This window comes from Podarcis vaucheri (genome assembly GCF_965113315.1).
Source record: "Podarcis vaucheri genome assembly, chromosome: 4".
In the NCBI taxonomy this organism is placed as follows: Eukaryota; Metazoa; Chordata; class Lepidosauria; order Squamata; family Lacertidae; genus Podarcis; species Podarcis vaucheri.
The window spans coordinates 78,121,374-78,250,009 of NC_138762.1; the positions used below are offsets into that span (position 1 = coordinate 78,121,374).

The following is a 128,636-nucleotide window of genomic DNA, read 5'->3' on the forward strand; positions in this document are numbered from 1 at the left end:
GCCTTCTGGTTCTGGGTACTTGTCAGAGCTTGTCAGAGCACACACAACCCCGGGGTGCTCCATGTGTATATTTTATTTGCTCTGAGATCAAACATATAGTCCCTCTGGGGCTAGTCCAGAACGTCTTCACTTAAATATGACAGCTGTGAAGTGCTCTGCTTCAAACGCAAACAACTTTCTTAAATGTTAACAAAATGGCATAAGTATGGATGTGGATTTCTTGGTACTTGTCAACATCCGTGACGTCCCAGACACCATCTGATAGGTTACACTTAGAATATACAAACTCGGGAGTTGGAAAACACCTCTTCTCAGCAAACAACAGCAATACAACTCATTTCAGCTTGTTGGACTGGGAAAGTCCAACATCCGCACGCTACAAGAAAATGTGAATCTCCCACAGCAAATGAGTAAACAGCACCATCTTTGTTGTGATTTAAGCTGAAAAGAGCCTTCATGTTAAGTAACACAACCACCTAATGCTCTCATAATCATTGTACCTGCAGATATCTCCTTCTGCCTCTGGCAATGTCAGGGAAGCAACGGAATTTTTCATCAGATCAGCTACTGTGTTGTCCTTTGGAGTCACATAAAAAAAAGGAATTCCAGTGCTATTGTCTGTGGGGCCATCGCTAATAGATAAGCAATTCCCAAACGGTGCTCCCCGGATCTGAAAAATTCCAAGCAAGCTGTGCTTAGAAAGCGTTGCAAATGTCTTCTACAAAGATGCTTGCCAGAAATTAAAAGAACCAATGTAGTATATTCAGTTCTACTTCCCTGACTGCCACTGGTTTGTACTTCATTAAATTAGATTTGTTATTCAGAATTGATAACATACACATACATACAGTATATCTCTCTCACTTGCTCAGGCAGAAATATATTTAAAAACTTGTGCATGCACACGAAAGCTTATACCAAGAACAAACTTAGTTGGTCTCTAAGGTGCTACTGGACAATTTTATTATTTTTTTTTTATATATTTCAACTTCGTCAGACCACACAGCTACCTACCTGAATCTAGAACCTTGCTCAGGTAGATCGTTCACCTACTTACTCACCTTTTCAGGTTAAACCAGACTTAATTAAAAACAACAACAACAGGCACTTTACAGAAATAATTTTAAAAGGTGTAGATATAGGTAGGTAGCCGTGTTGGTCTGCTGTAGTCGAAACAAAATAAAAAAAATCCTTCCAGTAGCACCTTAGAGACCAACTAAGTTTGTTATTGGTATGAGTTTTCGTTTGCATGCATCAGGTATCTGAAGAAGTGTGCATGCACACGAAAGCTCGTACCAATAACAAACTTAGTTGGTCTCTAAGGTGCTACTGGAAGTATTTTTTTTTTGTTTGTTAAAAAGGTGTTTGTACTGCAAATAATAATACACCCTCTTTAATAATAAAAAATGATGTTTCTCCGTGAATCACTAAGGCTTGTGGCGATTTTATAAAACTGAATATATATACTGTAAAGATTCATATTGCTTTGAGGACTGTAATTCTGTGAAGATGGCCTAGAGATTCTAACACAGAATTCTGAGCATTCTCACCTAACTATATTTCACATGATTCACTTGGGAAAGCAATGAATGTCAGTTAAAAAAATTAACAAGAGAAGATTTTTATCCTGCTTTTCCACTGTGCAATGCCTAAAGCAGCTCACAAAACCCCCACAAATTCTTCAAAACAATTTAGTAGAAAATAGAAATTTGCAGCGCAAATACTCCTTTGTGTGTACATCTCATACATAACGTGCTATTTCTTATATATCTAAATGAAATTTGTCTTCCACATAAGCAATGAAGAAGAAACATTTCAAATTAGTAATGCACTGCAATCAATTTTAAAAATCTGACAGTTGCTCAGAGATATATTAATAATCTTACATCGTCAATGCTCATTTTTTAAAAATGCAATTCATAGCAAACGTGTTAACCCATTATTTAGAAATCTGATGGAAAATTATGCTTTTTTGTAACTTACATCTAGGTTCAAAGAACTGCTTTAAGTTCACTCTGAGGCAAGAAAATCTCCAGTTTTAAAGGGCACAAGTCCAAAGTTTTTTCTGTTCTTTTTATTATTATCGTGAGCTATGTATTATAATTGCAGGCAACCGATCATCTAACATCAAGTCTGCACTTCTACTGAAAGACATTGCAAGAAAAGAAATGATAATACCTGAGGCTTTATAGTCCAATAATGTTATCGGAGACCTAAGATGGTATTACAGGCCTCTGCTGCACAGACTTCTATTGTACAATGGGGAATATTTTATTTTATTAATATTTCATTAATGACCTTTTGTTACCAACTAACCCGCTGCATTTCACTGCCACACAGAGAGAAGGTTGCGTTAACAGCGCCTTCTAGAGACCGCAAAGGCTGATGCTTATACACGTTTCCCTTTAAAAAAGAAAACACCAGCACGATGGAGCCAAAGTTAAGCAAATTAAATGCCACTGACATCAATGGGGATATTTAAAGCACACACTAAACCTTTCCACTGCATCCAACATAATGTTTAATTTTATCTGGGAGACTAAAGCTGGGATGTAGGGGGAGAAAAATAAGAAGAGCATATTTTGTTTTTTACATATAAAATCCTTCTCTGCGGCAACACTGAAAATATTCACATTAACTACTTATGTAAACCAATGTATTTCAAAGGCAAGAGCTTATTTTTGGACTACTCTTTTGTGCAAGCATGGTAGATCACAAGAGGTATATGTGCACATGTAAACAAATACCCATGGGTCTCAGGTTTCCTGGCTTGGAGCAACACACAAACTCACACACGAACGACTGCTGTTTTGTGCAAATCTGGGAGATTGAGAAACTTGTATTAAAATAAAGGTGTGTGCTTACAGGTAAACAGATACCAGTGTGCATGCCCATAGTGACCTCAGGTAAGGCCAGCCCACCCATGAATAGCTATCTCAGACAGCGGGTGCCCTCAAGGCAGCACCCTCATGAGCACCTCCCGCCATGCCCTCCTCACCTCTGCCAGAGAAGCGGTGCCAGGATAGGTGCGGATTTCCTGCAAGATCTTGCGAGATCTCATCAAAGTCTTGCGATATGTCAAGGAGAGCAAAGGATCTCATGAGATCTGGGTGAGATCTTGGCAAGCTCTTTCAGGGCATCGGCGCCCATGCCGGCACTGCTGCTCCACAAGCAGTGGTGGTGACGCAGCTGGTGGCACAGCTGCAGTGCCACCGGCAGGTGGCGCAGCGGTGGGCAGTGTCCCATGGGTTGTGGTGGTGTGGCAGAGCAGGGTGGCACTTCCTGTTTTGCCTCAAGTGGCAAAATGGGACGTACCACCCGTGAACTCAGGATTCCAGCACTTACAGCTGTTAGTTCTGAGGAGAGGCAGGCAAGGACCCACAGCCCAGGTGGGGCTGGCTACCTTGGGGAGGAGGTGTGTGATTCCTCAGCTGGAACAGGCATTCAGGAAAGGTGAGGGTCACATGCCACATCAAGCCCGGAAGGTCTAACAGGCCGGCGTCCTAGCCAGGCCGGCAAATAGCTCTCTTGACAGATGACTTGGACAGATGACTTGCACTCAGATAATTGAGTACTTTAAATGTTTTCAGTAATATTTGTGGATCTAGGGGAGAGCAGCTGCCCCCTCCCCCAGCTACGCCCATGCTGGTACAGCAAAAGGCAGTATGCAAGGGAGCATTGCTAGAGCATCAGGGTGATGGACAGAGCCTTCTTATTCTGGCAAGTGACTGAGGTGATCATGAGGCTTTCAAGTTTGTTTGCATGGAGGGTTCAGAGAATGAGGAAAACAATCAAGAAAAGACACACTAGCAGTTTAAATGTTAGCACTTCTTTGTAAGATTGTGCGTGCCTAATTGAAAAATAAAGGATGCATTTAAGATGGCTGGAGATCTTTTGTTAAGGCTCAGGGTGTTTTACAAATTAAACCCATGCAGTAAAACATAGGAACTTACTCCCAGGAAAATATGCATTGGATTGCAGGCATTCTGATAAATTTGGCATTATGCTACGTACGCTCCTGTGTCTGTAATGACAGATCAACTCAGCTATTTGCATTTTCGGACATTCCTTGGGGGTGTGGCTGTGGGGACTGTTGTGATAAGCTCCTGGGCTTCAAAATTTATCACTGCACTAGACTGTAGTGTCACTGTAGTAAACTAATCTTGCACAGTGTACACCTTTTAGTAATTTGGTCCACATTGCAACTACCTTTCACATCGTTCTAAAAATACTCAACTTGCAATACCAGAATTCCTCTGTTGTATATCCTTAGTTAAAATATGCAAACTTCTCCTCTATGTTTACAGTCAGATGATGCCCCTTGCAAATGGCTCCTAAAGATGTAAAACAACAACACCCCCCCACTCTGCAATTTCTCCAGCGAGACAGCAACAATCCATTAAAAGCTGTTCCATTTATATAGCTAGTATCTGAAGGTTTGTCATGGAGCAAGAATAATCGCTTATTGCATTTATAAGATGCTGTTGGGAGTGCACAGAAGCCTGGATTGAAACAGCCCATCCCAAACAGCATTCCTGTGCTATCATCATTATTCCCGTTTAGCAGACCATCCTTCAACAAGAGTTCTTAGGATGGATGGTGGAGGACATTCACAACAAAATACAAAACTGCAGCATCATAAAATGAGGCTATATAATATATATATATATACAGCCTCATTTTTATGATATATATTTTATATATATAGCCTCATTTTATGATGCTGCAGTTTTGTATTTTGTTGTGAATTCGGCATATATGGAGAATATATATATATGTGGTTTCTAGCAGAGGCGTGGTACCTTTTCTTGAGCGGATCTCGTGGCCAGGAATCCCCAGCTGCTGGAATGGATCAGGAACCGGGCCGCCCTGGCCGCTTGCTCGTGGGGCGCGAGGCTCTCCGTGCCCCCTTTGGCGCTCGCTCTCCTGTAGGAAAACATGCGGGAAGGGGACGAGTTCTGCTTCGGCCTCGCCGCCCCCGGCCTGGACCTCATCTCCTCTTCTTCCTCCTCCTCCTCCTCTTTGTACACCGAGGCCGGGTAGCTCTGCTTCCAGATGCCCGTGGTGTCTTCCAGCAGCGCGGGGAGAACCTCCTCGTTGGAGGAGCTGTGCAGCTCTTCCTCCACCTCGTTGGTGACGGACCACGACACCGAGTTCACGATCACGTAGCCGCCGGCCGGGGCCAAGGCCAAGCTGCACCACAGCAGCGCCCAAGAGAGCCAGCCGGGGCACGCGGCGGCCCTGGGCACCGGCGGCGTCCGGCGGCGGCAGCACGCGGGCATTTTGGAGCCAAGCCTCCCCGAGCTGCGTGCGCCCAGCTCCGCAGCCCGGAACGCGCAAAGCCCAGCAGTCTGGAGGGAGCTTTTGGCTGCGAGAGCAGCGGCCCCTTGAGGCGGAGGAGAGCGGCTGGCCTGAGAAAAATGCCTAAGCTGGCAAATCGCCAGCAGCAGGGGACCATCGGAATTCTCTTGTTTGCTTTGACTCGGCATCCCGCCCTTAAGCATCCTTCGCGTTACTCTTTCTTACATTTTTAAGAACCCTTAATCGCAGCTTCAGGGGTTGGAAACCTCAGCTTGGGCAAAAAGATTCCTGCATTGCAAGCGGGTTGGACTAGACGACCCTCGGGATTCCAGACCCTCCAAGTGTCCCTAATTTTCCAGGGACAGCCACAGATTTATAGAAACCGTCCTGGTTTCTGATTTTATCCTGGAATGTACCGCTTTTCCTTAGGACGTCCCTATTTTCATCAGAGAAATGTTGGAGGGTATGCAGTTATGAGATAAGTAACTATACAACCATGAGAAGACATCTGAAGCCAGCCCTGTATAGAGAAGTCTTTTGTAACGTTTAATGATGTTTTTATATATGTTGGGAGCTGCCCAGAATGCCTGGGGCAACCCAGTCAGATGGGTGGGGTATTAACAACAACAAAATATTATTATTATTATTATTATTATTATTATTATTATTATTATTATTATTATTATTATTACATTATTATTATATAATTATTATTATTATTATTATTAACATCCCTATTTTCATTTCTTTGATTCTGATTCTTACATGGAGCACAGGCCAGGATAGGCAGCTCCTTCCCTCCCATTTATTTCCACAACAACCCTATGAGGTAGATCAGGCTGAGACATCGTGACTGGACCAGAGTCTCCCCAGTGCAGGTAGGGCACTCTGCCCACTGCATCGCACACGAGTGTACTTAAACCTATGGGGATAATGGCCTTGACTGCTCTTGTACAGCTGTTGTAAAGATTATTGAGATGGAATCACAGAGTTCGAATGGACCACAAGGATAGTCTTGTCCAATGCCCATTCAATGCAGTAATTATTTGCGCAGCGTGGGACTCGAACCCACAATCATGAGGTTAAGAGATTCACACTCTACTGACCGAGCTATCCTAGTGAAGCCTAATAACTGAGGTCCAGCTCCGAGGGCCTTCTGGTGGTTCCCTCACTGCGAGAGGCCAAGTTACAGGGAACCAGGCAGAGGGCCTTCTCGGTAGTGGCACCCGCCCTGTGGAACGCCCTCCCATCAGATGTCAAAGCGATAAACAACTACCTGACATTCAGAAGACATCTGAAGGCAGCCCTGTTCAGGGAAGTTTTTAATATGTGACGTTTTAGTGTATTTTTCATCTTTGTTGGTAGCCGCCCAGAGTGGCTGGGGAAACCCAGCCAAATGGGCGGGGTACAAATAAATTATTATTATTATTATTATTATTATTATTATTATTATTATTATCTCTCAAAATGCATAATGCATAATGTTGATGTCAAAGTAATTTGATTGATTGATTCAATAGTCTTATACCCTGCCCTTCCTCAGGGCACACTGATGACAATGTGTTCCAAAACTCTGCATGACCCTACACAGCAGTCTCATGTACTGTAGATTTAAAATAGCATGAGGAAGCAAGACCACACACTATGTACTACCTTCTGGTCCAAGTAGGCATGGGACCACTTCAAAGCAGGGCCCCCTACACCAAACTCACACAGTCTCTCCCAGAATGGTACCATGGCCAATAGTATCAAAAGCTGCTGAGATTACCTGACACAGGTAATCATAAAGGGAGACCAAGGCAGCTTCTGTGTCAAGCCAAGCTCTGAATCCTGATTGAAATTGATCCAGAAAACCAGTTTCTTCCAAGAGTGCTGGACCTGGTTGGCAACCACTCACTCAAAGGCCTTGCCCAGGAAGTGGACATTTACTTTAAGTCGAAAATTAAGATCCTCCAGGTCCAGGCTAGGTTTATTCAGAAGTGGTATTACCACCACCTCTTTCAGGTGTCTTGGGGCTAATCCGTGTTAGAAAACACTTATCAAATGGCTACTTCCAGGATGAAAAATTGAGTAACAATTTGGGGCAAGGGTTCCACTGAATATTCCCCCCTTCCCCTGAAAGTTTGAAGATGTTGAGTCAGAAGCACATGGGGTATATTGGACTGAATACATCTGGATATCCCCAGAGAAGTCTGGTTAAGAAACACGTACATCTACACACATACAGCTTTCATAGTAAGATTTTATGTAAACTAGATAACTAAGCAAATCTCCAACCCATTCACTTTGGAATGGCATCACTGATGTCAAAGGAACTACCTTTCTAACCTTACAGCAGGCATAGGCAAACTCGGCCCTCCAGATGTTTTGAGACTACAATTCCCATCATCCCTGACCACTGGTCCTGTTAGCTAGGGATGATGGGAGTTGTAGTCCCAAAAAAACATCTGGAGGGCTGAGTTTGCCTATGCCTGCCCTACAGGTATTGATCTGAGGACTGCAGGCAGCAATTGACATCTAATAATAATAATAATAATACCAGGTCTTGAGTCTGCCTGGAAGCCACACATGCTTTGGTTTTGAGACCCCTGTTTTTTAATCCTTGATGTGTGGCTACTCTGCAGTCAACTCTGCACAGACATCTGTTTTATTATTTCTTTACCTGCTCCAGGACTTTAAAAAGTACCTGGGCTTTCTGGTTCAAATTAAGTCCTGACTGCCATCTTGAGGAAACAGTTCTCTCAGATTAAAATGCTGTCCCTAGACTGCTGGGCTTTGGAACATTCTACATATACAGGATTTGTAGTAGGACTTCTCGAAATTCAGACTCCTGCAGGGACATGAACCACACTTGGTAGCCTTAGGTACAGAAGGCATAATTCTGGGACTATTTGTATTGGCGAAATGCCTTTCCTTGCTATTAAACTTTAGATTGCAAGCTCCATAGAACAGGGTTTCTTGTGGGAGTGGGTGGGAGGAATGGTTTATACTGTAAAATGTCATGTACAGTCATGGTGCTGTATGTATTAACATTATGGGGCTCAACCAATACATACTGTCACTGGTTTGCATCTTTCAGCATTACAATTGCAACTGAAGCGGGAATGTCACCTGAAATTTATTTACTACATTTAACAAAATTGTTAGTGTTACTTCCTACAACAGCTATAGAACGTAAGACACCAAGGCAGCTAAAATACATCAGAAAAAAGACACAATTTTAAAAATGTATGCATGCTCTTCATAAAAACTACTTACTTCAACAGAATATACACCGAGGCAGTGCAAAATCTATGTTCAAATCAACTATGTACAAAACACATTTTTTTTGGCAGATGGTCGTCAAACAGTCTTTCAGATCTGCTTCGTTTCCTCCCAAGCACTGCTGCAGTCTTCTTGCGGGTCAGAGGTATGAATGATAAATTTCTGCCCATCTTTTAGAGTAACAAGTGCTTCCTGTCCAACAGGGAGATTCACTTTCACCGAACATTTAGATGCTTTGTCTTCCAGAACTACCTGGATAAGCTTCACATTAAAAAAGGAAGGAAGGAAGGAAGGAAGGAAGGAAGGAAGGAAGGAAGGAAGGAAGGAAGGAAGGAAGATGGAATATCACTATCATTTCTGTGGGAAGACAGGATTGACTCAGGGCTTACTATCACTTACCTTTCCCCCGTGCTCACAGTAGGCACAGGCCAGTGTTTTAATGCTCTGCGTTCAAGCATGCCTTTTTTCGCTCTGCCACTTTCCCTAGTGGCACTTTCCATTCTTTAATGCTGATTCGGAAAAAAGGCAATTCTGGTTTTCCACAGCTTAGACACTGAGCTTTAAAGCATAGACCTGTGCCTAGAAACGCAGCACAAAATGAAGTCTGGAAGAGGAGCTCATAAACACAATTCTGTTTATTCTCTCTCTTTCTCTGAAAAACTTTGAAATGGAAGTGTCCAGAGCAAAAGCAAGGAAGATAACAGCCAAGAACAGTGGGGCAGTATGTCTTAGTTCTCCTAAAACCACCCTTTTTGCTGCTTATAAAAGCTGGGGAACTTTCAGAGCTTTCACATAGTCAGAAGCCTCCAAAGGACTGTAGCAGACAGAAGGATTTATTGGCCGAAAGTAGTAATCTGAATACTTGAATCCCCGGGGAACCTGTGGCAGATGTTTTTTGGACATCAACTTCCAACATCCCTAGCCAGCATGGCCAATGACCAGGGATGATGGAACACCAGAAGTTCCTCATGGCCTGGTATAAAGCCCACCAGGGTAGCCTACTTCAAAGCTGAAATGAAATTCACCTACTCTTGATCATAGCTGCTGGGAATACCTTTTGATGTTCACAGATATCACAAGCACAGATAGAGCCCTGTGTACATGCCTTAAGCATGCATCCATTTCCAACAATCTGATTTTCCACTTCTCATTCAGAAGCAAATATGAAGAACTGGGTTTTTACCTTGTTGCCTGTGTCAGCATCTACTAGGCAGCTGAGGACCTTCAGAATAAGGCTACTTAAGTTAATGTCGCTTTGACTCTGGGTCAGAATGATTCGAGTTGGTGCTGTCTCCCCGCCATCAGGCTGTTCAGCTGCAAAATCGTCCAGAAGACAGACTGGTTGAAGAGCCAAGGTACCCTGCGTCATCGTCAACGGAGCCCCATCTCCTTCCTCCTCCACATGGGTTTGAAGTATGTGAATAACATATTCAAGCAGAAGCAAATTGAGCAAATGCCAGGAGCCTAGGTTTAAAAAAAAAACAAAAACAGATGGGATAAATTGTGGAGCCATCTATTAGACCTTCCTAGTCAGATGAAAAGGCAAAAGGGGTGCATTGGCTAGCATTGAGATAGGAATGGGGAGATGGCACTCAGCTCTAAAAATCAACCAGTGACCTCACACTCGGAGGATAATTGTGTTGTCCTTTACATACAAAAGTACATGGGCACATTTGCATAGTTGCAGAGGACAGAACTACAGAGCCATTTCTCCCACTGCTTTGAACTTCCGCAAGCAGGTCTTGCAAAGGAAGGAGTTACAACTGCATGGTTTGCACAACAACAGGGCTTTTTTCCCTCTTAGCTGCTCCCTGATGAGGAGCTGTTGGGTGAGTCCCAGAGCTCTGGGTGAAATCAAGATGTAGTTAAGAGAGGAAGTACATCTCAGAAAACCTACCAGTACTTATCAGCACTATTGTAACAGGCGAGGAGTTGCTGACTCTATTTGTATTTCCAGAGGGTAGTAAATGAAGTGGCAACAAACCTCCCCTTGTTTTGCAGGTGACTGTTGTATGGATTCAAAGTGCCCCAACACCCACAAACATCTCTGTCTAGATGCACCAAGACTGACTTTAACTGATTTTAAAGTGGTCATCCTGGAGCAAAGAAACTCCAAATGAAAACTGCACAAGTTTGCACCAGTACAAAGTGGTTGGGTTTTTTCTGTTTTGTTTTGTAATAATATTTTATTCTTTTTCCCATAGAGAAAGTAATTTGTTGCTCAACGATTATATTCCATTTCAACAAAACTAGTGACTTCCTGTTCACCCAACATCAACGTTTATAACTCAAATCACGAACAATTGCATTTTAAGGTTTCCATCTTATCTAATTTCACACTCTCTAACATGTTTCTTAATGTATTCTGCTGTTTTCTTACACTACAAACCCCGCTGTGGTCTTTGCATATGGGAAATAATTTTACATACAGACTAGGAATGGTTTCCAGTCTTCTTTAAAAGATTCTAAATCTGTATCTTTTATCAAGTGCTTTGTTTTGTTTTTGAATCACACTACATGTGTCAATCAGCTTACCAGTGCCAGAACGTGTTACCATCAAAGCTGTTTTGTGGTCACTGTAACACAGCTATCACTGTCTGTACTTCCTGCATTTCATTTCCCTCTTGCCTTACTGTTTACAACAAGAATGTGGAATCTGATGCCCTCCAGATGTACATAAAGGTAAAGGTAAAGGTACCCCTGCCCGAACGGGCCAGTCTTGACAGACTCTGGGGTTTGTGCGCCCATCTCACATCTATTGGCCGGGGGCCAGCGCTGTCCGGGGACACTTCCGGGTCACGTGGCCAGCGTGACAACGCTGCTCTGGCGAGCCAGAGCCGCACACGGAACGCCGTTTACCTTCCCGCTGGTAAGCGGTACCTATTTATCTACTTGCACCCGGGGGTGCTTTCGAACTGCTAGGTGGGCAGGCGCTGGGACCGAGCAGCGGGAGCGCACCCCGCCGCGGGGATTCGAACCGCCGACCTTTCGATCGGCAAGCCCTAGGCGTTGAGGCTTTAGCCCACAGCGCCACCCGCGTCCGCCCCAGATGTACATAGTTGAACATCAACTCCCAGCAGCCCAAATCAGCATGGCTAATAGCCAGGTACGGGGCTTGGAGTCCAACAACACCTGGAAGTTTACAAGAGGCGCGTCTTCAGCCTTCACAGGAAGTTGCATAATGAAGATGCCAGGCACACCTCTGTGGGGAAGAATTTCCACCACTTAGAGGCTGCCACCCCAAGCTTCTGGGGGTAAGGAGCTACCCCCTCTGCTAGTCTTAGCACCCAAAAGGGTCTGTAGGGAAGCAGGTGGTCTTTCAGGCATTTACAGTATGTGCACCATCCGTCATATGCACAGAGCAATGTACAACGCCTGCTGGATTGAATGGCCTGGGTTGCCTGCCTCTCTTTGTTCAGTTACTAGACTTTCCCAACAATGCATCTATTTTACTTTTGGGGAAACGTGGTTAGGCAGGAAGAAGAGTTTGGATTTGATATCCCACTTTATCACTACCCGAAGGAGTCTCAAAGCGCTAACGTTCTCCTTTCCCTTCCTCCCCCACAACAAACACTCTGTGAGGTGAGTGGGGCTGAGAGACTTCAGAAAAGTGTGACTAACCCAAGGTCACCCAGCAGCTGCATGTGGAGGAGCGGAGACGCGAACCTGGTTCCCCAGATTACGAGTCCACTGCTCTTAACCACTACACCACACTGGTTGCCCCGGCCAGCAACAAACAAGTATCACTGCTGCCAACACAATGTCTGAGAAGGATGGGAAGCGCTACTACTGGTAGTAGGGCCAGCATTAAAGGCATAAATTGAGGTTCTAAGTATGGCAGGCTGATTTATGCCATGCCTGACTCTGAGAAATCCATATTGTTCTTAATTGCATGGAATAAAGAGGGGGTATTTGTTGTGGGATCCGTGCTTATGACACATGCAAGCTTTTTTTTGAAGCCTCCACGTGACATAGCTGCCATCCAAATGCCAAACCTCCTCATTTAATCTGGATTTAGACTTTTTGGGGGAAATCCGATTGGCCCCCCCAAAAAAAACACATCAACAATCTGTTTGCAATATCTCCACAGCCCTTTTGCAATATGAAGGCCCCCTCCCCACCTGAAAGCAGACTCCTCTTCCATCGTGGGCCTCAAGCACACAAGTCATAAGCACACACTGAGGCAGGTGGCTCATTAGATGAGAGTCCTGCCCTCATGGTGTAAGGCTCCTTGTTCAAGATCCCAAGTTCTTGATCACCAAATATGTTTTACAGCAGAATACGACCTACAAAAGACCATCGCAGGACATCACTGACCAAAGCTCTCAGTGTGGCAGAGGGTCATTGCCCTGCTGACAGATGTCAAGAGGAAGTTCCACCTCAGCTGGAAATTAGCAGCAAGCTTTCTGAACTCTTCTTGATTCTTGCTTGGCTGCAAAGAGTCACACAAAGACATTTCATTGTAACATGGCCCCAAAGACTGCATAGACAAATGCTTCAAACCTATACCAGCCTCCCTGGGAATATAAATGTAGTACTTTTCTTCCACTATGGATAAATTTCTTCAGACATGGGACAGCTGGCTAGTGGTTTCTGGCATACCACCAGGATGTGCTTATAAAGAAATAGGAGCTGCTTTAGTGAATGAGACTTTGGGAACAGGGTTGAACGTATACCTGCATTTATGTTACAGGTAGGTAGCTGTGTTGGTCTGCTGTAGTTGAAACAAAATTTTAAAATTCCTTCCAGTAGAACCTTAGAGGCCAACTAAGTTTTTTATTGGTGTGAGCTTTCGTGTGCATGCACACTTCTTCAGATACTGCATTTATGTGTTTGAGATCACACTGAAAGGTCCCTCTATTTTAGCATCTATTGATTTAGGATCTATTGATCCTCACCCACACTCCAAGCACACAAATATTTCAGTTCAACTACTTTCAACTAGTGTAGAAACTTTTCATATATATACATATGAGAGAGAGAGAGAGAGAGAGAGAGTGAGTGAAAGTGTATGGGTCATTGTACAAAGTATGCAGTGGGGATGGGTTGACCTTCTCCAGATCAAGGGCTATATTTCTGCTAATCAACTTGCCAGGGACCACATGCCCGCAGTGGGCGGAGCCAAATTGACACTGGGAGGAGGGCAAAGTGGACAAATCCAGAGCTGGTAGTGAGCAGGGTCACCCTATTCTCCCTCCTTCACCTTTCTCTCATATAAATGCACACACACCAGCTTCATTTCAGGAGCATCACCATCTCTCTCGTGAAATAAACACAGTATCTCTAAGACCGCCTAATTTTGTACCTGAATCACGAAAGCCTCAAGGTCCGAGGACAAACAATTTAGCAAAACCCTTATATCTGTTGAAGTGTCCAGTGAAGACATCAGATTATTCAAGCCTATAAAACAAGTGAATATGCACTGGCTCGTGGATGGCTCAAGGCTGTTCCTTAGTTTAAATCTCTTTAAACTTAACAGAGACAAAACATATTAAAAACAACTATATGAAGACAATATGTTTTCTTGTTCGCTTCTAGTTAAATAGGATCTTGTTTTTACAGCCTGTTGATTCCAAACTTCACTGCAGCCTCTACGGAGAGCTAGGGCTTTAGTCAATCAATGTGTGTTTGTTCTTATATGTGAAAAATACTGTGCACAGAGCAGCCGAAATTCAACATTTTTAATGTTCAATTCATTTGAATGAGATTAAGAATCAACTTAGTGTTCCTACTGAATCCAGCTTGGGCTGGACCATGTCAACTGTTGTTTTCACATGAAAATGTAAGGCAGGGAAACCATGAAAGCTTAGTCAATGAAAATGTTATTCTTTGATGCAAAGGACTGCATCATATGATACTTTGATGTGTAGGACTGCATCTCTGTACTAAGGTTACAGTTATTCAAGACACACATGCCTTGTGTCCGTTGATAAAATTATGACTTCCCCATTCACATACAAGCAAGAAGCTTTGCCATGAATATTATCTACTTTGATCAATTAGGCCTTCTGATATTAGTGTACAACAAAGGGTGTTAGTTCAAGTAGCAACATATAATTTCAACAGTGATGTGGCATGAAAGTTTTCCTATTTCGTCAGTTCCTTAGTAACAACGCCAAAGGCAAACACAGTATTAGAGCAAGCTTGTCAGTTTCAAAAAAAATCACTAAATACAGGTAAAATGGACAAGAGCACTTTCTAGGGCATGAGAAAACTTTCCAGAGCAAACTGAAAACTTTCTGATGAAAATTGCCCTAATTTGCACAGGAAGTTCTCCCAAGTGCTAACTTCCTTTCACCACAGCCATGCCCACTGTAATTAATATGAGGAGAAACCTTATTAGTCATATAAAACTTCAACAAGAGGTCCAAACCAAACCAAATGTTAGAAAATAATTTGGAAGAAGGACATCCACATTTGAAACTAAGAGCAAACTGTGAAATAATCCTCATGTGATATCCACATAAGGAAAACATTTTGTATCAAGGAAAGAGGGAGAGGTTCTCTATCAAATTCTAGCAGAAAAAGTGAACAAAGTACTCCATCAAATAGGAAAATAGTAAGAGCCTGTGCTGCTACATTTCAGCTCTGTGCCACTTTCAATTTCATCCACATTTCTAAATGCAATTTGCAGCGAGCTTCCAGGAATGTCCGAAAACCCCTGAGTAATGATTGCGTTCATGTCCGATTTCAAAACATTGACCCTCCTGCTGTTGTTCAAGACTATTCTCATGGTCTGTAAATGAAGAGAGAAAAAGTGCACATCATTTATGTCTTGGGAAAAGCAAAAACAAAACCAATAACTCCACTCACTTTCAAAGGGTTTAATCTTAGTATACAGCTAACACTGGATACAACCCAGGCTTATCAGATTGCTGATGATCCCTCTCACCTCCTCATAACACACAATATCATCACCATTATCATGATCAATTACCATATTTTTCGCCCTATAGGACGCACCGTCCCATAAGGCACACCTAGTTTTTTTGGGGGGAAATAAAGGGGGAAAAATTATTTCCCCCTGAGCTTCCCCCGCCCCCAGAACAGGCAACTCTCTGCAAGCTGTGGGAGCCCGGCGCCGGGCTCCCACGGCTGCGGAGAGCTGCGCGAAGCCTGGGCGCGCTGAGCTCAATGTGCCCAGCCTTCGGCATGCAGGCAACTCTCCGCAAGCTGCGGGAGCCCGACGCGGGCTCCCATGGCTTGCGGAGATCTGCGGAGATCTGCGCGAAGCCTGGAGTGCACACCGACCCCTCTCGCTCTCCAGGCTTCATTTTTGGAGGGGGAAAAGTGCGTCCTATGGGGCGAAAAATACGGTAATAACTGGTAATACAGTCACTATTATTAATAGCACTGAACCAGAATTGGGGCTTGGCGGGGTTCTACGGTGGCAGTGGTGATGATGCTTTGTGTTATGTACTGAGTTGAATAGGATCCAAAATGCAGCAGTCTGATTGGTCCTAGAACAATAGGATTCAGAATGCAGCTGTCTGATTGGTCTGCAGGAGCCGCCCAATCCAACTCCAGGTGGAAGTTAATCCGCAACCTGATTGGCCTACAGGAGAATCCCGGAATTAGCCAATCGCGTGGGGCCAATTGTGTAAATAATGGATATAAAGCAGACATTTCAGGGGAACTTGCATTCCTCACTACTATGAGCTGAATAAAGAGCATGAAATCCACACTCGACTCCAAGTATATTTCACTTTTGTACTCAGCAATGAACACAGGGGAAATGATTTTCGTACTGCTCTGCATTACAGCTTACTTTCCCCACCAACCTGCCCAAGTCCTCCACCGATCCCACATTTTGTCCAGAAGGAGGCAGCATCTCATAACTGCACTATGTCCACCAACACAACACAACTGTAAACATAGGCCTGTGACTGATCCATCCTAACAGAACGTTTTTGTCAGCTAATTCATTGCGAATGACTTCGGCTTTCACCTTTGGGATACATACCTTTGCCATGTTAGCAAGGTAAGTCTTCCTCCGAAGTCTTTTTATAAACAAAGTCACCTCTGAGAGGAAAGGAAGAAACAAATGATCACGATTCACCACCACTTAATTCTAAACGACTTGTGTTACAGTCTGCATTACCAAACAGTTTGAACAGCTTGTATCTATGAATATTGACCCTGCTTTTCAAGTTCACATTTTCCAATATTGACCGTGCTTTTCAAGTTCACAATACTTGAACATACCTTTGATTTTAGAGGCACCCAACAACGGTGGGAGGTCTTCCATAGTTGCGAGCAGCCAGCTTTTAATATTTTTGCTGAATAATCTGACCAGTTTGAGGTACTGTATAGAGACATCTTCCAGAAAATCATGAAGCAGAATCTTCTCCATTTCCTAAAAGTATGGGATAGTTCTTACCCAAAGGCAAATGCAACGAACACAACATGAAAACAGATTATTTCCCAACAGATTGTTCCAAACCACTGAAGTGACTAGGAATTACTTTCCTCTTGAGGATTAAATACAGAGACCCAGTTCAGACAATTACTTAAACCATGGTTTAGATTTACGAGATTAGGAATGACCACAGTGAGCCCCCTCTCCCTTTTAATGTGCAAGAGAAAAATGAAAGCTTCTGCTTTCACTTTAGTAGATTCCGCATTACATTACAAACAGTTCTGCATTACAAACTTGGAGAAGCGTGGTTTCTTGCTGTAACAAGGGTTGGACGAGAATCCATTTTGCATTTAAAGCTGAATCTATCAAATCAGTACCTTCTGACACAATATGCAAACCAACACACATCTTTCCTTATAAATCTGCACTTACCTGAATTTTGCAATGAAGTTCTCCAACCACACAATGTTCACCAAAAATATATATGTATGCATTACAAATAAAGATGTTAGTGAAAATAACCTACAAAACACATATTGTTCAATAACATACAAAAATATGTGTGTTAGTCATTAGGAGAAATTCTCACTAAAATGCTGATGAATTTTCATGAGGATATAGAAGGCAACAAGCAGCTGAATAAAGTTTGCACTTACAAATTTGTATGTACAGATGCAAAATTAGAAATGATGACTACAATTTAAATAGAAATGCAAGTAACATATCTCACCATGATGGAGAAGACAGTGATTAGGTAACCTGCGTACCTGTATAGTCTGCTGTCTTGGTGCTAACTGATTATGGGCAACGCTGTGGGTTAAACTACAGAGCCTAGGACTTGCCGATCAGGTCAGTGGTTCGAATCCCTGCAACGGGGTGAGCTCCCGTTGCTCGGTCCCTGCTCCTGCCAACCTAGCAGTTTGAAAGCACGTCAAAGTGCAAGTAGTTAAATAGGTACCGCTCTGGCAGGAAGGTAAATGGTGTTTCCATGCGCTGCTCTGGTTCGCTAGAAGCGGCTTAGTCATGCTGGCCACATGACCCGGAAGTTGTACGCCAGCTCCCTTGGCCAATAAAGCAAGATGAGCGCCACAACCCCAAAGTCGGCCATGACTGGACCTAATGGTCAGGGGTCCCTTTACCCTTTACCTTACAGAGCCCATGATGTTAAACCTGAAACTGCCTGCAGGGGCTTTCAAGTAGAGGACTCCTTCAAACTCTCCACTGTAAAGTAGGACACATGGCCTCACTAAGCAGCAAAGGGGCTCATAATAAGGTCTCCTCATAAGATCTCCTCAGAAAATCTCAGTGCCAGTGTGGCTTCGTGGTTAGGGTGCTGGACTAGGTCCTGGGAGGCCAGGATTCAAATTTCCACTCAGCCATGAAACTCACTGGGTGACCTCAGGCCAGCCACTGTCTGTTCTTAGCCTAACCTACCTCACAGGGTTGTTGTGAGGATGAAATCGGGAGGAGAAGCATGTACACCACCTTCTGAAAATCACAAATGAGCACCAATCATTGGAATAACGAGAGCAGCCTTTCTAGGGTTTCTTTCTCCCCAAGTGAGGTTGAGATGATGAAGGACTAGGAATTCAGCCATCCCCACAAATTCTGTATGAACATACAAGGTTTCTCTGTCAACCAGGGGACATTCAAGCCGTACATGTATTAGCTGCAGAAGCAAGGAAATGCCCATCTGGTTGAAGAACTTCGTTTTTATCTGCACACTTCTGCCCCACTTCTTCCAAAGAAGGTCTGACTCAAAGTTTGGGAACCTCTGGTCTAATATATGAAAAGTGGTACCTGGAAGAGCTGCCTGTCGTAGCATTGAAACAGCTGGCAAACATCTGCCTGGGACATGAACATTATTGCGTCAGGCTTCAGAGACTTCCAGAAAGAACTGAAGAGCTCTTCCACCTAAAGGAGCACATACTTAATGAATTTTCACTGCAGCATTGAAGTCATTTATTGTCGGGAAAAGAAGCTCAAGAACATTCGCTCAGCCCAGAACCCACCATGTGCTTCTGCCGCCTTCCCAGATGTTGGGAATCCCCTGGAATGCTTCCTTCCCCTAATGCAACGGCCACACAGCTCCTGAACATGCATCTCCACATAATGGTGGTGGGCTGGGGTGGGTAGAAGAAGACTTGCTCTACTCATGTTTGGCTTAAAAAAAATAAATGTCACAATGCAACTGGCCTAGAAGTCAGAAGTAAAATATCGGTAGTGGTCCCCATTGTTTCCAAAAAGGAGGCAAAATAAAAGTCTTGGGAGTCTAAAGCGTATTATATTAGCAATGAAATCTAGAAAAAAAAAGATGTTACAGGACTGTTCATTTTGCCTGCCTGATAATCAAGAAGATTTGGGATAAAGTAGTTGGAGTAATGAGATTTACAGGAAGGAGGAAATTCCATTGATGGCTACAATCTTATATATATGCACGTTTCCTTGGGAGCAAAGGCATGCCCCCGTTCCGCAAAGCAAATAGCATCTTAAGAACATGAGAGCCCTACTGGATCAGACCAAAGACCCACCTATTCCAGCATTGTGCTCCCACAGTAGCCAGAGTTGCCCAAGCCTCTTTCAGAGGAGGTATTTTCTTCAGGACCACAGCGCAGAAAGAAAGAGTTGAATTCCTCCTCCCTGCCTCCTGCAATCCTAATAATTATCAGCCTCTCTCACCATCTGATATTTGCATTTTAAAAACTAAAACAAACCTATGTGGCAAGGGCAAAGACATATTTAATCTCACATCACCTTTGGCCTAAATACAGCCAGAGAAATTATGTGGAACTTCCTATCAAATAAACATGGAATGGGTTGATCTGAAGGAAGGCTTACGCAGAGACCTAACACAAACATCACACCTACCTGGTCAAGATCCTTGTTTTTTACATTCTGCAACACTTCCTGGCAGTGGGTGCAATACGCATCAGCAAATAAAGAAACCTGGAATATATACAAAACGAGGCAACATGAAAGCACCATGGTCAAGAATTCATAATTGCTCCATTCATTCAGTCTTCAAAGAACCATGCAACAATCTACAACCAAAACAGGCCCAAACAGGCCAACCCTATCATAAAAAAATCTATTCAATAACCAGAAGCGGACTATTGCAACTCAGAGGTTTGGGATAATAAAAACAGAAGATCTTACTTGTCAACCTCAAAGGGACAAGGGTGTAGGTTTCCCTTTGGGATAATTTCCACAATATGGGGGCTACCACCAAGAAGTCACTGCTTCTTACAATCTTGCTGTCCTTGGTGGCAGTAGCCACAGCAGGGTCTCATGACTTGATTTGATCTCAGCTCTGGAAGGGTTGCTATGCTATCAAACATACCATTTTACAGGAATATTTCTTTTCTAGCTCCTGCTCCCATGAAGAAAATCTCCTGAATTCAGGAACTGGATATCCAACTGCTTCTTGGTCCTTCTGCAAAACGACAACAGTTTATTAAGTTTACAACACACACTTACAACTATGTTTATTACTACTGGGTGGCACAACATTGGGAAACAACAGAGTGGGGTCCTTTGGCATTGGTGTGTATTTGCAACAGCCACATCGATCTGGGGCAACCTTGACATGAAGGATTTTTTGGGTGGATTGGACTGTCATTGTGCTTTTACAGAGTGTTTCCAGAGCCACTCCTATCTAGTAATCCAACTCGCATTCCCATTAGCCTGATCAAAGGATTCTCACACTTGGTTTGATACTCTTACACAAAATACATGGGCATCACTGTCAGTTGCGAAGTGCACACCCATGTATGGCTAGCTCCTGCTTGTTCCTTTGCTAAACTGCTCCAGGGCTTGAACAGAAAGCTTTCTTGGGAACATGATGTGGGGCAGTCAATCAGCACTGCACATAGCCAGCTTCTGTTTCAAACTTGCAAATCTATCCCCCCATCCCACTCCGAATTCTATCATGGAGTAGAAAAGAGACCACTGGACTGAACACAGAAGAGGCAGTTTCAGAGTGAATCTACGGCTCTAAAATTGTTATGCCTGACTTCACCTTTAAAAAGGTATGAGCAGCAAGTCACACTCTTGTATTTGGTTCTATGAGTCTATGTTTCACAAGCGATGCAGCTGTGTACTTAAAGGTAGCAGCAGAATCTCCCCTGAGATCGACTAACACAGCAGATACAGATAGGTAGCCGTGTTGGTCTGCCATAGTCAAAATAAAAAAAATCCTTCCAGTAGCACCTTAAAGACCAACTAAGTTAGTTCTTGGTATGAGCTTTCGTGTGCATGCACACTTCTTTATTTTAACACAGCAGAGTACATGGACTGAGGTGCAATAATGATCCTTCCAGGAAGCAAGCAAAGAAATGGGTCACCACACTTAAAGTCTCTCGCATACAGGATTTAATTATGTGCTTACTGATTCAGTGCCATGGCCCCTGCCAACTTCCTACAGCAGAATCATAGCCAGGAAGAAAAATGCTTTTTAAAAAAGCGTTCTCGGCAGGTTGCATTTCACTGATCCATCACAGACGGATGTTTTAACAGTCCTTGGCTCATAGCCACCTCGTATTAAATCTGCTTTGAACAAATACTCACTGTCTCTTTTCTGCAGCCACTGCTCTGATAACTTGCCGCATTCTCAAAACTGCAAACCTCCCCGCTGTGGTAGGACAGACAACAACAAAACCTACTTTGAAATAGCTCTCTTTGGTTAACTATTTCTCTACAATGTTTGAATCAGGAGAGGCTGCGAGTGTATGAACCAATGCCTGGGTGTTGTGATGGGCTAACAATCTCTCTGAATCCTTGGCAGCAAGTGGTTCCTGGGTTCAGGAATTAGTTTGTTTGCCTGTTTGGGGCAGGGTTGCATTCCTTATGAAGGAACAGGTACATAATTTGGAGGGTGCTCTTGGAATCATCTTTGCCACTAGAGGCCAAGGAGATCTCAGTGGCAAGGAGTGCCTATTACCATCTTAAGCTGGTATGACAGCTATGTTCTTTCCTTAACATGGGTAGCTTGGCCATTGGCAACCTCACAATTAGATGGCTGGCATGTACTGTCTGTAGGACAGGTTTTCAAGACTGGGACTTTGCTTTCTTTCTTTTTAATAAGGCCTTGGAGCAGCTCGACTTGAATTCTAGGATAAACTGCCGGGAGTGTAGTAATACGTTTCCTGAGAATTCCCAGCCCCTGCTTCTCTGGGAAGAGAACTCCGCCCAATCGACTGTTGCTACTATAGCAACACGCATGGATGGTGCTCTCTCTCAATAGGCTGGCTGGCACAGCTGTCAGCTCTCGGGCCGCCATCCTGTTCCTCCTCAAGACCCAATTAAGCTGTATGCATGGTCTCGTGGCTGCAGCTGCTGCCTAGAAACAGGGAAGCAGGAGAGCTCATCCCTCTGTTCGGTGATGTCAGCCCCCTAAACATGAGCACCTGCTTGAAGCTTGCCATATGTAGCCACAGAACACTAGCAAACATCCATCCCGACGGTGCTCAGAATATCCTAGAGAACTGAACAAAACAAACCATTTTATTTTATTTTTTGCCTCAGAGTGCTTACAGTCTGAGTCGAATGAGAGAACTAAAGAGATGGAAAAAGGATCACAAGCAGGGATGAGGCAGCAGGGCTGACAGAGCGCATGCCCTCTGAGCCCAGTGATCACCCTGCAATGGCCTCTCCCTGCTGCCTTGTGTGAGGAAATTTGTGTGATGTGTTTTGTTTGTTTCCTCCTGAGTCTGAGGAGAAACACCACGCTTCATCTCCGAAGTCACTGTGAGGGCATGTGTCGGTAGTGCCAGTAGTGGACTCCGTGATTCCTTCTGTCACCCACATTCCCTCACATGCATCCCTAAGACCCATTGGCTGCTTCTTCCCTGTCAGCACACACACACAACCTTCCGCCATACCACACGGGGGGCTTTTGGAAACAGGCAAGGCCCACCCTATCATAGGCAAAGTAAGGCAATCGCCTCAGGTGGCAGATGCTGGCAGGTGGCAACAGCCCTCTTGCTGTTCCTCTCTGTTGGACAGAGCTGTTTACGTTACACGGCATGCCTTGCTCCGCTTATTATGTTGTCAAGAACAGCTTGCAGAATACAGCCACAATAAATCACCAGCCTGGAGGGACCCTTTGTTAGTTGCCCTGTGATGCTTCCCAATGCATATTTGTGCCTTCCCATATAAATCCTTTCCAGATTTCTTTCTCCAAACCAGGGATGTGGCCTGTGGTGAGACAGGAATGGCTTCGGCCTGTGACTGCGCTGTGATCACTGCCACATGGAAAGTGACTCTTGCACTATAGCACAACAAGAGTGGGACAAGAAATAAACTGAGACATTTGTGGCATTAAAAGATTCAGGATTTCACTAGCAAGTATGGATGTGCATTGGACTGGAGACAAAGCAGTCTGTCAACTGAACCCCGAGATGTTTGCAGGCACAAACACTTCTGAAACCATGAGCATGAATAATCATGAATTCACAATAAAAATGACATATGGAGGGGCCCTAAATTGAGTGGGTGTTATATAGCAATGCCTACCCCAACAAGGAAAATGGACAGAACCAGTAACTAGCTGTGAGTCATGTCAGGTTACACTGCACATCCCCATCATGGTTAAAGTTATTTTTCCACAGGCTACCCAAGACGATATGCTCATTTTTCCCAGCTCATTTTTTATTTTGGTACATTTTAATGGCATTATTTCATTGTGATGGATGTTGTCTGTTTTTGTGGCTGCCCTGGGCTCCTTTAGGAGGAAGGGTGAGATAGAAATTTAATTAATGAATAAATGAAATGAAATTCTTAAGACTGGTATTTTAATACGCTTGCTGACTTTCATAAAACACCTTGCAGGTGCCTGGTTACATACTTAAAACCGCATAGGGCCACAGGAACAAATCTGCCTATGCTAATTTATATGTAGAAACATCACAGTAGGCAAGACAACTAATTTCCCACCCTAATCAGCCCAGGTAATTTTTTCCAATGAATTTGCACTCCACTGCAGTTCACACCAAACTAATTTCTCTTCAATTCGTTTATCCCCCATTAATTTCTCAGTACATTATCCTCCAAAGCAATTCAACTCCCCTTAAATTATCCCCCATTCATTACCTCCAAATCATCTGGACAAAGTCATCTTAAATTAGTTTATTTCCCCAATTTAAAACCATACCCAGTATGTCCCAGGTTCAATTTTCCCCAAATTCATTGCTCACACTCCAGAATTGGGGTCACCTTTTTCATCTATCACTAATTCAAACACAATCATTCCAAGAGCAGAAATTGCTTTTTGCTAGTGGAAACACACATTTGGATTCAACCCGACGAATTTTCACAAGTAACTTGTTTCCTCCCCCCCCCCCACTTGTGTAATATGAATGTAGAATATATGATTTAGTCTCCAGGCAGGATCTCCATGCTGCACAACTCAGTTAAGTGGATCATTTTGAAGCAATTTTTTAAACACTCACTTCATCCATATATACTATTGTAGGCATCTGCATCCTTCTACTGTGGTGTGTAGCTCATTGCAGATGATGTGTGTGTGTGTGTGTGTGTGTGTGTGTGTGTGTGATCAATGTGTGACAAATCTGGTTTTAAGTTTAATCAGAACTTGGCAGCAGTAGTTTTGACATTTAAGAGTAAAATCTGCCGAACCGAATCTTGCTCAAACAGGTTATAACTGACGACTAGAGCTTGCAAATATATTCTGTTTGCTCAACAATGGGCATCCAAAATTTGAGTTAATTAGCAAAGAGGGTCCCACTCTGATCCCTCAGCTGTTCAAATAGCTGAATCAGTAACTGGAAAGCTATCTGAAGTCCTCTTGCCTGGGACTTCATTAAACGGTCTCAGTTAAACCAGCTGACCTTTGCAAACTTGGTTCTTCTTATTTGTTGACCGTAAAGCTAAATGTCACCCATTAGACCTGGGATTGGACCAAGACATTTTGTGAATAACAAGATCACACTGGGATAGCTCAGTTGGTACAGTATGAGACTCTTAATCCCATACTGTTTTACAGCTTCTGTTGCAACTACAAAGCAAACTGGGACCCCCAATCCTCAAAGTGCCAGGGTTATCATTATCCAACCAAATGGCATAAATTCACTGGAGATACAATTTCAGTTATCCGTACCCACATTTTGTCATGAAACATATTTAAGAACCAAACCTGTTCTCCCTTTTCTCAGCCAAAAGATAGCAATAGTAGGCATAGAAGGGTGAGCTCTTCTTTATCTGTATTCCATCATAATGATACCTGAAGAATAACAGACAAATTTAAGAGATTAATGAAGAGGCCAGTTGCGTGGCGATCTTTCAGCCGTGATCTGTAAATATCTGTCAGAGATTCAAAATATATAAATAAATGGGATACTTCCTGCGACACCTTTAACCACCTAATATGCTATGTACAACCTTGTTGATAATCAACTAAGCCAGTGCAACCAAAACTGTGGGTCCTGATGTGGTTCTGTTGGGGTTGCACCAGGCATAGGCAAACTCTGGCCCTCCAGATGTTTGGGACTACAATTCCCATCATCCCTGACCACTGGTCCTGTTAGCTAGGGGTGATGGGAATTTTAGTCCCAAACATCTGGAGGGCCGGAGTTTGCTTATGCCTGGGTTGCACAATGAATGACATGCTCCCTTGCCCCATTTCCACAGGTCTTAGGTTCTTCCTTCCTTCCTTCATCAGGCAGACAGCACACCCTTCCTACTGGGCGACCCCATTAATAAATAAGCTCCTTCCATTCATGACAAGAGTGGGGAACCTGTGGCATTTCAGATGTTATTGGACTACAGCTGTGAACCTCCCTGGCTGCTGGCCAAGGCTGGTTGGGGTTGATGAAGGATGAATTCCAACAACATCTGGAGGGCACAGTTTCCCCATTATTGCTCTATGTCACAGCTTAAATTCTATTCCAATACATACTGCCTAGAATATGGGTGGCCAAGGTATGTACTCTGATGTTTTAAAATACAACTCCCATCAGTTGTAGAGCAGCCCCTGATGTTGACCCAGAAGCTGCAGCTTTGAAAAGCAGGGATGTGGCTGCTCACTGTGGCAAACGATCATCATTGTGTTACATTGCTGCTGAAAGATTTACACTGGGTGCCAATTGCCTACTGGGCTAAGTTCAAAGTGCTGGTACTGGTGCACAATTCCCTATGCAGTTTGGGATCAGGAAACCTAAAAAACCCTATCACTCCTTATGTAACCCAACTGGTCACTGTGCTCTGCAAGAGAACACCAACTGCAGATACCATCTCACCAGGAGGGCTTGTTCTGCAGGACAAAGGAACTGGGCTTCTAGAGTGGTGTAACCTATTCTTTGGTTTTGTATCAGACAGCCACCCTCCCACCTACTGTATTGTCATTTTGATGCCTTCCTCTTTCAACAAGCCTTTTAAGGGAAACTTTTGTCCCCATCTGTCTCGGATTTGAAATTGTTTTTATATACAGAACTGTGTCAAGTGTTTTGTATATGTTTTCACTGTTGATGTTTCCGGTGTTAAATGACTTTGCGATGTCTCATAGGAAGCAATTAACAAGTGGAAATAAATAAACAAAACAGCCCCAGGAAGCATGTCCATTGGTCAGTGATAATGGGAGTTGTAACCAACAGCATCTGGAAGACACTACATAGGCTATATACCTATGTCGTCATTAAAAATTGATATAAAATATAAACATGTGCAGTGTTGACTACTGATGATATATTCTTCAATGTGTTTTGAAGAGGGAGGAAAAATAAAATTAAAGGTGGGTCCCACTTCAAAATGTTTGAGAAGCACTAAACTACAGGCCAGATTTTTATATGCTGCAATTTGACTTAAAACAAATAGTTTCTCTCCAATAAACATACGAAAACTGCTCTAAAGATCACCATGTTTTCCAATGTGAAGCTCTGCCCCACTATTTCAAGATTTGCCAGATTAGTGATAAATTTAATTCTGTCTATAGATTAATGCCACATGAGGCGTGGGTGGGTTAAAAACCACAAGCATTGACTGATCCTTCTGTTCCATCTTAGAATATTTATGAACATTAGCACCATTCAGCAGTCAACTGCCACCGGCAGAATATTAACAAACTGCAGCTACTATAAGGAAAGTAAAAAATTGAATTTAGTGTGAATGCACACACACACTGCCTGAAGGGGAAGAGAACAGGTGTGCTGTTTTCAGAAAGGAAAAGATGCCAGGAGGTCAAGGACTGTGAGAACAGCTGGGGAAGCGAGGAACAGAGACAGGGATCTTAGATGCGAAGAAATTGAAGAAAAGAGTACAATAAACTGGGCAGAGAGAGACTCGGGAATTGACGGGGGAAATGATTTAACACCCACAGAACATTCAAGGGAAAGAGATACAGAAGAGGGAGGGAGTTGAAGATTTCTCTGTGAATATATTTCACTGTTTACAGATGTTGCTACCATGGTTTTGCATGAATGTTCACCTTCCTTATTACAGTACCCATGAACTCTTAAATGCACAAATAAGCAGCTGACTATAGACTTTTCTAATAGCCTCTAAATCTTCAATTAATACAAATTAAATGACAATGTACCTTGCACTTCCCCTTGTGCCCAGTCTTCTGGTTCCTAAGTCTGGGAACACTAACCGAACAAGCTTCAAAGAAATGCACAGAAAAAGAACAGTTTTTTGGGGGTTAATCACACTGGTAAAATATTTGTGTGCTTCCTGTATCATCTCAGAACATTTTCAACCCATTTTCTAATTATCACCAGGTGATGTACTCACCTGGTATTTACTGATCTGAACAGCTAGTAATTTCCCCACATTCTGTCAATCTATCTGGAATATTTTACATGTTTTACAGTGCATTCCTCAGTACACATCATCTACTCAGAAGTAAGCCACATTAAATCCTCCCAGGAATGTGTGTTTAGGACAGCAGCCTCATGCCATTTTTCACTCGACAGTTTATATCCAGAAATACGAAATGTTTACTCAAGTATACATTGTGCATGTCTCACAGCAATTGTGAGTGGAACACATATTAAAACCACCATACTGAATCTCCCACTGAGTCTAATTTGAACCTAAGGCTGCCATTGTATGCAGATTTAATAGGGAGTTAATTCCCATTGAAATGAGCCGTACTGAGCAATTATGAATGGGAGTGTCCTGCACATGTCTCAACACAATATACAGTACCAAGTGATTACTGAACAGAAGGGAAGATTTGTTTGATAAGTATGTACAAATATAACATCACTGATTTTCTATAATAAATGAATAGTAAAGGTAAAGGGACCCCTGGCCATTAGGTCCAGTCATGACTGACTCTGGGGTTGCGGCGCTCATCTCGCTTTATTGGCCGAGGGAGCCGGCATACAGCTTCCGGGTCATGTGGCCAGCATGACTAAGCCACTTCTGGCGAACCAGAGCAGCGCACGGAAACGCCGTTTATCTTCCTGCTGGAGCGGTACCTGTTTATCTACTTGCACTTTGACATGCTTTCAAACAGCTAGGTTGGCAGGAGCAGGGACTGAGCAATGGGAGCTCACCCCGTCACGGGGATTCGAACCGCTGACCTTCTGATCGGCAAGTCCTAGGCTCTGCCTAGCACCACCCGCATCCCTTAAATGTATAGTAGTTCTACTAAAATCAGCTCCCAGAGGAGAAGAAACTGATACAGTTCCATCCAAAACCAATAACATTTTATGGTAGCAGCAGCACACTGTGTATATACCTTTCCAAATGTAGCTGGATTTACTTGAGTCTGGGCCTCCTGTCTGCAGTTCTCCACATACATTTCGTACAGCAGACAACGTGGCACACTGCATCCTTCACATACAAAGAAATTGTCTGCTATCCTTGGAGGGGGGGAAAGAACCAAGAGGAAACAAATGTTATGCCTATTTATGTTCAGAAGATGCGGGTTGCCATGTTTACTTTGAAGGACAGAAGGTTTGCAGTAGGTAAAATAAAATTATAACTTGGAATTCCTGGGTTTACAAAGCGTTTTGTGAAACAAAATTGAATTCCATAAAATTGTTAATTGTTTGAATACAGTGTCTCCATATCTCAAGGTTGTTGGTTTCACTTTGGTTGCATTCTATTTTAATGCTTTTATATTTTATTATTTCGTTTTATTTCAATCTGTTTTAATCATTTAACCTTCATTTTGCCTACAGAACTTCAGTTGTTACATGGCATTAAAATGTAGTAAATACATATATTTATGCATACTAGATCGTCTGGTCAGCTATTGGGGGGAACAAAATGCTAGATTCGGGGCTAATCCAGAATGGCTCTCTCTTCTTATGCTTCTTACTCACTAATCTGCACACAATTCAGACTAACCATACCTGATACCAAAAACAGAAAAACCCTATTTAATAAATAAACAATTATATATATATAGCCCACCTTTTCCCCATCATGGAACTTGTGGCATCTCCCATTCAGACACTGACCAGACCAAAACCTACTTTGGTTTAACAAGCTGGTTTCCTCAGACATCATACTTTTGCTCTCAGCTTATGCCCAATTCAAAGGTATTACACAATGCTATGCATGGGTGTCATTAAAAGCAGGTTGGAAAGATGCCACTTGAAGGCTATCTTCAAATGTATCATAGGAGCCTGCACAACACAAAACACTGTTGCTGTAGGTAGGTTTTATTTTATTTATCTTATATTTTGGAAATGTACATCCAGTTGATGCTTTTCTTTAAATTTTTTTGGAGCCCCCCAAAAAGTGAGTCCCTAAGCTGTAGCTTGTTTAGCTTATACGTAAATCAGACACTGGATGAGGAACAAACTTCTTCCCCAGTTTCCTCCTCCTGACACGTCATTTATCAGGTCGCTCGCTTTCTGCCCGCCCACCCCAGAGCCAAGCAGCGCGGCTTGCCCTTCAGCTGCTGCTACTCGTTGCCCTCGCAGCTCGCGGGGCTAAAACTGCTTATAAAGAGACACCTCCACCTCCAGGAAATGAGGTCGTGGTGGTGCTGAGGACACCTACCACTGAGTAATGGGCTGGTATATGTTACTACAGCCGCTGGGGAAATGCTCGGCCATCCCGCTGCGCGCAGGCGTCCCGAGCCGCCCTCCGCGCGCGCCGCTGGTTCCTCTGCTGTTTATTTTAGAAGCCGGGCTCTAAGACGTCGCGCTCGTTCGCGCCCGCCTTTGGAAAGCCGCGCCGCTCGCTGATTGGACGGCAGCAGCGCTTTGCAACCTTCCATCGATCGCTGCGCCGGCTGATTGGGCCGCTCGAGCAAACCGCACTGGTGGTGGGGGGGCGGGGGGGGGCGGCTGCCGCTTCTCACGCCTGTTGCCGCAGCATTCACACGAAGCAGCAGCTGCGTTCGCTCCTACCCGCTGTGTGGCTCATAAATAAAGCAGCCGCCGTTTCGGGGCGGCGGTAGTAAATTCCACTGAGCTCAATGGGACTGATTTCTGAATGGGCTTGTATAAGGTTGGGCTGTGGGCCCTGTCCCTGGAGAAAATATTATTGAGAGTTGGACGAGGTTATTCTATAATGATGCCTGAGTACCTTCTTATCCCCGGAATTGTAGAGCCAACAAGACTGAAAATCTAATGGAGGCAGGAGTGCCAACTTGAATAAACTTGTTGGTTGATCATAGTTACTCAGAACTAAATCCCACTGGGTATAAATATCAGCCTGATCCCATGGTATACTCAGTGCTTTTTTCTAAAAAAAATGTTTAGGGGTACTCTCATTTTGACTCAAGAAAACCACCATTTTATAGTTCAAATCGGGAAAAATAAATACAGTAAATGGACAAAAGTACAAAGATTCACAAAATGTTTAGGGGTATGTGTACCCCCAGAAAAAAGCACTGGGTATACTAATGCATCTAGCCTGCAATCCAATATTAGCAATTACCTGGGAGTGAGCTGGGTTGAATTCCTTTCGGGCTTACTTCTAAACGTATATGTATAGGATTGGGTGGTTATGTGCATAGGGCCAGGTCGCATCTCTCCTCAGCACACTTAACTTGAGAGGAAGGTGCATTTTGTTACTTCAGTTATGGAAATACACTATGGGAATTAAGGAATCATACTAGGGACGCGGGTGGCGCTGTGGGTTAAACCACAGAGCCTAGGGCTTGCCGATCAGAAGGTCAGCAGTTCGAATCCCCGCGACGGGGTGAGCTCCCTTGCTTGGTCCCTGCTCCTGCCAACCTAGCAGTTCGAAAGCACGTCAAAGTGCAAGTAGATAAATAGGTACCGCTCCGGCGGGAAGATAAACGGCATTTCCGTGCGCTGCTCTGGTTCGCCAGAAGCAGCTTAGTCATGCTGGCCACATGACCCGGAAGCTGTCTGCAGACAAACGGCGGCTCCCTCGGCTTATAGAGCGAGACGAGCGCCGCAACCCCAGAGTCGTCCGCAACTGGACCTAACGGTCAGGGGTACCTTTACCTTTACTACGCTCTGCAGGGGGCTGGGCTACTGCTTTCAGGCAGGATCACCAATTGCCATTGTAATTTGCTTTCCACCTGGGGAGGCGTACAGTTCAATTGCGTTCCGAGTATATATGTTGGCGTTTTGGAGGAGAATTTTCTGAGCAGGGATTGAAGAATACAACATATGGCTATGTGCTGATTGCTGAAGTGCCATGGCAACCCACTGCTGTGCCATACATACATACCTAATAAAAGATAAAATAAAAGTTCTGGATTTTCTCTTACTTTTGTATAAATGCAATCTATAATTACAATGTCTACATGGTCATAGCCAAGGGGGGGCAGCTCCCCCCAGTCAAGTAAAACAATAGAAATACTTAACTAAGTGACCGCTCACGTTGGTTCTGCCCCCCCAAAAAAAGTCCTACCCCACCAACAAAAATCCTGGCTATGCCCATGAATGTCTAGCTAACAGGACAGGTTTCTTTCCTCTTCCAACTGTATCACTAATGGCAATCCACTTTCCATATTAAGACTAGCTCACATAGGATTTTTTCACCTGGGGGTGTTTCTGAAGTCTCCATGGGAAGGATAATGTGCAGGACCAGACAAAACATTTCAATGCCTGAAGCAGCAAATGGTGTGTCTCCTTTCACCCCGGTTAAGGTGCATGCTACCCAAATTATTTTGTCATCAGAAGCCGAAGACTCCCTCTCCTTAGCAGTTAAAACCACTATGAATAATAATTAAATTTGCTAACTGCTTCTCCTTTCAATATTGTCAAAATGGGCTTGCAAATGGTAGGGCCAGCTCCCGCAATGGAGTACTGTACACACACACACACAGCCATCATAATGAGAGGGTCTTTTGCTTATTGCAAAACAATGGATTGCTTGGGGGGTGGAGGGGGTTTAGGAGCAAGCAATAAATAAGCTTGTAAAAAGGATTTCAAACAAAGGAAAATCCCTTGCTGTCAAATTATCAAAAGGAAAGCAGAAAGGAAGGCCACTTTATCTCACGTGAAGATGAAGAGTTTAGATATTTAATTGAACTTTGCTCTGTGTAGAGGCTATAAGCCCTGCTCTCCGTGATGTATGTAGGCTTTGCCACTTCTTCCTTGGAGCCCCAACACAGGTAAAATGGGATAGTGATAGCAAAGTAGCAAAATGGTAGTAGGAATAATAATAATAATAATAATAATAATAATAATAATAATAATAATAATAATAATAATTTATTATTTATACCCCGCCCATCTGGCTGGGCTTCCCCGGCCACTCTGGGCGGCTTCCAAAAGAATATTAAAATACTATAATACATCAAACATTAAAAGCTTCCCGAAACAGGGCTGCCTTCAGATGTCTTCTAAAAGCCTGGTAGTTGTTGTTCTCTTTGACATCTGGTGGGAGGGTGTTCCACAGGGAAGGCGCCACTACCAAGAAGGCCCTCTGCCTGGTTCCCTGTAACTTGGCTTCTCGCAGTGAGGGAACCGCCAGAAGGCCCTCGGTGCTGGACCTCAGTGTCCGGGTAGAACAATGAGGGTGGAGACGCTCCTTCTGGTATACTGGACCAAGGCCGTAGGAAAAGTGCAGTGGGAAGATATTAAAGGGCACAGAGGAAAAGTAATCCCTTGCTAGCATATTGCATGCAATTGACAGGAAGCCTTTGCTAACTTATTGTACTCCAGGTATTTTGGACTGTAACTCCCATCAGCCCCAGTCATTGCAGCAATGGTGACTGGAGCTAATGGGAGTTGTAGTCTCTAAGTAGGTGAAGGCTGACTTACCTGTTGCAGACCAAAGTTTATGGGAGGTTATTAGTTGAGCTGTTTCATTTAGCTTGCATATGTTACAGTATGGATGCACCAAAATATACAGTGGTACCTCGGGTTAAGTACTTAATTTGTTCCAGAGGTCTGTTCTTAACCTGAAACTCTTCTTAACCTGAAGCACCACTTTAGCTAATGGGGCCTCCTGCTGCCGCTGCACCACCGCCACGCAATTTCTGTTCTCATCCTGAAGCAAAGTTCTTAACCTGAGGTACTATTTCTGGGTTAGGGGGGGTCTGTAACCTGAAGCGTATGTAACCTGAAGCGTATGTAACACGAGGTACCACTGTACTACTTCTTAAATATATTAGTTTTGATACTGTTAAAAGTGGTGATTTTTAATGTGTTCCCCCTTCTCCCTGCCCCTGGAAATCATTCATGTACTTATAAATGTTTGCTGCTCTGTGGAAGTGTTATGTATCTAACAACAACAACAGGATTTTTTTTTTTTATCATGCCAATATCTTAAGCTTCACAGAGGCATCGCTCTGTGGGAAGCATAATGTTTTTATACTACCTGGAGGCTGGTGCAAGCATATATTTCAGCGAGGGAATATGTTGTCAATATCTGGGTGTAGCAAAATGTACTGTTTGTGTTTTACATTTCTGTTGTGCTATTCTTTTTTTGTAAACCACCCTGGGATCATGAATCAAGGATGGTATAAAAATACCTAAATAAAGAAACAAGTTCAGTTCCACAGAAAATAACGTTTGGTATTTATGATCCAGTTGTTGCAATTAATTCATCCAAGGAAACTTATCAAGTATCCACAGAGTCTGTTTTGATTCCAGCTAAGGCTCTCTTGATATGTTCAGTGAATACAGCACAGCAATATTGCAAGCATTGGTGTGGCACTGAGACAAGAGTGGTCTAAACAGCAGAGGAAGACTTCCGTGTGTCTGACAAGAGTACTGAAGACCGATGGACTCTACAGAAGATATTGAATCTATTAAGCCCCTGCTTCAATACAAGTACGGGTGCCTAGTCTCAAAGGTATGATTTGTGGGTAATGTCTATGAATAATGAAACTCTCAAGGGTTTTCTACATATGAATGGTGGTGCAATTAAAAATTCCTGTCTTTTCTGAACATATTTGCTTCCCCTTTTGGAACTTGGCGTAGTTTTGATGTTTCTTTTTGTGGTAACATAAAGTGAAGGCACTTCCAGACTCTTACTAATTTGGAGTGGGATTCACGTAAAATACCAGCAAATGCAGGTTACACAATTACAGCTGATTCATTGGGAAGTTTTGCACAACAATCCTGCTCCCCCCAAAAGATGGATTTGTTGCAATAAGTAAAGTCATAGGAAAATGTGATAGGAAAGGGTGAGATAACATTTTCTTTGACATAGTGCTATCTAATCTCTCTGAAAACAATAGGAATGAATGTTCAATGAACATGTCATCTGGAAGCACCCTGAGAAAACGTTAATGTGGGTACAACACGTTCATTATAGCAAAATTTAATACATTTTTAAAAATGTTTCATTAAATGTGCATTCCAACTAGGTCATACTAACTGAGGGCATGTTTGAAAAGACTGTTTTTCCATGGGCATAGTTATGTTGGGGGGGCAGGCTTTATGTTAGTGGGGGGCAGAACCTCAGTTAGATAATTTTATTTTACTGGATTTAGGGAAGGGGCAACTGCCTGGTCAACTCCATTCCACATTTCACTACAGTGGTGCCCCGCAAGACGAATGCCTCGCAAGACGGAAAACCCACTAGACGAAAGGGTTTTCCGTTTTGGAGGTGCTTCGCAAAATGAATTTCCTATGGGCTTGCTTTGCAAGACGAAAATGTCTTGCAAGTTCCTGCGGTTTTTTTCCCTTCCCCCTCCTTTTTCCCAAGCCTCTAAGCCGCTTATCAGCTGATCCACTAAGCCGCTAAACCGCTTATCAGCTGATCCGCTAAGCCCGCTAAGCCTCTAATGGGCTTGCTTCGCAAGACGAAAAAACCGCAAGACGAAGAGACTCGCGGAACGGATTCTTTTCGTCTTGCAGGCACCACTGTATTTTAATTTCTGCAATGCCATTTAATCACAGTTTAAAGGACACAATGCTAACAATCTGCTTCCAATATATGAAGCACTGAAGCTTCTGTTTTCCTGCTCTTATTGCATGATTTGTACACGGGAAATAGAAATAGGGAAGAAATACCAGATTCTCCATTTATTCTGTTGGAACGCGTGAGACTTGGATAGGCTAGACAAAACACATTGCAGCCGATGACTGTCACAAATGCCTAGCTTCACCCAAACATCTTGCGCCACTCTGAATAAAAAATACAAGGAACTCGTCTGTTTTCTCATTACTTTTGCCCTAGAGAACTTCGTACAGAATGGCTTTACGTTTTCAGTGTCAAAACTAGGCCAGATTCCAAAATGGGAAGCAAACATGTTCAGAACAGACAGGTACATTTTAATTGCACAATGTCAATAGTCAGGTCTCAGGCTTTTGTGTTCAGGCATAAACTAACACGGCAATCCCCTATTGCCAGAGGTTCCCAAACTGTGATCTGCAGACCACAAGCAGCCTGTGAGCTTCAGTCAGGTGATCTGCAATTACTACATTCATTTTTTAAAAGTTCTTTGGTTCCACTTTTCCTTGTACATTCAAGGTAACTAACAACAGATGTAATACAATGCAGTAGAAACCAGTAAGCTCTATATTTTGACTCTGAGTGCTCCAAATGAGGTTGCCCAACTGTGCATGTGCAGTGCAGACTGAAACGTACACACCGCCGCTTAACTGTGTATTTCGGTTTTAAACCGGACGCAAGCTGGTTTGAAAGGAAATGCATCAAACAACAGTGTTTCTCAAAAAGCTACAAGATACAGATGGATTGTGGTTCATGTCATGTGTACTTGACTTTAAACACCAGAGGTGGAAGCGTGCTGGAGCCAGCGTAAATAGTAATGCGTACACAGCCTTTGTGTCTCAGAAACATCTTCTCTCAACATCCTTTCTTCCTTCATAATTGTGTATCAGGGATGGGGAGCCCATGATCCTCTAGATATTGGACTACACACAGACTGTGGCTGATGGGGAACACAACAGCTTCCAGAGGTCCATGGGTTAACCACCACTATGTAGATGGCCACAGGTTCTCTATCCTTGCTGTGGATGACCTGGATTCACTTTTGTAATCCCCACCCCCATTTATTTCCAGATTATGTTTACTGCTGCTGAGTTGGGAGTATTTGACCTGCTTTTGGAATCAGGCAAACTCCTGCCTTCAACAACTATTGCTGAACGTCTGGGCACCAGCTTCACTGGGATGGAGAGGCTGTTGGATACCTGTGTGGCCTTAAAGCTCCTGCGAGTGGAGAGGACGGGCAGCCAAGGTAACCACATTGGAAGGAAGAAGCAACTCAAGTTGTTTCGAAATTCTGACTCACTTGTAGCTGAAGATGACTGTTTTCAGCCATCTTATCTGCTAAAGTGTACAATGGTGCCATCAGGACGCAACTTCAGGACAGATGCCCAAATGGAGCAGGTCTACCATAACTGGAAGCAGATGAAGTCATGAACATTGCCATCTAAATAAGGGAGACACCTAAGAACCTAGAGGTGCAGGAAGCGAACATTGGTCTATCTAGCTCAGTATTGTCTCCACTCTGACTGGGAGTAGCTCTTCAGGGTTTCAGATGGTGTCTTTCCCAGGAGGGCTCGTGAAAGGGGTGCACATGTCAGCAGGGGCCCCCAGACTTTTTAAAAAAGGAAAACCGGACGTTTCTGAAGAAAGTTAGAGCACAAAATGCAGAGGTAGCGCTAATGCTTCAGCACTTGGCAGGCAGCACCATTGCTGAGGATGCTTGATTACTTAATCACTGTTATGATCAGAGGCAGGAATGTTGAGCACCCCCACCTGGGACTCTCCTAGAGTAGCAGTAGCAGAAGCCAGAGGAGGATGTAGGAACAGGAGGATGTTTGCTAAAGCTCTGCCTGGAAGCACCTTGAAACACAAAGCACTCTCTAGCTAAAATCTAAGTTGAATTGTCTTAAATAATAAGCTTTTGAGCTCACCCATTAGGAAATGAAATGGAAAGGAATGTCATCACAATTATAGCTAATGAACTTGATGCTTTGCTCATTTCTGAAGAATTACTAGTTTGTGTAGGAAAGGGATGTTCACTTGGCTTCATCTTACTACTTTCTAGGGATTTAGATAATTTATTTGTGAGTTGTTGCTTCAGACATTTTGTTCACACAGTTGCAGTTAGGGAGAAAAACTTGCCGTCTACAAAGGTGTGAAAACATTGATTTCTTTTTCCCCGTCTATCAGCTCTTTATGGAAGCACAGATTTTTCCAATCTCTACCTTGCTGAATCGAGCCCAAAGTCTCAGTATCATCATATGATGTTCTTCTCTGAAATCACATTTCCAAATTTGAACTACTTGACAGATGCAGTGAGGTAAGAGGATGGGTGTGGGTGTCTAGCTCTGTGTGCTCATGTAGAAAATGGCTCTGTGCAATGAAATGCTGAACTGCCTTTGGAAGATGATTGCCATGAGGGAAGTCAAGATGCCAACTGTTGAAAGTGATAAAGCTAAGACTGTGTAGACATTTTTAGCTTAGAATGCATCTAAGTTGTTCTTTTTCTCAATTCAGATAAAAGGTGGTTTGGGAAAGAACCCTGTGATTTTTACAGCTACAGTTTAAAAGTGTTACTCAGACTCTGGTCTCTGGCTGTTTCTGGACTCCAACTCCCATCTTTCCTTGCTAGCAAGACCAGTGGTCCAGGATGATGGGAACTATAGTCCCAAAACAACTGGCAACCCAAGTCTGGGAAACACTGGTTTAAAACAATACATGTAATGTATTCTGTTTTCAGGTGGTGGTGGGGGGAACATCTGGTATTTTCTTTGGTCATCATGCTACCTAATTTTCACTCAATTACAACAAATGTTCTGTTTCAGGCAAGGAAAAAGCCCACTTGGGAAAATACATGGCGATTCATCTAGCAATTTATTTGATGTCCTTTTTAGGTAAAAGCAGGTTGTTGTTTTTAGAGGCAGGAGTTCTTACCTTTGAGGGAATGGGTGTTTGTGTGGACAGGTGGAGTCCCCCCAACCCAGGCAACCCCCGAGTGGAATAATGACTCAAGACAACGTGCTATGGGATTAAAACTGGCCACAACTTTATTAAGTTTCAGAGGTAGGGAGACCTTGGCTCAGGCATTGGGCGTTTATCCTTCCCCGTCCCCAGCCAAGGATCTGGGAGACATCAGAGTTATCCAGAGTGTGTGGGGATTGGGCTGGCTCTGGAGAACATATGTTCAAGCAGAGAGCCCGCCCCCCATTTCGCTGCCGTTGGAGGGGAGAACAATGACAACCTCTCGGCGTATGGCCAATGCCTTCCCTCAATACCTCTTTAACGGGGAACCCTGGGATCACCGCCGCAAGGGGGGGGGGGTCACCGGTTCATGTTCCCCCCATTTAGGAAGATAGACTAAAGGATTCCGCCCAAGGCCTGAAACCACCAAAGTTGTGACGTTTTGCTACAGAAAAGGCAAAACCTGCCGATGCAGGAAAATTCCTTTCTGGCCCTGACGTAGCAGCGCCTGCGTACCTGTGGAGAAGAGGTTAACCTGCAAAAGAAGACTTGACTGAGGGAGGGGAGGGTGGGAGAAGCTCTGGAGCCAACTGACACTTCGCAGGTAAGATTCACCTTCTGTTGTGTGGGCAGGACAGTCCCTCCCCTTACCTGGCCGATCCCCTGGCAATGCCTCCCCAGGCGGGATTGGACGATTGGCTGAGGTAGGCGGAGACCTCCAGGTATCCAGCCTGGGGAGGATGAAGCCAGCCTGAACTACTAGGAGTCGCACTGGGATCTGGGGGGCTGCCCATGACCACGCAAAAGGTGGCCATTTGATGTGGGGAATGGTCATTCTTGTCAGACTGAACAATTGTGCAGTTGTAGGAAACATCTCTGGGAATGTGCATACAATACAGACATTTGAAAGGGTACCGGACGTTCCCCATTGCCCCCCTTTCTAGCATTTCTAGTATTTGTCCAACAATGCTGGGAACAATGTTTTCAGTGGCTTTTGCCTGGGATTTGCACATCCTGGGCCAATTCTGGCTGGATTTCAATCACAACTGGTTAGAGCACTTCAGTCACCCAGACACCATGGGACCAGATGCCATGGGGCTCTTTCCTATTTATTTGACCTATTTATTGAGCACTTCGGTTGTTAGGAGCATTCCTGTTTGTCTGGTTGTGGGGAGATTACCGTATTTTTTGCTCTATAAGACTCACTTTTTCCCTCCTAAAAAGTAAGGAGAAATGTGTGTGCGTCTTATGGAGCGAATGCAGGCTGCGCAGCTATAACAGAAGCCAGAACAGCAAGAGGGATCACTGCTTTTGCTGTGCAGCGATCCCTCTTGCTGTTCTGGCTTCTGAGATTCAGAATGTTTTTTTTTCTTGTTTTCCTCCTCCAAAAACTAGGTGCGTCTTATAGAGCAAAAAACACAGTATTTGACAATGAACATTCTTCCTGCATCCTTCCTGATTTTCTTGCAGGCTGTTCATACATCCTTCCAGATAATCAGGTTATTCCTTCCACACATTTCAGTTTATTTCCCCATCATTTTCCAAACTGCAGCAAAAAATCAGTTTCTTTTTTAAAGTGGGTCTGTTGCACTGGAGCATTTTATTTTGTTTTAATTCCTTAAAACTGAATTTCCCAGTATGCTCTTCAGTCCCTCCTGTAAAACAATGACATTCTAGAGGTGGCAATAAGTCATATATAGCTTCAGGCCAAGAATTTCCTGAAATCATTCCTTCCAGCACAGCAGTTGACAGAGCAACTGGGGCTTCATGGTGTTTGCCCAGAGCGTGATTGTGTGATTGAGAGTCAAGCCCTAAATTACAAATCAGGCTGCATGTGGGTATTGTTTCCACTTACCTGCCAAAGTAATTTTGAATCTACAGGTCAGAGGGCGAGATGAAAAGGTTCTCTCACAGCATGAATTCCAATTGGCATCTGTGGGGCAGAGATGTGATGGCTGCCTTCGATCTTTCTCACTTCCCACTCATTTGCGATTTGGGAGGTGAGTTCCAGAGAGGAGCAAGCTGAAAAGGCCTCAGCTGTCTTTCTTTTTCTGCCTGTCAACATCATGTGGGTGTCTTGTGTGTGCCCTATTCTGGTACAGTTTAGTAATTAACAGCAAAAAGATTCAAAACAAGACCACAAAAATTCCAAAGATGGGTGATAACAAGAAGGAACATATTGTTTCTGCTCTCCTCTTGAAAACATCCTTCAGTACTATTACTCTATTTGCCTCCCAGCTGTTTTCCTCTATTAGTTTTCATATGTCAAGACATGTTGAGTAATTTTTTTGGTCAAGTTCATCCTCTTGTCCTGCAGCGTTCTTCTCCTTGACCTGTCTCTATCTGTTTTGAATCTGTTCATTCTAACCTAGTATTTCACAAACTTGGGTCCCCAGCTGTTTTTGGACTACAACTCCCATCATTTCTAGCTAGCAAGACCAGTGGTCAGGGATTATGAGAATTGTAGTCCAAAAACAGCTGGAGACCAAAGTTTGGGAAACACTGGCTCTGTCTCCTCCCCAAACTTGGCATCAAGGGTTATCCTTGCTAATCATTTCTGCCTATCCTTATTCTACCTGCAGTCTTTCCCCCCGCCCTCCTTGTACGCAATGAATTGTGGTTGCTTTCCAATGCAATATCCTAATCTTGTAGTTTAATTTTGAAATGTTCTATTCTATGCTACTCCAAGATATTGTGTTACGGTGGGGAGGTGGGGAGAATATGGATGCCATAAATAAATAATAAAGTATTCCTCCAATGTATTGTGTTCACATATTTCGATCTGCTTATATCCTGAATAATCTGTGGCACAAGTTCAATCCTGTCAAATCCCTGAAGCTACTCAGGTGGTGACATGTGTCCCTGCCCATGAAACGGTTGGAGAGGCACTTACCTGAGGTGGTGTCCTGATATTTTGCACAGGAGTGTTTGAAAGAAGCTTTGAGAAGTTTTCATTTTTGTTTTTCCTTGTTCTCCCTTGAAGGAAGTGGTTGCGGCTTGGCTAAAGAATGCATTGCATTGTATCCAAACTCTACGGTGACCATTTTCGACTTACCCAATGTAGTGGAAATGGCAAAGAAGCATTTCGTATCCCCAGAAGAACACCGGATTACTTTCCATGAGGGTAACTGTGGTTGGTTCTGATGTGTCATTACCAGGGATACCATGTCCTAGGGGCTGAGTCCTCCCCCCCCATATTTTTGGGGAGGAGGGTGGGATTCTCCCATGCTCAAAGGAGGAGGGGGGAAGGAAAGAAGAAGAAGAGTTTGGATTTGATATCCCGCTTTATCACTACCCGAAAGAGTCTCAAAGCGGCTAACATTCTCCTTTCCCTTCCTCCCCCACAACAAACACTCTGTGGGGTGTGTGGGGCTGAGAGACTTCAAAGAAGTGTGACTAGCCCAAGGTCACCCAGCAGCTGCATGTGGAGGAGCGGAGAAGCGAACCTGGTTCACCAGATTACAACTCTACCACTCTTAACCACTACACTACACTGGCTAAGGTAGAGGAGGAGGTGGAGACGGAGGAGGCTAAGCACGGCACAGCTTCAGTGTCTAATTCCTTCTCCTCCTCTACCTGTTGCAGAGAAGAAGGAGCAGCGAACCAGTCGTGGTGATAGGAAGAGGGGGAGGACCCCCCCCCCCAGACATTGAAGCTGCACTGCCACCATGTTTGGCACTTCCCCAGCTCCTCCCAATTTCTTGACATCACACGTGCGACATTGGGGCATTGCCCCCTCCATTCTTGCTCACATAGGTACCAACGCCCTGAGACTTTGGGTGCGCAAGCACCCACAAAATTACCCATGAAGGGGCTGGGCACCCACAAATTTCAGTGCCAGGGCCAAGCTGGTACTCCTGTTCCCTCAAAAGTTGGCTCCTCAGATCATTAGATCATCTTGGAAAGGAAAGGAGGTATGGTTAGACATAAAACATCCATAAAATGGATTCAGAACAAAATCCAAGTGTGGTTGTGCTTTGAGCGGTGAATTCTGCTTCATAATTCTGCTTATTCCTTTGTGTTAGATAATAGTCATATCCATGCCTTACATTTAAATCTCTCTTTACCACTCTAACAGTCAAAGAGTCCTGGGAGCTTAGTTTGTTCAGGCTGCTGACCTTACATAACTACAGTTCCCAGCACCCTTAGCAAACTGTGGCGTCCAGAACTCTTTGAGGGGAAGAATGTCCTTTGAACGTGCCTTGAAGTTATGGTGTGTAAAAAGCCTTAGAAATCAAGAACGACATATTCTGCTGGCGCCAGCTTTATAATCAGGGTATTTTTGAAGGGTAGAGCTCAACTATTTAATTGAACCCCTTGCTTTAATTTACCATCTACCCATTTTATTACAGGGGATTTTTTTAAAGACCCAATTCCGGAAGCTGACCTCTATATTTTGGCTAGGATCCTGCACGACTGGGACGATGAGAAGTGTGTGCAGCTGCTAACCAGACTCCACAAGGCCTGCAAGCCTGGTACGTGTGGTTATAAGGCAGAACTGGCCAAAACTGGAGCTGTGGTGGGCAATAAGTGCATACCCTCCAACATTTCTCTGATGAAAATTGGGACGTCCCATTCCATAACGATAATTTTACTATTTATACCCCACACATCTTACTGGGTTGCCCAAGCCACTCTGAGCAGCTTTGAATATATATAATAACATAATAAAACATTAAACATAAACCCCCTTCTCTATACAGGATTGCCTTCCGATGGCTATGGGGTTGGATAACTCCATACCCGCCAACATTTCTCCAATGAAAATAGGGACATCCTAAGGAAAAGTGGGACATTCTGGGATCAAATCAGAAACCAGGACAGCTTCTCTAAATCAGGGGCGTCCCTGGAAAATAGGGACACTTGGAGGGTCTGTAAGTGAGCCAGAGCTCACTGTATCCATTGCCTACAGAGAGGTTTTAAAACAAGTCTTGAAATGGGTCAAGATTGAGGTTTCATTTGTAGGTGCTTTGAGTGTCCTGGATGAACAGAAAAAGTGGGACTGAAATGTTTTCAAAAATATATAGAGTTTGGCCCAAAGTTGGGAAACATGTATGTGCACAGTCATGGCTTGGGCCTTGGAACAGATAGCCCTGTTTAAGTCCTAGTTATTCTGAGCAGTCCAGAGACCAGAGGCCTCAATCATTAACTCATCTGTTGACACATTGGCACCTACAGTGAGATCTCAATGCTTCTGATTATTTTCTGGTGCTTGACGCTCTATCCCGCTACCAGTCTGCCACTATAGTCCATTGGCTCCTCCTGCCCAGGATAAGAAAATACCAGTAAGATCTGGGACTTGTAGTTGCTGTTGATGATGATTTTATTATTTATACCCCGCCCATCTGGCTAGGTTTCCCCAGCCACTCTGGAGAGAGTGTATATACGATAGGGAGGCATCATGTCTCCCTCTGTAGCTCATACTACAAATCTTAGCATTTGCTGCATAAGTGCATTCTTTCTCTTATAAAAGAGCACCTCCACCAAGATCTGACTAGAATGTCACTTCTGTATCAGGGAATTAAGTTTTTGCTGTTAAGGTTCTGTTGTTGTCGGTTTTTCTCACGGTAACAAGGTTCCTGTTTCATTTGTGCCACCCCTGCCCATGTGTGTTCCTAAGCTAGGAACTCAAGGTGAATAGTTGTAGCAACTTGCATTATCAAAATTCAGTGACTATAGAAAATGCTGCACCTATGCTGAGCACATTTCAGGCAGGCTACTGGAGTGAAAAAGGTGGGGAAAAGAACATTCTATGAATTATAATTCACAGCCTGCTTTGGTTGCCACATAGATCTTCCATTTTTATACAGTAGGGCCACTCAGGTTAAACTGCTTTTCGTTTGACTTGAGCTTCTGATCCCAGGATGCTTGGAAAGATGAAGCCGAGCTCTTTGAACATGCTGTCTCAAAAGAAGTAATGGTCTATCTTTCGTTTCCCTAACTTAATGAAATATACTTTGAAACAGGTGGTGGAGTATTAGTGGTGGAAATAGTTCTCAACGAGGACAGAAGTGGACCATTGGAAGCACACCTCCAATCCATGATTATGTTGCTACATACCGAAGGAAAAGAGCGAACCCCTTCAGAGTACAATGCGCTCTTCAGTGCTGCTGGCTTCAAGGAGTTTCAGCTAAAGAAATGCCAACTCTATGATGCCATTTTAGGAAGAAAATAATGTTTCCCCTGCATCATTCTTGTGTGTTCTCCAGAGAATGCTAGAACAATAAAACTTGTTGTTATATCATCTATTTATCTTTCGGCTGTAGACACCCGTTTATTCCAAAACACCAAAACATGACACTTTTTATTTCATAAACTCCAAGGTCCCTTGCAGTAGAGTTTGAATATCAAGATACTCTTTTGAAGTGTGGTTGAAGTGCTTGATTCCAGAATGTTTGCAAATCTTTCCATTTGGTCTGTTCAGGGACAAAAATATTTGCAGTAGTAGCCATCCTAAATGACAGGTAACACCATTTAGACGGCGGCTTGGGGGAAAATATGGAATAAAGATCTAAAGTTCACTGCTTGTTATACATTAAAGGAAAACTTCATGAAGATGTTTTATAGATGGTACATGACCCCCAGCAAATTCGCAAAAATGTACAACACAAATTCAAATATATGCTGGAGGTGCAAACAAGCTGAGGGAACAATGTGCCACATGTGGTGGGGCTGTAAAAAAATTAAAAACTTTTTAGATACCATCTATGAGGAGCTTTAAAAAATGTTCAAACAAACATTTGCAAAAAAAAACCCAGATAGCTTTCCTCCTAGGCATTTTGTCAACAGACATCCCAAGTGATAAGAAGAGGGCATTTTTACAATAGCTGTGAGAATGTTGATTGCCAAAAATTGGAAGGGAAAGAAAATTCCAACGAAGGAGGAATGGCAGATGAAACTATTTGAGTACTTGGAACTTGCAAAGATTATTATTATTATTTTACCAACCACCAAAACACAAACAGTGAAACCCTCCAGATAGCTGGAGGGTATTGGGTATACATATTCAATAATATACATATTCAATAATATTCAATAATAACATATTCAAATCAACCATATGTACACTTCTATATACCTTAACACGCCTCCTAACAAAAGGTTTATTTAACTTTTAACATTTTAATTGCCCCAAATTGTTCAAACCTATCCAAATAATTCAATATCATCTCAAACAAATCCTTCTCTTTCTTTTTTTAAAAAGATTTTTATTGATACAACAAGAAAAAAGAAAAAAGAAAACAAGTACCAAATTACACACAAGAATTTGCTAATTTTCTTAGCAAACAATAAAACATATATTGGTCTTAAGACTAAAGACCCGACCTCCCGTCTATTCCATATTTCAATTTCATATTACTTATTGCCAATACACACTTTTATCATAATTAAACTTATTAATAAATCTAATTTCTTATATCTACCAATCCTCCTCTTTCTCACTGACCTTAAGCCCTTTCATTCTATGTGTCTTCACAGTTAACAGTATCCTAAAATTATAATATTATTCAGTTTTTTCCTCCATTGGTTCACCCCTAGCTCTTCTGCATTTTTCCAATTACTCGCTATAACCTGTCTGGCTGCAACTACCATCAATTTTACCCATTTACATTCCTCTTTTGTTTTTAATTCGGTACTACTCAGGGTAATAAGAACCACTAATTTAGACATTTCCACATTCCTTCCCACAATTACCGATATTTCTATACCAATCTGTTTCCAAAATTCATTAACTAACAGACAATCCCACCACATATGACTGTACGTTCCCATCACTCCACATTTCCTCCAGCAATTCTTACTTCCAGATTTTGTAATATGATATAACCTTACTGGTGTATAATACCATTTTTGTACCAGCTTCAACCCCTGTTCCTGGATTATCCCAGAGGTTGCAACAAAGCGTGGTTGCCAAAAGATTCTTTCCCAATCTTCATATAAAATCTGTTCCTGAATATCTAACTTCCAATATTCTTTCAAACTTTCCTTTGGTGATTTCCCTTTGTTTAATAACACCTTATACAATTTTGAGACTATTTTGGCCCCCTCTGTCCTATATCCTTTCACTAATTCTTCGAAGGGTGTAATAATTCTTTTACTACATTTTTTAACTTCTTCTTCTTTTAGCAGAGAGGAAATTTGTCTTTTCTGTAACCAATTAATTGTATTCCAAATAACACTTTCCTGTTCCAATGTACCTTCTGTTATATTCTCCATCTCCTCAATTGAGATCTCCTTTAATTTATCCCCTACCTCCTTTGGGATGAGCTCCCTTAATGGGGCCATTTTACCATAATACCACATTTTGGTGAGGGGAGAGAGGTCAGGAAAAAGCTCTACTTCTCCCATACCCAGATGGACCCCATAAATGTTGATATTTTATCTACTTCCCTTTTCCTTTTCCTCCTATCAAATAATCTTATTTTCCCTCCTACTGCTTCCAAATTCTTCTGCTCAATACACCCCAAATCTTCCCCCTGTTCTCCCTCCAACCAAATCATAAGATGTTTCAGTTGGTAAGCTTCGTAATATAAGACCAAACTGGGAATCCCCATCCTTCATCTTGGATCCTATGATACCTATATCTACCTGCTGTCCTTGGTTTCTTGGATGCAAAAACAAACCTATTGATTTTCCCTTGCCACCCTTTCAATATCCATTCCGATATGTGCCAGGGTAATACATTAAAAAGATACGTTAATCTGGGTAACGAAAACATTTTAACTAATGCAATTCTTGTACTAATTGATTCCTTCCTTTCCCCCCATATTTTCAACTTTGACTGAATACCGCTCCAAGTTTTTTTATAATTATATTCAAATATTTTCTTCACATTTTTAGTTATCCTTGGAACATGCAAGTACTTGGAACTTGCAAAGATGGCAGAAGTAATCAGGAATCAAACAAACCAAAAGTTTAAAAAAGAGTGGGAGTGTTACAGAGTGTATTTAGAAAAACATTGTTCCCAAGTAAAATCCTTAATGTGCTTCTATTAATTTTCGCAGATTATACGACAGACAGATAGTGTATTTCCTACAATACTGGTGAATTACAAGGTAAAAAAGGAAGCAGTTAAAAAAGGAAGAAAGAACCCACAGTGAGGTACTTGGAAGTCACATTTAAAGAGTAGGTTATTTATTGGTAATTTAATGTATAGGTGACATACAGTGTTGAATCTTTTTATTATGTATTGGTGTTTCTCATTTTTTCTCCCTCCCCTTTTTTGTATTTTAGTTTATTTTGAATAACAAATGGAATAGCTGTAATACTTAATAAAATCAATAAAGAGCATGGCAAGGGGGAGGGTTGCACCAAGAGAAAAGAATGATTCCCTATGAACTCCCATCAGACCATCTAAAGAAAAGTGTGTTAGTTGAAGAAGAAGAGTTTGGATTTGGTATCCCGCTTTATCACTACCCGAAGGAGTCTCAAAGTGGCTAACATTCTCCTTTCCCTTCCTCCCCCACAACAAACACTCTGTGAGGTGAGTGAGGCTGAGAGACTTCAAAGAAGTATGACTAGCTCAAGGTCACCCAGCAGCTGCATGTGGAGGAGCGGAGACACGAACCCGGTTTCCCAGATTACGAGTCTACCACTCTTAACCACTACACCACACTGGCTTTCATAATAGTGTTCTACTTGGAGTGAAGATGGCGAGGAACCTGTGGTCCTCCAACTGTAGTTAGACTACAGTTCCTTTCATCCCACCAATGACCATTCTGCCTGGAGATGATGAGAGTTGGATTTCAGTACAGTGGTACCTCGGGTTAAGTACTTAATTCATTCCGGAGGTCTGTTCTTAACCTGAAACTGTTCTTAACCTGAAGCACCACTTTAGCTAATGGGGCCTCCCGCTGCTGTCGTGCCGCCAGAGCACAATTTCTGTTCTTATCCTGAAGCAAAGTTCTTAACCTGAAGCACTATTTCTGGGTTAGCAGAGTCTGTAACCTGAAGCGTATGTAGCCTGAAGCGTATGTAACCCAAGGTACCACTGTACCTAGAAATACTCAATCTGAGGTCCATTTTATACCCCCAAATCCACATTCCTGATGTCGCTCATAGATAAAGATTTTGCAAACTAAGGAGAACTTCCAAGAACTGAAAAACTGCACGTCTTAACAAGATAATGGGAGCAGTAAGGTTATACACTCAGATACACCTTGAAGTATTTATTACCTGTAGATTGGGACTGATAATATAAACTAAAGAACAGAGATAGCAGAGATTGCCATCGTTGCACAATTATTCTACGCTGACCAAAGGTTCTTTCAGATGTATGGCCTTTAACACCAAGAAAATAGAAGAGACAGCACAGCTAACAGAGGGCTTAAGGAATTAGGGAGGGCTAACATTCCTTTGCCCACATAGAATGAGGCTATAAAAATAGGGTTGAAATTGTGCAGAACCATCCAACTATCCTGCTTTGTTTTCGCTTCTTCCACTTTTGCAGGTGAGCAGCCACATGCCCTTCACCCCTTCCTCACCCCCCCCCCCACATTTTTTACACTTCTAGGAGACTTCGGGATTTTCTTTTTCTTTTTTTTACCTCCTCTAGGAAACTTCCAATTGTTCATTTCCCTCCCACTTCAGCCTCTTTCTTTCCTTCCCTATCTTCCCATGTCCTCCTTTACCTATCCTGGCTTAGCATCACTTTTGCTCTGGCAGCAGAAGGCAAGGAGTGGGGAGGTGTGGGGAATGGCTCCCCAGGCCCCCTACCCTCTTACAAAAGCAGCTGCCTGCCAAGAGGTGGCAGTTCCTGTGAGACACTGTATACAGTGGTACCTCAGGTTAAGTACTTAATTCGTTCCGGAGGTCTGTATTTAACCTGAAACTATACTTAACCTGAAGCACCACTTTAGCTAATGGGGCCTCCTGCTGCTGCTGCCGCTGCTGCCGCCAGAGCACGATTTCTGTTCTCATCCTGAAGCAAAGTTCTTAACCTGAGGTAATATTTCTGGGTTAGTGGAGTCTGTAACCTGAAGCATATGTAACCCGAGGTACCACTGTATAGCAGGATTTGGCCTGGCTGAGGCTGTGTTCCATCTGCTTGATAAGCTACAGCTGCCCAGGACATACCCAGGCCAGCAAACAGGAGAGGATATAAACCAAACAATTTAGGACCTCAGAGGCAGCAGAAGGAGGTGAGTGGGAGGCAGGTGAGCTCGGAGGAGCAGGGAGAGGTAGAGAATTTAAAACCTAGTCCTGTGTCCTATTCCAAGAAGCTTCTGGTTCTGTGAGTTATTGGATATCACAATGAATTTGTTTTATTGTGTGTGGCAGTGTTATGTAGAAACTGAGATATGAAAGCTAGGAGCTAAATGGCACCTTAAACCTTGGTTATGGGCGCCGCAACGGAATATCTAGGCACACTTTTTTAATAACAAAAATGCAAAGCTGAAAATGAATGAACTGCAGCTAAAATCTTATGTTCATTTTTCATGTGGTCTAGTCCTCATCTGAAGATTGCAAAAAAACAAAACAAAGTCATACTTCCTCTAATATTCTTAAGAGGATCCCTTAGAGGGTGGCTGGAAGTGGGGAGGCAGAAAAAGGTCCTCCTTTCAGTGGCAGTTTTAATCTGAAATCTTAGGCGCAGTACTAAGATAGAGGAGGGAGAAAGGTTGTTTTCTGCTGCTCCAGAGAAGCGGACACGGAGCAATGGATCCAAACTACAAGAAAGAAGATTCCACCTAAACATTAGGAAGAACTTCCTGACAGTAAGAGCTGTTCGACAGTGGAATTTGCTGCCAAGGAGTGTGGTGGAGTCTCCTTCTTTGGAGGTCTTTAAGCAGAGGCTTGACAACCATATGTCAGGAGTGCTCTGATGGTGTTTCCTGCTTGGCAGGGGGTTGGACTTGATGGCCCTTGTGGTCTCTTCCAACTCTATGATTCTATGGTTCTATGATTCTACTGCTCCCAGAGCTCAGAAACTGCTCACATCAATGAAATTCCCTGTTGCAAAATGCACCTAGAGCAATGGGAATTTCGAACGCTGGTGGGTGGGCTTTTTTTTGTTCTCTGCACCACTTCTAGGGTGACAGACTGCCTGACGTATTGTGTGTGAGACGTTCCTCACTCATGGAATGACAGTCCTTTTAGCATTGAACTGGGTGCTTCCTGAGTAGGAGATGTGGGGAGTGAGTTTTGGTCCCAGAAGCTGGGGGTGGGTTCCGCTTGATATTGTTGTGCAATGGGTGCCTCCCAGTTTGATGTCTCTCCTCATCATTTGCTAGAAGAAGACCTATTGGTATTGAAGATTGGGCTGCGTGAGAGTACCTTTGTGTCTTCAATATGTCTCTAGGAAGTGAAGAGTTGAGTAGGGATAGTGGATAGTAACTTAGTAGTGGATGAGGGACCTGATCTGGCCTTTATCATGGAGACCAGGGTGGGCAAGCTGGGAGGAGTGGACCTTACCTAGCTTTGGTTGCCTGGATTCTCAGTGCAGCATCAGCAGAGTCCTGAAGGTTGAGGTGGGGGTCATGGACTGAGCCAGGATTTATGTTAGGGGGGCAAGCTTCGTGTTAGGGGGAGCAGAACCTAAGTTAAGTATTTTTATTGATTTACTTAATTTAGGGGGAGCAGCTGCTTCCCTGCCTCCCTTTGGCTATGCCCATGGGTGGGGTTTTCACTATGGTCTATAAACCTTTGAACTTACTCACCAGGAAACCTCTTCACTGGGGGTTTGAGAGCCTGCACCTCATGTCAAAGCAAGGAGAGAGACTGGGGGTGCTGCTGGTCTCTTGGGCACCCTGTTGCCCAGCAGCTTTCTTGACCATCATGCTGGGAAACCCCAGGATTAGTGTCCCTGCTGTGGCTGCTCTCGTTGTTTTGCCTTGGAACTTCATGGTCTACATGACAACCATGGGACTGCCTCAAGTGGTCACTGGCCCAGTCCATGGTGTGGGACAGACCCTCAACTTGGTTTTTGCCCCTTTTGATTAAGTTGATGGTTTGGAAAGAGGGAAGGTTTCGTAATCCCGTTATCATGATCAGACCACATCCTGAGAAGTAGGAGTTAACAGTATCAGCTTCCCCCTGTAAGAGTTGGGACTCCATTAGGGTAGCCTAATCCTGGAAACTTAGGTAGTCCAATGGATCCCTGAATGCCCTCAGGGATTTTCCACTAGTTTAACCTGCTGAGGCCCTCATCTCACCATGAATCAACAATATGTGGAGGCCATAGATATTATTATTCCTGAGTGCCGTGTCTCTCACACGTTTGGCTCCCTGGTATGCTGAAGAGCTATATATGATGAAACAGGAAAGATAATAGTTAGAGTACAGGAGGTGTGGCAATGACCAAACACCTGTTAGATCACATAATCATGCCTACTGTGTGGTGGCAAAATCAGCAAAGAAGGCCTACTTCATTGGTTCCACTGCGTCCTTGAGAAATCGGCCAGAGGAGCTCTTCAGGGTGGTCTGTGGTCTGCTGACATACGCATCTCTCCATGGAGCCCATGACACCTCAGTGAGTTGCTTGCTAGGACATTTGAGGACAATACTGTATGTTTCCATAGTGAGCTAGATGCCATAATTGATGCGGTCCCTGGTGAGGTTTCCACCACTCCATAAAGCCATGTTTTGTGGGCTCCATTTCAGTTTTTGCAGCCTGATGGTGCGGACAGGGCACTTTTGAGTATGTGCTCAACAATATGCCCTTGGGACACTTGCCTTTCATGGCCAATGAAAGGTAGCTTGTGGGGGGCATGGCTGGGTCAGCGTGGTGAATACAGCTCTACAGCCTTGAAGGAGGCGATAGCATGCCTGCTCCTGGGCAGAGGGGGTGGGGAAGCACTCCAGACCTGCTGGTATTTAACAACTGCCCCCCAGTCGCAAATACTCCCTTTTTTTAGCAAGTTACTTGGCAGGATCATGGCAATGTAAAGGTAAGGTAAAGGTACCCCTGCCCTTACAGGCCAGTTGTGTCCGACTCTGGGGTTGCGTGCTCATCTCGCTTAAGAGGCCGGGAGCCAGCGCTGTCCGAAGACACTTCCGGGTCACGTGGCCAGCGTGACGAAGCTGCTCTGGCGCTGCTCAGCACCAGCGCAGTGCACGGAAACGCCGTTTACCTTCCCACTATAAAGCGGTACCTATTTATCTACTTGCACTTAGGGGTGCTTTCGAACTGCTAGGCGGGCAGGAGCTGGGACCAAATGACGGGAGCTCACCCCACCACGGGGATTCGAACCGCCAACCATGCGATCGGCAAGTCCTAGGCACTGAGGTTTTACCCACAGCGCCACCTGCGTCCCCATGGCAATGTAGCTGCAGGCATTTCTGGAGGAAGTTGGTTATCATTTCAATTAGATCCCTTCTGTATTTATGCGAAGCAATTAATTTTCCACCTCTGCCTGCCCTTTTATCAGATTGGGACTTTTCCATAAACCGCTCTGACCTTAGTCATTTTACAAAGGCTCTTGAGTTTACTTTGATTTTACCTGAATATTTATGGTCACTTTCAGCTAACACTGGATAGCAACATCACAAGCAGAGAGGTCTTGTTGCTGTCAAAAGCAACTTTTTCTTCGGACGAAGGCTGTCGGGTATTGGGCAGCGCAGGGAAGAACAATGAGTACTCCAGAACACGCTGACGCTGTGGAAATCTTGTTTCAGCACCAGTACGCATTTATGATCCCAAAGGTAAGATCTGTGATGGGTATAGTCTGCAAAGTTTAAAATTTGCAGGGACTTTCAAACCTTCAGCTTGTTAATGGATGGTGGGCTTAGCCAGGATTTATGTTGGGGGGGCGGCGGCGGCTGCAGGACACATTCCTGTCATCGTCCTCTGCTTGGCTCTGTCTAGTAGATTCGGAATGAAATGTCTCGACTGTTATGTATTCAGTGGTCTCTGTTTGCCTGAACTTGAGTCTGGACGAAGGATTCTGAGCCGCTGCATTCCGATTCGATATATGATATCCAGTCACAGAACATTTCAGGATTTGGGCCACTGCCATGAGTTACAATTTGCAGCTTGGGAGTTTAGACAGCCAGTCACGTTGAGAGTGGGAGTGGCCCCCAGGCCTTCGGAAGCAGTTGCTTTGCCCCTGTTGTCCAGTTCTGTTAGTTCAATAAAGGTAAAAAATCTGTCAAAATTTTCAGTCATTTGAAAACTAGGAAGCTAAATAAATAAAAAATAACATCAGGCAGTAGCTTTCATGTGGTAAATGAGTATATTTTGCAAAATTACAAAAACCCCAGCTTTTTAAATCTTAAGCTTTAAAAAAAACTAAAACACGTTTTCTTGGATTTGCTGAAAACCTTTTCAGCACTTCTAGCTCAAATTCCCATAGCTGTCAAGTGTCCCTTATTTGAAGGGACAGTCCCTTATTCCAGCGCCATGTCCCGCTGCTGTCCCTTATTGATGGATGTCCCTTAAATGTCCCTTAAATTTCAAAGGAAGCAGCTCTTCTCCCTCCCTCCCTGCCGGCCGGCCAGGGAGGAGGGAGGCTCCAACTGTGTTGCTTGGCTGTGATGCTCACCCAATAAGAAGTCTAAGAACGACTGGGGGGTGGAACTTGCATGCCTTGTGTGTGGCTAGTTAATGCAAGATGTGGGGGGTTTTGAATGCTGGACGCCATTTTGTTGCACGTGCTGCTGCAAACTTTGCAGTGCAAAGCCAGGCCAGGGAGCCATCTTAAGTTGAGGCTGCATAGGCCTTGTGGTGCATGTGATTCAGATTCTATTCAGTTGAACCTCTGGTTACAAAGTTGGTTGGACAGTGTTCTCAGAGCTACCAGCATGAGTTTGACCAGACTGCAGGAGGACAGGAAGACCGGAGTGCCTGGAACAGGTGAGGCTGCAGGTCCCTTATTTTGGCTGCTGGTCCCTTATTTTCAAATCTGTAAGTTGACAGCTATGCAAATTCCTCCTTTTTCTAATCCAGTTTTTCTGTGCTCACTCAGTAAGCATAGCCTGTGGAGATGCTCCCCTGTTAGAGGAAGTCTCAACCTCTGCCCAAACCTGTTGTACCACTCTGAAACAAAAAATGGAAGAATTCTGTTCCCCCCAGTGCTTTTTGCCAGCATTTTCTACAGCAGATGAAGAACCAGTGGCCCTTCCGATGTTGTTCAATTCCAGTTCCCTTCAGCTCTGGTCAGCATGGCCAATGATCAGGGACAATGGGAGTCACAACCCACACCATCTGAAGGGCCACAATAATTTATGGTGACATTTTTGTTTGTTTGTTTCAAAAGCATCCTTCTAGAACTTCCTAACTATAGACCATTTTTAACTCTTTCCTTTTGTACTCCCTCACCCCTTTTTGCATCCAGATTATGTTTACTGCTTCTGATCTTGGTGTATTTGATCTGCTGATGGAGTCCAAGGAACCGTTGACTTCAGTGACTATTGCCGAACGTCTGGGTACCAGTCCCTTTGGGATGGAGAGGCTGCTGGAGGCCTGTGTGAGCTTAAAGTACCTGCAAGCAGAGAGGAAGGACAACCAAAGTATTTATTACTAACATCTTAGCATCTCTGGGGGAGATCCCTAAGCAGATAACCAAATTATCAAACCAAACCAAATTGTATTAACCAAAATCCAATGAATACAATCCAAGAAAGAGATCAGGAATACAGTAAATAAATTTATACCAGCAAACCAGAAACTGAACAGAGTAGCATTCAAATAAGCCTGTCGAAACATCTGAGTTTTTAGGACATATTTGAAGCACACAGCAGACAAAACTTCCCAAATCACTTTGGAGAGTATTCAAGAGGAAAAACTTGTTTCTTTAAAGCATTGTTACCCTACTCTTCAGCAATAATAAAAAAAGCTTTCCCACTGAGCTGTAGTTATTTCCCCTTTTTTTGCAGCTGCAGTGTTGTATAAACTTTAAACAGGTTACAGGTGGGGTTTTTTTTGGGGGGGGGGTGTTTCATGCCACCATGCCTGTCATTTCATGCATTTTGTTCCTGCATAATTGGGAAGGGCTTTGGACTGTGGAGGTCATTGCAAAAAACAACAACACATTAATCTTTTGTCCCTTTTCTTTTTAAGCTCTTTATGGAAACACCGACCTTGCCAATCTCTACCTTGCCAAATCAAGCTTGAAGTCTCAGTATCATTCCTTGAAGTTCACTTCTGAATTTATCTATATGGGTATGCAGTACTTGGCTGATTCTGTGAGGTGAGGAGAAGGATATCGCTAAAGTAGGAAACTGCCACCTAAAGCTGTGTCACAGTGCCAAGGCTGGTTAGCTCCATTGCCCAGATGCAACTACAGTGGTACCTCGGGTTACATACGCTTCAGGTTACATACACTTCAGGTTACAGACTCTGCTAACCCAGAAATAGTACCTCAGGTTAAGAACTTTGCTTCAGGATGAGAACAGAAGTCGAGCTCCGGTGGTGCGGCAGCAGTGGGAGCCCCTATTAGCTAAAGTGGTGCTTCAGGTTAAGAACAGCTTCAGGTTAAGAACGGACCTCCGGAATGAATTAAGTGGAGTTCACGGTCTCCCTTGTGGAGAGTGCCTTTTCATGACCCCCGTTGATTGGCTTAAAATTAATCTCTTAATATCTGCTAAACCACTTACCAGAGATTTTAAGTGAATGAGGAATATCGTGCCCTGTCGCGAAAAATACTACGATTTTACTTTAAACGACGATTGGAAAGAGCAACACTGCAATTAGGTATATTGCTAAAATGGAAGCGAAAGGGGTTTTCTTTTGTAGTGTAGCATTCTTCTTTTTATATATTTTTGTAGTATAAGTTATTTTATTTTGTTTATATTCAAACTGTTAGTTTTAATTGTATGTTGATAAATTTAGGTCACTGTTTAATGTTTGGTTTTCTGTTACTTTTAATTAATTATATTGTTTTATGTTACCTGCTTAGAAGTCTAAGAATATATACGTACATCCAGGTGAAATTGGTTCAATTCTTCTCTGGTGACTAATTTGAGATTTAAAAATAGATTTGGAATCACTGAGATATGTAAGCTACTCAGAGAACTCTGGTTATACGGTGGTATATACATGTCACGAACAAACCAACCTGTGATTGTTAGTCCACCTTGACAACACATAATTTTTTTAATGTACTTTATTAGGCAATATTTATATATTACTTAATAAAAAAACAACCTCTAAACTGTTTATACAATAGTATAAATCTTTCATTAAAAAGACATATAACATGATAATGGTATGAGTGTGTGTGCGTCACTCAATTTTCATTTAATTAAAACAAATATTCTTTTTCAGAGAAGGAAAGAGTCAGACTGAGAGAATATATGGCATTTCAGGAAAAGATTGCTTTGATGCTCTTAACAGGTAAAAAAATAAAATAAAAGGATTCCTAGATCTTGATTTTGGAAGAATGGAGGAAACCTGGGATGCTTCTTGTCAAAGTGACCATTGCCGTTGCAATTTGTGTGAAACATATTGCTTGCTTGTATTCACAGTTCCAGTGTTTTCTCTATTCATTGTTGCATTTCCCTTCTCCAAATGTTATCAGATTATTGGGAAATTTCTTACCACATGCCAAACTTGTTTTATGCATGTGTGAGGGTGACGTCTGCAACCAGGGCTTACCGTATTTTTCGCCTCCAAAAATGAAGGGGAAATGTGGGTGCGTCCTATGGGGCGAATGCAGGCTTTCACTGAAGCCTGGAGAGTGAGAGGGGTTGGTGCGCACCGACCCCTCTCGCTCTCCAGGCTTCAGGAGAGCCCCAGAGCCAGCCCCACAAGGTCGGGGGACAGAGGGAGACGGAACGCTGCCATCCCGCTGTCTCCCGAAGTGGTTTGGAGGCTGACGGCGGGGAGAAGAGCGCTTCTCCCCGCTGCCTGCCTCACCACTCCGGGGACAGCAGGGAGATGCAGCGCGTCTCCCCGCTGTCCCCGGACCTGATCTGAAGGTGGGAGACGGGGAGAAGAGCGCTTCTCCCTGCTGCCTGCCCCACAAGCGCCTGGGGGAAAAATTTTTTCCCCTCTTTATTTCCCCCCCAAAAAACTTGATGCGTCCTATGGGCCGGTGCGTCCTATGGGGCGAAAAATACGGTATATTATGCAGCTTAGTTGTGCAGAATATCCTGGTTTGCCTCCACTATGCTCCAGTATTGAAGCATAATTGCATCTGGTCTTCACAAATGGTTTTTTCAGAGTCTTTTCATGGGTACAAAGCAGTTTGCCATTATCCAGAGATCAGTCTATGCTCAGACCAGATGCATCTGCCCCTCATTTTGGGTATGTGCATCAGGATATTGCATTGGAATTAGATGTTCAAGCTCTCGTTACTGGTGGAGCACAGAGGTCCTGTGCCAATTAACAACTCCTGAAGTTGGAATGTTGTGATAGTTGGGAAAGAGAATCTGAAAGCATGTGTCAGAAAATGTCAAGGGTTGCTGATGAGGAAAATAAAAGACTCCATTTCAGCCCTTCGTTGCGTTCAGGGGTCCTGAATGGACAGTGTTAAGGATTCATTAGAGAGAATATCCCCTCTCTCTCCTCCCTCTTTCTCTGTCTTAAATCCTTAACAGGCAATATCATTTATCGGCATTTGTATACAACTTAACTAAAATATAGATTAAAAATGCACACACAATATTTATTCAGATATGATTAAGGAGCCAAATATTCAAAGATCTTGTGCAGAATGCAACCAGCGATGCAACATGTTTAGGGAAGTAATTCAGACAGATACAGATACGTTCTCAGATTTTAATTTGTTACATTAATGCAAGAGACAAAGCACTTCATTCACTAGCTTCAGTTGTGTCTTCATGATGGGTGAAAGTTTTCATTTCATTGTGCCGTAGCTCAAAGTTCTTGCATTGTAAACCTGCATGTGACACGATGACTGTCTCACTTTGTTTTGTTTTGCTGTGTGTGTTTTTTTTTAAAGTCTGTAAAAAATAAAAGAGGGACGAGATTATTGCAAAGTGTAATAATAAGAATGTTGAAGTTTTGACATGCTCTAAATTGGGAAGTGGGGTTTAACCAAAGAAGCAGTTTATGGAGGTGCAGGGAACAGCTGTGCAAATGCTGAGCAAACAAACCATTCTGAGGTATTGATGAATTATAGGAACCTATGATGCGGGTGGCGTTGTGGGTTAAACCACAGAGCCTAGGACTTGCCAATCAGAAGGTTGGTGGTTCGAATCCCCGCGACAGGGTGTGCTCACATTGCTCGGTCCCTGCTCCTGCCAACCTAGCAGTTCGAAAGCACGTCAAAGTGCAAGTAGATAAATAGGTACTGCTCCGGCGGGAAGGTAAACAGTGTTTCCGTGCGCTGCTCTGGTTTGCCAGAAGCGGCTTATTCATGCTGGCCACATGACCCGGAAGCTGTACGCCGGCTCCCTCGGCCAATAAAGCGAGATGAGCGCCACAACCCCAGAGTCGGTCACGACTGGACCTAATGGTCAGGGGTCCCTTTACCTTTGCCTATAAGAGGTATTAATGAATTATAGGAACATCATTAATTAATTAAATTTGTATGCTGCCCTTCTTCCAAAGATCAGAGTGGTTCACAACATAAAAATACACAATGAGATCACAAAATGCATAATAAAACAAAACCAAAACAAGCCAATCACCCCCTTCCCATAAACACATTTTAAATGCCATGGAATGTTTAATCTGCCTGGTTTGAGAAATGTTTTTGCCCAGTGCCTAAAGCTTTGGTAATGCAGGCAGTGGGTGAGCCTCCCTAGGGAGAGCAGGGAGCCACCACAGAAAAGGCCTGTTCTCATGTTGCTGCCCTCCAGCATCTCATGTGATCAGGTGATGATCACAGGGTCTGGGTTGCGTTGTATGGGGAGAGGCGGTCCTTGAGATATTGCAGTCCTGAGCTGTTAAAATTTTATAGGTAAAATCAGCACTTTAAAATTGGGTCCAGAAACTAATTGGCAGCTAGTGCAGTCAGGCCAGGATCAGTGTGATATGCTCACAATCTGCCCCTTGGTATAAGTGGGGAATAACAGGATCGGACCAAAGAAAATAAAATCTACCAACAGGAGTGAACATGTTTCGAGTTGCTAAACGTCTACATGCAGCTAACAATGGGAAAGCAAGAGCATTTTGTGGACTATCGCTCTAGTCTGGAAGCAATTTCTGTATGAAACGTTCGTGTCTTTTATATGCCAATGCAATTTTGAATTACTAGATCCAAGAGTGGGCTGCAAAAAATCTTCATGGGTGCTATGCATGAAAAGTGGAATTTGTTTGGCCGAGAAATTATGACTGCATTTGATCTTTCGCATTTCCCACTTGTTTGTGATGTGGGAGGTAAGTGCTGTAAATTCCACAATATCGTCCTTTACTACTAGCTCAAAATCATAAAGCAGGAAGAATAGAAATGAGAAAGTGCTACAGGTGTGTTTCTGATTTGTGAAGGGAAGGCAAAAATGGGTGGAGTGGATAACACTCAAAGTGAAAGGATCCATGACTGTGAGTGATGGAGAAAGCCAAGCAGGAAGAATGTTGCAAAATAAGAGAATGAATTAGACAAATAGAAACTCATTAACATCTTTCAAACTACAGTACTTTGATGCTACTTGTGTTTAGTCTTGCAGTATCGAGAGCAATGGGAGAAACAGGGTTTGTCCACACTGGAGATTACTGTGCATTTGCAGCTGTTTGCATCCTCATTTAATTTGTGTAGCCCACATGATGAAATGGTCTAACAACAGATGAAATGCTCTAACAGCTGGAATCTACATGCTTTTCTCCTGGAAATTTGGTACTTAATTGGCATAAAAGAACTGACAAATTAGAAAGTGGGAGAAGCACACAAGCAAATGCGTTCTCCATGGGTCCTTCCTTATTTCAGACATCATGATATATCATGATATATATTGTGATGTTTAGCTGGTGATAATCATGTTGTTGAAAACCAGACATCATTCAACCCTAAGTTGCCAGTCACCTATCTGATGTGCTACTCTTAAATTTTTGCACAGGGGTGTTTGGATAAAGCTTTGAGGTGCACAACATTTTCATTTTTTCTTTGTTCTCCCTTCAAGGATGTACTGGGGCATGTGCCAAGGAATATATTTCATTATATCCAAATTCTACAGTGACAATTTTAGACCTACCTGAAATAGTGGAACAAGCAAAAAACCATTATGTGTCCTCGCAAGATCACCAGATTACTTTCCATAAAGGTAAACTGTGGTTTTCCAAGAGCCTACATTGGTTTGATCATTCTTCTTTTAACAAGCAAGATAGCAAAACTCTAGGGTAGGAATCGGGATCTGTGCTCCTCCAAAGCCTGTTGAACTACGGCTCCCAGCATCCCTGACAATTGGCCATTCTGACTGGGACTGATGGGAGTTGGAGTCCAACATCATCTGAAGTCCACAGATTCCTCATCCATGCACTAAAAGAAACAGCAGGCAGCAGCTGGGCCTTAATAACTGTTGATTTCTGAAAGATACAGTGAAGTATTATTGCATTCCTTTAAGAAAATATGCTTATTTTCTACCTATTCTATTACAGGGGACTTTTTTAAAGACCCAATTCCAGAAGCTGACCTCTATATTTTGACTAGGGTCCTGCACGACTGGTCTGATGAGAAGTGTGTGCAGCTACTAACCAGACTGCACAAGGCCTGCAAACCTGGTATGTGTATTTATACAGTGAACAGATCAATGATCAGTGCAAAGATGGGGCAGGAGTAACCAAGGGCAGAAGCCCAAGAGAGCCTCTCACATACCCTTCGTTGCCCAACTACAACACAACAGCCCCTCAGTGCTGCCAATGGGTTGCTGCCACTGCCCTTCCACTTACTCCTGCCTCTCCAGATGGGAGGGGACCTGGGATGCACTAAAGTAACTGCATTTCAAACGCTTCTTATGTTACTTACAGTGTAAAGATGGTCAACACTCCCTCTTGACTCTGCAGACTCTGCTGGTCACTTACAACTCCAGTCCTAAGTGCCAAGCATCTAGGCATGTGTAGGGCTGCCATATATCTGGGTTTTCCCAGACAAGTCTGGGAATCGAGTAGCAAAATGGCGCCCGATTTTCACTGAATCGGCAAAGTGTCTGTGAAAACCCGGACATATGGCAAGTGGGGCTATTGGCAATAAGACACACTTCAGCAGAGAAATTAAGAAACTTTATTAAGAGTAAAAGTGGGGGGGGGGGGGAAGCAGGCAGAATGTCAAAACGGAATACAAAATAAACCCGAGCTCTGTGACTCTAAAATTGAACTAATCCTAGCCTGCTCGCTACAATAATGGGAGGATCAGGCCTTTCTTCAGAGAAGGCAGAGTGACAGAAGAGCTAAAGGTACCATGGAAATTGGGCCCTTGTTACTCAAAGCCTTGCTGCACTGTCCCACATTTGCCCATGTCACTCGAGTTCAACTGCATCGCTTCTGATCATCCTAGAATGCTTGGATAAATTCAGACGAACTCTTTCCTTATGCAGTTTTGAACTAAGTAATCTGCTATTTTGGAAAGTGGTATGTCTTTCTGTCCATCTGTATTCTATGGGTTCAGCTGCCTTTCGAGATCAAACTTGGCACAAGGGTTACCGAACTGAGGGTGGCGAACTTAGCTGATGTTTAGGTGTCTGGTGCCTTTTTGAATCAAGATGGCGAATTGAAAAAACACCCATTTGTTGACATAGGTCCACCCACCTCTCAAGATATCATCACCCAACTTGGCATGAGGGTTCCAGAGGTGGGGTGGCAGTCTTTGTTGATGTTTGGACAATGGGAGCCATTTTGAATCAAGATGGCAGGCTAAAACATGACAAACTACACTATCCATTTGAAAATCATAATATTTTTTGGTTTCTTTGAATTCCTGGACAGTGTCGGGCATTTTCTGCTAATGATATATATCTTTGTCCTAACTTGGTGAAACGTATTTTGAAACAGGTGGTGGAGTGTTAACAGTGGAAATGGTCCTCAATGAAGATAGAAAGGGGCCGGTAAGGTGCCAACTATACTCTGTGATGATGCTGCTTCTTACCGAAGGCCAAGAACGAACTGCATCAGAGTACAATGCACTGCTTAGCACAGCTGGATTCAAAGAGATTCAACAAAAGAAAACAAGCTTCTTTGATGCCATTTTAGCAAGAAAATAATATTGACTGTACTTCATTCTTCTTCAATTCAATACGCTTCAGGTTGCAGACTCCGCTAACCCAAAAAATAGTGCCTCGGGTTAAGAACTTTGCTTCAGGATGAGAACAGAAATCGGGCTCCTGCTGCGCGGCAGCAGCAGGAGGCTCCATTAGCTAAAGTGGTTCTTCAGGTTAAGAACAGTTTCAGGTTAAGAACAGACCTCCAGAACGAATTAAGTACTTAACCCGAGGTACCACTGTATTTATTTCACAAATTGTACTATCCCTTGCAGTAAGATACTCCCTTGAATAGTTTTGTTCAATTCAGGATAGTTTGGAAGAAGGACTTTTTTCCAGCTGGAACTCCAGCACCTCTCAGATGGGCCGGTTGCCATTCTAAGAGAACAAGGGAGGTGTTCAGTGTGAGTTCCAGCACCTCTTTTTCTAGAAAAATAGCACTGCTTAGAAGCATTCCAATATTGCCTCTCCCAGTCAGTTTATGCCTTTTTGGATAGAGACCAGTCTTTGCTTATGTTAATCTGAATAAAAAATTGCTATGTATATTGAGTGATACATAATCTCTGTGGAGGATCAAATAGCTGTGGAAGGCCTGAAGTTTACTGAACTTGTTTTCACATGAAAGGATTTTGACTATAAACGGGCAGCTCCCAGTTCTGGGATTTGAGGTGTGTAATACCTCTGGATGGGTTATGCACCTTTCTTTGAAGGACCAGGTATGAAGATCCATCATTGTCACTAGAGGCCCAGGTGACCTCTGGGGTGCTCTTGACCAACTTTGGTTGGTGTACCAGCTACAACAGTCCTAGGAAGGAGGTATCATTTCCTCCAACATTCCTCAGATGAAAAGGTGGAACAGTCCATTCTCCATCATTGTCATTGCTTGAGCATTTCCTCCTAGTCGAGTACAAAAGTTATTAGAGGAAACACACAAAACTGTAGTATTTAAACACAGAAATCTTTGAATTTTTGTATTGCATTTAGGGAAGCCTAAGGGGAAAAAGAAAACCCCAAATCAATAAATACCACTAACTGGGTGTACACATACACAACATTAACAATAAATAGAACATAATAAAAATAAACATTATTATAAATAAAAACAGCATGGGTGAAATGTCTTTATTACCAAACAATTGCTCTTCATTGCTATTGCTTCCACTTCCAACTGGAGTTTTTAACCAACAAAACTTCCTACCATTAGAGAAAATTCATGCTAGTGGGAAATGGTTCATTATTACATTTAGATCCCACCACCTTTTCTTTGAGGAGTTTAAGTTGACGTTCTCCCTACTTCCATTTTCTTTTTGCAATGTTAGGTAGGTTAGGATGAGATTTGTTAAAGGTGAGCCTCATGGTTGAGAGATTTCAGCCATGCTGTGGCAGATCCCACCGCTAACCACCAATTAATATATGGCAGACTGGCCCTCTAACTACCCCCAGTTAAATATTGCAGGCCCACCGCATGGTACACCAATTACACGAATGTCTACAATTTACCACAAGCTATCTTGTGAAGGTCTTCTGTGAGGGAAAATTTGGTGATCTAGAGTCTTAGGCAGGAGCTGATCAAACAAGAAAAGTTTTGTTTACAAAAAGAAGTTTGTGAAACAAAGTTGGGTCAGGAGATGCATTCTTTCAGGTAGAAGTTAACCTGTTACTTAAAGCTCAATATAAAGATTTCACAGGCCTAAACACCGTAGTATATGCACAGCTTTTCTTAAACTTTGGTTGCTAAAAATCAGGTAGATGTTCCGGTTTCTAGAATGGGTGGTAAAATGTTTAACTCAATCTCTGTTACTTCATTCTCATTCCTTTACTTAGTTATGACAGGGGTTGCAGTTAAATACTTCGGACACAGCACAGCTACCTTCACAGCCTAATACTTTGGTTCATGAGTGAGGGACACATTTTGCCAGTTAGCCACTCCTGAGGTATTGCAATTAGTATAACGCACCCAGGGGATCACCTCACCCCTTGTTACTGGTTTGGGAGTTGTCTTTACCTAGAAGAACTCTCCCTCCCCCAGCTAGAATGAGGCCCAGGTACCCTGAATTCCCACAGGTTCTACCTCTCCTGGGTCAGATGCAGCCCTCCAGGTGACTGTCTGTATACCTTCCTCAGACACTCAACCTAGTCTTCCTATCTAAGCTGTGAGGCTCTTTCCTCTTGCTATAGATTGTCTGTTCAGTGTAGATGTTCTACTCAAACCAGAAGCAGCTCTCCTCAGTAAATCCTACCCTGATCCCTCCCTGTCCCTATCTCTCAAGCTAAACCCTATCTCCCATCTCAAGCCCTTTCCAACCCTCTCCTTCAGAAATGGCTCCTTTTATTCTCCCTCCCAAAGTGCTGTTCAACCCCCGCTATCTAGCTGTCTTGAGAGAAGCTCCAGCACTCTGGTGGAATTCTTGAGGGACTTCATCACCAGACCCTGGTCTGCCTCTGCTGTCCATCATACATGCCCAGACTCTAGCGCAGAGCTTTCCGAAATTTTCATGAGGGTGACACGCTTTTTAGACATGCATCATTTCGCAACACAGTAATTCAGCTTTACTAGCAAACCAGAGGTTAAACTAACCCCTTTCCAGCCCCGGGAGGAGCGCCGGGAGCATTTGTGCGATACGCCTACACATTGGAGCCAACACACTAATGTGTTGTGACACACAGTTTGGAAAGCTCTGCAATAGCCACTGCATAATGCTTAGTGGGGCACCCAGCTCTACAAACATCTGCAGTAGTTGCTACAGAGCCAAGTTCAAGAGTTTCCTTTTGTGTGTGTGTATGGACATTTAAAGGGGACGCCGATCGCATGGTCGGCGGTTCGAATCCCCGCGGCGGAGTGAGCTCCCATCGTTCGGTCCCAGCGCCTGCCCACCTAGCAGTACGAAAGCACCCTTAAGTGCAAGTAGATAAATAGGTACCGCTTTATAGCGGGAAGGTAAACGGCGTTTCTGTGTGCTGTGTGGTTCACCAGAGCAGCTTTGTCACGCTGGCCATGTGACCCGGAAGTGTCTGCGGACAGCGCTGGCTGCCGGCCTCTAGAGTGAGATGAGCGCACAACCCTAGAGTCTGTCAAGACTGGCTCGTACGGGCAGGGATACCTTTACCTTTACCTTATGGACATTTAAAATCCTAAACAACTTGGGTTCAGGATGCCAGCAGATCACTTCCTACAGTAAAGGCCAATCCAATCTTTAAGATCTTCCAAGACGGCTCTGCATGCTCCCAGTAGATAGTCACTTAGTGAAAACATGGAAGCAGAACTTTTTAGTGATGGTGCCCACCCAGGCAATGTCCTGCAGAAGTAATGTGTGGTGTGGAGAAAGTAATGACATTTAAATGCCTTTTTGAAATATTGGTTCATTCAAGCTTTGGAGGGATCCTAACTCTTAAATTTCTGATTTTGTCCATTTCGTACACTGATCAGTTTTATTTGTAATACAAACTTGTATTCTGTTTTTATCTTGTTTTAGAAAATCTGTATTGAACACTATGGTGTTTTTATGTAAACCACAGAGATTTGTATATGATTTTTTAAAAAAACAAAACAGTTGCCTCTAACACATTCCCCCCCCCAAATAATATTTATTATTTTCAGTAAATAAACATAATACAAAAGAATTAACAGTAACAAAAACAAACAAAAGGTAAAACAAAACAAAAAAATAGAAAAAGGAAAAAAATAAGTGTGGATTTGGGGGTTTGTAGAGATGAATAAAGACAGACAACGAGATGTTTTCTTTCTGAGAGCTTGCGTGTGTGCCAGATGAAAGTGAGAGAGAGAGAGATTCTTCCTCCTCTAGCCTCACAGCATCTCCTTTTATTCAAAGTTACAAAAAGCATGGCCACGAATGTGCCAGTGGCTGATTGGCTCAATACAAGACAAAGAAACTGAAATCCTATTGGCTCATTTGTATGTAAGGCGGGCTTACATAGCTTCATAGATCTTTGGCACATGAAAGACAGAATGTTAGAGCTGTATTTAGACAGGCATATAAGCTCTTAATCCACCTATGACTAAGATTGATAATGTTATGACTAAGGTGTTTACTAATGTTTAGATTGTTATATAAACTCACACAATTAATTATACATTGAGGATTAACACATCATTGTGATTTACACATCATTGTGAACTAAAGGTGAACTAAAAGAGAAAAAGTGTGGTATGTAAGGAATGCTATACAGAAAGATCTGTGCCAGGCACAGACCTTTAGCCTTGTGCGTGAAAGAGAGGGAGAGAAGCGTGATTGATTATAAACAGGCCTTATAGTCTGTTTTAGAAGCAAAGAGAAGATAGAAATAATTCCCAGAATGCAGGAAGAAAAGAACCAATGTTTTACTATACTAGGCACATAGAAATAACATGTCTACATCTCCTCCTTTTTTTTCTTCTTTGCGAGGTAAGGCAACTAGGTGAATAAAGCAACAATACTTCCGGATTAGTGGTTTGCCATCAAATTCCGGAAATAATACTGCTAGGCTTGATGGGGCAAAAGTACTTCAAGATTAGTGGTGTGCCAACGAATCTCAAAATAATCCTACCCACATCTCCCCTTTTATTTTTGTTTTTTCTTACTGGTGGCGTTGCCATTTCGCATAATAGGCTGCAAGGAGCGCGCTAGGTGGTGGAGGAGGAGAGAGAAGGCGAGAAAAAAGATTTGTAAGGCTAGGAATGCATTGGAGAAAGCAACAAAACAAAATTAATATACATACAATAATAATTACATAAAAAAAGGCATTGCGTAGCCAATCGAGATTAGGGAGCCACGCCGTAGACCACAAGGAAAAGGAATCCCAGAGTCCGGAAAATCCGATATCCTTTTTAATGTGATGAGTGAGATTTTGCAAATGAGAAATTTGCCTTTGAACGGCCTTAGAATTGTCAGTGATGTTAAAACAGCACATTTCCTTGAATTGTTCGCAACCATAATGATGTACCATGAGTAGGTAGTCCAAAGTAGATTTCGACCTTAATAAACCGTTGCGAAGTTCGGCTTGCTCTGTGTTGAGAAGATGAAGCGCCTGAGACGTAATATTCAGGGATTTTGCTGCAGAGCAAGCTAAGGAATTAATATTTGCGCTATTACGCACAGCCAAACCTGGAACACCTAAGAGAGAGACAGCTAAAGAGATGTATTCAGACCTGCTAGGGAGAGAGACAAGATCATCGCAGTCATCAGACAATTCAACACTACGCTGATGTCTAGAGTAAGAGAAATGATGTTTTTCAGGCAATATGATAGACAGACGGCTTAAACAACAAGGTGTACCGTGACTAATGTTTGCCGGAATGTAATTGAAAGTGTAACCTGGGCAGGACCAAAACCAGCCTGCTGGCAGTTCTGTGTACTTATATATATAAGAAATGTTTACATAATCAGAGCAATTGAAGTTATTTTTGCCCATTTTCACGTAGTTCTGTTTCGTACAGTTGACCATACGTGCACAAATAGCATTATAAGAGGCCACATATGGTGTTGTCAAATCAATAGCTAAAGGTGGGCGTTCACGCATTTGCGTGCCCCAATTATGATAACCTTTATATCCAAGGGTACGAAGTGAATCATTTTGAGGTAGGAATGAGAAAAACCAAGTATCATTCTGTATGTCATGAGGATCATGGCAAACTGGAATGAGACAAGAGCCAAGGATATCACCAATGGCTACTTGCTGAGTAAGGCAAAATGCTGAGACATTGAGTGTCCTTGCAAACGATTCCCATACATTTAACGATGTGGAATCACCAGTAGGAAGAGCTGAAGTAGAGAGAGGCAAAATTAAAATACTGAAAATGAGAATTATCATGGAATTCATATTAAGACAAGCAATGAGGGATAGAAGCTGGTTAGTAGGGCTTGCTTCCAGTTGCTGTTCTCTCCTATACTGTTCAGCTTGTAGAGAGAGCGATTTTATTTGGCCCCACGTCACTGGGGGATTGCGATGTCCCCGCTTACGAGTCCTGGGGGGGCTGGACGTCACATCGCGGGTGATCTGGAGTTGGTGGTTGAATTGAGGCAATGGATCCGGAAGAACCTGTCGCCACGCCATGGTGCAGCCGAATACAACGTGCAGGAACCCACCGAGCACCCTGTGGAGTAGAAACTGCAGCGTAACCCTTACCCCATGTAATCAATTTCACTGGTTCACTCCACTCATTGGAGGGTAGAATTTTATAGCGCACCAGTGGAGCTGGAAGAATTTCCTTTTGCTGGAAATGCTTTTGAAGACGTGTGTAAGATTGGTGATCCTGTATGGAGATATTCAAATGATTAAGAGTAAAGAGTACACTTGACAACCAACTTTCCTTTTCTGAAAGTGAGTTTGGAATGCCTGCTTTCTTTTCCTGCCTGTTCAGTGCAGTTTTCAGGGTACGATGAGAGCGCTCAACTATAGCTTGACCTTGAGAATTATAAGGGATGCCAAACAGATGATGAATATCCCAAGTTTCACAAAATTTAGCAAAGCCTTTTGCACAATACGCTGGGGCATTGTCAGTTTTTATAGAATGAGGCTTGCCCATAACTGACATTGCACGAACAAGATGATTGCAAACATGTTTTACTTGCTCTCCTCTTTGAGGCGTAACCCAAAGGAAGCCTGAGAATGTGTCAATACAGACATGCAAAAACTTCCAGGGTGAGAAAGGGGCAAAATGGGTTACATCCATTTGCCACAATTGATTGGCTTCCAGTCCACGGGGATTAACACCAGGGCTGGGATGGCCAATCTGATTGGAGCATTGAGGACACTGCTGAATAATTGCACGCGCCTCTTCCAATGAAATTTGAAATTGGCGGCTAAGGGCTTTTGCATTTTGATGATGAAAAGCATGACTTTCTATAGGAGAGACAGGCAAAATCTTTAGCAAAGAATCTGCTTTTGCATTTCCATCTGAAATGAAACCTGGAAAAGGTTGGTGAGAGCGAATGTGCACTACAAAGAGTGGGTGAGAACGATTAGAAAGAAGCAGTTGCAAAGACAGGAAGAGACTCAACAAGTTATCATCTAATAAAGGACTTACATAACTGCCTTGCATTCTACATATGACGTTTGAAACATACAAACTGTCAACAATCAAGTTAATTGGTTGTGAGGAAAAATAATGCAGAGCTTTTATAGCAGCTGCAAGTTCAGAACGCTGAGCAGACTTTTGTGGGAGAGTGTACAGGCTATGCCACTCCTCATTCTGTTGCCAAGCAACAACTCCTCTAGAAGGAGCCCCGTCAGTGAAAACAGTCAGGGCATTCAAAGGAACAGGGGAAATGATAGAAGAGAAAGACATAGGGAATTGCTTGCTCATTTGCAGGCGCGTATCGGGTGGAATATGACAATCCACCTGACCCACAAAATCAGCGAACGCACACTGTAAATCCATGCTCGTAGAGAGAGCTGTTTCCCATTGTTCTAAAGGCATAGGGACAATAATTTGATTACAATCAACACCAAAAAGATGCTTACAACGTCGTCGTCCCTTGCTAATGAGCTGAGCAAGGAGATCCACTAAAGGGTTTACTGTGTTTCTTGGTGCATGATGTAAATAAAGCCATTCTAGTATATGAACTTTTGATGGACCTTTCTGAATAATTGCAGCAAAGGGTTGTACAGAATCCGTCATTATGACCAAATCAGGCATAACATTAGGAATCGCTCGATCCACCCAATGAATACGCATGATTGCTTTCAACTCTGCAACAGTTTTGAGTTGATCAGAGTTCAAGGTGATTTGCTCACCTGGAGATTGATGGCCTTTTAAGGCTGAAAACAGTGGCCTTAGCACTTCAAGAGGGATTTTAAAATAAGGCCTTATCCAGTTAATATTTCCCAGCAATTGTTGCAGTTGTACATATTTCATTGTTTTTGAAACATGAAGTTCTGGGATTATTGGAATGGAGTAACTAGCTATCATTTTATGTCCTAGATACTGAAAGGGGGGAGATTCCTGAACCTTCTCTGGAGCAATTTTTAAGCCATACATAGACAAACTGGTTATTAAATCATGTTTCCAATTAGGGGGAAGGACTGGAGAATAGAAAAGGATATCGTCCGTATAATGCTGAATCTTAAGATGTGGGTACTTAAGACGAAAGGATTGAAGTGCCTTATCCACAAAATATTGGCACATGGTGGGGGAATTTATCATGCCTTGAGGCAGAACCTTCCAGTGATATCTCTCAGATGGTCTACAATTATTTAATTCTGGAATTGTAAATGCAAAAAATTTGCGATCCTTTTCATGCAGGGGAATAGAGAAGAAGCAATCCTGCAGATCTATTATAGCCAATTGATATGAATGTGGAATCATATTTGGATTAGGCATACCACATTGCAAAGGCCCCATGGGTTCAATGATGCTATTTATAGACCTCAGATCGTGCAAAAATCTATATTTCCCATTTTTCTTCTTAATTACGAAGACTGGGCTATTGAAAGGGCTGACAGAAGGTTCTATATGGTCAGCTAATAATTGCTGATCGACCAATTGTCTCAAAGCAATCAATTTCTCTGTAGTAAGAGGCCATTGCGGAATCCATATAGGATCAGTGGACTTCCAAGTAAGTGGAAGCACAAACTTACTCATTTATTTGAATGGTTGCTTGTAATTGTTGCAACAAATCTCTTCCCCACAAATTAAGATGAATTTTGAGCACACAGGGCTGAATATATGCAATAACTTCAGAGCTATCAGGCAAAGAGACAGGCAGCCACTGTGCGCTTTTGCAAGAAGCCTGATTACCTCCCACGCCCCACACTTCAGGAGAAGTTTCAAGCGGCCAAGTTTGTTCCCAAAAATTACTCGAAATAACCGAAACATCCGCACCAGTGTCTATCAGACCCTCTAATATTTTTCCATTGATTTTATACTTACGAAGGAGTTTCTCTCTTCCAATACGTTGGGTCACAGCTAGAAGCTGAGGGGAAAAAGATAAAGAGAGCTTGTGCAGATTAGTGTCAATTGCATAAACAACATCAGGTGGTGAAGGCAGCATCACCAAATGAGCAAAGGATTCACCCTTTGTTAACTGCATGGGCATATGGCTCCAAAATTGAACCATGATTGTGCCCACATAGTCAGGAGGCAAGGCACCTGGGATGACATGAATGCCTTGTTTTGCAGCAGAAAATTTAGGTAAAATTAAACCTGTGATATTAGAAGGAAGTGGACCTGCCATTTGGCTGGCCATGATTATGATTTCACCAGGCAATGCAGTGTTTTTGGTCTCTTGATTAATCAAATCAATGGCAAATTCAGAAGGCATATTTTTAGTAACTTTTGCAGCAGCAGAAACCAAAGGCTGACATCTCTCTATTCTTTGGGGCCCGAGAGACTGGGCCCAGTGAAGTTTCCCTGAGACCTACATTGATTTGCCCAATGATAGCCTTTCCCACACTTTGGACATTTTTTGGAAGGTCTGGTCGTGGTATTTGCATTATTATTCTTCTGTGCAGTCCCACCTTGGGCCTTGCACTGCTTTGCAAAATGACCAGGACGGTGACAATTATAACAGTTTCCTGTTGGTCTCACGGAAGCCTGAAGTGCATTGGCAAACAAAGATATTGTATGAGATTGACTCCCTACTTCCGAACACGCTTTTATCAAATCTGCAAGGGAATATGTTGAACGGCTTATGATTGATTGCAGCATTTTTTTACAGTCCGTGTTAGAGTTCTCATAAGCCAATTTTTTTAGCAACTCATTCTGAGCCGTTTCATTATCTATCTGTCTACAGATAGATTCCTTCAGTCTATCCACAAATTGATGGTATGGCTCTGTATTCTGCTGTTTAACATTTACAAAAGAACTCAGTGGCTGTCCTGAGACAGGAATTTTACGGAATGCACGCTGCACGCAAGTTGCAGTGCGCTGAAAGTGTGAAGGTGACAACACGGCTTGGGCAGCCAGGGTCTCAAATGGAGGAGCGCCGAAAAGCTGGCTTGCTGTATGCGTTTGATCAGCCAGAGCTATGGCGGCATGTATAAATTCATTTTCAAAAACTAAAAATTGCGCTGGAGATAACATCATCCTCATCAAATCTTTCCAGTCACTCGGAATCATTGTATAAGAGGTAGAAATTCCCTCTATAATTCCCATTACATAAGAAGATTTAAGACCTGAATCACTAATGGCTTTCCTGAGATCTTTCATGACAGCATAAGGCAATTTTTCATGATAAACTTGTAATTGCTGACCTCCAGGAGCATTTTGATAAGTGAGAGGAAAAATTAATGGCATTTCACCAGCCCATGCAGCTGTTTCTTCCAATGAAAAAAGCCCATCTTGCTTAGCCTGTAAAAGCCCAGCACGGACGGCTCCATATTGTTTTGGCAAAGCAGCATGGTCTAGAGACAAAGAGGAAGGGACAAAGGCATGCTGATTTGCTTGTTCAGGCAGAGAAGGGGGGCCGAGGGGGATGGGGGGGGAATTTGTAAACTGAGAAGGAGCAGCAGCAGAAAAAACAGCAGGCTGAGCCACAACTTTTACAGCAGGGAGAGGGGGAGGGGTCTCAGAAAGCTGAGACGAAACAACATTGAAAGAAGAGGAGGAGGGGGAGGGGTGATTTAGGCAGGGTGATGAAGGAGACAAAGGAGGCAAAATCAGAGGGTATGGTGGGGGGGAAGGGATTTCTTCAGTTACCAGCAGTGAAGAAATTGAAAGAGAAGATTGTTCTAATTTTGCTATGGCGTTAGCACACTTTTGCCATGTGAGTAGGCAGCTGATTTGAGCACGTGGCTCAGAAAATAAAATTTTGCCGATTTTCTCCCATGTGCTAATTTGCAATGAGCCTTCTGCTTGATAAAAAGGACATTGATGAGTTATTTCCTGCAGTAGCTGTTCAATCTCTTTTAGAGAAATTTGAACTTTGTCTATTGTCTGTCTTACTAACGAAAGAAGCTCTTTCGCGTGAGCCTTTTGCACCTTACTTAAATCCCCTCCCATACTAACGAATTAAGCGCTTTAGACTTTTTCCCAGTCGGGTTAGTATGAGGAATGCTTTTGGCTCTAAAGGGATCTCTATTGGGATCTGATTACTTACCCTTCTTCAGGATCACGTCGGGGTCACCAGATGTGGATTTGGGGGTTTGTAGAGATGAATAAAGACAGACAACGAGATGTTTTCTTTCTGAGAGCTTGCGTGTGTGCCAGATGAAAGTGAGAGAGAGAGAGATTCTTCCTCCTCTAGCCTCACAGCATCTCCTTTTATTCAAAGTTACAAAAAGCATGGCCACGAATGTGCCAGTGGCTGATTGGCTCAATACAAGACAAAGAAACTGAAATCCTATTGGCTCATTTGTATGTAAGGCGGGCTTACATAGCTTCATAGATCTTTGGCACATGAAAGACAGAATGTTAGAGCTGTATTTAGACAGGCATATAAGCTCTTAATCCACCTATGACTAAGATTGATAATGTTATGACTAAGGTGTTTACTAATGTTTAGATTGTTATATAAACTCACACAATTAATTATACATTGAGGATTAACACATCATTGTGATTTACACATCATTGTGAACTAAAGGTGAACTAAAAGAGAAAAAGTGTGGTATGTAAGGAATGCTATACAGAAAGATCTGTGCCAGGCACAGACCTTTAGCCTTGTGCGTGAAAGAGAGGGAGAGAAGCGTGATTGATTATAAACAGGCCTTATAGTCTGTTTTAGAAGCAAAGAGAAGATAGAAATAATTCCCAGAATGCAGGAAGAAAAGAACCAATGTTTTACTATACTAGGCACATAGAAATAACATGTCTACAAATAAGAACATACAATACAGCATAATGCCACTTAATTAATTACAATTAAGTACCATCCATCTTCATAAACATAGTATTTGACTTCCTTGAGTCTCTTCCGTCTCAATTTCTTAATAATTATCTGTAGCAGTTTCCAATATCAATATTTCAAAAAACCAAATCACAGTCATAATCATATTACATCACTTTCCTTATCGTGCATTTTCTTATTTATAAATTTAATCCCAATTTAATCCTAGGCCTAATTGATTCTTTCAAGTGATTACATATATTTAATATTACAATATTTATTCAAATAGTCTTTAAATTTCTTCCAATCTTTTTGATGTTCCTCTTCTTTCTGGTCGCGAATTCTCCCGGTGAGATCAGCCAGCTGCATAAATTCTATCATCTTCATCTGCCATTCTTCAATTGTTGGTAATTCTTGTGTTTTCCATTTTTTGGCTAGTAAAATCTCTAACACATTTGTTTGCAAGAGAGCACCAAAGTAATTTGAAAAGTTGGATTATACATCAGATACACATCATGAAGTATTTATTACCTGTCGTATGAAGTATTTATTACCTTGCAAGGGCAAGATAAATTACCATGAACTTGGCATATAATGAGCACTGGTGATGACAGAGATTGTTGTTATTGCACAACACAAATACTATACTTTGAAAAAGCATCTTGACCCGCAGTCCTTCCAGGTGGGCGCCTCCTAACATCAAGGAAATAGAAGAGACTATAAAGCCAGCTGACAGAAGGGGGAGGGGCGCTAGCATTCCTCTTCCCACTAACAAACCTATAAAAAGGGGAGTGAAACTGCACAACAAACATGTTTTTGCTGCTTCTCCACAGGTAAGCGGTCCCTTACTCTTCACCCCTGCCTCAAACCTTTCAGTTTCTGGATTCTCTGATTCTTAATAACTCTGTCGTGTCGTTTCCCTTCTCTGGGTAACTCCTGATTGTACATTTTCTTGCTCTAGGAATCACCTTTTTTCTTTCACATGATTCTCTATATCAGCATAACAAATAATTCATTTTTAGAAGTAAGTTCTTTGGTGAGTCTCTTGGGAATTTTTGCCATTTGTATTTGTTGACTTGGGCACAGAAACAGCTCCTACTATGTGACTTTCATGTCTTGCTTCTTTGTTAAGCTGCTACCATTTCCTAATGTGTTTCTGTATTTTAAGAATTTCCAAATGGCCTCATTTCAGCAAGAACATTTTCCCCAAACCACCTGCGCTCTCTTCTGATGACCTTTCTCCAATAACTTGTTAATTGTGCATTTCCAGGCACCAGATGATTTTCTCTCACTTGTCAGGTTCTGATATCACATTTTCCTCACATAGGCAAGATCAATAATTCCCAGGTACTTCCTTCCTCCTGCACTTGTGAGAAAGAAATCCTTTTCCACCTCTGGCTTTACTTAGCAGATGGGGACTTCCCCATAAACATATCTGGCCTCAGTCATTTACAAAGTCCATTAAGTTTGATTTTTACCTTGACATTTATCATTTCATTTTCATTTTCAGTGAATTCTGAATAAAAGGACCACAACTTGCTCATCAGAGGAAAACTGTGAGATATCTGACAGAGAAATAAAGAACAATGAGTACTACAGAAGAAGCTGAAGCTTTGAAATTGATATTTCGGAATCAGTATTCATTTCTAATTTCAAAGGTAGAAGTATTGTCTGCAAAATTTAATACTTGCAAGGACTTTGAAACTTTCAGCTTGTAAATGGATGTGTAGAATCAAAAATGCCTTTAAATGGCAAGGCAAATCTTACAGTTACAGGGGTCAACCCAGCACAAACAAAGGCAGAAACTTCAAATATTGTTAATGTCACTTGAATGTATTAATAAGAAAATGAGAAGAACTGTGAGTCTATGCTTGGGACCCATAGCACAGGTGTGATACAGCAATAATTTAAAATTAACTTGCTTAAGATACCTATGTTCCACTTTTCTTTATATAATTCACGAGGACGCGCAACAGAAATATTTATTATATATATGATAACATTTTTGGATTTCAAAAGTATCTTGTTCCTTTTGCAAAGTCAGTAACTATAGACCATTTTTAACTATTTCCTTGTGTACTCCCTCACCCTTTTCGCATCCAGATTATGTTTACTGCCTCTGATCTTGGTGTATTTGATCTGCTGATGGAGTCCAAGGAACCGCTGACTTCAGTGTCTATTGCCGAACGTCTGAGTACCAGTCCCTTTGGGATGGAGAGACTGCTGGACGCTTGTGTTGGCTTAAAGTTCCTGCAAGTGGAGAGGAAGGACAACCAAAGTATTTATTCTTTATCTGGAAAAGTAGATATAAATAGGAATTATTGCAGTGGGAAGATAAATGGCATTTCCCTGTGGTCTGACTTCTGTCATGGTATTCCGTTGCGCCAGAGGTCATGCTGGCCACAAGACCCGGAAAGCTGTCTGTGGACAAATGCTGGCTCCCACGGCCTGAAAGCGAGATGAGCTCTGCAACCCCATAGTCACCTTTGACTGGACTTAACCATCCAGGGGTCCTTTACCTTTTCACTTTTTTACTAAGCACCAATGCAGCTCAGGACATTAAGGGTCTGTCCTCCTGACTTAGATGTTACAATGGAAAAAGTTGCCTGATGTTCATATATTTCTAATACTTCACTCCAGATCTCAGAATGGCCACTCCTAGTGGCTGCTTATAGCAGGCATAGGCAAACTTGGCCCTCCAGATGTTTTGGGACTACAACTCCCATGATCCCTAGCTAACAGGACCAGTGGTCAGGGATGATGGGAATTGTAGTCCCAAAAAACATATGGAGGGCCGAGTTTGCCTATGCCTGGCTTATAGCATTGGTGACCATGTGGCAGCTTGAAGTTCCACTGCCAGCAGGTGGAGGCCTAGTCTTTCCATACTTTTCTCTGGAAGAGAAGCTGGAGAATTGCAGTCTCAGTGTTGCACTTTTTTTACAATGCGAGCAGCATGCCATGGAATCATAGAAATGTGTCTTCTGCCTCATTATCCTTGTTTCAATCATTTTGTCCCAGCAGAATTGGGGAGGGAAAGGGGCTTTGCACAGAGCTGTGAAAACGTTAATCTTTTGTCCCCTTCGTTTAAAGCGCTTTATGGAAATACCAACCTTGCCAATCTCTACCTTGGCAAAAGAAGCCCAAAGACTCAGTATTATTCCATGAAGTTCAATGCTGAATTTGTCTATACGAGAGCACAGCACCTGGCTGATTCTGTGAGGTGAGGAGATTGATAAAAAGGGTAATAAAATGGTAAAACTCACAGACGTTACAAATAACCTGTGTTGGTTAGACGCAGCTTTGACAACACATGTAACTGTATGAGTAGCACACTTGGTTTAGTTGTTTTGTTGCAGAGTCTGAATTTTAATTCTGTAGTTATGATGCTCATTTTTTCTTAAACTAAAACAAATATTCTATTTCAGGGATGGAGAGACTCAGACATATGGATTAAGTGACAGTTCTACAAAAAATTTCTATGAGGCTCTATACAGGTACAGAAAAATTATGTTTTTCTAGATCTTGTTTCTTTTTAAAGAATGGGCAAAGCTTTCGTTTTGGAATTTGTGTGAACCCTATTGCTAACTTGTATTCACCTTTCCAGCATTTTTCTATCCAGTGTTGCTTTTTTCCCTCTCTGATAGTTATCTTTAATCATATTGGGAGATCCCTTACTACATGCCAGACTTGGGTTCCTGGTTCCCCCCCCCCCCATTTAAGCATGATGTCTAAAAATAGATTCCTTGCAGGTCTTACATTACACAAACTACATAGGAGGCTACTCCTGGGGGCTGTGGGAGTTTCAGCACCCACAATAAAATACTTGAGGGGGCAGGTCTCTCCCCCCCCCAGGTTGATGGACATTCCCATTCAAACGATGTGTATGAACTGCATCACGTGATCAGTTATCATGCCATCACACTATATTTTATTCAAGTTGGCACCCTAACAGAATAGTTGTGAAGACCCAGCCTTGTTTACCTCTTGAACTTTCCACTGTTGAAGCAGAACTGCTTCCAGTCGTAGCAAATAGCCTTTCCTGAGCCTTATCACTGCTTGAGTGCAGTTTTCCACAATCCAGAGGTCAATGTGTGCTCAGACATGTCAACAGACATCCCCACTTGCTCATTATGGGGGAATCCTGTACAGGCATTAGAGGCCCTGTGCTATTTAACAATTCCTGGAGTTGGAATATTGTGATAGTTGGGGAAATAGTTGAGAAAGAAGGTTTGAAACATGTGAACAGGGGCTACTGATGAAATACAGCTGCCAAGAGGCAGCTTATGCCATGGCCAAAATTATCCTTGGGCAGAAACTGGTCGCTAAAAAAAAGTGTTAAGGGAAAATGTGTAAAGAGAATTCAAAGTTATTTATTGCAATTGAATACATGGCATAAATAGTAGCACAATATGGGATTGATATAGCATAGCATAGCATAGATCACTTGAAAAACAAGAAGTCAGTCCACGTCAACCCTTCTTAATTAATCAATGCTTAATTATTCCTCAGGATGACTAGTAATATAAGCTTCTGCCTGTCAATTAATACACCCCAACCCCTCTATGTGAAGCATTATGTGAAACAGGCCGCGACAGCCCCAGCCCCCAGAGATCATAAGAAAGGAATAACGACTCTGACAGCGTGTTATGGAATTAAAATTAGGCCACAACTTTATTCAACTTCCGAATGTAGGAAGACCTTGGCTTAGGCCTTGGGCGTGTATCCCTCCCAGCCCCCCAGCCGGGGGAACTGGGGCACATCAGGGTAAATGGGATATGGGGGTGCAGTGCGAGATGTAGGTGTACGCAGGCAGCCCAGCCCATATCCCTGCACGCAGGGTAGTTCACTGACAACCTTTCAGTGTATGGCCAGTGAGACCCATTATATAACCCCTTTTAAGAGGGAACCCTGGAATCACCGCTGCAGGGGGATGAGTCACCACTTCACATACACACCATTATAGGAAAGAAAAGACTAAAGGATTCCACCCAAGGCCATAAACCGCTCAAGTTGTGACAAATTGCTACGGGGAAGACAAAACCTGCCAAGGCAGGAAAATTTCTTCCCGGTCCTTCAACAGCAACCAGTCAAAGACCGTAGCAGCGCCCACTAAAGAGGAAGAAAAAGTTAACCTGCAAACAAGGAAACATTAAACTAAGGGAGCGGAGGGTGGGTGAATCTCCTGAGCCGACTGCCTGGCTACTGCTGGCTCCACCCCCTATATATAACTGGGACTGGCCCCACCTCCCAGCAATGAAACTTGACTACTGAGACTCGGCCTGAACCTCCAATAATAACACTGAGAGGCAGGCCAGCCCCTGTTTGCCATTAGGTTCCCTGGGAACTGTAGCACTGCTGCAATCCCTCAAAGGGCACCCATAATGTAAAGTCTGAGTGCTCATTATTAAAATCAGTGCCTCCACTGAGCATGCAGAGGGGTGCTTTCGCCTCCTCGTCTAAGTGGTCATGTATTAGGAACCACAGCCGTTAGAATTGTTACATTTTTAATAACACATTCGGCCAATGATGGAAACATAGATATGCAATGTTTATCCAGATGGAATTCAGATGCAAGAGTTTGGGCATACTAAACAGTCCTTAGTCAGGTTCTTAACAAGGCCATGCCACACACAGCAGAGTTAGAGGAAGCCTTATTTGTCCAGTTCAGTGGGACAGGTGGGAAATGAATTGTCAAAGGTAATAAAAAAACCCCTGAGGTTTTGAAGTACTGGTGAGATGCACAGCTACAGTAAATGATGTATTATTATTATCATTAGTAGTAGTATTTAAATTTGTGTATGGATTATGGATACATCCCATCATGATCTGTCCACTGGTATCAATGGGAAGAAGAAGGATGAGGCCAAAGAAAGGAAAGGAAATCCACACACAACTAAAAAGCAACAGCATTATGTGGAATATGGCTCCTGTCTAGAACCATCCTCTGTTCAAAGATATCCCCTCTATTAACTGACAATGCAATTTTGAATTACTAGATCAGAGAGTGGCTTGCGAGAATTCATGGAGTTTATGCATGAGATGTGGAGTCTCCGTGGTCGAGATGTGTTGAATGCATTTGATCTCTCTAATTTCCCACTAGTTTGTGATTTGGGCGGTAAGTACCATACATTCTCACATGTCTTCCTATGCTGGCACTCCGAAATCATAAGGCTGCTGTTGTAGAACAGGAAACATCCCTCAATGACCCATGACCCAAACTCTGAACTATCAGATCCTCAGAACTGCAAAAGTGGTAAATTGAATGAAAAGACCGAACAGCCACCTATCTGGTGTACTATCTTAGAGTTTTGCACATGAAGTTTTGGGGAAAGCTTTGATATGCACAACATGTTCATTTTTTCCCTTTGGTTCTCCCCTTAAGGATGTAGCGGTGCCCTAGCAAAGGAATATATTTCATTGTATCCAAATTCTACAGTGACCATTTTAGACCTACCTGAAGTAGTGGAAACAGGAAAGAAGCATTCTGTCTCCTCAGAGGAACACAGAATTACTTTTCATGAAGGTAAAATGTTATTTTATCCTACAAAGGTTACATCATTTTTCCACTAACCATGCACTAAGCAGGGATCAAGAATCAGTGACCCTTTAGCTATGGTTGGACTACAACTCCCATCATTCCTGACCATGCTGACTGGGGCTGATGGGAGCACATACGTAGTTGAATTATAGAACTCACTCCCACAGGAGGCAGTGAAGTTTGGATGCTTTCTAAAGGGAATTAGGCTAATTCCTGGAGATAAGTCTATCAATGGCTACTAGCTGTGATGGTTATGCTCTGCCTCCAGTCTTTGTAAGAATAATAATTATTTCACCATGGAATTCTGCTCAATATTGATCCAGAGCAGATTCCAGCATATAGTTCTCAGAGTAAAAACTTTAACTCGTTGCAGGATTTCCAAAAATAGACCAGAGGCAATTGTATTTCATCCAGCAGAGCTTTACTGTTACTGAAAGCAAATAAGCATAAATATCACAAATCCAATACATTCAGGATTGGCCCTGTCCATAAGAAATCCAATTGCAGCAGACTTAACTTAAATTTACAATAACTTAAATTTACAATAACTTATAATTAGTCTAAACCTTAATATTATAGCATACTATGTACAGAACACCACACCAGAAGGAAAAGAAATAAAAAGTAAAAGTGAAACTCAGGCTCCTTCTAACCATACTTTTATAGGCAGCATGATCTTGACAGAAAGATATAAGAGAACCAGTATAAACCAGCTGGACTCATCTTCTCTGAAGGAATAACCCAAACATCATGAACCTTCTGACTGTTTCTTTCACACAGAGAAGCTTCCAGAACCCTCTTGAAGTACGGTAGTTAGAATAGGAAAGATCTCTACTCATCAGATCCATACTTTCTACACTAAGAAATACAAAATTAAAACTCTCCTTGTTTTATTTCAGGTGATTTTTTTAAAGATCCAATTCCGGAAGCTGACCTGTATATTTTGGCTAGGATCCTGCACTGCTTTACAGATGAGAAGTGTGTGCAACTGCTAACCAGACTGAACAAAGCCTGCAAGCCTGGTAGGTGCATGGTGTCAAAGGTGTTTCCTGTGGGAACTGATTCTCATTCCAAGCCGCTTGGATTCCCCCATGGTCCCTTCCCCTTATGTCTGTGTCCCCCTCTGGCTCAGCTGCGTTCCTTTAATTCTTGAGCTTCTGACCCCAGGACACCTGGGAAAAGTAACATGCTGCTTTGTAATATGTAATGATACATCTTCCATGTCCTATTCTAAAATAGGTGGTGGAATTCTAGTGGTGGAAATAGTTCTCAATGAAGACAGAACGGGGCCTCTGGAAGCTCAAATATTTGGTTTGGTTCTGCTGCTTTGTACTCAAGGAAAAGAACGGACCCCGTCAGAGCACAATGCGCTCCTCAGTGCTGCTGGCTTTAAGGAGATTCAGCAAAAGAAAACAGGCCTCTTTGACGCCATTTTAGGAAGAAAGTAACATTGACCAAGAACATTCTGTGAGCATCGTGACTGAATGGATATATTTCAGCCTGATTCTTTGCAGCCATAACTGAACATGCTTAATCACTATACTTTTTTTTTTTTTTTTGCAAATCCTCACCATGTGGAAATATCTTCTCCACCCCCCTGCTTCTCATTATGGTTGAATACTAAGAGAAGCAATAATAATAATAATAATAATAATAATAATAATAATAATAATAATAATAATTGTTACATGTTAACCATCTTTGTAATAGTAGTAGTTATTACCTTTATTTGCCTGCTTGCCTTTTTTGGGGGTAGGTGGGAGCACATGAGCCAAACCAGGAAAAAGAAAGAGGTTGTATCCCATATTGCCTCAGGATATTGTGGTAAACAGAACTTGTTGGAAACAATGAGAGCTACTAATCCATATCTCAAAATAAATATAGATAATATGCAAGCTATGATCAGCTAGCCTGTGTGGCTTGAGATGCCAACCCTATTAAGTGGAGCCTTTCTCAAACTTTCCACACAGGTCACTCCTGACTAACTCTTTATCTTGAGTCCTCAGATGTTGTTGAACTATAACACCAATAATAATAATAATAATAATAATAATAATAATAATAATAATAATAAAAAATAATTTATTATTTATACTCCACCCATCTGGCTGAGTTTCCCCAGCCACTCTGGGTGGTTTCCAATCAAGTGTTAAAAACAATACAGCATTAAATATTAAAAACTTCCCTAAACAGGGCTGCCTTCAGATGTCTTTTAAAGATAGGATAGCTGCTTATTTCCTTCACATCTGAAGGGAGGGTGTTACACAGGATGGGTGCCACTACCGAGAAGGCCCTCTGTTTGGTTCCCTGTAACCTCACTTCTCGCAATGAGGGAACTGCCAGAAGGCCCTCAGTGCTGGATCTCAGTGTCCGGGCTGAACGATGGGGGTGGAGACGCTCCTTCAGGTATACTGGACCGAGGCCATTTAGGGCTTTAAAGGTGAGCACCAACACTTTGAATTGTGCTCGGAAACGTACTGGGAGCCAATGCAGATCTCTCAGGACCGGTGTTATGTGGTCCCGGCAGCCACTTCCAGTCACCAGTCTAGCTGCCGCATTCTGGATTAATTGCAGTTTCCGGGTCACCTTCAAAGGTAGCCCCACATAGAGCGCATTGCAGTAGTCCAAGCAGGAGATAACTAGAGCATGCACCACTCTGGCAAGACAGTCTGTGGGCAGGTAGGGTCTTAGCCTGCGTACCAGGTGGACACAGAATTAACCTGCGCCTCCATGGACAGCTGTGAGTCCAAAATGACTCCCAGGCTGCGCACCTGGTCCTTCAGGGGCACAGTTACCCCATTCAGGACCAGGGAATCCCCTACACCCACCCGCCCCCTGACTCCCAAAAACAGTACTACTGTCTTGTCAGGATTCAAACTCAATCTGTTAGCTGACATCCATCCTCCAACTGCCTCCAGGCACTCACACAGGACCTTCATCGCCTTCACTGGTTCTGATTTAAAGGAGAGGTAGAGCTGGGTGTCATCTGCATACTGATGAACACCCAGCCCAAACCCCCTGATGATCTCTCCCAGCAGCTTCATATAGTTATTAAAAAGCATGGAGGAGAGGACGGAACCCTGAGGCACCCCACAAGTGAGAGCCCAGGGGTTTGAACACTCATCCCCCAACACCACATTCTGGACAAGGCCCAGGAGAAAGGAGTGGAACCACCGTATAACAGTGCCCCCAGCTCCCAGCCCCTCTAGATGGTCCAGAATGTTGTTATGGTCGATGGTGTCAAAGGCCGCTGAGAGATCCAGCAGAACTAGGAAACAGCTCTTACCTTTGTCCCTAGCCCGCCGGAGATCATCAACCAGCATGACCAAGGCAGTTTCAGTCCTATGGTGAGGCCTGAATCCCGATTGGAAGGGATCCAAATGGTCCGCATCCTCCAGGCGTGCTTGGAGTTGTTCAGCAACCACCCGCTCAATCACCTTGCCCAAGAAGGGTAGATTCATCGCTGACTACAACTCATGCTAGCTAGGGATGATGGGAGTTGTAGTCCAACCACATCTGGGAATTCAAGCTGTCCTGAGAGAGTAGCTCCATTTAGTTCCCCCTCTTGCCGAACTCTCCATTTCATCGTTATAAGAACTTCAGAATTTTAAAAACGGGGGGCCAGGGTTGGTTTGTTTTCCTCTTCCCTCCCTGCAAATTTTTGCGTCATGAATTTTTGACTGTAAACCTGCAGGCCCTCTTATGCAACCTGCTCTGGGAACCTCTTTGACCAAAGAGGAGGGTGAAACAGCTTTAAACATATAAATAACTGTCAGGGTATTGCCATCGGAATGGGGGAGGGAGGCAGGGGGGTACAGAGAGCCTCCAGGGCTTCTGAGAAGCATCTCCTCATCTGGCAGTGGAGAAAGCCACACCTCCAGTGAAGCAGAGGGGGAAGGGGATAGCCGGGGGAAGGGAAGGCTCAAAGATGCTATGGAGAGCCCAAGCGCCTCACCTAGCCTAGCCAGCCAGGAAGCACCCATTCCGCTTCCGTCGCCCTGCTTGCGCAGAGGGGTGAAACGTAAGGAGGGGAGGCGGAGATTTGGGGTGTCTAAGTTCTTATGCTGGGGGAGAAACCGGAAGGGGGCACTCCCAGAATCTGCAAGTGACTAAGACGGACATGAATTTTGGGGTTCTGCACTGTAAATAGTTTGCACCAATAAAAATCTGCAAAGACAGGTCGGAGTCCTGCCTGGTTACTCGTGAGCAACTACTTCCACACCTGTCAATAACCTTTAGCTGCAATGGTTAGATTCTTCCCCGCAAAGCCCTCAGGTCTGAATGTCTACAACTTGGGTAACTCTTGCCTTCATTAGTTCCTAATTATGGCAACAGAACTGGCTGCAGCTTTGGACAACACATTAAGCCAAGCTCAGCACAGTGCAGGAGTAAAATAGACTGGGGGGGGGGGAGGTACAAACAGCTACAAGCCTGCCTGCTTGTGTAGTGCCAGTAAGCTACACTTTGGCTTACCATGACATGCAAGCCAGACAACAGGGGGGGGGGGGGAGGAGATTTGAAGGACCTTAGAAATCCAGAGTGTGTGTGAAATACCAACAGACAACTTTTAATTATTCTGCAAATCAGCCAAATCCTGAAAGGAAGTTGAACTCTCTTCTTCTGCAATGAAGAAAATTCTGCAAGTCAACCTTCTCTCTTCTTCTGCCAAAGGAGTCACACTTGATAACCTCACTGGCCTTTGCAGCAACATGAGACAAATGGGATAAGTTCTCATATGCCATCTATCCATCACGGTCTGGGGACACCGACTGCCCAGAACGGAACTGGAGCACACACCTGCCAACAGAGCAAGACCCCATTTAACCCAAAGCCCCAGGAACCAGGCATTCCAGTTTTTATATTACTATTATTTCCAGGAACTCCATCATGTACTCTCCCAGGGGGTTCAGGTCTGAAATTTCAGAACCTTTGAAGCTGGCTGTCCTGCCCTGTTTACTGCCTGGGATTTGAAATTAGATTTCCTTAAAATATTCCCTCTTTCCACATCCAAGGGTCGCTCTGGGTCACACTTGCTTCTGTTGCTCTGAAAAGCCCCTTGGCCTCCTTCACAGTGACGTCCCTCTGTTACATAATGTAATGCCTTGGTGAACCCAAGCTGGGCCCGATTTAGCCCTTTCAGTTAGGCATGGTGAATATTCTTACACCTCAGGCTCCCTCCCGGTATCAGTGCCAAGATGGCATCCCTTTTCAGCTAGCTGTAGATTTCCTCGGGTGCTGTCAGAACGGACAAAATCTCTTTGGGCTGCAGAAGAGCAAGGCTGGAGGTTGGGGTGGAATACAAGCATTCAGCCCGTAGCCCAACTGTCCCATAAACTGATTTGAGAGGAGCTCAGGAGACGAAGCCAGACGGTGACATACCAGGTATGTCGCTGAGAATTTGTAAAGGCTTGGTGTGTGAGGGAAAACTAAAAGTAAGAACTGTTCGACGGTGGAACGGACTCCCTTGGGACGTTGTGGACTCTCCTTCCTTGGAGGTTTTTAAGCAGAGCTTGGCTGGCCTCCTGTCATTGATGCTTTCGTTGAGATTCCTGGACTGGACCACCCTTGGGGTCCCTTCAAGTTCTACAATTCTATTTTTTTTTTATAATCATATTTATTAAAATTTCCAATAATAACAGAATAGAAAAGATAAAAAAGATAAAGAAAAGAAAGAAAAAGAGAGACTAGCTTAGACCCTTCTTTTCATAACCTTCTTTCTGGGACTTCCTCCTTCCCCTCCCGACTGTATTCCCCTTTCCCTAAGTTGGTTCCACAAGTTCTCATCCCCAAATTTAAGCCTAATATATTTTACTCATAAACCAATTTAAATTTACACAATCTTAACATCACTCCTCGTCTTATAATAAAACAAAATTTTCCCCCAAGATCCTCTCATTCCTTCCACGAGTTCCCCCTTTCTAAAAAAGGAAAAAACGAAAACATATAAGATCAAAGTTATAAAGAATATAAGATAGAATATATAGAAAAGTTCAAAAAATTGGTTACAAAGCCTTTGGATTCTAGGGTTCCCCCTCCCTTCCCCGGTTTTGATTCCCCATGTCCATTTGTCTGTATGTTGTCGGCCTGGAGATCTTAAGTCCACAGCCAAATTTTTCTCAGTCCATCTTGCCGGTTTCTTCAGATTTGGTTGTTTTAATAATATTTAACTTCATAAATCCAGTCTAATAGAGGCCTTTAATTTTCCTTAATCTTTTGTTGCTCCTCCCGTTGTTCTTTCCGTGTCGTATTTAGTCATTTACTCTTTTGCTTCTTGTTTTCTCCGGTTTCTGTCTTGTTCAGCTGTCAAAACATTCTTGTTTCAAAACTTAGTATCTCTACAGAGGTTTGTTATTCAGGGACAAAGACTTACGTCCAGTTCCTTTCTTGCTTCAATAGAAGATTCTATTGTATTATGGTCACCTCTGTAGACAAAATAATATTTCAGTTCTGCAGCTTTCCCAAGAGATAAGACCTATGCACATCCCAGAGTAGTTTTCCACATACGACATTTGTAATGTCCCGAAACCCCTCTAGGGGGATTGCAATAACTTTGTATCCTCTAATCCAAAAGTCAATTTGTTGTTTCTTTTTCCCCGACAGTTTATATCCATATTTATATCAAATTGTAGCAAAATTAACCAGCAAAGAAAAACTTGTAGCAAAGTCCTCTTTATATTTTCCAGCTTTGACAGCTCCTTTGGCAGCTGTCAAATTCTCCATCTCTCTTCGCCAGGCTCTCCGAATCGCCCCGGTTCCCAGGGGGGGGGTTGTCTTTTTCCTCTCACCCTCGACTCTTCTCCTCCAGCACAGTTCTTATAGTTCACATCGTGAAGTTAATAATTTTTGTCATCATTAAACTTCTGAATCGATCTTGGTTTCTCAGTCCTTGTTTTAGCATGTTTACAATCAGGGAGGGGACTGACTTCCTTTTTGGATCCCCTCCCGCTCGTGCCAAATCCGGAAAAATTTTTCTTTTTTCCTCCTTTTATGCCCGGTTACCCAATTACTCACGGGTTGTTGTTAATTGTCCGAATTTTCTTTGGAAGAAGCCAGCGCTCTCCGCCGGATGGCATGCGGCTGCGCCCGGCAGGGGAAGCGGAGGACTCAAAGCACCACGCCACTCCCCGGCGCCCGATCCGTAGCCTTTAAAAAGGCTCCTTCACAAGCCGGGAGGGCGATAGCGGTGCCAGCCGAGTCACCATGTCCACGGGATCCATTCCCGTGGTTTTTGAGGGTCCCCGCGTCGCCGGCGCGGTAAGACCCAACCCCTGCCGAGCCGACTCCCTCCGGAGCTCGGAGGGAGTCCGCCATTCGGCGATGGCGCTAACCCGGAAGTATGTTTAGGAAGCTAAGTTCTACAATTCTAAAAGCACACTCCCTGATTCTCGTTACATGTGAGATGCGCTATTTATCATACCACCTACATTAAGTCCCATTTAGTTTCACAGGGCTTGCTCCCTGGTGTGTGTGTGTGTGTGTGTGTGTGTGTGTGTGTGTGTGTGTGTAGGATTCCAGGCTGAGCTACAATCTGGAAAACATCCTTAAGGAGCCTTAGGCAAGCTTCTTTCTCCCAGCCTTCATACATACATACCCCATATCTGTAATATGGATGTAATAATACTATTTGAAGTTTTTTCGGGGGGTTACTCTAAATGCCGCCTGAGGTGCCTCACATAGCCCTGTAATTCTTGGTTGTCAAACTGAGGTTTCACTTAACAGAATAGGCGGCATTGCTGGCTGTTGTGGAGAGGTCAATGATTGATTTTAGAGAGGAATTTCAAAGGGAAGCCCCAGAGTGCAGTGGCGTAGCATGTCTTCATAGCGCCCGGGACATAGCTGTCAAGCGTCCCTTATTTGGCGGGACAGTCCCTTATCCCAGCGCCATGTCCCGCTGCTGTCCCTTATTGATGATGTCCCTTAAATTTCCCGGGTTTCAAAGGAAGCAGCTCCTCTCCCTCCCTCCCTGCCAGCCAACTCCAACTGTGTTGCTTGGCTGTGTTGCTCACCCAATAAGGAGTCTAAGAACGACTGGAGGTTGGAGCTTGCATGCCTTGTGCCGATCAAATCGGCCGCGTTTGCACAGTGCTTCCCAGCAGAGAGGTGGCGGTGGTTTTCCTTGCTGCATCCCCTTTGCCGGGTTGCTGCGCTGTGGGAACCACTGCTTGAGGCTTCGTTTGGCTTCTGGTTGACTAAAATCCCTTATTTTGGCTGCTGATCCCTTATTTTCGAGGCTGCTGGTCCCTTATTTTCAAATCTGTAAGTTGACAGCTATGGCCCGGGATGGTTACCCCAGGGGGCATGGAGGGCAACATGAGGAGGATGCGGTCCAATTGGAGGAGCCCAAGACTGTTGCTTCTTCCTCATTCCCTGCCAGCCCCACGCTGCTTTGTGAGGCTGGGATGTGGGAACGGACTCACGAAGCATTGAGGGGCTGATAGGGAACAGGTGAAGAGCAAAGTGCTCCTTCGAAGAAACTGCGCCTGAGCAATGGCCCCCCTCAGCCTGCCCACGCTACGCCTCTGCCGGAGTGAAACTGCTACATCACAAGTACTGAAGACATTCGCTCCAATTCATTTGGGTCTGAATAAAGACAGTGACTTGCAGGCGTAAATTCACTCAGCACTACCAAGTCGGTTTCTTTCATGGCCTATCATCGCTATCCTAAAGGGTCCCTGTCCTTATCCGGCCTACAGTGTAGCTCGAATTTGAACGGTTCCTATCTGTGTTTCTGGCATTCCATTTCCCTCTGACCCCACTGCATACAGCTCCCCTTCCAATGCCCACCCCACACCTCTTTCCAATCCAAGGGTCACTCTGGGTCACACCTGCTCCTGTTGCTCTGAAAAGCCCCTTGGCCTTCTTGATGCTGACATCCCTCTGTTATGTAATGCATGCTGGCATTGGCACACCCAAGCTGGGGCAGATTTAGCCCTTTCAGTTAGGCATGGTGACTCTTCTCACACCCCAAGCCCTTTCAGTTATCCAAAGGTTGCTCTGGGTCGCTCTTGCTTCTGTTGCTCTGAAAATTCCCTTGGCCTCCTGCACAGTGACGTCCCTCTGTTACATAATGTAATGCCTTGGTGAACCCAAGCTGGGCCCAATTTAGCCCTTTCAGTTAGGAACGGTGACCATTCTTACATCTCAGGCTCCCTCCCGGTACCAGTGCCAAGCTGGCCTCCCTTTTCCGTTAGCTGCAGATTTCCATGGGAGCTGTCAGAACTGAGAAAAACTTTTTGGAAATTTGGAATAGAATGAACTTGTCTTTGTTAGGATGAATATCAGTTATTAAGATGAATGTACTGCCAAAAACGTTGTTTTTATTCCAAGCAATCCTGGTAACAAGCAATATGGGATGCTTCAAAGACTGGCAAAAGGATATTTCAAAATTTGTATGGCAGGGCAAGAAGCTGTGAATAAAGTACAAATTATTAACAGATATTAAAGATAGAGGAGGCTTCTCCCTGCCAGATCTGAAATTACAGTGGTACCTCAGGTTAAGTACTTAATTCGTTCCGGAGGTCCGTTCTTAACCTGAAACTGTTCTTAACCTGAAGCACCACTTTAGCTAATGGGGCCTCCTGCTGCTGCTGCGTCGCCGGAGCACAATTTCTCATCCTGAAGCAAAGTTCTTAACCCGAGGTAATATTTATGGGTTAGCAGAGTCTGTAACCTGAAGCGTATGTAACCCGAGGTACCACTGTATATTACGAAGCTTCCTGTATTTGCTGGATCAGGGAATGGATAAAATTTAAAAATATAGATTTATTAGATTTGGAAGGCCATAACAATAGATTTGGCTGACATGTGTACTTATGGTATGAAAAGGCAAGAGTACATCAAAGCTTTTGAAATCATATTATAAGGAAAGCAGTTTTTAAAGTTTGGGAGTATAAAGTATTATTAGAACAAAAAACACCATGGTGGCTTTCTCTATTAGAGGCAATATCAGGGGGAAAATTAAATATGGACACTAAATGGGCTACATATAGAAAGTTGTTAATTGAATCAGAAAACCAATTAAAATTGAAAGAATTTAACGAAGTTAGAGAGAATGTAACAGATTGATTACAATATTTTCAATTAAATGAAATATTTAAGAATGATAAAAATATAGGATTTCCATATGAAATTTCAACTTTTCAGAGAGAAATAATAGAAAATGATACTTAATTAATATAAAAAATGTATCATCTGTTTCTGGAATGGGAAATGAAAGATGAAGAGGTTAAATCAGTTATCATTAAATGGGCACAAGATGTGGGACACAATATTCAAATGGAGGAATGGGAAAAGCTATGGTAGAATGAGTTAAAATTTACAGCTTGTGTGGCGATTAACGGAAATTATATGAAAATGATGTATAGATGGTACTGAACTCCAGTCAGTAAAAAACTAAGGAAAGCAAGTGTTGGAAATGTAAAACAACAGAAGGGACATTTTTTCACATGTGGTAGGACTGTAAAATTATAAAGAAATATTGGGAAATGATTTATAATGAAATAAAGAAGATGTTAAAATAACCTTTGTTTAAAAACCAGAAGCTTTCCTATTAGGAATTACAGGAGTGGACTTACCAAGATCACAAAATAATTTATTCATGTATGCAACTACGGCCGCACTGACATTACTAACACAATATTAGAAAGAAGAAGGAGATTGGCAAGTTAAATTAATGGAATATGCTGAAATGCCAAAACTGACAATGAAATTAAGAAGAAAAGACAACAATGAATTTAAGGAAGAATGGAAGATGTTTATTCCATATATACAGAAGCATTGTATACAGGTTAATACATTAGCAGGGTTCGAGGACTACTTGTAATTTTGTTATGAATGGACAATAAGTACCGTATTTTTCGCTCTATAACATGCACCCGACCATAACACGCATGTAGTTTTTAGAGGAGGAAAATCCGTAGGCATGCCACCCGTAGGCATTGCCTCCATAACACACACAGACATTTCCCCTTACTTTCTAGGAGGAAAAAAGTGAGTGTTATGGTGCAAAAAATACGGTAACTTAAATGGTTTTCAAATTTAACAATGAACATGAGTTATGTTGATTAATAATGGAACCAAGGAAGGGACTAGGGGGAAGTCAATCTGTTTTGTTTTGATTTGATTTTGTATGGTTGTTGTCTTTATATTTGTTAGTTTTGGAAAATTAATAAAATGTTATCAAAAGGAAGGAAGGAAGGAAGGAAGGAAGGAAGGAAGGAAGGAAGGAAGGAAATAGACAACATCTCTTTGGGCTGCAGAAGAGCTAAAAAAAAGGCCAGACATTGAGGTGGAAAATGAGCTTTTGGCCCAGAGTATTGAAGACATTCGCTCCAATTCATTTGGGTCTGAATAAAGGCAATGGTTTGCAAACGTAAATTCACTTAGCACTATCAAGCCTATCATGGCTATGTTGCTGTCCTCATCCTGCCTACATTGTAGCTCGAATTTGAACGGTTCCTATCTGTGTTTCTGGCATTTCATTTCCCTCTGACCCCACTGCATCCGACTCCCCTTCCATTGCTCACCCCACACCCCAGTAATTGAGAATCGCGCCATGTATGTGATGAAATAGACTCTAGTTCAGCACGTCTTGTGCCAGAATAACAAATGTGTGGTCCTTTGAGATGCTTCAGGACTCTCTAGGTTTTTTTCTTCTTGTTTCTCCTCAGAGCAACTGATTCAGCAAATCCATTCTTAGCTCCTGATCAAGGCTGCAATCCTAAACCCAATTAACTTTGTGGGTGGGGATAGCTACATGCTATTTAATCCAATGCAGCTGGTTTCTGAGTAGCCAAAGGACTGCACATCACAACACTGGCAACTTGGGACGTGTGCCTCATACAATTCCAGCTGCTACCTGGGAGCAAGCCACATAAAGGTTAGTCCTTTCACTGCTAATAGGTACCACTCCGGTGGGAAGGCAAACGGCGTTTCTGTGCACTGCTCTGGTTTCGCCAGAAGTGGTTTAGTCATGCTGGCCACATGACCCGGACGCTGGGTGGGCATGCCCTAAGGTGAAAGACTTCTGGAAAAAGATTTATAATGAGTTGCAAAAGATGTTGAAATATACCTTTATTAAAAAACCAGAAGCCTTTCTATTTGGAATAATAGGTTTGGAATTGCTCAAAAAGATGTTAGGCTGTTTTTGTATGCCACAACTGCAGAAAGAATTTTGTTAGCTAAATATGGGAAATTACAAGAATTACCAACAGTGGAGGAATGGCAGATGAAGATGATGGACTTTGTGGAGCTGGCTGACCTGACCGGTAGAATCCACAAACAGAAGGAGGAGGATTACCAAGAAGAATGGATGAAATTTAAGGACTACTGGTATTTAGCAAAATATTCTAAGATAATATAAGTAGCATTATTGTGAGTACCAAATTAGCTTAGGACTTAAATGTTTTAAATTTTATAATATTATGGATATAAGTGAAATAGGATAAGAAAGAAATATGTTAATTGATTAAGTTAATTTTATTGGAAATTAGTATTGGAAAACTGCTACAATGAGCTATATGGAAACACAGCTTGAGGGATTTGAGGAAGTCATCTAATAATGGTTATAAAAGTATGATTATAACAGATAGGATAAATGTTTTTATGTTTGTCTGTTTTTTATATTGTAATGTTTTTTATTTTATGTTGTTTATGTTTGTTATAAATTTGAAAAATTAATTAAAAAAATTGAGGGGGGGGGAAATGACCCGGAAGCTGTACGCCGGCTCCCTCGGCCAATAAAGCGAGATGAACGCCACAACCCCAGAGTCGTCCATGACTGGACTTAATGGTCAGGGGTACCTTTACCTTTTACCTTTCCTTCAAGGAGTTTATGGTGACATCCCTGGTTCTCTCTCATTGTTCATATTCTTTCTCTTGGAATCCCCTTGTTTCCTTTCCCATGTTCCAATCTGGGAACTCTTAACTTTTCTTCTTCAGGCTCTACCTATCCTCATTCAGCTTTACTATTTGTATATTTTCCTGAATTTCTCTATATCGTTATCACAAATAATTCATTTTTAGAAGTGAGTTCTTTAGTGAGCTTCTTGGTAATTTTTGCCATTAACATTTGTTGACTTGGGCACAAAAAATGGCTCCCACTATGTGACTTGCATGTGACACTTCTTTGTTAATGTATTTCTGTATTTTAAGAATTTCCAAGTGGCCTCATTTCAGCAAGAGTGTTTTCCCTAAACCACCTGCTCTCTCTTCTGATTAACTTTCTCCAATAACTTGTTAATTGTGCATTTCCAGGCACCAGATGATTTTATCTCACTTGTCAGGTTCTGATATCACATTTTCCTCACATAGGCAAGATCAATAATTCCCAGGTACTTCCTTCCTCCTGCACTTGTGAGAAAGAAATCCTTTTCCACCTATGCCTTTACTTAGCAGATGGGGACTTCCCCATAAACATATCTGGCCTCAGTCATTTACAAAGACCATTAAGTTTGATTTTTACCTTGACATTTATCATTTCATTTTCAGTGAATTCTGAATAAAAGGACCACAACTTGCTCATCAGAGGAAAACTGTGAGATATCTGACAGAGAAATAAAGAACAATGAGTACTACAGAAGAAGCTGAAGCTTTGAAATTGTTATTTCGGAATCAGTATTCATTTCTAATTTCAAAGGTAGAAGTATTGTCTGCAAAATTTAATACTTGCAAGGACTTTGAAACTTTCAGCTTGTAAATGGATGTGTAGAATCAAAAATACCTTTAAATGGCAAGGCAAATCTTACAGTTACAGGGGTCAACCCAGCACAAACAAAGGCAGAAACTTCAAATATTGTTAATGTCACTTGAATGTATTAATAAGAAAATGAGAAGAACTGTGAGTCTATGTTTGGGAACCATAGCACAGGTGTGATACAGCAATAATTTAAAATTAACTTGCTTAAGATACCTATGTTCCACTTTTCTTTATATAATTCACGGGGACGCGCAACAGAAATATTTATTATATATATGATAACATTTTTGTATTTCAAAAGTATCTTGTTCCTTTTGCAAAGTCAGTAACTATAGACCATTTTTAACTATTTCCTTGTGTACTCCCTCACCCTTTTCACATCCAGATTATGTTTACTGCCTCTGATCTTGGTGTATTTGATCTGCTGATGGAGTCCAAGGAACCACTGACTTCAGTGTCTATTGCCGAACGTCTGAGTACCAGTCCCTTTGGGATGGAGAGACTGCTGGACGCTTGTGTTGGCTTAAAGTTCCTGCAAGTGGAGAGGAAGGACAACCAAAGTATTTATTCTTTATCTGGAAATTTAACCAACATTATAAAGTTGAAATACCATTTTAAAAATCAATTTAAGCTAAGCCATCAAGCCAGCAACTGAACAAAGCAGCATCTAAATAGCCCTAGGGAAACACCTGAGGTTTTTAGGAGACATTTTTGTACATGGAAATTCCCATATCTCTTTTTGGGGAGCATTCCAGGGAGCAGGGCTTTTTCCAATAGGTATGCAGGTGACACTCTCCTTTCATGATTGTAAAGGGTGATTTGTCCCATAGCAGGAGAGATGATCTGTTAGATGTGCTTGTACCTAGTTGTTTACAAATGTCAGTGAGAAAGCTCATTAGCAAATAGGCAGCTAGTGCAGGTCACTAAGCACCTGTAAGGGAAGCGGGTGGTGCTGTGGTCCAAACCACTGAGCCTCTGGGGCTTGCTGATCAGAAGGTCAGCAGTTCGAATCCCCGTGACGGAGTGCACTCCCGTTGCTCTGTCCCAGCTGCTGCCAACCTTGTAGTAGTGAAAGCATGCCAGTGCAAGTAGATATAAATAGGAATTATTGCAGTGGGAAGATAAATGGCATTTCCCTGTGCTCTGACTTCTGTCATGGTATTCCATTGCGCCAGAAGTCATGCTGGCCACATGACCCGGAAAGCTGTCTGTGGACAAATGCTGGCTCCCACGGCCTGAAAGCGAGATGAGCTCTGCAACCCCATAGTCACCTTTGACTGGACTTAACCATCCAGGGGTCCTTTACCTTTTCACTTTTTTACTAAGCACCAATGCAGCTCAGGACATTAAGGGTCTGTCCTCCTGACTTAGATGTTACAATGGAAAAAAGTTGCCTGATGTTCATATATTTCTAATACTTCACTCCAGATCTCAGAATGGCCACTCCTAGTGGCTGCTTATAGCAGGCATAGGCAAACTCGGCCCTCCAGATGTTTTGGGACTACAACTCCCATGATCCCTAGCTAACAGGACCAGTGGTCAGGGATGATGGGAATTGTAGTCCCAAAAAACATATGGAGGGCTGAGTTTGCCTATGCCTGGCTTATAGCATTGGTGACCATGTGGCAGCTTGAAGCTCCACTGCCAGCAGGTGGAGACCTAGTCTTTCCCTACCTTTCTCTGGAAGAGAAGCTGGAGAATTGCAGTCTCAGTGTTGCACTTTTTTTACAATGCGATCAGCATGCCATGGAATCATAGAAATGTGTCTTCTGCCTCATTATCCTTGTTTCAATCATTTTGTCCCAGCAGAATTGGGGAGGGAAAGGGGCTTTGCACAGAGCTGTGAAAACGTTAATCTTTTGTCCCCTTCGTTTTAAGCGCTTTATGGAAATACCAACCTTGCCAATCTCTACCTTGGCAAAAGAAGCCCAAAGACTCAGTATTATTCCATGAAGTTCAATGCTGAATTTGTCTATACGAGAGCACAGCACCTGGCTGATTCTGTGAGGTGAGGAGAAGGATAGCACTGAAGTGGGGAACTTAATGTCACAGTGCTGTAGGGTTGCCCCCTGTCCTGTATAATACAGGATTGTCCCGTAAATGTAAAATGGTAATGGATCCTTCCTCAGTAGGGCTAATTCCAGATGAGCAATCACAAACACTAACCTTCCTGCTGCTCACCCACTGCAAGCTACAAACAGAGTTACAATTGCCTTTCTATTTTGTCAGCCAGTGTGGTGTAGTGGTTAAGAGTGGTAGATTCGTTATCTGGGGAACCGGGTTCGCGTCTCTGCTCCTCCACATGCAGCTGCTGGGTGATCTTGGGCTAGTCACACTTCTTTGAAGTCTCTCAGCCCCACTCACCTCTCAGAGTGTTTGTTGTGGGGGAGGAAGGGAAAGGAGAATGTTAGCTGCTTTGAGACTCCTTCGGGTAGTGATAAAGCGGGATATCAAATCCAAACTACTACTACTACTACTACTACTACTACTCTTCTTCTTCTTCTTCTTCTTCTTCTTCTTCTTCTTCTTCTTCTTCTTCTTCTTCTTCTGTTTGCCTTTCACTGTGCTCAGTACCTAAGTAGGAGCTGGCATGACATAGCTACTGTGGGCTGAGCCATTTGAAGCTTAGCACATATTCACAATACTGTATAACCCTTACAGTGAATACTATCTAACGACACCCATTTATTCTTCTAAATGTTTATTTATTGCAGAAACACTTCTTAGGTTGTAGATGTAACACACACTCTCCTTCATTATAAAAAGTGTATAACACCATTATGTTTCAATGTTATTTTCAACAAAATGATTAAAAACAAGACCACTACCATAACAGCTGTTGCAATTAACCATGTTGCTAAAATGGCTGTGAATTTAAGGTTGGATTTTGGGTAGTATGCTATAATGCTTTATGTATTGTATTATGATATTTTAGCACTATGGCAAAATATATAAAAAAGGAGCCTTATAGCATTTATCTTATAATACTGTACTGTTCCTCACTTTTGTTTACAAACTTTTTTTACTGATTATTAAAAGATTGATAAAAAGGGTAATAAAATGGTAAAACTCACAGACGTTACAAATAAACAAACCTGCGATTGTTAGACACAGCTTTGACAACAAATGTAATTGTATGAGTAGTAAACTTGGTTTAATTGTTTTGCTGAAGAGACTGAAATTTAATTCTGTAGTTTTGATGCTCATTCTTTCTTAAACTAAAATAAATATTCTCTTTCAGGGAAGGAGAGGCTCAGACGTATAGATTAAGTGACATTTCTACAAAAGATTTCTATGAGGCTATGTACAGGTACAGAAAAATTGTATTTATGTAGATGTCAGGGAACTGACATCAGAGCGAGAGGCGAAGGGGAGGCTCACAGATTATGCTGACGAAGGACCCAGCAGCAGGGGGAGAAACAGCTCAGTGGAGGGGGAAGCTAATCAGCGCAACACCAGGGAGAAAGGGGGGCAGATGGGGGAAGCGGAGAGAGGGCTCCAGGACTCTTCACTGGATATCAGTGAGGAGAGCCCAGGTCCTCCACTGCCCACGCCCTCCCTGCGCAGAAGACTCCCGCGCAGTGAGAGGAGGAGGAGACTGGGTGTCAAACAACTTTTATGTTGGAAGAGGTTCAAGAAACGCCCACTGACGGATTCTGCCAGCGACTGAGGCAGCCGCGATGAGCAAGGGCTGTGCAGTCAGAAAGGTTCAACAAGGCAAATTAGTCTAGAGAGGCACAAGTTTATGCACGAGTAACTCATAGCCATTACAGTAGATCTTGTTTCTTTTTAAAGAATGGGCAAAGCTTTCCCTTTGCAATTTGTGCGAAACCTATTGCTAACTTGTATTCACCTGATGTCTAAAATTAGATTCCTTGCTATCAGGTGTTACATTACACAAACTACATAGGAGCCAACTCCTAGGGGCCACGGGAGCTTCGGCCCCAAAATAAAATATTTGAAGGGGTAGGTCCCCCCCCCCGGTTGATGGGCATTCCCATTCAAATGGTGTGTATGCACTGTGTTATGTGATCAGTTATGAGGGGTGGGGCTTACCTGGGCCCACACTATATTTTATTCAAGTTGGTACCCTAACAGACTAGTTGTGAAGACCCAGCCTTGTTTGCCTTCAGTATTTTCGAACGTTGAAGCACAACTGCTTTTAGTCATAGCAAACAGCCTTTTCTGAGTCGGGTGAGAGGAACAGCTACAGTAAATGATGTATTATTCATATTAATACTACTACTACTAGTAGTAGTAGTAGTATTTAAATGTGAGTTTGGATTATGGATACATCCCATCATGATCGGTACAATGGGAAACAGAAGGATGAGGCCGAAGAAAGGAAAGAAAACCCACACACAAATAAATGCAACAGCATTATGTGGAATATGGCTCCTGTCTAGAACCATCCTCTGTTCAAAGATATGCCCTTTGTTAACTGGCAATGCTATTTTGAATTACTAGATCAGAGAGCAGCTTGCGAGAATTCATGGAGTTTATGCATGAGATGTGGAGTCTCTGTGGTCGAGATGTGTTGAATGCATTTGATCTCTCTAATTTCCCACTAGTTTGTGATCTTGGAGGTAAGTACCATACATTCTCACATGTCTTCCTATGCTGGCACTCCGAAATCATAAGGCTGCTGTTGTAGAACAGGAAACATCCCTCAATGACCCATGACCCAAGCTCTGAACTATCAGATCCTCAGAACTGCAAAAGTGGTAAATTGAATGAAATGACTGAACAGCCACCTATCTGGTGTTCTATCTTAGAGTTTTGCACATGAAGTTTTGGGGAAAGCTTTGATATGCACAACATGTTCATTTTTTCCTTTGGTTCTCCCTTAAGGATGTAGCGGTGCCCTAGCAAAGGAATGTATTTCATTGTATCCAAATTCTACAGTGACAATTTTAGACCTACCTGAAGTAGTGGAAACAGGAAAGAAGCATTTTGTCTCCTCAGAGGAACACAGAATTACTTTTCACAAAGGTAAAATGTTGTTTTATTCTACAAAGGTTACATCGTTTTCTTCCACTAACAGACAAGACAGCCATGCATTAAGCAGGGATCGAGAATCAGTGACCCTTCAGTTATGGTTGGACTACAACTCCCATCATTCCTGACCATGCTGACTAGGGCTGATGGGTGTTGAAAACCATGAGAACAGATCCGCCCAGAAGAAGAAGAAGAAGAAGAAGAAGAAGAAGAGGAGGAGGAGTTTGGATTTGATATCTCACCTTTCACTCCCTTTAAGGAGTCTCAAAGCGGCTAATATTCTCCTTTCCCTTCCTCCCCCACAACACACACTCTGTGAGGTGAGTGGGGCTGAGAGACTTCAGAGAAGTGTGACTAGCCCAAGGTCACCCAGCAGCTGCATGTGGAGGAGCGGAGACGCGAACCCGGTTCCCCAGATTACGAGACTACCACTCTTAACCACTACACCACACTGGCCCAGGACTCTTATGTTTAGCTTTGCCTCCTTACAGGAGAAGCACCAGGAGACAGAAGTGCACACCTTATAGCTACAAATTTGAGAAAGATAAAATGAAGTATACTTTCCGTAAGAATAATAATTCTTTCACTGGATCTCTACTTGTTTTATTTCAGGTGATGCTTTTAAAGATCCAATTCCAGAAGCTGTATATTTTGGTTAGGACCCTACACTGCTTTAGTGAGGAGAAGTGTGTGCAACTGCTAACCAGACTGCACAAAGCCTGCAAGCCTGGTAGGTGTATGGTGTCAAAGGTGTTTCCTGTGGGAATTAATCCTGATACTAATCTGCTTGGATTTCCCCATGCCCCCTTCCCCTTATGTCCGCATCCCACTCAAGCTCAGCTGCGTTCCTTTATTTCTTGAGCTTCTGATCCCAGGATACTTGGGCAAAGTAACATACTGCTTTTTAATATGTAACGGTGCACCTTCCATTTCCTATTCCAAAACAGGTGGTGGAGTTCTAGTAGTGGAAATAGTTCTCAATGAAGACAGAACGGGGCCATTCGAAGCTCATATATATGGTTTGGTTATGCTGCTTATTACTCAAGGAAAAGAATGGACCCCATCAGAGTACAATGCGCTCCTCAGTGCCGCCGGCTTCAAGGATATTCAGCAAAAGAAAGCAATTCTCTTTGACGCCATTTTAGGAAGAAAATAACATTGACCAAGAACATTCTATGAACGTCGTGACTGAATGGATATATTTCAGCCTGATTCTTTGCAGCCATAACTGAACATACTTACTATCCTTGATCTTAGCGAAAAGGCTGAGAAGTGATGGCACTGAACGTGTTCAACCGCTATACTTTGTTTGGCAAATCTTCGCTATGTGGAAATATTTCCCACCCTTTAGCATTATGGTAGAATTCTAAGAGAAACTAGGACAATAATAAAAATGGCTACATCTAAACCACTGTTGTAATTAGTAGATTTCATATTTTTTCTTAGTAGTGTTTCTTCAGCTGTTTTTAAACTACAACTTCCATCATCCCCGGCTACCAGTGATCAGGGATGATGGGAATTGTAGTTCCAAAACAGCAAGTTGGGAAAACACTGATTTATAAGCTTTATAGAGAGATCTTGAAACAGTTTCCTTCTTCTAGATGGTATGCTGGTTGGAGCTGATGGGAGCTGAAGTCCAGCAACATTAGGGAGGCCACAAATTCCCCATCCCTGTCTTAGAGTATTGGACCAGGGCCACAGGAAGCTCCCATGTGCAAAGTAGAGAAGGTGTGATTTAGTCGGTGATCATCATCCTTGTGGGCTCTGGCTAGACCATTCCTACAAGCTGTAGGTGTGACGTTAACATATGAGAGTGCTGGAGGTGAAATAGTTAAACAGGTTACCCAGTCAGAACCCCAGGGGGTGGAGTCAGAGGGACTATAAAACCAGCTCGGGGGGGGGGGCGAAGGGAGGAGTTCGTTGGGAGTTGGGTGGTTGGTTGGAGTGGGAGTGAATTGGGATAGAGTCTGTGGGTAGGTTGAGTTAATCATCATCATCATCATCATCATCATCATCATCATTTATTATTTATACCGCGCCCATCTGGCTGAGTTTCCCCAGCCACTCTGGGCGGCTCCCAATCAGTGTTAAAAACAGTACAGCGTTACATATTAAAAACTTCCCTGAACAGGGCTGCCTTAAGATGTCTTCTGAATGTCAGGCAATTATTTATCTCTTTGACATCTGATGGGAGGGCGTTCCACAGGGCGGGTGCCACTACCGAGAAGGCCCTCTGTCTGGTTCCCTGTAGCCTCACTTCTCGCAATGAGGGAACCGCCAGAAGGCCCTCGGCGCTGGATCTCAGTGTCCGGGCTGAACGATGGGGGTGGAGACGCTCCTTCAGGTATACAGGACTGAGGCTGTTTAGGGCTTTAAAGGTCAGCACCAACACTTTGAATCGTGCTTGGAAACGTACTGGGAGCCAATGCAGATCTCTCAGAACTGGTGTTATGTGGTCCCGGCGGCCACTCCCAGTCACCAGTCTAGCTGCCGCATTCTGGATTAATTGCACTTTCCGGGTCACCTTGAAAGGTAGCCCCACATAGAGCGCATTGCAGTAGTCCAAGCGTGAGATAACTAGAGCATGCACCACTCTGGTGAGACAGTTCGTGGGCAGGTAGGGTCTTAGCCTGCGAACCAGGTGGAGCTGGTAGACAACTGCCCTGGACACAGAGTTAACCTGCGCCTCCATGGACAGCTGTGAGTCCAAAATGACTCCCAGAGTGTGCACTTGGTCCTTCAGGGGCACAGTTACCCCATTCAAGACCAGGGAATCTGTCAGGATTCAACCTCTGTTAGCCGACATCCATCCTCCAACCGCCTCCAGGCTCTCACACAGGACCTTCACCGCCTTCACTGGTTCTGATTTAAAGGAGAGGTAGAGCTGGGTGTCATCTGCATACTGATGAACAGCCAGTCCAAACCCCCTGATGATCTCTCCCAGCGGCTTCATATAGATATTAAAAAGCATGGGGGAGAGAACAGAACCCTGAGGCACCCCACAAGTGAGAGCCCAGGGTCTGAACACTCATCCCCCCCCCACTTTATGGACACGGCCCAGGAGGAAGGAGTGGAACCACTGTATGACAGTGCCCCCAGCTCCCAGCCCCTCTAGACGGTTCAGAAGGATGTTATGGTCGATGGTGTCAAAGGCCACTGAGAGATCCAGCAGAACTAGGAAACAGCTCTCACCTTTGTCCCTAGCCCGCCGGAGATCATCAACCAGCGCGACCAAGGCGGTTTCAGTCCCATGGTGAGGCCTGAATCCCGATTGGAAGGGATCCAAATGGTCCGTTTCCTCCAGGCCTGCTTGGAGTTGTTCAGCAACCACCCACTCAATCACCTTGCTGAAGAATGGCAGATTTGAGACTGGGCGATAGTTGGCCAAATTGGCCGGGTCTAAAGATGTTTTTTTAAGAAGCGGTTTAATGACCGCCTCTTTCAGCGGGTCTGGGAAGGCTCCCTCACAGAGGGAAGCATTCACCACCCCACAGAGCCCATCGCCCAGCCCTTTCCGGCTCGCTTTTATCAGCCAGGATGGGCAATGATCAAGGAGACAGGTGGTCGGTCTCACTTGTCCAAGCAGCCTGTCCACATCCTCGGAGGTAACAGATTGGAATTGATCCCATGTAACAGGACCAGACAGAACTCTAGCACTCTCCCGCCCTGGCCCTGCTCCCACGGTGGAGTCTATCTCCTTCTGAATCTGAGCGATTTTATCTGCAAAAAACTTTGCAAAAGCATTGCAGATCTTGGGGTCCCTACCAGGCCCCGGTGGTACAGGTGGTTCCGATAGATTGCAAACCACCTGAGAAAGTCTCCTGCTGCTGTTTTCTGCAGATGCAATGGAGGCGGCGAAGAAGGCCCTCTTCGCCGTCGCCATTGCCACTTGGTAGGCTCGACGTTGAGCTCTAGCCCATGTCCGGTCTGATTCAGAATGAGTTTTCCGCCACCGGCGCTCTAGCCGTCTCAACGATTGTTTCATCACCCTCAGCTCCGGGGAAAACCACGGGGCTGTCCAGGCTCCATGTAATCAGAGAGGGCGCTTCAGAGCCAGACAGTCAATAGCCCTGGTTAACTCCGCATTCCAGCGTGCCACCAGGGAATCAGCTGAAAGGCCGTCAACTTGGGATAAAGCATCCCCCACCCCTCTCTGGAAGCCAATTGGATCCATTAAGTGGCGGGGGCGGACCATCCAAATCGGTCCCACCTCCCTGCAGAGGGGAAGGGTTGCGGAGAAGTCCAGTTGCACCAGGAAGTGATCTGACCATGGCACTTCTTTTGTTTCACTTTTAGTTAGTGTCAGATCACCAACATCCATAGAGGTGAACACCAGGTCTAAGGCATGTCCACGGCTATGAGTTGGGCCAAACTTATTCAGGGACAGCCCCATGGAGGCCATGCTTTCCACGAAGTCCCGAGCAGCCCCTTGTAAGGTCGTGTCAGCATGGATGTTAAAATCCCCCAGGACGACCAAGCTAGGTGTCTCCAGGAGCGTATCCGCCACGACCTGAAGCAGCTCGGGCAGGGAATCCTTGGTGCAGCGGGGAGGTCGATACACCAGTAGGAATCCTGTATTGCCCCTATTGCCCAACTTCCAGAACATGCACTCAGAAAACTGGGTCTTCCCAATAGGACGCCTGGTGCAGACTAATGACTTCCTAAAAATCACTGCAACCCCCCCTCCCCGCCCAACATGACCTCGGTTGCTGTGCGTAAGAGAAACCTGGTGGGCAAGCAGCGGCAAGGACAGGCCCATCTGCTTCATCCAACCAGGTCTCTGTCACACATGCCAGGTCAAATCCTCCATCCACAATCAGGTCGTGGATGGCAGTGGTTTTATTCATCATTGACCTGGCATTGCACAGCAACACTTTCAGGTCATGTGGGTTTCCCTTGCTGATTACTGTATCCTTCCGGTCAAGACCAGACCTGGAGGCAGGGATAGTCCTCAAACAATGACTAAACCTGCCTCCTCGGTAATGACATGGTCTGGTCTTAGCATAACTCCTCCTCCTGCCCGTGATCACTGAGATCGGGTGTCCCAATACATCCCCCCCTGTGGAACCTGCCCCACCCAATCTATTGGCTGAGGCCCACTCCCAGGCAGCCATGACCCTTCCCCTTAAAAAGCAAAATACAAATTATATAATAATTTAAAATAATAATAATAATAATAATAATAATAATAATAATAATAATTAATAATAATAATAAACAAAACAAAACAAAGCAAGAAACAATAGCGCTGACTAAATGCTTATCCCACCCCAAGCAAAAATAAAATAATGAAATAATATAATATTATAAAAAACAACAACCACCATTTAAGGTGCTGCAAATTAAAAGCAATTAAAACATTTAAAACCATTTTGTCCATTGCTGCCGGTAGCTGCTCAGGCCTCTAAACTGTAGTGGTAGTGCAGGCTCCGCCCCCTAGGCCGGATGGAGTTGGCAGGAGAGGGAGCGGTCTTCCCAGCACTCACACAAGCAGCAACAACAGCAGCAGCAGCAGAGTTAGTGTAGTGAAATAAGCTGAGTCAGGAACAGTTAGGAGCTAGGAAGACAAGTAAATATCTGAGAGGTGGTTTAGTGAGTGAGAGCAGGTAGCGGAAGTTATAGGTCTGGATAGGCATTCCATGATTGTAATTGACCAATACCGTTTATGAAACCACACACTTGTTAAACTGCAATAAATAAACAGAAGTTCATGTTCCAATTTAACCCTGACTGGACTCAGTATTGTACTAAGTAGGGCCTGGGTCACACTTGGAGGGTCTGCGATAATATTAATAGTATTAATAGTATTAATGACTCCGCTTCCAATGTGAAGCACCAAAACTACTTAAGACACTCTCAGGACTCTGCTTAGGGCTAGCATGCATATGTCACACACAAAAATAAGCAAACAAGTCTACCTGTGGCTGCTAGAGTCAACTGTGGCAACATGTATTGTAAGAATAGTATAGTGTGGAGGGATTACGCAGCTCAAGCGTCATCCAATTAAAGCAAAAATTCTGTTTCAGTGAAGGGAGAAAAAACCAGATTGGTAAAATAATATGGTACTTCACTTCAAGGGACCTATGAGGCTATGTGCAGGTAAAAAAAATAGCATTTTGTGGCTCTTGTATTTGAGAGGATGGGCAAAACTTGAATGCTTTTTGTCTGATTAAACATTCCTTGTGAACTCTAGGGAAGAAGGTCCTAATAAAATTATTATCTTACCATCCCTGTCATTGAAGGATTGGGTTGCCTTTTGGGGTATACAAAAAAGGGTGAATTTTTAGTTAAGAGTCAGTTATCTTATCACCATTGTACTCCTAGAACTGAAACAGTTGGAAAGGGGGGAATTTGAGTTTTTGCAATTCTTCTGGCACCAGAGAGTCTAGCTTGACTTTGCACGGGAGCCTCTCTTTAAAAGGTTCCAAGGCCAGATACCAGATAAGGTGAGGCCAGAAGGAAATATTTACTTTAAAAAAAACTTTATTGTTAGAACACCTAAGGGAAACTTCTGGAGCAATCAATAAGTCTGTTAGAAATGCTTGAGTTGTGTGACTTTAGGACAAGTCCTCAACTTACCAACTTCTGAATTGTAAAGGAATATCCTAAATCATAAAGCCTGTCATTGCAGCCTCAATGCATGGCATCAACCTGATTACCAGTGGAACTGCAGACAAATACCATATTCTCTCTATAGGTCTTTTTCACCCTTCATTTAAATAATTGATTGGCACTCCTTAAAGTTCTGCACTAGAATATGCCATATCATTCATTGTAATTCTGTTCTGGATGGCTTCCTGATTGTTTGTTTCTTATGTTTTTTATTAGAGATTTCTTAAGTATACAAAAACAGTGTGATGTTTCTTTCTTCAAGTTATGATTTCTACAATTCAGCTGCATTTGTTATGAGACATTAATGATACAGCGGTACCTCGGATTAAGAACTTAATTCATTCTGCAAGTCTGTTCTTAACCTGAAACTGTTCTTAACCTGAGGTACCACTTTAACTAATGGGGCCTCCCGCTGCCGCCGCACGATTTCTGTTCTCACCCTGAAGCAAAGTTCTTAACCCTAGGTACTACAAAACCACGTGCTACAGTTGCTCCTCGAAGTCAAGTCGCAACTGCAGCTGTTCAAGCTAAGCACCCTTTGTTTTAACAGTTTTAAGAAAAAGGAAACAAAGTCGCGAGACGTTTTCGTCTTGCGAAGCAAGCCCATAGGGAAATTCATCTTGCGAGGCAAATCGAAAACGGAAAAACGTTTCGTCTAGCGAGTTTTTTGTCTTGCGAGGCATTCGTCTTGCGAGGTACCACTGTATTCTTTTTCCTCAAAGAATGGGGGCAAATCTCTCCCTCGATGCACAGGTATGAAATGTTCTCCTTGAGTGAGATGCGGCTGTTTGTTCCTGTCATTTTTTATTTTCCCTTTCTTTTTATTCCTTCAATGCGTAGCCCACCCTTCATCAATTCCATTCATCCCCCCTGGTTTTTACCATGAGAGATCCACGTCCAACTTCCTGCTCAGCCATGAACTGGGTGGCGTCCCTTGCAAGGTTCTTGTTAGGGAGAAATGGGGAAAACCTCCGCCCTCAGTAGTGTGGGATACATTAAAAAATAAATTTAAAGCTGAATGCTGTGTTTTACGTACTTTGCCCACGGCTGGCAGCACCAGATTGCTCCTTCTGCAATGGAGAAAACTTTGGCCCTCCAGATGTTGCCGAACTACAACTCCCATCAGCCCCGGCATGCACGAAGAACGGCCGGGAAGGGCGAGAGTTGTAGTTCAGCGCTCCTTTCCGCGCATTCCCCGCACGCTGAAAGGCGCTGCTGTGAAAACAAGGCTGCTAATATCGCGCGAGTGTGCTGCGTCCGCTCCACTGGGTGGCACGGATGAGCCGCGATGAGATCCTCCTGCGCTGACTCGAGCTGCCGCTAGGGGCCGCTGCGGAAGCGGCGCGAATGAGAACCGGGACCGCGCCGCGCGTCTAATTGGAGAGGTGGCGTGGAAGCCGCCGGGCGCGCGTCACGAAGGGCGTGGCTTTAAAAGAACGATGACAAAAAGATCAGAACGTTCAGAGAGCCGAACAGCCCCAATAAAGGGACCACGTGTTAATCTCTTACCACCACCCCAGTCCTCCCATTAGAAGACGTGCCAGGAGCCTTGTAGGTATTTTGTGCTTTGATCTGGCACCGACTCTTGTCTCCTTGTTCTTTTCCAAAACTGCATTCAAAGAACAATAGTCGCAGGTTTAACCATGACTTGTGCTCTGAAGACGCGCCCCCCCCACCCCATTTCAGCACGTCGTGTGATCTCCTCCCGCCTGGGTTTTAAGACCCGAGAGTCGCAGCGACGTGTTGCATATTTTCCTGCCCTTTTAACATCGTTATTTCTTTGCATGGCAAAAAATAATAATATGGCCCGGTCTAATTTTTTTTTTGCCTGTCGGAACACATTTAATCGCAGCACTTTGTCCAAGCAAACTGACGTCAGCTATCCATAACTCCCTGTTTGGATGAATAGAGCTTTTTGTAGGAAGCGACCTAAACGGTAGGCTCGGTGCTCTTTAAAGAGACAGAAAATGTTATAATTAGTTTGAATTGCTACAGTCCCTTCAGTGATGACTAAACACACTTCATAAAGAAAGCAACTAATTACAGAGATTTCGCTGTACAGGGTAGATGTTGAGTGCATCAAAGGCCAGCCTTCTTAAATCACAGGCTGGCAAAACAATGTTCAAATGTGCAAAACCCTTGCCACATACGGCAGTCTAAAATGTAAAGTGCTCTCTCCTTCAGGTTGCCTTGTGACTTGTCTGTCTTTTTTAGCTGAGGGTGCAGCTGCAAAAATGTTTTCGCTAGAACATCATGCAGGGATAGAGGAAACCTATGGACTCCCAGATGTTGTTGCACTTCCAATTTCCAATATTTCCAGCCAACTTAGCAATGGTTGAAGATTATCTCTCTCTAATAAAAGTGAGGAAACAAGTGGGAGGGGTCATGAAAGTGTACATCATGTTGTCATAAGTATGGTCCATCTCATTTGTTTTTCAATAATTTCTGAGCATCCCAGTATGGTCGTCCCATAGTTGAAGGAGGACTATGTAGATTTTTTGACATTGACATCTATTCAAAGGTTTATAGAATAAGAATTCCATAAGCACAATCTGACAGATTTATTGGTCCCAGAAATCAAATAAATTAAAATGAGAGGTCTTCAAGTGTTTTGATATTATCATTCTAAAGCTCCTCCTCCTCCTCCTCCTCCTCCTCTTTTAAAATAACCTCTGCAAACCTTGGGGTTCCACAAGCCTACTAGCACTTTCCACCACCACAAGGATGGTGGTGTTTTGGTTACATGGAGACCCACGTATCAGTTCATTATTAGTACTGTATTTACTCAAATGTAATGTGACCTTTTTTGGCCAATTTCCATCTTGAAAATTAGATTTGATGGCGCATTTTTACTTTCTTGGTTTCATGATTTTGAAAACTGAGGTGCGCGTGAGAGTCGATGGCGCATTAGATTCACGTAAATATGGTATTTAGGATAGATCTGTTTTAGTTCCCAGTGCTCACCCAGCAGCCTACAAAAGTTTCTGATCTATAAACAGACACCCCCCCCCCAATTCTTTTCAACATGGGGTCTCTGCTTGGTGCTGCTGTCCAGTCACTTTCTGCCATGGCCTGTATTGTGAATTTTTGGTATATGGTTGCACATTTTTTCTTAATTTTCCAACAAAAGCAAATTTATAACATCATTAAACATCAAAAACTCATCACCCATCTTTTTTTCTTTTAGACTTCCATCAACATGTCTGATAATTTTCCGTAATTATCACAAATCTTCACATTTCTTAATTTATATTGCACTATATATATCTTATCTTACCATGTTGTTTAAACAATATTTCTACCAAATCTTCTTACAGAGCTTCTTGAAAACTTACAAACGTTATATCATTATCACAAATATTTTTAATATATTCTGTAAATTTACTCCAGTCCTCAGTGAATCTTTGGTGTCGTCGGTTGCGAATCCTCCCTGTCAGTCTGCCCAGTTCCGCGTAATCCATTAATTTCGATCTCCATTCTTCAATCGTAGGCATTTCTTCTTGTTTCCATTTCTGGGCCAAAAGAGTTCTGGCTGCTGTTACTGCATACAGAAATACTTTCTGATCGTTCCTTTTTATTTCACCACCTAATATTCCTAATAGAAATGCTTCTGGTTTTTTAACAAAAGTATATTTCAGCATTTTCTTTATCTCATTATATATCATTTCCCAGAAGCACTTCATTTTTTTACATTCCCACCACATGTGATAAAATGTCCCTTCTTTCTCCTTACATTTCCAACATTTATTACTCACCTTATACATCTTACTTAATTTAACTGGTGTTATATACCATCGATATATCATTTTCATAACATTGGTTGCACATTTTTTCTGATTTGCCTGCTCCCTCCTTCAGAGTGCTAAGGGGTTTTTGAATAGGCAAAGCCAGTCCCCTGCTGAGCTAGGTGGTTTTCAGCTAAGTGACTTAACCAGTCAAGAATTCATTTTTGACTAATGGGCTACTGAAAACCAGAGACTCCAGTCCATTCTCTATGTAGGTAGGGGTGGGGAACCTGCGCTGCCCTCCTGCCCATGTTGTTGAACTACAACTCCCATCATCCCTGTCTGTTGGCCATGCTTCCTGGGGCTGATAGGAGTTCAGCAGTGTCTGAAGGAAACGCAGGTTCCTCACCCCAATGTAGGGAACACGGCACCTCCTCTTTGCCAGCTCATGGAATCTTCATGAGCTTCAGGCCTTCGATTTAGCTAATTGGGGAGTAAAAATAAATCCGCAGCTATACACAAATACTATTTATATATTGTCTTGTTGAAATTTTAAGCAGGACTTTATGAATATCCACCGAACTCCTAGAATTGCTCTCTGGTGTCGATGTCAGAAGGCTTTCTGCCAGGCTGAAGCACTTTCAGTACTTTCCTGCTGCAAGTGTGCATTAAGTAAGATGAGCTTTGCTAGCATGTGATGGGGAAACAAAAAACAAAAAATCAGAAAAAACACTTAGTAGTGGCCAGAACTGCATGACATCAGGGTGGCTTCTCAGAAGCTCCCATGCCTTAGTTTTAATTACTCGCTGAGATGGCACAGCATTTCGGCCAAGGCAGGGTCACCTTTCTGGCCAATTTGCGACGAGAAACAACACCAAGGTCGCAGATGACTCTGCAGCTGGTAATGCTCTTTCAGATCTTTTATCCTTGAACATTGGAGTGAAAATTAAAGTGGGAAGTGTCCAGCACAGAAACTTCTGCAGCCCTTGCTCTACCATAGCCACACCTCTGGTCGTATCAAAAAAATAAAAATAAGAAAGTGTGATGGGCATTCAGTGCCCTTCCAGTCCTCTGACACCCCCCCAAACCCATGAAATGACCTATTTCCTCTCTCTATCAGTGGTGGCTCAAGACCCTTCGCTGCTTCAAGAGGCCCTCCCCACCCATTTCCATGGAGAGGTTTTAACCCAGGCATAGGCAAACTCGGCCCTCCAGATGTTTTGGGACTACAACTCCCATCATCCCTAGCTAACAGGACCAATGGTCAGGGATGATAGGAACTGTAGTCTCAAAACATCTGGAGGGCCAAGTTTGCTTATGCCTATGGTTTTCCCAGTAGTGATGTATGGAAGTGAGAACTGGACCATAAAGAAGGCTGATCGCTGAAGAATTGACGCTTTTGAATTATGGTGCTGGAGGAGACTCTTGAGAGTCCCATGGACTGCAAGAAGATCAAACCTATCCATTCTGAAGGAAATAAGCCCTGAGTGCTCACTGGAAGGACAGATCGTGAAGCCGAGGCTCCAATACTTTGGCTACCTCATGAGAAGAGAAGACTCCCTGGAAAAGACCCTGATGTTGGGAAAGATGGAGGGCACAAGGGGAAGGGGACGACAGAGGACGAGATGGTTGGACAGTGTTTTCGAAGCTACCAGCATGAGTTTGACCAAACTGCGGGAGGCAGTGGAAGACAGAAGTGCCTGGCGTGCTCTGGTCCATGGGGTCATGAAGAGTCGGACACAACTAAACGACTAAACAACAATATGCCTATGCAGACTGTTACTGCAACCGTGGCAACAGAACAGTGTCCTCCTGAGGCCAGCAGGCTAGCCTAGAGGGAGCAGACTAGGCCAGGCACATGGAGCTTCATCCTTCAAACAACTCACTGCTGCCATTCCCATCCACACTGTATACTTCAATTACATGACTTCCCTCCAAAGAATCCCAGGAACAAGAGTTTCCTTCCCCCTCTGCGGAGAGCTACAATTCCTAGCACCTTTAACACATCATACATTTATTGGGGGAAAGCTGTGTGCATTCATGTATGGTTTGGCCAGCGTTGTAGTGATGGCTGCCGGTGTCCAGGGTGGGAGGGGGGCGCCGCCAGAAAAGGACAAAGGAATGTGATCCTGGCAGCCATTTTGGATGGGTAGTTCAGCTGCCTTTGTTTCTTCTTTCCCTCCCACTTTAGGATTGCAACCTAAAACTTATTTGTGCAAATCTGCATGTGAATAAAAATATTTATTTTTAAAGAAAAAGGGCATGCTATATTTCTTTTGAATGGTGCATGTATTTCATAGAATCAGAGTTGGAAGGGACCCTGAGGATCATCTAGTCCAACCCCCTGCAGTGCAGGAATATGCAGCTGTCCCACACGGGGATCAAACCTGCAACCTTGGCATTATCCGCACCACACTCCAACCAACTGAGCTATCCAGGATGTTGCAGCAGGAACACACTGTATGGCTTCCTCAGAGATGGTGTCTGCCACTAGCTGCTGATACATCAAATGCCTATGCTAAATTTAAGTACCTTATAAAAATGTGTTCCCTGACTGAGTTGCCTTTTGCTCAGTCACAAGCTTATACAACCCTTGAATTGCTTAACAGTGCAATCCTATGCCTGTCTCTTCAGAAACAAACCTTCCTGAGTTCAGTGGGACTAGGTAGATAAAGGATTGTAGCCTAAAAATAGCAAATCTAATATTAAGACGTGTAAATATATGGAGCCTGAAGAATGTTCCTTGCTACATTATTGAATCTGAACTAAAAAAAAAAAGGGGGGGGGAGAGACTGATTGTATGTCAAATCACCCTGCTGAAAAAAAAACATTTTAAAACCAAGCACCAGCTAAGGGTTTCCTCATTCCAAAAACATCCTGCCTGTGTTTTGCAAGCTGTGTTCCAAAGAAACCGAGGGGTTCCTCAATTAAAAGATCAATAATGGCAGACAAGCCATTAATAATGCAGGAAATTGATTTATTAGTTTCTTTCTTTTGGCTGGAATAATTCTCCAGGCCTGCACTGCGTGCGACCAGCAAGCCAAACACAAGCCCTTATTTTGGAATTCCTCACACAAAGGCGACTCGCATGTTGCAGCAGGAGTGGGGCTGCTGTGCTGGCCCTACATCCACAGACTGGCTCTGCCCCAAATGCGTTGAGTGCGAGGGCATCCCAATTGCATGGATCCCCTCTGTATGCTCAGCTGCTCATGCCTAGGGGTTCATTTACAGGCATGTCCTCTCAACGGATGGGCACTTGTGGGTATAGCTGCTTCAACAGCGTGTGCTCTACACAGGAGCACTGTACAACCAGGCTTCGTATCAACCAGCAGTGCAATGTAGCCTGCTGAGTTCTGGAGAAAGCTCTGTATATAAAAACCCAGGTAGGTGTCAAAATCAGAAGCTTCTTGAGGCAGCATAAGTGGTTGGTAGAGTGCATTTAGCTCACAAGCTGTACATTCCTAGCTCCTAACAAAATGTGAAAGTTACATAGACAGTGTGCTGATGACTGGAGCTGATAGGACTTGCAGTCCAAATTCCCTAGAGGGTACCAGGTTGGTAAGGGACATGGGTGGCGCTGTGGGTTAAACCATAGAGCCTAGGGTTTGCCGATCAGAAGGTCGGCAGTTCAAATTCCCGCGACGGGGTGAGCTCCTGTTGCTCGGTCCCTGCTCCTGCCAACCTTGCAGTTTGAAAGCACACAGTGCAAGTAGATAAATAGGTACCACTCCGGCGGAAAGGTAAATGGCGTTTCTGTGCACTGCTTTGGTTTGCCAGAAGCGGCTTAGTCATGCTGGGCACATGACCCGGAAGCTGCATGCCAGCTCCCTTGGCCAGTAAAGCGAGATGAGCACTGCAACCCCAGAGTTGTCCGCAACTGGACTTAACGGTCAGGGGTCCCTTTACCTTTACCAGGCTGGTAAGCTGGCCTAGGAGATGGATATGGTCTGTTCCATCATGTTCAGGCATGTCCAACAGGTAGATCATGGGGGCGTCCCAGGTAGATGCCCACCTCCCAGGTCGATCTCCCTCCCCAAAAAAGCTCAACAACTTTGGTTTCCCAAAAAATGCTCAACTCAACAACTCTGGTCCATCCTCCACTGACAATGGGTAGATCACTGCCAGATTTTTTTTAATACTGTGAGTAGATTGCAGTCTCTTGAAAGTTGGACATCCCTGTAGGTTGATATGAAGTTGATTATAGATCAGAAAGGCTCATAATTTACATGGATCACATTTACTGGCCCGCATTCAACCTTCTCTGGCCACCAGCACAAGGGGCGCAAGAACAATGTTGTGCTAGCAGAAGCTTGTTGTGCAACTGGTTGTGCAACAGGGAGAACAGGGGCTACAGCAATCTGTTGCACAACCAGCCATGTGACTGGCTTCCTGCTTGGTGCAAGCCATTCCACTCGTGCAACTATGACACTACTAAGGGACTTTAACTTGGCGCAACGTTAAATTCCTCCCACGGTTTCTTTCCTCCATGTACTATAAATGTTCATTTCATTCTCTCCTTGGTTGTGTGCATTTGGGTGGCTACTTTTAAAATTATTATTCTTAAGCGTATGTATGTATGTATGTATGTATGTATGTGTACACACACACACACACACACACACACACACATAGAGTGAAATGAGCAGTTAATCATTGATTGTCTGTGCTGCAAAAATAAGTATCAGAGCTGTGTAGTTGTGACTCTAAGTAAAATTAGAAAACAACAACACAAAAAACATTATTTGGGGAGTGGGAACAGAAAACAGTGAGTCAGTTTGAATTGTAGGATGTTGGGTAAAGGTGTCCCCTTGGCCTCTCCCCACCTCCTTCCTGTGTCCGATCAGATCGTCTGCAAACAATCTTTGGATGAAATGTTTGTGCAATGAGGCCATCAGTTTGACTCATCACTGGGTCAAGGACTGCTATGAACATAGGAAAAGTCTACCTAGAATAATGTTTAGAGAAAGAAACAAGCCCGCCAACAGCTATACAGCTTTGTCAACAGATGCTGACCCTTCTACAAATCCTTTATTGAGATAAATCAATACACAGTGCTCTGTGATCTATCCCACAAGCGCATAACACAGCAGGTATCTCATTCCCTCCAAATCTGGCAGCACAAAACGGTTACTTTAAAGTAATAGTATATGTTTGTAATGCAAAGGAGTCAACAAGTGAGGGATTAGGGAAATAAATTGTCATTTCCATGAGATTTGGTAAAAATTCTATATACACTTTGAAGTTAATATAATTTTGAGGTATTGCCCGCCCCAAAAACATGATCACATCTCTCTTATGGAAATCATTGAGTTCCTCCTCTCCAGTGCTATAGGCCACACACTTCTTTAGAATATAAAAGTAGAGAGTGTTGTGCCAATTTCATCACTTGGTGAAATCTCCGGTTCTTACCCAATAGGGAAAGTATAATTGCCACCTTATGGTAGCTGGGAAGGGACAGAAAATGTGATAAAGGACAAAGGTGTACTTCGGATTCCCACCCCACCTCCAGGAGTGGCTGGAAGGGAACCAAGATTGCAATCCTAAACAAATGAAGTCCCATTTGGGTGTATAGCTGGACAAAGGTGTTTTTTGGTGGGATGTGAAACACAGAGCAGTCAAGTACAACATCCCTAGAGTGGACATGAAAAGGGGATATCTGGACCAGCCAGTCGGAACTTCCCGTTTCCTCCTAGACTGGGACAGACTTCCTCTACATGTGAACAGAGGTGGGTGTGGCCTCACCTATGCAGGTAACAAAAGCATACGACTGGCCGCCATCTCTCTCTCTGTAACTACATTCATCAAAGAAGCAACATTTGCTTAGCCTAAGATGCTCTTACGGCTTCCAAGAGAGGACAAAGGAGCTGTCTCCTTATGGGATAGTTTCCAGGTATATTACTTTTGTAACTTAAGTCTGCCTTCTGGGATCCATCTGTGAACAGAATGTGAGTGAGTGAACTCTTATACTTTTATAGAAGACTGTGTTGTGTCTATTTCTGTGCTGGTCCCGTGGGTTACCCAATAGACGAGGTCCAAGTCCGGTCCGTGGTCAAAGGTGCAACGTGGAGGCAGTCCGTAGTAGCTGAAGCTGGGTGCAGTGCAGGGAATCAGGTGAAGTCAGGAACAGGCTTGCAAGCAGGGAGCCCAGGCAGGTCAGGAGCTCAGGCAGGAAAGCAGGACAGGGTTCAGGCAGAAACTAGCAACCAACAATGCTGCTCCCGCAACTTGGGACTGGGGCTGGCCGGCTTTTATCTGCCCCGAGGCATAGGGCGGCCCCAATCCTCTGGTGACTCGCCTCTCCTGGCCTGGAGGTGAGCACTCCTCCTGCAGGAACTTAGTTCCCTCCGCCTCTCTGCCCCTGAGCCTCTGCAGCTCAGGAGAGGCTGGAGGGTTACCAGACCCAGAGGCAACCTCAGCTTCCTCTGACGGGGCTGCGAGTGGAGCACCTGCAGGCAATGGGTCCTCCATCACCTCAGGAGCCAGAGCAGACTCAGCTGGTGCCTGCACCTGAGGAGCCAGCACAGGTGAGGACCCTTCAGGCTCAAGCCCCAGCCCCGGTTCAGCTGGTTCTGGAGGTGGGGAATCCTCAGGTTCAGCATCCGAGTCTGAATCCCAGGCCATCACAATTTATTTTATGAGGGTCTAAAGGGGAAATTACCAGATAACTTATTTTAGAGGCTTTAGCAGCCTGAGCAAACGCATCCGCTGTGCAAGTTTAAAAAGGGGGGTGTTACTCTGCTACATTGTAGGACTTGTTAACACAGGTTGGAAAGGATATAAGTAAACAATATATCCTCTCCTGCATCCCTGAACATTCCCACATTTTTTTCTTCCCCAATTCAATGGGAGAAAGCCCAGACACCATGACCTATGCAATGCTGAGTGATGTGTAGCATTAGTCAAGCTGGACTTAGCAAGCTCATTGTAGTAATGCGTCATAATGAATAAAACTGCTACTACATCATATTTTTGACTTGCCAGGTTTTGTCAACAGTACCCAGAAACTGAAGAAGCAGGAAACTGCAGTACCAGCAGCCGAATTGTTTCACTGATCAGTGATGTTTCACTGATGCACTGATGCAATATCCGTTGGCATTCTTTAGCACAGGACAAACCAATTTGTTTTCATGTCATGATAAGCCACATTTTGTCTTAAACCATTGTTTGTTTGAGAGCATGCTGCACAGCTTCTTTCCCTCCCTCCTGGCATGGGGTCCATGTGGCTCAGACTATGACTTGTCATGTTGTCTGAACCAGGACTGTGACTGGTTTGTTTCAAAAAGGTTTATTTCTGGCTTTACTGCTCATGGTTTGTCATGACAAAGCAATCCATAGTATGTTTGTCTGAGGCATACTTTCACAATGAACCATGGTTTAAGACAAACTATGGTTTATGGTGACATGCAAATGAGGCCTCTGATAGCTATGCAAAAACCAAAATAAAAGTTAGTTTTAAAATGTTCTTACTATTTATACATTTTTGAATGGAATTATTAAAGCCTAGGATATACAGTGGATACATGTTACAATTGTATGGCTGCAATACTATCTCTGGAAGCGAGCCTTTAAGTATCTAGAAGTTAAGATAATATTGATCTTGACTTCTAAGGCTTTCTCTAGATAATTGTGGCTTAAATATCTATGGAAATTTGGCTCATCTTCTCTTCAGGAAGAACAACAACACACGATTGAGTGTTCATCTCAGGGTGGGTACAGATGATACTTTACACTATATTCAACCACCCAGGTGTGTGCAAAATTCTCCTTACTAGTTGGAAGGTGGTATGGGCACCCTGGGCCTGAAGGAACTCTACCCTGAGGTACTTTAGCCATCTGTGTGGGATCTAGGTTTCCCCTAAAAGGCTGGTGTCAAAACAGTGGTGCCCACCTAATGGAGCATGGCTCCAAGCCTTTCCCCTAGAAATGACACTAGTATAATTATGCCAAACCTAGACAGCATCTTAAAAAGCAGAGACATCACCTTGCCCACAAAGGTTCGTATAGTTAAAGCTTTGGTTTTCCTAGTAGTGATGTATGGAAGTGAGAGCTGGACCGTAATGAAGGCTGATCGCCGAAGAATTGATGCTTTTGAACTATGGTGCTGGAGAAGACTCTTGAGAGTCCCATGGACTGCAAGAAGATCAAACCTGTCCATTCTGAAGAAAATCAGCCCTAAGTGCTCACAGGAAGGACAGATCCTGAAGCTGAGGCTCCAAGCTTTGGAAGGACAGATCCTGAAGCTTTGGCCATCTCATGAGAAGAGAAGACTCCCTGGAAAAGACCCAGATGTTGGGAAAGATTGAGGGCACAAGGAGAAGGGGATGACAGAGGATGAGATGGTTGGACAGTGTTCTCGAAGCTACCAGCATGAGTTTGACCAAACTGTGGGAGGCAGTGGAAGACAGGAGTGCCTGGCGTGCTCTGGTCCATGGGGTCACGAAGAGTTGGACACGACTAAACGACTAAACAACAACAACATAATTGTTTATCTATTTATGTGGAATAGTAGTAAAGGAACTTGACTGTAATGGCCAGGTCACCTGATCAGCCCTTTAGGGGCTCCCTCAGAAAGGAGTTCCATAAACATGGCCACACTGCTTTGCCAACAATGGTTTAATTGTAGAGTTCAGTTCGTATACATGGTGTTCCACCGTAATTAAATATACATGCCTCCTTGTTCTCTGTAGAGCTAGTGATCTCTTTTAATTGCATTTGCTAGCTTAAATAAAATAAATATTCAGTCCCCCACCCCCACAACTGGGATTTCCAAAGCTTCCGAGGGCACCACTGACAATGAAGTATATTGACATTTAAATGGATGCCTGCTTCTGTGTGCTTCTGAAAGCTCCATCCTCGTTATTATCATCATCACTATTTTATTACAGTGGCATCTGTAATAACCCAGGCCCTCATTGCAAGAAGTGTTGTAATAGTATCACAAGATATTGTTCATAAGACAGGTCTTTGCCTCGAGAAGCTTACAGTCCAAAGCAAGAATGAAGAAACGGTGGTCCTTCAGAAGCAGACCCTCCATTTGTCCCTATTTTCCAGCACAGTTCCAGATTTACAGAAGCCGTCCCATTTTCTGATTTGACCCCAGGACGTCCTGCTTTTCCTTGGGATGTCCCTGTTTTCATTGGAGAAATGTTGGAGGGCATGGAGTTATGAGACCACTGAGCCAAGGAGACATGTAACTATGCAACCTTTAGAAGACATCTGAAGGCAGCCCTGTTTAGGGAAGTTTTTTTAATGTTAAATGTTTTTATATATGTGGGAAGCCGTCCAGAGTGGCTGGGGCAACCCAGTCTGATGGGCAAGGAATGATGATGATGATGATGGAATGGGACACCCCTATTTTCATTGGAGAAATGTTGGAGGGTGTGCAGAGTTGTGGGACTCCAGCTCACATCAGCCCCAGTTAGCGCGGCCAGAGATGATTGGAGCTGGAGTAAGTGAGAAGTAAAAAGAAAGGAGAGAGAGATTTGAGGTGCAAGTGCGTATGTGTACTAATGTAGTGTCCCATTTTGCACATTGGTTTATGTGATATACTGTGGTAGCTCGGGTTACAAACACCTTGGGTTACAAACACTTCAGGTTACAGACTCCGCTAACCCGGAAGTAGTACCTTAGGTTTAAGAACTTTACCTCAGGATGAGAACAGAAATCGCGCGGCGGCAGCAGGAGGCCCCATTAGCTAAAGTGGTACCTCAGGTTAAGAACGGTTTCAGGTTAAGAACAGGCCTCCGGAACGAATTAAGTTCGTAACCAGAGGTGCCACTGTACGTCTATCTGTCCCTTCTTCACACTTCTCCTCATCCCCTTCAAAAAGCAAAGCATGGAGAAGGTAATTTAGTCCAAGTTAAGAAAGCTTCAGTAGACAAGATTTAACTCTTCCACTGAAGTCAGTGGGCCTCAGAGGCACTTAATGTTGGCTCAACCATGCCCATGCCGATCAACAATAATTGTGAATGGAAATAGTGTTAATTGTCATAGCTGCAACCTCAGTGAATTGAGCATTGATTAAGTGACATCGTGCACCTAGGTTTTTTACATTACCAGGCAGAAAGCTGGGAAACAATGGTAACAGGAAGATGACAACAACTCACTGAGTGATTAAAAAAAACCTGGGCATAATGTACGTAGGTCTAAGAGTTTTTATGGTTATGTAATATAATAATGGTAACAAAATTAAACATTTAATAAAATTAAAAAATGTCACATGCCCACCAAGGCAGAGCAGATTTTCTTCTGACTGTGCAAATAGGTAGAGGATTGCTTGCATGTCTTTCCTCAAATGACGACACACAAATGAAAGCCAAAATTAAATTATAGGAAAGGCCCTGGGATGCACTTGAGTGTTTCCGACCCTTGAAGACCCTGCCAAGGCTATGCCCCCCCCCAAGCAAGTTAATAAAAATTGTTATCAGAAAAGATGCAGAAGGTCACATTTTTATTCTGTGAATAAGAGATTTTCAGACTTCTCATTTGTACGGTTGACTGACACTGCAGTCATAAACATATTAGTCACGAGCCTGATGACAGAGAAAGCCACGCGCACAGCAGCACTTTGATGATTTCTTCTGAACAGCAGCTTCCTGGCCTGAGCATGATGCATTGCCCAAATATTGAGATGCCGCCCAAAGGGTCTTGCAATGGGAAGCCTTGCTGTTCAGAGGCAGGCAGGAAGAGGTCCGTCTTGTGGAAAGGGCTCATTGCTCTAGCTCATGAACGTTCTGCCTTGGTCAAACCACTTCTGGAATAATGGGTGTCACAATTTAAGAAGGACAAGTTAGAATGTATGCAGAGGAGGTCAACCCAGATGATCAAGGGTCTGGAAAAGAGGCCTAGGATATTTATGAATTATGTGACTGCAGGCTTGAGATGATAGTTGAGTAACGCACCATTATTTAAACTGTTGGTGATTGTTTAATCAAATGTGGTCTGAGGCTGTGGTAAAGCCATTTTTTGACCACTTCGTTGTGGGCAAAATGGAGGCAAAAATACTCCAGTTTGGAAAATAAACAATTCCACCACAAGCATAATATATTAAGAAGATAACATATGAGCAAACCTCACATTTGTGACCCAAGAGGGAATTCTCTTACTCCAAAACATATAGGCAAAGGAAGAAGATTATGAACTTGTGGGCAGGGCCTGCTGACTTTTATTCCTATTCATATACCGTAAACAGATGCATGTGGCGCTGTGGTCTAAACCACCGAGCCTCTTGGGCTTGCTGATCGGAAGGTTGGCAGTTCAAATCCATGTGCTGCGGTGAGTTCCTGTTGCTTTGTCCCAGCTTCTGCCAACCTAGCAGTCCGAAAGCATACCAGTATGAGTAGATAGATAGGTACCACTGCAGCAGGAAGGTAAACAGCATTTCCATGTGCTCTGGCTTCCATAATGGTGTTCCGTTGTGCCAGAAGTGGTTTAGTCAAGCTGGCCACATGACCCGGAAAGCTTTCTGTGGACAAATGCCAGCTCCCTCGGCCTGAAGCGAGATGAGCGCCACAACCCCATAGTCACCTTTGACTGGACTTAGGGATTCATCCATAGTCCTTTCCCTTTCCCTATATACTGCTGGTGAAGCGAGATGAGCACCACAACCCCATAGTCACCTTTGACTGGACTTAACCATAGAGATTCAGCCAGAGTCCTTTCCCTTTCCCTATATACTGTTGGTGCTTTATTTTTTTATAACAGAAATATACAAATGACACAGAATTAATTATGTTATTTACAACTCATGTAACATTTATTGACTTATGAAAAACAATAGTATATAATAAATGTCTGCAGAACACCATGGAATACATCGTTTCAAAATGCCACAAAGAAAATTTACTTTTTTGTAAATCCACCAGTTTACCTCCTCTTGATTCCTCAAGAAATAACATTGTTTCAGTGCCTCATACAGTATTTTCAAATACCAGTGTGAGTTTGGGGAAGCATCTTCTGTTTTCCAGTAGCTTGCGGTGCTGATCAGTCAATATGCTAACTGCTAGTTCTGAATTAGTCTTTAGCACTGTAGGAATAGAAGAGTCTTTGGCTCTGCTGCGTAGAAGAATAAATGATTTATTCAATTACTTCAATTAGCATTCTGCAAAACTGATGAATAACAGGACAAAATATATGCAGGAAGTTGGCAGGTGAAGTTGGCAGCACACTGTGTTCAATTTTATAAATTTGTTGGATCTTGCCCTCCCCCCGCATTTTACTTCTGGTTAGATTAGTCTTGGTGGGATCCATTAAAATAAAGAATAAAGAATAATGAATGAAATGAGCCATTAAGAACCTAAAAATAAAAAAAGGCAGAATGTTGGGGACTCAGTTATATCCCTTGAAAAAATCAAAACACTAAATGAGACGGGAACCTAGTATCTGACCTTACAATTATTTCTGACTAGCTTTCATCATGAAACTCGACTCTTGTTGCAAACGCTCCCTTTCTCTGGCCCAGAGCTACTCTCACCTTCCTTGTTTTTTGGGTGGGGTCTATTTAGTCATTCTTAGACCAGAGAGTAATTATCCTGGAGCTCCCTGCAGGGCTCTATCGCCATTTAGCAAGGCGGTGGCACAATTGAAACCTGCCAACTTAATGCAACGTGTTTTCCATTGGGCGAACCACAAATACTCACACAAATAAATACCCAACAACTTCTCTCTCTCAAATATTCATCTGTCATTGAGTTCTCTCCCTCCACTACACTGCTTTCTTTTACTGAAAGGGCAGGGCTTTTTCCCCGATGAACAAACCCTATGTTCTCAGAGGCAGGAACTATCTTTAGTACGAACTACAGAGGTAACAAATGGGAATTAACATATGTTTAATTTCCCCACGCATGGATTACAATTGCTGGTTTGTTTTGCTTCTGGGGTTCAACGATGGAAACATGTTAGGCGGTGCAGTTTGAAATGACGGGTGAGTTCATTCTGTAAGTGCACCTCTGTGTTAATTCAGAAAAAGCAAGCACGCAGAAAGTAAAGGTTGAAACCAGCATTAGTCATACGCAGAGGACACAGAGTGAACTTAATGTACCCAAGTTAGTCATAGCTGTTAATTCAAATGGGTCTACTCTGAGTATGACTACTTTTGGCTGCAACCCCGAGTGATAATAAACACAACACAATGTGCACAGTGGTGGTTGGTGTGGCATGGTGGGGCTGTGGTGCTCACCCGACCTCCCTCTGGCTGAATCTCTGTTGCATACTGGAACAGAAAGGGGGAAGAGCAAGGTGGTGGGAGGTCGCTGCGGTGCAAACACGCAGGCAAGAACACCAGATTGGCTCCGTTGGCCCATTTGCACTGCACTAAACTTGCCACTGCCTTGCCCTCTCCCTTTCAGTCCCAGGATGCAACAGCAGCTGGAGGGAGGTCAGGTGACTCCCCCCCCCACTGTCTGCCACTGGTTGTGCATATACTCTAATTAAACTAGATGCCAATTTATACTGAATAAAAAACCCCAATTTCCTCTCTTACGCTTCATGGATCGTTTGATTCGATTTATTACTTTTACTTCATTTTTCTGTCCATGGAATCATCAGGAAAAACTTCCTGCGGCAAGAGCTGTTCAACCGTGGAACAGACTCCCTCGGGACTCTCCTTCCTTGTGGACTCTCCTTCCTTGGGGGTTTTCAGCAGAGGTTGGGTGGCCACCTGTCATGGATGCTTTAGCTGAGATTCCTGCATTGCAGGGGGTTGGACTAGATGGCCCTTGGGGTCCCTTCCAACTCTACAATTCTATTCCAAGACAGACATCAGTACCTGTGAAAAAGCCCCATTTAACTCAATGTTTGCCATACAAAGGCAAAGATACTAGGGAAAATACTGGCAATAATGATAAGGGGTAGGAGGTGGGGTCCACTATAGCAAATACTGTGTCAGGAATGAGCCAGCTCCAAGCAAAGTTTTGTAGCCAACTGCAGAAAGCAGCCAGGAACAGAGAGGCTGCTTTGATGTTAGTCAGACAGGGGAGAGCCGACAGCTGCGTACTCCGGCTCCTCCTGACCTTGACCTGCAAGCTGATAAGACAGTAGCAGAGAGCAGGCTAGAATGCAGTCAAAGCTCGCCAGAAGCACAAACAGGTGGGAAAGGGTTAAGAGACAGCCTCTCAGAGAATGGGGAAGAGGTGGGAGCTGATGCCCTCATTCTGAGGACTCAGCGAATGGGAGGGCTGCAAGATAGGGAGCAAAAAATAAGACGTAAGAAGCGAAAGTTCAATATCTTCTGTAGATACCAGAAGGAGGCTTCAGAAGGGTCATCTTGAGTAATGGTGCCGGAGGCTTTGTTAGAGCCGCCTGGAGCTATCTGTTTGTTTTGGCAATAAATCCACCTTTTTAATTAGCTACGCTTACTGTGTTATTAATCTGGGAACCTGGACTCCTGACATACTGTCTTTTTCATGATCGTCTCTGATCAGAGATTCCTGTTTCTATTTATTTATTTATTTATTTATTTATTTATTTATTTATAAAATATTTATTCGCTGCTAATTCGGTTTTTAAAAAACAGAGCAGTCTATAATAATTGTACATGAAAAAAAACCCTATACTGTAATCAAAAAGCTAAAATCAGAAATCAGGTAGCTAGTGTGGAAAGGTGTATTCTTGATGGCCGGCATAAACCTGCTGAAATGGAAAACAGAAGGCGCCTCTGCTGAATCACTATTGGCAGAGTATTGCACCACACTGGACCAATGAAACAAAAGCTGGGTTTCTTGTTGCCAAATGAGTCTTGCCAATTTGGGGCAGGAGAACAACACTTGAACACCTCCTCCCCCCCCCCCAGGCTTAGGGGCGCCATCTGTTTCTCTGTTCTTTTAACAGCAGCCTAACAATCAAAAATTAAGCAGGTGAATGTTTCCCTATCAATTTGTCTCCATGACTGGATATTTTGGCTTGCTATTAAAGGCAGAAAGAACCTGCCCGAAAAAACAAGCTGACACCTCAGTTCTGGTGTTCTTGAAATTCAATTTTGTTTATTTATTTTTAAAGTGTAAGTCTCTGATTTTCAAACACTTACTCAAAGCAGGTCACGGCTAAACCGAAACAAATGAAAGACCAGGAACGAAAAAAAGAGTGCAACACCGCCAAAATCCCATGCAGTTTTACTTGGAAGTCAGCTCCATTGTCTTCAGTGGGGCTTACTTCCTTGTAAATGTGTCCAGTCTGATTACAACATGTTATTCATCGACTTAAATAATTTCCACTGGATTCAATTAGATCTCTGATGTGGGTTGTGCCACAACACTGTAGATTAAGAAGTTGTGCTGGTGTGTGTGTGTGTGTAGGACGTGGGTGGCACTGTGGTCTAAACCACAGAGCCTAGGGCTTGCCGATCAGAAGGTTGGCAGTTCGAATCCCCGTGACAGGGTGAGCTCCCATTGCTCGGTCCCTGCTCCTGCCAACCTAGCAGTTTGAAAGCACGTCAAAGTGCAAGTAGATAAATAGGTACTGCTCCGGCAGGAAGGTAAACGCCGTTTCTGTGTGCTGCTCTGGTTTGCCAGAAGCAGCTTAGTCATGCTGGCCACATGACCCGGAAGCTGTCTGCAGACAAACACCAGCTCCTCGGCCTATAGAGCAAGATGAGCGCGCAACCCCAGAGTTGTTCGTGATTGGACCTAACTGTCAGGGGTACCTTTTTACCTATATTATGTGTGTGTGTGTGTGTGTGTGTGTGTGTGTCACTGTGAGATAGTTCAGGCTGAGAGGCAGTGACTGGCCTAAGGTTACTCTGTGTGCCTCATGACCAAGTAGGGATTCGAACCCTGGTCTCTCAGGTCCTACTCCAATATCCTTACCATAGTACAATGTGTAATGAATTAGGATTGGTTTAGGAAGACTAGCACAATTATTCAATTTGCAGCACTGAAATGTGCTGTTCACTATGAACAGAATTCAGCCAAAAATGGTGTGTGTGTTTTTTAAGAATTCTCATTGATTTCAGTGAGGGGGAAATTAAGCAGGTGCTTCACTCATTGAAATCAGTGGGATTCAGAATGTGCATGTTATTTTTTCGCTCACAAATCTAGATCTCCTTCCTTTTTCTGCTCTTGGGGGAGGAAGACCATTGATGTCAAGCGTCCTATAGAAGCACTCTTTGTGGTAATTGCATTACATTCTTATCTGATGCAATAGTTCTCTTGGGACTGAATTAGGACCAGTATAGTAACCACAGTTAAAACTAATTGGATTTTAAAAGCAAAACAAAGCCGAAAATCCCAGATGCAACATTGTGGCAATACAGCCTAATTTCGTAAATGTCACATTTGTTGCTTGTGCATGCTCACTTCCCCGCCCCCCGCCCCCAGTTTTACAATTTTATTTTATATTTTAGGTTCTTAGATTAAAACAGCAGAAAATATGCCTAGTTCGGACATCAATCCAAACTTCACAACTGACTTGGAAGAGAAGCTGAGAATGTAGTCATGTGATGTCAATAGTACAACACAAATAGAGGCAGTACCCTTGGGAACTTATTTCTGCTTTTAATAATGCCAATAACGAATTCGTATTGGGGGGATTACAAAGGCAGCAAGGAAATGTTTGCCAGGGAAGGAAACAGAAATAAAAAGGCAGGCCCTCCAAAAGTTGCTGAGCTAACTCCCATCAGCCCCAGCAAGCATGGCCAACGGTCAGAAATGGTGGCAACTGCAGTGTCCGGAGGGCCACAGGTCTTCCATGCCTGGGATAGGGGGAAGATAAACAAGGGCTGCCATATGTCCGGGTTTTCTCAGACATATCTGGGATTTGGGCTGCCCAAAAATGGCGTCCAGCCATGTCCCCCCCCCCTGCTGAATCCCCCCAAAACCCCCAAACTTACCAGTAATTCTGGGGTGGAGATTGCAGATGTTCCCAAACGAAGCTCAACCACTCCGCCCCACACCAAAAAAGCTGAACAATTTTGACAAACAAAAACTCAACAACTTTGTCCGTATTTTCACCTTTGGGAATGTGGCAACCCTAGATAAACAGAAGAGGGGAATCAGCCATTTTCTCCATGCTCTCCTACATAGGTCTAAGTCAGCCTTTCCCAGTGTGGTGCCCTCAGGGTGGATCGCAGTGGCCATTAGCTTCAGGCAGCCTGGCCAGTGGCAATGATGGAAGCTGTAGTCTAAAACAGGGAAAGCCAATATTTTCCAGTCGCCTGAGGGTCTCATTCCCTTCCAGGCAACCTTCTGAGGGGCAGGAGGCATGTGTGCAACTATTCCCTTTGTTGAGTACGCTGGTTTCTACAACCACGTCTTCTCCATCCTCCATTCAGAGAAGCAAGGGGCATTACTGGAGTTCAAGTACCCATTCCTGCCAGGCGATAACACTCTGGGTGCAAAGGAGGGACTGTGATGGGTGTGGTCTGCGGAGAGCCCTGAGGTAAAGAGGCCTGGAGGGCTGCATCTGGCCCCCAGCCCTGTGACTTTCCACCTCTGGTCTAAAACATCTCGACAGCACCAGGGTAAGGAAGCCCTGTTTGTTCATATGCACATGACTGGGGATGAGAGGGAGAGTGGGGAGTGATTTCTGGTGCTTCTCTCACTTTTGCATTCCCTTCCCCGCTTCATTATCCGGAAAAATAATCTCTCAAAGGACCTGTTGATGGCATTCAACCATTGTAGTGTATTAACTTAGGGTCTGTGTGTGTGGTTTGGGAGCTGCAGGGAAAAAACAATGCTGTCCAGGGTTGTAAAGACTGCGGAGAGAATAATTGGGTACACCCTTCCCACCTTGGATCAAATCTATGCTTCCATAAGTGTCATAAGAAAGCTGCAGAGATAGTGCAGGATAGTGCACACCCCGGAAATTATCTCTTTCAGCTTCTGCCTTCTGGAAGAAGGTACAGGGTTATAAAGACTAGGACTAACTGCCTGAGAAACAGTTTTTATCCAATACGATTTTGGTTTTAAACACAGTGTAAGGTAGTCTCTGTGGGAGTATATTATATTTAATTATGGGGTATCAGAGTTTTTAGGGGGTTAACCAGGCTGCGATAGCTGGGATAGCAGGCTTGTTGGTTTTTGAATGTCTGATGTAGATTTTTTCAATTTCGTTGTTCTGTATGGGACAATGAAAATAAAGATTACCATATTGTATCGTATCGTATCATATCCTTGTGTTTGGGGGAAAAGGCTGAAGAGTGGAGCCTTCTCCACTCCAACAAGCTTCCTGTGCAGGTTTAGAATCTTGATCCTGCAGTGTTCTCTGTGTGTGGATCAGGGCTCCCCAAACTTGGGTCCCCAGCTGTTTTTGGACTACAGAACCCATCATCCATGACCACTGCTCCTGCTAGCTCTGGATGATGGGATTTGTAGTCCAACAACAGCTGGAGACCCAGGTTTGGGAAACACAGCGTTCCTCTTCAGACCTACCAAATGCAAGTGCCAGGGTGCACTAGCTGAATCTAATCACCATTTTATTCCCCACATGCGGCATAACGTAGGGGCACAGTGAGAAATTTAAATGGTGGACCAGCCACCCAGATTAGTCAGAGTAATGTGCCAGATTTTTTTTTTAATGGGTGCCCATGGAAAGTATTAATGATGGGCCCTGCCAAGATGAAATTGGGCCCAGGCTCAAGATGCTAGGTGCTGACATTGACTCTCCTGGACCCAATGGATCTTGCTGCATTAGAGATACATGAATCCCTACTTGACTGTTTCTTTAAAAACTCAAGGAACACCAAAGGAAGTGCCCTTTGAAATGCAAATAGAAGCTATGGAGAGGGACTTTTTGCCTCAACCATGGCAGGGAGATGGTTAAACCTCCCTTCCCCATCACGGTCCTCCCTTCAGCTGCTATATAAACAACAACAACAACACTATGCACCTTAATTGCATTCTTACAATTAACCCTCTACTTTGAATTTATTCTACATATGACCTGGGATGCTTTCAGAGTCTGTTGCTCATATTGTCATCTTCACTGTTACTAAGAAGCAAGACGCTCCTATCTGTGTAACATCTCTTGGATTCATTCAATCACCATTAACCACGTCTGAGCATCTACAAAAGCACCTTAGTAACTGTCTGGGGAGTTTTGCTTGGATTACTTATAATGCATCAGCATGGAAGAGTGCCTGGAAGATGTA

General features: G+C 43.4%; 4 protein-coding genes across 6 annotated transcripts; 3 read left to right on the forward strand and 1 right to left on the reverse strand.

Moving 5' to 3' along the window:
- Positions 1-500: 500 nt before the first annotated feature.
- On the reverse strand, positions 501-30,019 carry RFX8 (regulatory factor X8). 2 transcript variants are annotated; one of them, XM_082218662.1, is made up of 17 exons: positions 29,897-30,019; positions 28,623-28,746; positions 27,474-27,535; positions 25,077-25,163; positions 21,491-21,554; positions 20,265-20,357; positions 19,793-19,870; positions 18,937-19,047; positions 18,725-18,838; positions 16,771-16,921; positions 16,529-16,587; positions 15,145-15,301; positions 13,871-13,965; positions 12,883-12,997; positions 9,749-10,029; positions 8,560-8,826; positions 501-670 (listed from the first exon to the last, which is right to left on the reverse strand). In XM_082218662.1, the coding sequence occupies exons 1-16, from the start codon at positions 29,950-29,952 to the stop codon at positions 8,656-8,658; spliced, it is 1,818 nt and encodes a 605-aa protein (XP_082074788.1). In that variant the 5' UTR covers positions 29,953-30,019; the 3' UTR covers positions 501-670; positions 8,560-8,655. The 2 variants fall into 2 exon arrangements, with proteins under 2 accessions (XP_082074788.1, XP_082074789.1); XM_082218663.1 differs by lacking the exon at positions 18,937-19,047 and having other exon boundaries at positions 29,897-30,016.
- A 2,324-nt stretch (positions 30,020-32,343) lies between these two features.
- Positions 32,344-44,400, forward strand: LOC309530147 (acetylserotonin O-methyltransferase-like). 2 transcript variants are annotated; one of them, XM_082218820.1, is made up of 9 exons: positions 32,344-32,435; positions 33,946-34,123; positions 36,302-36,476; positions 37,418-37,547; positions 38,053-38,121; positions 40,070-40,188; positions 41,172-41,312; positions 42,541-42,663; positions 44,155-44,400. In XM_082218820.1, exons 2-9 carry the CDS (start codon positions 34,052-34,054, stop codon positions 44,361-44,363), a joined length of 1,038 nt encoding a protein of 345 aa, XP_082074946.1. In that variant the 5' UTR covers positions 32,344-32,435; positions 33,946-34,051; the 3' UTR covers positions 44,364-44,400. The 2 variants fall into 2 exon arrangements, with proteins under 2 accessions (XP_082074946.1, XP_082074945.1); XM_082218819.1 differs by lacking the exon at positions 32,344-32,435 and having other exon boundaries at positions 33,897-34,123.
- An 8,335-nt stretch (positions 44,401-52,735) lies between these two features.
- On the forward strand, positions 52,736-82,342 carry LOC309531579 (acetylserotonin O-methyltransferase-like). Its single transcript, XM_082221170.1, has 15 exons — positions 52,736-52,831; positions 54,463-54,637; positions 55,188-55,317; positions 56,394-56,462; positions 59,293-59,414; positions 60,152-60,292; positions 60,627-60,749; positions 62,016-62,212; positions 76,090-76,264; positions 77,077-77,206; positions 77,412-77,480; positions 79,983-80,101; positions 80,369-80,509; positions 81,424-81,546; positions 81,764-82,342. Exons 1-15 carry the CDS (start codon positions 52,760-52,762, stop codon positions 81,970-81,972), a joined length of 1,995 nt encoding a protein of 664 aa, XP_082077296.1. The 5' UTR covers positions 52,736-52,759; the 3' UTR covers positions 81,973-82,342.
- Positions 82,343-92,185: 9,843 nt separating this feature from the next.
- LOC309530149 (acetylserotonin O-methyltransferase-like) lies at positions 92,186-105,003 on the forward strand. Its single transcript, XM_082218822.1, is given in 11 exon segments — positions 92,186-92,402; positions 94,013-94,160; positions 94,606-94,780; positions 96,099-96,228; positions 97,462-97,530; positions 98,688-98,806; positions 99,072-99,212; positions 99,831-99,858; positions 99,860-99,948; positions 100,166-101,200; positions 104,734-105,003. Coding segments are annotated over 9 exon segments (1,032 nt in total). The 5' UTR covers positions 92,186-92,402; positions 94,013-94,088; the 3' UTR covers positions 100,375-101,200; positions 104,734-105,003.
- Positions 105,004-128,636: the final 23,633 nt, after the last annotated feature.

What these genes read in the sequence shown, in the direction of transcription:
- LOC309531579 (XM_082221170.1), top strand. Translation starts at nt 52,760, where the DNA reads ATGAGTACTCCAGAACACGCTGACGCTGTGGAAATCTTGTTTCAGCAC. An exon ending in AGAGAGGAAGGACAACCAAA is followed by an intron (nt 54,638 to 55,187) that starts GTATTTATTACT and finishes TTTCTTTTTAAG; the next exon opens with CTCTTTATGGAAACACCGAC. An exon ending in CAGAATTACTTTTCATGAAG is followed by an intron (nt 80,510 to 81,423) that starts GTAAAATGTTAT and finishes GTTTTATTTCAG; the next exon opens with GTGATTTTTTTAAAGATCCA.
- RFX8 (XM_082218662.1), bottom strand. Translation starts at nt 29,952, where the DNA reads ATGGCCGAGCATTTCCCCAGCGGCTGTAGTAACATATACCAGCCCATT. An exon ending in TACCAGCCCATTACTCAGTG is followed by an intron (nt 28,747 to 29,896) that starts GTAGGTGTCCTC and finishes CCCCCCTCCAAG; the next exon opens with GATAGCAGACAATTTCTTTG. An exon ending in GGCACAAGGGGAAGTGCAAG is followed by an intron (nt 25,164 to 27,473) that starts GTACATTGTCAT and finishes GTTATTCTTCAG; the next exon opens with GTATCATTATGATGGAATAC.
- LOC309530147 (XM_082218820.1), top strand. Translation starts at nt 34,052, where the DNA reads ATGGACTCTACAGAAGATATTGAATCTATTAAGCCCCTGCTTCAATAC. An exon ending in ACGGGTGCCTAGTCTCAAAG is followed by an intron (nt 34,124 to 36,301) that starts GTATGATTTGTG and finishes ATTTATTTCCAG; the next exon opens with ATTATGTTTACTGCTGCTGA. An exon ending in GGAGAGGACGGGCAGCCAAG is followed by an intron (nt 36,477 to 37,417) that starts GTAACCACATTG and finishes CCCGTCTATCAG; the next exon opens with CTCTTTATGGAAGCACAGAT.